The sequence below is a fragment of the Zootoca vivipara genome, chromosome 6 (assembly GCF_965207765.1).
Source record: "Zootoca vivipara chromosome 6, rZooViv2.hap1.1, whole genome shotgun sequence".
NCBI classification, from domain to species: domain Eukaryota; kingdom Metazoa; phylum Chordata; class Lepidosauria; order Squamata; family Lacertidae; genus Zootoca; species Zootoca vivipara.
Genome location: NC_142589.1, coordinates 75,566,665 through 75,708,748, shown reverse-complemented (window position 1 = coordinate 75,708,748; position 142,084 = coordinate 75,566,665). Strand labels below are relative to the sequence as shown.

Genomic DNA, 142,084 nt, shown 5'->3' with positions numbered 1-142,084 from the left:
TCCTTGACCTCTACTTCCCTGTTGAGGTGTTTGACTATGTCTTTATAGTCTTTCTCATTTGACGTAGAAATTAAAAGGTCGTCAACAAAGGCTAAAATGTACGAAAACTGTCCATTCCTTTGTTTGGTGTACAAGCACTTATCAGCAGTCCCTTGCTTGTACCCAAGCTGCACCAGCATCTCATGGAGTTTCTGGTTCCAAGCCCTCGCTGCTTGCTTCAAACCATAAAGTCCTTTCTGCAGCTTGCACACTAGATGTGCCTCATTTGGTTTAATGAAACCTTTGGGCTGCTTCATATAAATCTGCTCAGAAATTTCGCCGTGAAGAAAGGCTGTCGCAATGTCAATATGGTAAACTGACATTTGCTTAGATGCTGCAATACTTAAAAGTAGTCTGACACTGCTGTATCGAACTGTCGGTGCAAACACTTGATCGTAATCCTCTCCATACTTCTGGGAAAAACCTTGTGCCACAAGCCTAGCTTTGTAGCGTTGCACCTCCCCTTCTGAACCCTTTTTAACCTTGAACACCCATTTACTTCCAATTGCTTCCTTACCAGGAGGTAGTTCTGTGAGTGTCCAGGTCCTGTTCCGATGAAGTGCATCTATCTCCTCCTGAGCAGCTTTCCTCCAGAGACTGGCTTCATCTGGTGGCATCCTCTCTATCTCTTCCCATTTGGAAGGTTCCTGTGGAGACGCCGACCTTGTAAGGTAGGACAGCCGTAATGGTGGAACACCTCTGTTGGTTCTGGATGAGCGTCTGACCTCTGGTCTTTCGACCGCATCAGCTTCCTCATCCTCCTCCAGCAGTGGCATATCCCCATACAGCTGCTCGTCATCATCTTCGTCTCTGGTGCTGCCAGGGGCCTGGACCTCCACGTCTTCTCGGGTGTCACCTATAGGGGGTGCTACGACACTAGAAGTTGGATTAGTACTTTGTATTGGTTCAAAAGGAAAAATCACAAATTCCTCATCCTGTGGCTCCTTGGAACAATCAATGGCAGTGTCCTTTGTATCAACTTTGCCTTGCTCATCGAAGTAAATTACATGCTGCGAACTTGTCTTGCCAGTTTGCGGATCCAAGACTCTATATCCTTTTCCTCCAGAAGCGTACCCAACTAGGATCCCTGCCTTCGCTCTGGAATCAAGTTTGTGTCTGTGCTCCTTGGGCACATGATAGTAGCACAAACTTCCAAATACACGTATATGTGACAAATTTGGGGCTTTTCCATGCCAAAGTTCAAATGGTGTGCGCTCTGCGCCTTTTGTGGGCAGTCTGTTCTGAAGATAGACTGAGCAACGAGCCGCTTCACCCCACAGCCTGTGTGACAAGTTAGCTTCCTTTAGCATGCACCTTGTCATTTCCAAAATGGATCTAAATTTCCTCTCTGCAATTGAGTTTTGTTGGGGTGTGTAGGCAACTGTGGTCACGTGTGATATGCCTTCTCTAGCCATGACGGCCTGCATCTCATGTGAACAAAATTCCCCACCATTATCGGACATTAAAATGGAAGGGGCTCGCTGGAACTTGTTCTTGACCATGTTAAGATAGTCCCTGAACAATTCCACTGTCTCACTCTTCTCCTTGATAAAGTAGGCTACGCAGAATCTCGAGAAATCGTCCAAAAATATCAAAATATATTTATTACCTCCTAGAGAAGACACATTCATTGGTCCACATAGATCTGTATGGACAATGTCCAATACTTTAGTGCTTCTCTTCTCTGCACAACGTGGGAAAGAAGGTTTAGTTGCTTTCTCACTAACACAAGTTATACATTTTGATGTTGGTGTATTTGTGTTGCTTTGCTTTACCTGCAGACCTCTCACAAGATCACCTTTCTGTAGTTCCAGAATAACGTTGGTGTCTCTGTGTCCAAGTCTCTTGTGCCAGAGTTCCAGACTTCCTTCGTCCTTTTGACTTGGTTGCGCCACCTTTGCAGACTGGTTCTGCTGGTTCTCTGAAACATTAAGCTCATATACACCATCCTTTAGTGTGCCTTGAACATAAACTTCATCATGCTTAGTCACAATACATTGTCCTTTTTCAAATGTAATTTTAAAACCTTTCCTGTCCAAACTGGACACGCTGAGTAAGTTGCAATTAAGCTTTGGTGCAAACTTAACTTCAGTTATCTTAGTATTAATTGTTTCATGATCTACGTTGAATTTCAAATTCACAGTTCCTGAACCAATTGCCTTTACAATGTTGCCATCAGCAATCTCAATTTCAGAGGTTTCATCCCCATTAATCTCATTAAAATACTCCTTTTCATAACAGAAATGAGAACTCGCTCCACTGTCAAGAATCCACTTATTGCGCTTATTTTCACAATCCTGGACAGCTAAACTCCTCTCCTGCATCAACATGGTTTGCTCATGACTCCCCTTCTTAACACCTTGTGGTTTTGAGGGGTGGGATTCAACTTTATCCCCATTTTGACTCTTGCAGTTCCTTGCTATGTGGTTTTTCCCATTGCATTTAAAACAAATTATTTCTCTAGATGTCTGTCTGGACTTTCCAAAATGCTTGGATGCATAGCTGCTATCCTTCCTCCTTGGATTCCTTTCTTGAGAATCAAGGCTATCTCTGCATTCCTCTCTTAAATGGTTGATAAGCTCATTAAAAGTTAAATCCTTTGTGTGATCCATTATACTTTTAAATGGAGCAAACGTAGGTCCCAATGATGCAAGCATAAACGTTACTTTAGTCACATCATCAAAGGCTCTGGGAGTAAGGGCAATTCTTTGAACAATCTCAGAAAAATTCTTAAAATGCTCTGTAAACTCTTCTCTAGAATTCATCTTCAACTTGAGTAACTTATCCAACAAGTATCTATAGGAACTCTCTGTAGATTGTGCATAAATGCGTTCAATGTCCTCTAGGATCTTAGATGCATCATCTTCAAAATTTATCATTGATAGATGCTCATTCCTCAAACTGCTCAAAATTATGTGCTTGGCTTCATCATTTTTAATACTCCAAGCTTCTATCTTAGCTAAAGCTTCTGCATCGGTTCCTGTAGGCTTTTCTTCCTTAATGGCCTGCAGAACACGCCTAGCAGCAAGATAAACTAAAACGCGCTGCTTCCACTGCACAAAATTATTGTCATCCAGCAGCATAAAACTTGGTCTTGCCTCACTATCAAAACTGGAGCTTGCCATCTTAAAACTTCAAAAATTTCCAAAATTCAAAAATCTTTCAAAAATCAAATTCAAAATCTCAAAAATATCTTCACTACCTCTGAGCTTTCTCAGTGCTGTAAACTCTGAGGGAGGGGAGGGGTAGTTAATCCCCCAAGCACACTGCAGAACAAAGAGACCATGTGCTCAACCAGGAAATCCTAACTGGAAAAATCCTACAGAGTTCAAAATCACAATCCAAATCAATCCTTCAAAAATACACAAAATACGCAACTCTGGGCCGCAATAACCCTATGTGGGAATGTTCAGGAATGTGGATGAGGAGATATTGTTTAATATATCCTATCCCCGCTTGCGCTAGCAAGCACAAAACTTTAGCAGAGTAAAACATTCCCCTTTTGCAAAATACACAGCAGAAGAACGTTTGCGCAGGCTTGATTTAAGCCACTAAAATAAAGTGTATTTTCCTGGTATTTCCCCTTTTTCCCTCTTAAAAGAAAAGACACAACACAATGCTCTTAAAAGTATAAAAGATGTTTACTTACAAGCATCTCGAGGTACAGCACACTCAAGAGGTAGACTTGCTTAGTTAAAAGGTAATATATACATTGTGAAGTTCACTTATAAGAAGTGAGACTCCATCTCATCTCTCTCTCTAGGCTGGAGGCCTTGAGGGAGAGACTCACTAAGATGTGTGTAGTCCAAGAGGTCTGGTCCAAGAGAGGGAAAAATGGCTGTTTCCTTCAGGATTTATCTGCCACTTCCTCAACTCATTTGCATGTGAAGGAAGAGGAAACTACGCTTAGTCATATCCTCCTCCTCAGTCCTCCAAGTGGACTATCTAGGGATTGTTGTGACTTGACTGCACTTAACCCTTTGCATCCCACAAAAGTTCCCTCGGAATTTGCTTTTAAAAACAAGTAAAGAAAACCTTCGAGTGAAATCTAGGGGGCTGTTAAGCTGTCAGAAGTGGCTGGCTATTTACAGTTTGGAAATGGTGCGGCAAGAGGAAAAGGCTCTTTAAGAAAGGAGGGGGGGAAAGCAATGCTTTGCCAAATTCTGGGAGAACTAGCAGCACCGGGATAAAATCCATTTAGTTGTCCTTTATACAGGGCAATGCGGCTTTAGGTGGGTGTTAAGATGCACATTTCCTTATATTTTTGTTTTTCAAAGCATCAATGGCTCATTTGACAACCAGGGTTCAGGGTCCCCCACCTCCCCATTTTACCCTCACAACCACGCTATGAGGCCCACAACAGTTTGTTTGGTTTGCAAATGTGATGCCCACTGCCCCCCCCCCCAAATTGGTGATCCCTCGTGTAACTGAATGTTCCCTTCTACATAAAAAATAAAATTCAAGAATGTGATAGCTCCAAAAGCTAATTTGGTTGGAGGTGCCTGGGGTGGGGTGGGGGGGAGGAATGAAGAGATGAACACAAACATTATGGCTGTGTGGACATTCCCAACTAGAAACTCAGCTGGTTCACTCTGTTCCTCAGTTTCAATGGAAGATGGTTTGGGGGCAGATGCATCAAAGTGCGGTGTTTCATAAGAAACTGCAGGATAGATACAGGATAGATAGGGAATACAGCAGTTATTTTGTGTGCACTGTTTCCAGAACAGTGGTGAGTAAACTCTGGATCCTGACTAAGGCTCCAAAATGTAGTGTTTTCAGTGTTGGAGTTAACACCTACCATCTCATTGTTCCGATGTGCATGAGGTTAATTTCCTTTGTGTAATGGAGAGAGTGCCCCTAGGTACATGCAGAGTTCAGTTCCCTTGACACAGTCACCACAGCCAGTCCTCGCTCACCCAGGATCTTAGCAGGGCTGGGTTTCTCCACAAACAAAAGAGCCTTGGTGAATCTCGTTTTGCAAAGTCGGCAGCGTACAAATTGCGTTTCAAGGTCTTTTTGCTTGCCCACACACATGGCTAGGAAGGGGGGATTAACTGCACTCTATTTGCAAACATGTACATGTGCTCATGTTTGCATGCAGGCATGCAGCAGAGGGGGCAGAAAACCATTTTCCCAGTCAGTCACAAGTAGGGTTCAGTGAGTTGTTACCAGAAGCACAAGCCTAGGTGGGTGCCTTCCTCTTCTGCCAAAGGGACGCTTTTCTGCTGCAGAAGCTCATTTACAAGACTGACGTTCTTCAAGGGACTGCCTTAAATCTAGCCTTTGCTTCTAAACCCAGCTACTAAGATTATCTGAATCTGAGTGGCAAAACTCTTGCATGGTTCAGCATTTGAGTGAATGGGCTTCCTTTCCTTGCCCTTTCCCATTCTCCGCTTTTGGGTGTAATGCCGGGAATCCTGGCCGGTTGAAAAACACGTTGACAGTTGAGGTCGCTGCCTGTATGTTTTATCACTTCATCTTGTGTAGTTTTCATAAGTAAACATGTGAATCTGGCTCTCGTGATGAGTCAGAGCGCCGTTTCATCTAGCCTGGTGGTTTCCCGCTCTAAGCATCTTGGTCTTTTCCCGCGTCAGCTTTGCTTTTCGAGTGATAGCTATGCATTACCTGAACTTTTCTGTGTTGAAGAGGATTCTGGGCAGGTTTTAGTGTGAAGGCTTGAATCACGCATGGCGTTTGTTGCAGGCCTATTGAGTCTTGCTGTGGCCCTATGTAAACTGAAAGGTTGCCCTAGGCAGGAGTGTGTGAAATGACCGCGAGCTCATTTCTGCTACTGAAAATAAATGCTCAAGCTGTGTGCTGGTTGAGAACTGTAACAATAAATTAACTAACTAACTAACTAACTAACTAATTAACTAACTGCTCAGGCTGAGTGTGTGTTCAGGTGTGCTGTATTCTTTAATTTTAAGTGTGGCTTGTCCACACTCCCCATCCCTCCCCATTCTCTGTTTTGCATCTGGCTCCTGTTGGTGAATCAAGTAGATTCGACAAGCCTGGCGTCTGCCCACCCCTTTCTCAGAGCACGCCCAATACACCCTGAATCTCTCTCCATTGCAGAGGAATCAGAGGTACCCCAAGGGCCATCTAGTCCAACCCCCTGCAATGCAAGAACCTCAACTAAAGCATCCATGACAGGTGGCCATCCAACCTCTGCCTAAACAACCTCCCAGGAGTTTCCCAGGCACAGTGTGAAACGCCACAAGTCTAGCCTGGATCGCCGTGTTCTCTGGCAGAGTTCCTCCCTGGTCTCGCTACGGGAGATATCTTTTAAAACAAAACAATGTTGCAAGCTGAGCCATGGGACTGTTTACCTACATGAGTAATGGTTCCTCTCCTATACTGTACAAGCGGAAGGGCCATAGTTCAGTAAGAGGACACCTGCTTTGCATGCAGAAGGCCCTAGGTTCAATCCCTGGCATCTCTAGGTAGGGCTGGGAATGTCTCCCTTTCTGAACCTCCAGGGAGCTTCTGCCCTTGGTGTGCCCAATTCTCATAAAGCAGTTTCCTATCTCCTTCCAAGGGAGGATAATGGTCTGCTCGGGTTCAAATCCTACTTCAGCCATGGACTCCCTCTCTGGAGCTACCCTTGACATACGGGTGCCAGATGTACCCGGTTAAGTGGAACAGTTCTGGGGAGCGCATGAACTTTCTCCCTGTCAGTAGAGTGCAACGTCACCTTCCTCTGCCGTACTCTCCTGAGTGCCAGCGAACTGAGAGGGAAGGAGGGAGATGTTCGTGTTGAGAATGTGCTTTGCCACCTCACACGGAAAGGCCTGAAGGCATGCACCCCAGTGGAGCCTTCTGCCTGGGCGCACCCGGTGTGCCACTATGGCCCTCCCTCCCTCCCGGTGCGGACAGGAGACAAAGCGAGCAAGTGGCGCACTTCTAAAACTGGCAGCTCGCATTTTTCTCACCATTATCTATACAGGCCTTTCGAGAATAACGTTCTTCCCACTGGGGAGCCCTTGAAAATCTCTTTCCCACCGTGCTTCTTCGATGCGCAGGCTGGAGCATGGCTCCAGGGGAAAGTGTGCTTGACAGGCCCGAATCGACAAGGCCCAGCCTGACCAAAGAGCCTCTGGATGTGGGCCAGAGGTCCTCATTCTTGTCCTTTCTCAGTCACGATGGAAACAGCTGGTTGGCCTTCCCAAGTTTAATGTCCCCAAAATAAAATGAAATAATCCCCAGACAAAACGGGCCTGGCAGCGCACCCTGGGGACTAGAGAAAGGCGTGTGGGCCTATTTGGTTCCATACGGTTTTAGGCCCCTGGAGATGCACCTCAGGTGAAGGGAAAATAGGTGTGTGTGTGTTTTGTTTTGTTTTTGATTCCTGGTGTTTTTGACCATTCTTGTGAGGCATGGCGTCACACAAGCTCTGTTTTCACTGCTGCAGGGTGGCAGCAAGCTGGCAATCTGCCTTCTGGTACAGACTGCCAGTCGCTGGCATCTGTCTCAGCCTCCTTCCCATGGGAGACCTGACTTGCACTCTGAACATCAGGCATGCAGGCAAACCCAATCCTAAGCCAAAGGGCATCCATTTTCAGGGTTGTTGTTGTTGTTTTGGTAATGTTTATTGTAGAATAAAGGTAAAGGTAAAGGTACCCCTGACAGTTAAGTCCAGTCGCGGACGACTCTGGGGTTGTGGCGCTCATATCGCGTTATTGGCTGAGGGAGCCGGCGTACAGCTTCCAGGTCCTGTGGCCAGCATGACAAAGCCGCTTCTGGCGAACCAGAGCAGCACACGGAAACGCCGTTTACCTTCCCGCTGGAGCGGTCCCTATTTATCTATTTGCATGTAACGTGCTTTCGAATGGCTAGGTGTGCAGGAGCTGGGACTGAACAACGGGAGCTCACCCCGTCGCGGGGATTTGAACCGCCAACCTTCTGATCGGCAAGCCCTAGGCTTTGTGGTTTAGACCACAGCGCCACCCGCGTCTGTTTTTTATTGTAGAATATATTGTAGAAAAACAGAGGTCCACATCCACATTCAGTCGCAAGATACAGTCAGACAGGGGGTCGCTTCATAGGTCCATCACCAGACATTGTAATATATCAATATATCACGATGCTTAGCTGGTGATATATCGTGATGCTGAAAACCAGATATTGCCCAGCCCTAACGAACAAAGCACTGAAAGGAGGCAAGCGGGGGGGGGGGGAGAGACACTGCCTTGTTTTCCATCACTTAACCAAGTCGAAACTCACCTATCGTTATGTGCAAAGCCTGCTGAATGCTCTAAAATTTAAAAATATCTGTAAGCAATATAAACGAGAGGGAGGGGAATAGAGAGGGAGGGAGGGAGATTTTTAATTGCTTTGGTTAGGGCCATCAGTTTTCCACTACTGGGTTTAGAGGAGATTAATGTAACAATGCATATTTGTTGTTGTAGTTCAGCCTCACCACCTCTGTGGCGGACAGTTGGTTCAGCTTCAGCAGCCACATTGTGAGCTGACAGGCGGCAGATAACCTGCCCATCTTATTTATACATAATTAACCTCATTTGCATACAATTAAGCATGTGCTCGGCGAGGGGAAGACTACTGCCGGTGGACATATTGCAACATTTCCGCGCTTGTCTTTTGTGTAATTTCTAGGCTGAGGCCAGGAGTGAGCTGTTGTTTATTTTCTTGTTGCTCAAGTTGAGATTGCTGTACCTTCTCAAGCTCAGAGCAGCTGCATCCCCCCAGTCTGCACTTGCTCATAATAAACCTATGTCACGCTGGAGACAAGTGAGAAAATGGACGGTTTCACCTCTTTGCAAACGGAGGTCGCAAGTCTCCTTTTGCAAAGTCTTCCAGTCATATTTAATGGAGGCTGGGAGTCAGTGGTTGTGAAGAAAGGTGAATGTAAACAAACAGAGCATTTTTCACCTGGGCCAAGGCAAGGTATATCTTCCATAATGCCTTTCATTGATAGGGACAGGAGTGCCCTCCTCCTTTCCATTGCCTTGCCTTGCCCCAGCCAAAATGAGGGTTTGTCAGCTCAAATGTACCAATCCTAAGTTAACCTAAAGCATGGTTTGCAAAGCCACTTCAAACTACAGTTTTGGATTCCAGTTTGCTGTCCAGCCATGGTCTGTCAACTTGGACATTATGCCAAGCCATAGTTAAACTACAGGAACCATGCCGTGGAGCTGAATTCAGCCAGAGCCATAAAGCTGTTGTCCCTAAACATTCAAAATCACAATGGTGTCTCTCAGAATCACGATATAGGGGTGCATAATACGTTTGAAGCTCTTCTGAGTTTTGAGAATAAGGTGTTTACCTGGAGCATAGCTGTCAAGTTCTGCCTTTTTTTAAAGGGAAATTCCCTTATGTTAAATAGCCTTCCTCGTGAGAAAAGGGAAAACTTGACAGCTATGCTCAGGAGGCTGAATATTGGAGGGGAAATTGAGTTATTTCCTCCTCTGACTGTTCCGCAACTAGAAAAAACAAATTTCAAAGTGAAAAAATCAACTTGCTTAGTTTAGACAAACCTGTTAGTATGCCCCTGTATGAGGACTGGATCGCAGGACTTGCCTGTCGCAGTCCTCATCTTGTGCATATCACTCATCTCACCGTATGCAAGATAGGAACAATCAGGAGGTATTTTCTCGGCTCCATTTTGTCACTCGCTCAGGGGCAATTGCCTTCTCAGAGCGTGTTTTAGCCTGCTGCATGAAGGAGAGTGTAAGGACTTGTTCTGTAACCATTCCCGCCCTTTCATCTCTTTTACCAAAGCTTCTGCTTCTCCATAGAGAGAAAACCTGAGTTGGGTTTGCTCACCATCTGCAGGGATTGGACATTTTAAAACAACAGCACGTGTTCTTTCTTTGAGAACTTGCCCCATGTCTTCATGTCTTTCTGCTGTGAATCACCCCTCCATACCTCAGCATGAAAAACGGCATTATACGGAGAGTGATTATGGGTGTATCTACTCCAAAATGTTGCAGAACAGTCAAGAATGCTTGGCCTTGATTCATGTATTCCCCCCCCCCCCCCGATGTCTAAGATTGAAGCAGTTTTGCCCAGGACCGGATTATTGCCCAAACTAACAAGGCCAAAGCCTTAGGGCAGGCACCCCCAAACTGCGGCCCTCCAAATGTTTTGGCCTACAACTCCCATGATCCCTAGCTAACAGGACCAGTGGTCGGGGATGATGGGAATTGTAGTCCAAAACATCTGGAGGGCCAAAGTTTGGGGATGCCTGCCTTAGAGCTGGATATTTGGATAAATATGGTGCTGTTTTTAATGGTTTATGCTGGTGCTGGGGAGAGGAGAGCATTTCACAAGTGGGGGGCCACCACAGAAAAGGCCCGTTCTCGTGTTGCCACCCTCCGGACATCTCGTAGAGGAGGCACGTGAAGAAGGGCCTCAGATGACGATCACAGGGTCCAGGTCAGTTCATATGAGGAGAGGTGGTCCTTGGGTTATCACGATCCTAAGCTGTTAAAAGCTTTATAGGTCAAAACCAGCACTTTGAATTTGGCCCAGAAACTAATTAGCAGCCAGTGCAGTCGGGCCAGGATCGGTGCAGTATGCTCAAACCGTCTTGCCCCGGAGAGCAGCCTAGCCGCCAAATTCTGCACCAGCTGGAGTTTCCAAACTGTCTTCAGAGGTTATTCTTTCGGAGTGACTTAGGTTATGTTTTCTGTGAAGTTCCATTGGGCATAACAGAACTAAACGGGCTCAGCCCCCATCGTTCAGCCCGTGCACTGAGGCCCAGCTCCAAGGGCCTTCTGGAGGTTTGATCATTGCGAGAAGTGAAGCTACAGGGAAGCAGGCGGAGGGCCTTCTCGGTAGTGGCGCCAACCCTGTGGAACACCTCCCAAATGTCAAAGAGATAAACAACTATTTGACTTTTAGGAGACATCCGAAGGGAAGTTTTTAATGTTTGATGTTTTATTGTGTGTTTAATATTTTGCTGGGAGCCACCCAGAGTGGCTGGGGCAACCCAGTCAGATCGGGGGCATATACATAATAAAATTATTATTATTATTACACACCAATCTCTTGAAATCAAAACCACTTGTGTTTTCAGTGTTCCTAAAGCCTTAGCTTTGCACAGAGCAGCTACAAATCCCCACTTTCACACTGATGTTGGAGACAGGGACCCCGTTGCAGAAATAGTATGGGGTATTTGAGACACACACACCCTTGCCCTGTGCCCTGAACCATTACTCTACTGGTTGGGACACAGGGAAAGATAGCGATGTGGTCTTGCCCCATTCAGCACCAGCCCCATGTCTCCTTATAAAGTGCAATAGTTCTCCTCTGAGCTCCCAGAAGTCAGAGTGGGACAGAAACATCCGTCAAAAAAAGAGAGAAAAGGGTTAAGTACTGTACCAAGGGTAAGAGGGGTGTGGGAGGATATCTGGGAATGGTTGGCCTTGAAGCTAAAATCTTTTTAAGTTGCCAGGCCAGCTGCTTATGCATCTCTTTGCCACAGGGTTGTTTGAGCTTTGCTGCTGGTCCTTTAGCACAAAGAAAGGCGTTTGCATCTGAATAATGCCAGGAGCTGAAAGCTTTTGATTTTGCCTCTCTGTTCCTGCTGTGCTCTTAATTTCAATTTCATTTCCTCTTCTATTTGGGGGCACCTGTTTTCTCTTTCCCCATAAATATTCTAGGGTGGCAGCATTTAAATAAACCCAATGCTGCCCTGAACCTCTAATAGTTATTCAGAGCAGGGGTAGGCAGACTTCTAGAACCCCGGAATCTGCAAGGCAAAAGACTTGGAATTGAAAAACAGTGAACAGGATACCTGTGCTGAGCACCGCAGTACTTCAAGGACGGCTTGTCTTCATATGAACCAACCCGGACCCTGGGATGATCATCTGAGGCCCTTCTTTGTGTGCCTCCTCCATGAGAGGTCTGGAGGGTGGCAACACAAGAACGGGGCCTTTTCTGTGGTGGCTCCCCATTTGTGGGATGCTCTCCCCAGGGAGGCTCGCCTGGAGCCTCCATTGTATATCTTTAGGTGCCAGGTGGAAACATTCCTCTTCAACCAGGCCTTTGATTCTATGGCCTTTTAAATGTGTTTGTAGGAGGAGAGTTATTGTCTTTCTTTTGTTTTATTACGTATTTTGTGTTCGCATTTTGTGTTTTCATGTTGTGAACTGCCCCGTGACCTCTGGATGTAGGGCGGTATAGATTTTTTGCTTATTACATATACAAAATGCATTAAACAGATAATAAATGACTCTGAGCACTTTCTCAGTCTAGGAAATGGCTTTTTTGTACCGGAGCTAAACTTAGTTCGCAAACCTTTCACATAAACTTCTGCTTGCTTACTGGCTTCCTTTTTCTCCCCCACTTCAGCCACTTAATTTACACGGAAAAAGGCACTTTGTGGTTGCCATTGTAAAACAATCATAATCCCTTGCAGCTCCTGGGCCAGAGTTTAATTTTGTTTTAATTTAATTCAGACAGGCTTTCGATGGCCAGAGAGATAGATGAGAGGGCACTGGCTTAGCGGTCGGCATGTTGTGATGTTACATTGACAAAATCTGCCCTGGGACCTGGTGGGTTGTCAATCGGAGAACTAATAAAGGCATTTGGGCAGGTGCAGTTTATCTACATAATGGTTGACCTGGGCGGCCCAATCAACTCCCAGGAAACTGGTGGACCACGTGTTCTGCGTAATATCTACCAGCGGGCATTAACAAAACGGCAGTGTTGTGTTCCATGGCAATGCACAGGTTTTGGATGTAAAAAGCCTTTGGTTCAATCCCTGATAACCTCCAGGTAGGACTGGGAGAGACTTCCTGCCGGAAACCCACTGCCTCACATTGTAGACAGCACTGAACTAGATGGCTCAAGAGTATAGGTTTCCCTAGGAATGCATCTATGAAAGAACTACAGAGCCCTTAGACGGCACCTGTCAGGGACTGGCTGGACGCAGAGGGATGGTGGGAAGAACCAGGTGGGGAAACCCCAAGGGAAGAAGGCGCAGAGTGGTGGTGGGATGATGGTGAGGGATCAGAGGGAGAAGACTGGGAAAAGGAGGTGTCAGAAGCTGAAGAGATAACAAACAGGGGAGTCTGTGGCAGAGAGAAGTCCAGAATTAGAGGCAGAAGCTGAAGCAAGAGAGGAGGGAGGTCAAGAGGCAGAGAGGAGTCAGAGAGGAATGCCCCTCCTGCTGAGACAAGCTCTCCTCCTCTCTTGTCTCCCAGAACCAGAAGTGGCATGAAGAGAGCGGAGGATAAATTAGCACCACGAAGGCGCAGTCTAGCTCAGGATTGTCTCACTAACAGGCACTTGCTTTCTAGAGTTTTAGGCAAGGGACGTTCTGACCCTTACCTGGAGATTCCCAGGATTGAACCTGGGGCCTTATGCATGCAAGACACATGTCGTACCCCTGAGCTACGCTACGCCACTCCCCCCCAGAAGGATTGCAGATTGTCGGAAGTGTTTCACACAAGGGATATTTTCCCTGCAATGCAAACATTCACCCCACCATCACCCTTAGTAAGCAAGCTTTCCTTGCAAAATCTTAAGCAGCTGAGTGTAACAACAACAAAAAGAAAAGGTGTGTGTGTTGTACCCCAGAGACAGTGACGCCTCTGCCACCCCATTTGCAACCCTGGACATGCTTCTGCCTTCCCCTGGGCATTGTATCCATCCAGCATCCTTTAGACCTTGCAATCCCTCCCTGTCTCTGGGCCTTGTGCCTGCCTGCTCTGCAGTCCGAATAAGTTCCTTCCTTCCCTCCTTCCCAGAGAGTCTTTTACAGAGGAGCTTATCATAGCCCTGTCATCGCCTCTAACTTTGGGTATCCTTGGGGATGTGGGGTGGGGGTGGGGCCTCCTCCGTTCCTCCGTCTGCCTTGGTTTTAGATGTTACGTGAAGACGAGGAGCCTTCTGTCTATGCACCAGTGTTTATGAATCAATCTCTTTTTCTTTCCTGGGTTTTCCCAGCTGGTTCCCTGGCGCTCAGCAGTTTCTGGGCATTCTGCCTTGCCAGAACCCCCTCCCTCCCTCTCCATTACCCGGCTGGAAGATGAAAGCTGGCTCTCCCCCCCCCCTCATTTGGAGGGGCTTATCCTGGAACAAAGCCCTCAGCGCCAGCCTGGAATCCCAAGCAGCTGCCGGCTTGCTTCCTTGTGGGCCCTTTCATATCGCCAATTTCTCTCTCTCCCCTTTCACACACCCCCAATGCTAGATAACTGCTTTATTCTTCTCTCCTCTTCTCTCTCTCTCTCTCTCTCTCTCTCTCTCTCTCCCCCCCCCCCCGCCCCATACCAGCTCCTACCAGCAATTCTTAATCAAGATTGCCTTAAGTGTAGCTAAAGGCATATAATATAGGGAAAAGGGGCATGCTTGTCCTGTTTTGAGTGCATGAGAAATGCACAACATACAAAATGTAATAGAGAAAGCTCTCTCTCTCTGTGTTAGGTGTGTGTTAGATGTTAACACATAACGCTAAACTGTGGTTAACAGTGTTATGATGAAAAGACCCATTGCTCAGTTCAGATGATCCCCTAACCATGATTTGGAGGACTGGGGATAAACCATGGGCTCACATACTCTCCCTTCCCTTCTTCTGTGCAGCTTCACTTCCCCGTTTCCTGTTTGGAGCTAACCATAGTTTGCCATGGCAACCATAGTTCAGCAAACTATGGTTAGCTCCTGCTCTCCACCGTGCTGTTGTTTCTCTGCAAATTGGAAAGATGCAGTTTTGGCTCTGTGTGCGTTTGTGTGTATGTGCAGGAGTGCAAAAACCCAGTGTAGGCTTGCAGATTGTTGAGTTGCGTATGAAAGGAGGAAAGGTGGTATATCCGGAAGGGTATCGATCATATAATTGTAGACTTGTAAGAGACCCCGAGGGTCCTTTAGTCCAACTCCCTGCAATGCAGGAATCTCATCTATAGCATCCATGACAAACGGCCACCCGTCCTCTGCTTAAAAACCTCAAAGGAAAGTCTGTATAATAAAAATAGTTCTATTTGGAGGGGTATTAATTAGTACACACATACCAGCTACAAACCTATGTAGCATGGGAGGATTGGGTACAATTGGCAGGGTCTCCTTAGACCCCACTTTACCAACTTTATTCTAGTAGTAAAACCGGAAGTTGCAGCAGCATACCTCTGGGACTTTAAACTTAGAATTTGAAATTTCTCCACAGGGTGTTGCAAAGGATGTGGCTTCTGGACCAGAAGCATTAGGCGGTCTTCTGGTGGCCAGTGAGTGGAGAATAAAAGGATTGCGTTTTCCACTTAAAGTCAAGCCGCCCTGGCCCTTATCTGCTTCTAAGACACGGCGGCAGAGAGAGAGAGAGAGAGAGAACCAGCCATGGATATTTTTAGAAAGGCTGAGGAAAGAGGAGCCGGGCATTCGGTGGTCCTGCTTTGCAGCTTAGAAACTTTCGAGGGCAAACTTCCCTTTGGAACAATCTCTCTCAACAGCAGCGGGGAAAACCGATGTTAGAAAACATTTGATGAGTACTGCGGGGACCTGATCGTTTTCAACAGTTGTGGAGACCCTCAGCATGGCCCTCCTGCCCCTCAGGGCAGGACTTTGGAGTGAATGTCAAGCACCTTACTCTGCTGAACGCAGCATGTCTGCCTTTCCACATATTTGCAATTCCCAGAGTTGCTTGGGAAGAGAGGTGGATGGTTAAATTACCATGGGAAGCGTAGCTCTGGGAGGGGAATAGGGGGGTCTCCTAACAACTCTCAGTGCTCTTAACAAACTACAATTCCCAGGATCCTTGGGTGGAGGCTAGGGCCACATTCATGGCGTACACTAAAATTTTATTTTATTTCTTTATTACATTTATATGCCATCTTTATCTTCCAAAGATCTCAAGATTGTGTACTTGTTTCTCCCCATTCCATTTAATCCTCACAACAACCCTGTCGTAAATCTCGCTCCCCATATTTCTGCAGCCACTTGCATGGATTTTTTTTTAAAAGCATGGAAGCCCTCCAGAGAAGTTGCCAGCATTTTTAGTGGAAATCTGTTCTAATGTACATACATGTACACAGCTTTGATAAATGTACAGTCGTACTTTGGAAGCCGAACACCTTGGCTCCCAAACAAATTGGCTCCCGAACGATAGAAACCCGGAAGTGAGTGTTCCGGTCTTTGAACGATTTTTGGAAGCCAAACGTCTGGCGCAGCTTCCGCAGCTTCCGATTGGCTGCAGGACGCTCCTGCAGCCAATTGGAAGCCGCGCTTTGGTTTTCGAATGGTTCCGGGAGTCGAACGCATTCTGTTCAAAAACAAAGGTACCACTGTACACATTTGCGCAAGTGGTTTTCCTTAGGACTTTGTACACTTCGGTTGCTTGGAGAACTGCACCGCAAAATTCAGAGAAGTGCAAATTTTGAAGGAATAATGTTACGAGAAGTGCGGATTTGGGGAATTTCTGATTTAAGATCAACATCAAATTTCTCCTTTCAAAATGGCCACTGGTGATGACAGGGGCAAGGAGAGAATCTGCTGAGGGCATTTTGTCCAAGACCAATTTCAATCACACACACACACACACACACACGGGACCTCACATGTTGTGAGAATCATAATTCTATATGGAACACATTTAACACCTTTCAAATCAAGGCATTTAGAGGCGAGAGAGATGAATTGCATTCTCTTCAGAGGCCGTTTTACTTCCCATTGGGAATGTTACCCATTGTGATAAAAGATGAGCTGCCAGTTTCAGTGTTTCTCCTCCTTCTGTTGCCATGGATGGGGCAGAGGAAAGGGCCGCTGTTTACAAAAAAACAATAACAGCGCAGGGAAGGGGGGATGACCGGTTTGCTGAAAAGATAGGCTGGCGAAAGCTGCTGCTGTAACATAATAGATAAGAGCAAGTGCTGTGAGCCAGGAAGTACATGGTTCAGATTTCATCTCTGCTCTGAATTTATTAGATAGCTTTGGGCAAATAACCAACCAACCCCACCCCACCCCACACACGGCTTTTTCCCCCTCCTCAGCCTCAACCTTTGCAATATGAGAATAACTGCCTATCTTGCAGGATTTCTCCAGTGAGGCCTGAGAGGAAGCACTTTAAAAAACACTTTGTGAGAGCTGCATGAATCCTAACAAATAAAAAAGTTGCTTTTATTTGTTCTTTAAAATGATGGGCGAGAGCCGTAGCTCAGGGGCAGAGCACTGCCAATTTCTTGTCGAAGGCCCATGGTTCAATTTCTGGCATCTCCAAGTTGGGCCTTGTCCGAAGGCCTGGAGACCTGCTGCCGGTCAGTGTAGGCAGCACTGAGGTAGATGGAGCATTGGTCTGACTTGGTTTAAGGCAGCTTCCCATGGATTTAAACCACAGGGTGAACTGCGAACATAAGGAAAGCCTGCTGGGTCAAGCCTGCGGCCCATCTAGTCCACCATCCTGTTCTCACAGCGGTTGCCAGAAACAGAAACAGGCAAGCAGAAGAGCACTTTCCCCCCATGTATAGTTTCCAGAAATTAGTATTCAGAAGTATTGTTGCCTCTGACCGTGGAGGAAGAGCATAGCCATCATGGGAAGAATAATAGAATTCTAGAGTTGGAAGGGACCCTGGGGGGGTCATCTAGTCCAACCCCCTGCAACGCAGGGATATGCAGCTGTCCCGTACGGGGATCGAACCCGCAACCTTGGCATCGTCGGCACCACGCTCTAACCAACTGAGCTATCAACAGGCTTATCCTCCGTTAAGTTGTCCAATCCTCTTTTAAGACCGTTATGTGGCCACAATAAAAGTACGTCTTTATGACTGTGACATCCAAAAATGTGCCGTTTCTTGCTGTAACTAATTTTGGTGGTTAACGTTTTTGGGAAATTGAGTCTGTAACCAATGTGCCCCTTTCCCTCTGTCCAGCATTTTGTGTGTGTATGCGTGTGTGAGAAAGAGAGAGAGAGAAAGCACTTTGGCTGCATCCTCATGAAAAAATGGTGGGCAGCACTGAGCACTTTGTAAGGATTACAGTGAAGGAGCTCTTGACAGCAACACAGCCGTTAAGATAGAGGTCAGCAACTGACGGCCCCCAAGCTGAATCTGGTCCCCCTTGAAGGAAGCCCAAAAGTTGCCAGCTTGGAGGCAAAAATATGGGATATGGAAGACCCATTGACGGTGAATATGGGGCTTGCTTGGGCAGGTGGGCCTTGAGCCTATCCTTTTTGGGGAAACTTCTGACAAAATCTACTACAGAGCATGGCCTTAGGTTGTTTTCTGGTCAGTCCTGATCGCCATTCATTCTTTCTTTCTTTCTTTTTCTCCTCCCCTCAGCCCCAGAATGCCAGGCAGAGGTGCAAGTGTCCATCCCGACTTCGTTGGAGGTCCAACTAGGCCACAAAGTGTCCATCTCCTGCACTCACACCACAGAAGGTCAAGATAGCTTGCCCGTGGTGGAGTGGTTCATTGTGAGTATGTGGGTCTTGGGAAGGCGGATAATGGCGGCTGGGGGTGTGGTGCTTTTAGACGCCCTTAGTAACCAGCCCTTTTGTCCTTGGCTGTGAAATCCCCCGCAGACGGACAAGAACGGGGAGCAGCGGCGTGTGGCCTACAGCGTTCAGGGTCAGCATGGGGTGGACCGAGGCACTGAGTACACGGACCGCGCCTCCATGGAAGCCAGCTACAGTTTGGTCATCAAAGCGGCCGAGGTGATCGACGAGAGAGCCTTCTCCTGCCAGGTGACAGCGGGCACTGCAGGGAGCGGAATGGGAGTGACGCAGCTCAAGGTGTACGGTGAGCTTCCTGCCATCGCTTCTCTCGCCATATGGACCACGAGGCGCTCCTGCCGCCATCTTGTCTCCTTGTCCTTCCCTCGTAAAGCTCTCTTTACGGCTTGTCTTTGTTTTCGCTGCCTGCCCAGAGGTTTTCTGGCTCCACCCTTGCTCCCCTTGGGCCGGCCCTACCGTTGAGGCAGTGTGAAACGGGTGCCTCAGGGTGCTGGTTTTGGCTGTCAAAGAAGGCTAGCAAACGACCAGCTACCTAAATTATTGCTGGTAGATTGGCAGGGAGGAGGAGAGGTGCTTGTAGGGTTTTCTGCCTCCAGGACCAAAATAATTTGGCCGCCCTCAGGCTTTGTGCATGAGAATTGTGGGCGGGTGGAGATTTATTGCTCTGCCTCAGGCAGCAAAATGTCTTGGACTGCAGATTCCACCTTCAGATCCCAACCTTGCCTTCAAACACACCGTTTTTGGGTTAACCCTTAGGCCTCCACAAGAACTGGCACAAAGCCTGAATAAGTCCCTGCGGTTGGGATTTAGATCCTTGGAGCCAGAGACCTCCCCCTCCCACCCTTAAGTTAGCCGTAAAAGCACCTTGTAAATCAGTAAAAATGAATCTTGCTCTTCTTGGCTAGGTTAGCCCTTAAAAGCACCGTGTGAATCAATCGATAGAAGAAAAACAAGCCTTTCGGCGCAACCCTTTTTGGCCAGATGGTTTTTTTTCATTCCGGGTGTCTCGGCCGTTTTCTGTTTTCTCCGTATTCCCATTGCCAAGCTCTGAAAGGCTCCTAAAGAGGAAGTTCTAGGCCCTGAGATGGCCCAGTATATTTCTGGTACCCGAAGCAGAACATCCCTAATGGTGGTGAAATATTTCATGCTATTATTATGATTGGCTTCTTAATGGTGCCCTCAGAGCTGCAGCCTGAGGTGTCCCTTCCTTGCCTTGCCTAATGATAAGGCCGGCCCTTTCTTGGCCTCTTCCTCCACATTAACCTGTGGATAAATTAGAACTAAGCCGGTGTTTTGTGCCGGTGTGGAGACAGGACATGCAGTGTTAAGATATTGTGAAACGCCTGCCTTGCATCAGTTCAACCTGTGTCAACCTGTTTCCTTATCTCCTTAGAAGGCCCCTGTTTTTTGTGTTCCTTTTCATTTCGTTTCACTTTTAATTTGTATACCGCCTTCCTATATTACTATATGCAAGGCAGTTTACAAGCTGAAGAAACTGCACCTTATAACAATCTGATCCGGTACAAATAAGTCACAATAGAAACATAACTTTAAAATAAACAACTTACGTCAAATAAAATAGTAACTCGTTAGAATATAATAGTACGCAATGAAATTAAATTATCAGCAGACGACAATCAAATAAGCAATTCAATTACTGTACTATAGTCAGTAAAAATTACAGCGAGTCACAACGCATAAAATACATGCAGAACCCTGAGGAAGGATCAAATCGAGAAACCAAGACAGACAACTTGAGCCTGGTTTTGTGGCAGCCTTGCCTTGCTTAACGCTGGTCCTGCTTAAGAAAGATATAATTTCTTAGAGATGAAATAGCATCATAGAACTGTGGAGCAGGAAGGGACCCGTAGGGTCATGTAGTCCAACCCCCTTTCAGTGCAGGAACCTCGATTATCAGAACACTGACGGAACATATTGTAGCATTGCAGGGAGATCACTCAGCCTTCCCAATCTGAATTGGCGAGAAATATCTTGTGCCCCCATCTCTTTGCTATCCTGATTGATCTCCTCCCATCTAGGACTATCTAGGACTTCTCATAACTCCCTGCAACCTAGTCCTCCTGGGCCAACCTCTTTCCCTCCAGCACCCAGATGCTTCTTCGCCCGATGATGCGTAATTCCTTCCCTTACGCAATCATTTCCCTGCCTGCAGCAAAACACCTGGAGACGCCACCTCTGCTCTTTTGCCAAAGGTGGCTTGCATCTCTCATCCTGCCTGTACTTTCCCCTAATGCTGGTGGGTCTTGTATGCTCCCAGCTTCCACGGTCGTGGTCTTTCAGTGGCCAGGTTCAGGTCAGCCTTTCTGACCTTGGGACAGCAAACGGCTGCTTGCAACAACATCCCCGTGGCTCTGTCATGCACCTGCAAACACAAATGAGACGGGCAGGGAGAAGCAGCTGTGTTTGTCTACACACCTTGCTAATAAACAGAGGCGCCCGATCATTTCCCCCTCTCTGATCGAGAGGAAGCAGTGGGGTTTGGTCCCGGAATCTAGCTCAGTGCTGGTTTGTTTTGGGGTCCCCTCCCCCCACCAACGGTGCTTATTGAATAAGATAACTTCTATTGTGTTTGTCCTTGAACCGCAGCAGCACCAAGCGAGATAACAAAATTTAAACCAGATAACAGAAACTCACACAAAAAAATTCAATACTCTCTATTTATAACCAGTAATTCATAAAGTTAATAATTAGGATTAGCAAAACGAAAACAGTCATACTGAAGCATGAAACATATTAAAACATATTCTTAAAAAAGAAAAAAACCCATTTGTGTAATGCAAAACTGATACAGTATCAAGGTATGTTGCTTGTGTTTTCAGATCTCCAAGGTACCTCCATACTTATTCCTATATAAAGCGGTCTTTATGGCAAAATAAGCAACTTTCCATACCACATACTGATTAGTGACTTGCAGCAGGAAACCCAGCTTCCTTTTCGCACCACAAATTCTGGGAAACCTGTTTACTGATGGGGGGGACGGACGGATGGACTGAATTTTGTTCCAAGACCAGGGCTCCTCGCTCGTTTTCCCAATTTCAATCTCTTCATTTCCCCTTGAATCTGGGGAATGAAGATGGGAGAAGGTTGGACTTCCTAGGAAGGAATTTCTGCTGCTTGGGTGCCACTGGTGAAAAGGCCCCGCCTTGCATAGTCACCCACTCAGGACCCATCCTCAAAGGAGAAGCTTAATAAACAGGGATGTACACGCAGAACATGGCAAGCCTTGTAAGTGAGCAGAGTAGTCAATAGCCCTACTTTGTCTGACCTCTACTGTCTCCTCAAACAGGTGCACCTGAAGCCCCAGAGGTCATACCTAACAGCAGGACCCTCTCTGTGACTGAGGAGGACGCCTCAGAGGTGAGATGCTGCTATCCTTTTCTTAAAGACAAAAATAAAACAAAACCCTGGAAGTGCCCAAAAGCCTGCACTGACTATGGTGCCATTGCATCAGACGGAGAGCACTCTGTACATGCTTAGAGGAATTCGCCCTTCTCCAGCCCCTCTCCTGGCGCTGGAGTGAAATGGCTCAAAGAGATAGATGAGGATGAGCTGGAAACAGCCTTGAGAGTGTTCTCTGCCCCGTAAGGGTTTGTGAGGGAGGTTTTTAAGACTTTCCCTTGAGTGTGTGGATCTAGCTTCCCTTCAAGTTGGAAGACCCCACAGTTCCATGGGAATTAAATATGGCATCAGTCTCAGATTTAAACTACTTGAACTCCATTTTGAGTTCCATTTAAAAAAAGAAAGAAAGCATCTTTCTAGCTCTGGTGCTTCAAAATGTGTGGGCTGTGCCTGGTGAATCTCAGGGGACACCACGGAATAAGTTTTCCAGTTGTCAGGAGTCAGGCTTCTCTGCCCTATATAGCTTTGTCTCTCCCCATAATCAGCAGAAAGAATAAATCATGCAAAACACTCACTGCGCTCGGCGGGAGATGGTGCTCCAGCCAACTACCATCTCCTCAGGAGGTCCTCTCCAAGTGACATAAAAAATTGGGCCTTCAGCCTTGCCAATGTTATCTTATCGGTGCCTATTGAATGCCTTACTTTTTCAACAAGACTTTTTAAAGTAGAGATTATTTTAACTCAGCCCATATCCGTGTTGCAGCTAAAACTTTTAATTTTTTTAAAAAATTGTTAATGGCTTTGGGATGTTTTATGGGAAGCGATTAACAGGAAGTTAGGAAAGGTTCAGAAACCAGCGTAATTTAGCGTTTCCTCTTTTTTTTTTTTTGTACAGCCCCGCTGGCAAGGTGGGAGGCTATGACTGTAAATAAGGCTAACTAACATCCCAGGTGGGAGAAGTCTCCTAAGGAGAGTGAGGGAGAGTGGTCATAGCAGGGCCACACCAGGGATTCACTGCCTTTCCTTCCTCTCCAGATTGCAACGTGCACCAGCAAAAATGCCAACCCGATGCCAACCATCAGCTGGTACAAAGATGGCCGCCCTCTGAATGCCTCCACAGAACGCAATAAGGGTAAGGAAGCTGTTTTCTCCTGTTGTCTTTTCCTTCGAGGACAATAGCTGTCTGAGAAAACATAGCCCCAACTGCCACTGCCGTTTTCGGTCTTACGTTCCTGACTGCCACTGAGCATCTTATGCCATCCTGAGGCTAATTTCGAATAAATGTAGACAAACAGGTGCTCTCTCTCATCTTTTCCTCAGGTTGCTCTGTGCTGCCTGTTGTTTAAATTTATTTCCCCACTCAAAATAGGCCTCTATTACTGCAGAACCTTAAAACCACCCATTAAAACAAAACTACCACCGTATAGCTGCTAAATCCTTAAACTGCGTGAAAGTTGCCATTTTATATACCGTGGTACCTCGGTTTTCGAACGTCTCTGTTGACAAACATTTTGGTTTTTGAACACGCCTCGTCAGTCGAACATGCCACGTGGCTTCTCCTGAGTGCAAATCCTGAGGCCTAGCTGTTGGCTATTGAGTTTTCAGTTTTCAGACGTTTCAGAACTCGAACGGTATTCCGGAACGGATTACGTACATTCGAAAACCGAGGTACCACTGTATTTCTTTCAAATCAACAAAATGATGCGTTGAAAAATATCCTTGTACTGGCCCGTTTCTGGAGTTCTCGCCTCCCCATGTGCCCCTTGGCCGGATAACCTCACTCTCTGCATCACCGCTATACCTGTTGTCCTCCCCAGAGCTGTATGTCGTGTCACGGACGGTGAAAGAGGCGTCAGGGCTGCTCTCCGTCTCCAGCACGCTGTACCTGCGGGTGAACAAATCTGACAAGGACTCCAGCTTCCTCTGCCACGTCAGCTACGCAATGCCGCACGGAAAAGTCGGCAGCGCAGAGTCGGACCCCTTCCATCTCACGTTGCACTGTAAGTTACATGGAAATGTTGGGAGCTTCTGTGGAGCATTCATCCTGTATGGTTTCGGGTGTGGTGGCCCTCAGTAAGCATTTTCCATTTTGACTGTGCTAATGTTATCATTCTTGCTTTATTAATTCCCTTCCAAACCACCGTTCCGAGGCGATTTGCACACGTTTGTGTCCCTGCCCAAGTTTTAAGTTTTAAGATCTACTTTGGAGGCCTGTCTTTGATCCTCAGCGAAGGCCCAGTGGATGGGTACAGGGCCTTTTTGGTGGTGGCCCGCAGACTGCAAAATGCCCTCCAGCAGCTGCCTGTCTGCCAGGTTTCCTCTTTGACCTGCTTTGAGAGGTACAGCCAGAAGGAGTTGGTGCCACCTGAAAGATAGCTCATTCAGGACTCTTAAGCTCAGGATTGTGGGTTCGAGCCCCACATTGGGTGAAAGATGCTGGAAGGTAGGCTAGAGATGACCCTAGGGGTCCCTTCTAATTCTATGATTCTATGAAGACACCCGCCTTTTGGTTTTGCTTTTAAAATTATATTTGTTGCAAGCTGCTCCGAGGTTCCTAGTCAAGTAGAGGGTGCAGGATTACAAATATTGTTTAGAATAAATCCATTCCGGCAGGTTTTTAATTTGTTTTAATCCTGGCTGAAGGCTTTAATGTATGACCTGAATGTTCCTGCTTCTAGGATCTTGCCAAGCATTGGTTCTAATTTTATTGTATTGTGGTCAGGTGTAGCTAGGTACTTAAAGGAATTGGTGCACAGTCCCATGGCTCAAATTCTCTCAGCCTAGCCAGCTTCACAGTTATAGGGATTAAAGGAGGAGGAGAACCATGTAAACTACCTTGATCATCTTGGAGAAAATGGTGGGGTTATAAATGCAAGAAATAAACAAATAAATACTGTGCAGCAGGCTTATGAGATCTTTGGAACGTGCACGAGAAACTCTTCCACAGACTGCAGAGATCTGTGATTAATAGTAGTAATAACAATAACAATAATAATACAGAAATAAATAGTCATGTGCTGTCAGTGTGACCCTCCTTCCTCTTCCCTCAGACTTCACAGAGAACGTGGAGTTTTCTGTAGATTCCCCAGAGGTCATCAAGGAAGGGGATGATATCGAGTTGCAATGCCAGGCGGACGGCTACCCTCCACCGGAGTACGTCTTTTACAAAATACAGGTACTGTTGACCATGATGCATCATCCATGCCCAACCTGTTCCTTCCTGGGGGGAGGCAGGGGGGGAGGGGTTTGAGGCGTTCTGCGTGTTTTGGTTTTAGCTGCTGATATGAGTTGGAAAATAAGGACATCCTTTCTGACAACAGTGGGCATGAAGTCACTTCTCCAGGCCTAAGGCTGGGTGGTGGTTGCCATTGCTGTTTCGCTCCAGACGAAACTGGCCTCCTGACCTTTTTTTTGGGGGGGGGGCTTCCCTTTTTACCTCCCTTGCAAATCCAGAGTGAAAACAGACAGGTAGACCTGGGGTCCCGCCCCAACGGAATCCTGAGCCTTCTGCACGTGACCAAGGCAGACGGTGGGACATACCGGTGCCAGGTGCTGGACTTTGACAGCCCCAGTAACGTAGAGCTGGAGAAGGATGTGACCATCTATGTCAACTGTGAGTGCCCCGTGGGCTGCTGGGGGAGGGGTCAACAGGGCCTCGTGCTGGGAGACAGGTTGGTGGGGGACGACGGCAGTGAAACCTGTTAGCAAAGTCACTTAAACAGCACAGAGTCCAGAGAGAAAAGTCATCCTGACAACACCTTAGAGAAGAAGCAAAAATGGCGTATAATTTGAGGAGAATGTGCATAGCAGGGAGATGTACAACCAAACATACAGAGGAGAAACTTCCTCCAAACTACACAGCCAACCAGAGCACTCGCTGCTTCACAGAAGATCGTGCCAATCTGTCTGGTTGCCAAGCAACACCTCTACATACGCACATGCCCTTCTTGGGTAGTTGACCGAGTATCACTGAGGATGGAATTAACCCCTTAAGTTACAAACTGATTGATCCCTGCTGTTGCACTTCCATCAAAACCCTGAGTATTGTCAGCCTTTCTCACTCTCTCTCTCTCTCCCTTCCCCCTGTTCCCACTTTAGATCTGGACCCCCTGGTTCTGAACCCGAACAAGACTGTGATGGCAAGATTGGGCGAAAACATCGAGCTGACCTGCTCTGGTACTGGCTCCCAGATGCCCACCTTGCTATGGAAGAAGGTAGGTGGAGGCTCCACAAGGTTACGAAAAAACGCAGAAGCTGCCATCTAGCTCAGTATCTCCATTTGTTGCGATTCAGCACTAAACACCAGGTTTTCCTGGGGGAAAGTGGGGGAGCAAACGGAAGTTCGACTCATGTCCTTGACCTCTTGCAAAGCACAAACTCCGCAGGTGCCCTGGGCAGGCTGTGATGGTTTGCACACTTCTCTCCCTATTGTCTTCATTCCTCTAGCGGCTTAACTCAGGCCTAATCTCGTCTCACAGAACTGTGTCTTTAAATTTGCAACTTGCAAGGCTGAAACTGCACTTTTCTCTAAAGGCACAGCTAGCAGAACACAAGCCTAAAGCTGCACACTCAAAGGAATGCTAAGGTTCTCTTGCCCAGCTTCCCATAGTTGTAAATGGAGCCTGTGGCAGGAGAACCACCCTGTTGGGTTGCAGACTGTCCTGCTGGTCATAAGGGTGGAAATGGTAGGCAGTCAGAAGTGATGAATCTCCAAATCCCAGAGTCTTTTCAAAAGGCACCCTGCTTGCAGGTTTTCAGACCTGCTGCGACGACACTGAGGGATAGAAACTTGCATTTTAAGTGTAAAAATGGAGATGCTTGGAAAAGGCATCTGGCGGTGGGTGGTGGTTTGTTTTTAATTGTACTTCGCCTTGTAGTTATTTATTTCATAAAATTTATATACCACCTGATTGTGGGGAAAGCCTCAAAGCGGTTTACAAAAAAAAGATAAAGCAAGAACCTTATCACTAAAAGATTTGCAACCATAATTTAAAACACACAGAAAGTTTAAACCGCAGTAAAATAGAATGAAACAAATCAAAACTCCTACAAACCTTCTGGGTAGGCTTGTCTAAATATGAATGTCTTCTGAAAATCTTGCCCATTCTCAAAGGCTCAAGGCACGTGACCCCACTTTCAGAAGTAATGATGATGATGATTTAAGGTCATTTAGATCCTGCCTTTATCCCAAGTTGGGGTTCAAGGTATGGCTCACAGTGTTTAAAAAGGACGAGGCAACAAACTAGCTAAAAACAATCATTAAAATACATCAGAACACATTTAGGACCAGCAGTTAAGATCCACTTTGCCCGGACAGCAGCTGAGCGAGCAACTTCTGTCTTCTGCTCAGTTTCCTGAGCAGGAAAGTCTCAGGCTGCTGGATAACGAAGAGGGATCTGGGCTAGCCTCCCTTGGGAGGGAATTCCACCATTCAGGTGCATTCTCCTGTTTTTACCCCCATCCCCCTGCAGGGAAAGACTAAGGTGGGAGACGGCGAGACTTTGCCCCTGAGTTCACTGAGCTACCACATGGCCGGTGGGTACACGTGTGAAGCCTCTGTGCCTAGCATACCTGGGCTGCAGCGGACCCAGACCATCGAAGTCGTCGTGGAAGGTAGGCTGGTTGGGTGGCCATGGAAGTTAAGAGCAGAATTGCCCTGCAGAATCTGGTCGATGGCCCATAATACTCCAGCATCCTTCTCTCACAGTGGAGACAACCTGATGCCCAAGGGAAGCCTCAGAAAAGGACATTTTATTTATCTGTCTTGATATATTCCTCCAAGGCGTTGTTGTTGTTGTTGTTGTTGTTGTTGTTGTTGTTGTTGATTAAATTTGCAAACCGCCCTTCATCCGTAGGGCTCAGAGCAGTTCACAACATAAAAATACAAGACCAAAGCACAGAATACAGAATAAAAACAACAAAGGTCACACCCACACCCACTACAAACCAATAACCTCCACCCCCTCTCACAAGCACGTTTAAAAGTGCGCCGGATGTTAATCAGCCAAAGGCCTGGTTAGAGAGGGACATTTTTGCCTGGCGTCTAAAGGTGTATAATGAAGGAGCCAGGCGGACCTCCCTGGGGAGTGCATGACACAAGCAGGGAGCCACCACAGAAAAGGCCCGTTGTCATGTTGCCACCCTCCATCACCTTTTGTGGAGGAGACAAACGAGGAAGGGCCTCAGAGGAGGGTCACAGGGTCCAGGTCAGTTCATGTGGAAAGAGGCAGTCCTGGAAGTATTGTGGTCCTGAGCCGTTCAAGATGGCATGCATGTCCCCCCCCCCCAAAAAAAACCAAAACCCTGTGAGGTAGGTTTGCCTGAGAGTCAGAGACGGACCCAAGGCCACACGGTGAGCTTGACTCCTTTCCTTCCAGTTTCTATTCCAACTCTCATCCGTTGCCCTTTTAAATGTGTTGTGGGAGAAGGGGGATTATTTGGTTTGTTGCTATTGTTCATATTTTTACTGCGTGCTTTGTGGCATTATGTTGTAATGTTATGTTGTGAACTGTGATCTGCAGATGAAGGGCGGCATACAAATTTAATGTTGTTTAACAACAACAACAACAACAATAACAACCACCGCAACACGTCCTGCACGAGTGACGTAGTCTTCCAGTCACTGGCATTTGGGCGTTGGTTGACTGCTTGGGATAGGCTTGGGCCTACGGCTGTCTCTCAGCCCAGCCTACCTCAAAGGGTTGTCGTGGCGACAAAAATGGGAGCTCCTTGGAGAAAAGGCTAAGTTTAAGTAAATATTGGACACAACTCTCATACATGATTCTGTGAAAGGGGGGTGGGGGACAAGGTTTGCTGTTGGGATTACTCTCCTTCCTTCCTTCCTTCACAACTTTCTAGTCCCTAAGACTATGAAGATCAGCTTGAAGGTATATAGGTGGTATTAGAAGCTCACTAGAATACATTTGTTGTTGTTGTTGTTTAGTCATTTAGTCGTGTCCGACTCTTCGTGACCCCATGGACCAGAGCATGCCAGGCACTCCTGTCTTCCACTGCCTCCTGCAGTTTGGTCAGACACATGTTCGTAGCTTCAAGAACACTGTCCAGCCATCTCGTCCTCTGTCGTCCCCTTCTCCCTGTGCCCTCCATCTTTCCCAACATCAGGGTCTTTTCCAGAGAGTCTTCTCTTCTCATGAGGTGGCCAAACATAGTTGGATATAATTCATTCTTTTAGTCAGAGAGAGAGGCTAGTTGACATTTTCTGTGCATGTTGCAGAATCCATCCTTTTCCCTGGCCCAGAACTTAAAAGCTTTTGGGGGCAGGGTTCATGTGCCTCCTCCTGGTTGTCATGTCCTGACTTCCTCCTCCTTCCCCAAAACAGGAACCCCACAAGTGGAGCAGCCTCAGTCCACACGCCATTACCAGAGCCTGGGCCAGAAACTGACATTTACCTGCTCTGCTTTCGGCTACCCTGAGCCAGAGATCAAGTGGAGCGTCACTGGGGAGGAGGTGAGTCTAGTGGCGAAGAGCTTTGTCGGGGAAATGCAGGGCTCAGTGAGGATTGTGGAGCAATTGTAGCCCCCTACAGGGGTGCTGGACCTTCCCCTTCACCCTACTCTGGGCCCAAGGGCACAGAGGTTTGCAGAGTGTGTTCCTGCTGGATTTCTTGGGAGCTGGTTGGGTCTTTCTCAAATGAGGCCAGCGGCGGCAGATCAGCTTCCCTGAATATATCAGCTCAAGGGGTATGGGTGTGTGGGTGTTGGTTATCTTCGTTTGAATCTGGGGAGCAGACTATTTGCTAGGGCTTTGTTCCCATATGGCTGGCAGTGCAGCGTGCAGCTCACCCCACAGATCACAAGGAGACCTGACAGGCCTGCTTGGGGGCCCCTATTCAGCACCTGTGCCCCCAAATGAACCCAGATAATCCCCTGCAACGTCCTGGAGCTGAAAAGCAGGCTTGCAAGGGGTTCATTAGTGGGCAAGTCAGCATCCCCTGCTGGAAGATTGTTTGCAAACCGCTGGTTTTAGGGGTCCTTCTCTCCCCCACACCCTTGCCTGCTGATACCCAGCTGCTCTCAAGCTGTCAGGCTGCGGGAAGCGGACTCCCTGGGTGGCCTCTTTGCGTGCCGAGATGAACAGAGGGAGCGGGCAGAGGCTTCAAGAAGAAGCCCAAGGTCATGAGTAGACACAGAAGAGCTGTCTCTGCCATGACTTCTCCCCAGTCCGCCCCCTCACCACCAACAAGCAGGGCACATTGGGAATGAAACATTAAACGTTAAAAACTCCCCTATACAGGGCTGCCTTCAGATGTCTTCCATAGGTTGTATAGTTACTTATCATTATGTAGGTTTGGGGAAACATATTGGCCAAAGTAAGCTGTAGTTCTGCCCTTGGGCATCCTTGCAACAACCTTGCGAGGTAGGCCGGTATTTGTAATGAGGTCGGATCCGGCACTGCGCACGTCAACCTGGTTCGCAGCTCAGTCTCTTGACCCCGACTCTGCAGCAGCCTTCTTGACTGCTTTCATTGTAGCTCCTGTGTGGTGCCTCTGGCATCCCAACAACCTGTCCAGGTAGAAACAAAGGTGAATCAGGTGTGAGGCAGAAAGCTGAGGATGGAGAGAGACTCCGTCCCATGCGAAATGCTGCCATTCTTTGCTTCTCTCTTCCCAGCCGTCTGCGAGGACCTTTGGCAACAGAGTCGTCAGCGAATTGTCGGTGGAGGTGACCCCTGAACTGGCCCAGAATGGGGTCACGTGCTGGGCAGAGAACGAGCACGGCAAGGCCGAACAGACATTCCTGTTACAGATGGGTGAGTGTCCACAAAGGGAAGGGAGGGACCTTTCACCCTTTCGCTCCAGACGCCTCTTCTTATCTTTGTTTGCAGATGACTTGTAGTCAATAGTCCAAGCAGCAGCATAAACCAGTGTCCGAATTAAACAGAATGTTAACTGCACAATTGCAATTTAACCTGCGTGGTTTTAAAAATTTAAGTGGCAGCAGTAATGGTCAGGGGAAGAGCAGGATTGCCTCCCCAAATGCTCACCATGGCCTTCTACTCGCCCCAAACTGCTACCTACCCAGAAATCACAGGATTGTAGAAGGGACCCCAATGGGTCATCTAGTCCACCCCCCTCAATGCAGGAATCTCAACTAAAGAACCCATAATTAAAGCCTCGTCCCTCCCACGAGCTGCTGTCCCAATCCTGACAGCCGCTACTGACATCTTTAAAAGCCGGGCATGTTAAATTGCAGTCGTGCAATTAATTACATGCTCAGTTTGGCTCTAGCTTGAATTGGTTCTGGGGATGCCCAAACCCTTCAGGTCAGTGGAGGTTTATGGCCCAGGTGTGGCACTTAGTCATTTGCAGCACTCGGTCTGCTTTCTTCCCCCCAGGCTGGGCAGGTGTAGACAGGTTGGCAGGGAAAAAGGAGCGCATGGCAGTGTTTAGACAACCACAGTCATCGGTTGAGGCCACTGCAAGGCGCGTTTCCACCTCCTTTCAGTAGGTCTGCCTCTCATTCTAATTTCCTAGCAGTAAAGCTGTTGACAAATTATTAATCCTTGCATTTAAGCCAGTTGTGGGGAACCTAGTGTGTGACGATGAGCCTCTCTGGGAAGGCATGCTCTTGGCACACCTTGCTCCAAAACCAGGAAGGGGTTTGCATTGAACCTGCTGCTAAAACTGAGAGTTTCCCTCTCCATATTAGCAGGGAGTTCAATGCACATGCCTCCCCGAATCTGGAGGAAGCTGCTCTCCCAATGCCCAATCGCCAATTTAAAAATCAAAGCCGTCAAGTGCACAACCTCGTGGGTAAACTGGTCCCAAGCTGATACGTGGGATAATCTTGTGAGGAGGGGTGTTGCGATTTCTGTGCAGGTTCCCTATCTTTGGGGGGGGGGGGTTGCGCAGGGTTTCTGGATGTTAGGGTTTGACTTGACTCCTAGAGAAACCTTCCCCAACCTGGCACTCTCCAACATTTTGGACTACAGATCCCATCAAGCCCATAGTCCAAGACTAGTCCAATAATTTTCCATGGCTGCGTGAACTCTGCACAAAGTCATGACCCAAAAGGGTACGCTTAGATAGGCTCAGTTCTGCCGCAAACTTCTTGCAAGGTGTGTGTTTACTTCTGCGACAACATGCATAGGGACTTCCTCTGCTAGGCCACAGATGGGGCAATACGCCTCATTCCTGGAGCAACAGAAATCGTACTCAGCACCAGCTTCCTCCTCCTACTCTCCAGCTTCTAAGATTTCGCCACACGTTGCCTGTATTCTTTCAACAACAGCCATCTCTCCTTCCCCCTTGCCACCTTCCCAAAAAGGGAACATAACAAAGGTGCTTGTTTATCTTTGACTGCCCGACAAGCCCCTTGGAACGAAAAAAAAAAAAAACATGTACAAAGCCGTTTCACAACAATGTGGGGGCACTGCAGAAAGGGAGAAGCTCTCTTGTGAAATCCAAGCACTAGTGGGCCATGCAGTTGCAGAATCGTAGAGTTGGAAGGGACCCCGAAGGTCACCCAGTCCAACCCCCTGCAAGGCAGGAATCTCAACTCAAGCATCCATGACAGATGGCCATCCAAACTCTGCTTAAAAACCTCCAAGGAAGGAGAGTCCCCATGCTCGAGTGGGAGACCGTTCCACTATTGAACATCTCATAACTGCCCGAAAGTTCTTCCTGATGTTTAGTCAGACTCTCCTTTCTTGTAACCTGAATCCATTGGTTTGAGTCTTACCCTCCGGAGAAGGAGAAAACAAGCTTGCTCCATCTTCCATGAGATATTTCATTTAGATATTTGACGATGGCTATCCTGTTTGCTCTCAGCCTCCTCTTTCCCAGGCTAAACATACCCAGCTTCTTCAACCATTCCTCCTTAGGCCTGGTTTCCAGACCCTTGATCATCTTGGTCGCCCTCCTCTGCACACCTTCTAGCTTGTCAATATCCTCCTTAAATTGTGGTGCCCAGAACCGGATGTGGGAGTCTTTTGGCCCTCTGAATGATGAAAGGGATAAGGGGAAGTGGGGATTTGGGTGCAGGCTGAGCAACTGCAGACCGCAGCAAGAGTTCACCCTGTACCTTTGCTAACAGACCTGTCTCTCTTTCCAAGCAGTTGCACCAACGACATCTGCCTCTCCCATACCAGCAGGTAAGTCCTTCTTTGCCTCCCTCTTTCTCCTTTCTCTTCCCGCCCCGCTGCCCCCAGACTCTGCACTGCTATTACAGTGGGGTGGCCAGGATGGGCAATGACAGCACAGCTTAGCTGGGTGGGCTCACTGACAGTTCAGGTGGCTAACTGCTTTTTCCTTCTTGTGCATGCTGCCTCAGGGAACCCCGAGCTCCGGACAGGTGGGTGTTTGAGGATGAGAAGGCAGGACAAGAGTCACATGCACAAACACAATTAGCCATACGGAAAGGGAGGTAGAGACAGGGCTTTTTTGGTGGCGGCTCCCTGTATGCGGAACTCCCTGCCCCAAGAAATTGGATTGCCTTCTTCTTTATTTGCATTCAGCCAAATAAAGGAAACAACCTTAATAATAATAATAATAATAATAATAATAATAATAATAATAATAATAATAATTCCCTGCTTAAAAGTATCAATTGTCTATGCTGGTCTCTGCAAAGGGTTCCTTTGGCTTTTCTGCTTGCTTTGATATTCACAAGTCTCTTTGAGCAATTGCTCCGTGAAGGGGAAATAGTGGAGTATAATCCATTTGGGGATAATAATAATAATAATAATAAGAATAATAATAATAGGTATTCTGGGTTTCGCTTATTTCCACTTCTCCCTCCCCACGCGAGGGGACCAACGGGCGAAATGAAAGAGGGAAGCCTTCCGTGGAATCTCTTTCCACCGCAGAAAGATCGGAATAGATTAATTTCCCAGATGTTTTTGCTTGCAGGTTTCTTTTGCTTTCAAGTGTAATAAGGTCAGGGAAGGTTCATTGTGTGTGATTTCGGAGCTCAGAAATGCTATCCAAGTTTGAAGTAGTACATGATTCACTTACCACAGTTTATTTCTCCCTGAGGTTTTGGGGTTTTATTATTTTTTAAAAAAAAAATCCAAGTGTGTGTGTGTGTGTGTGTGTGTGTGTGTAACACACCACATGAATAGGTGTGGCCTTGTGCTGTTGGTGCCCTGTGGCTGAAACTACACCGTGGAGCGAGTTTTTCTCAAGTTTGAGTCCCTAGCAGTGGTCAGGGTCCAGGATGATGGGAGTTGTAGCCCACCAACAGCTTAAGAACCTGAGTTTGAGAACGCGGCTAGACGTATAGAAACAGCCTTTGGCTCCTCTTCCTCCCGCACTCCAGCCCAAATTCTGAGAATTGTTGTTTTGCCCCTCGTCCTTCAGAATAACAGTTCTCATACCGGTAGTTCCCTGGGTAAGATCCAGGACAGATGAAAATAAAGCACCTCTCCCCTCGGCACGAAGATAAACTCTGGAGCTCGCTGCCTCAGGAGTCAGTAGTGGCCACCAACTTGGATGGCTTTAAGAGGCAAATTCATGGGGAGGATAAAGGCTACAATTGGCTACTAGCCGCGATGGCTACGCTCTGCCTCCACAGTAAGATTCCTCGTAGATCTGCTCCAAAACATAGTTTTTATGGTGTTTCCTGTTTTAATGTTGTACACCCTGATACATCACAAAATGGCGGTGTTGAAATAAATAAATAAGCAAGAGATCTAGCAGCAGATTCTTATCAACATTCATTCATTCATTCATTCCCTGACCAACCTTCTGACCTGCTTTAAATTGCCAGAACACAAACTACCTGTTGGAATAGTAAGTGAGGAACAATTGACTATAACCCTCCTACAATTTTATGATGAATCATGGGGTCGTTCAAAATGGCCCTCCTGTTTGGCATTAGTAGTGATCAGAACTACAAATGATCATGTGTGTGTGTGTGTGTGTGTGTGAGAGAGAGAGAGAGAGAGAGAGAGAGAGATTTTATCTAATGAGTATTTAGTTTAAATGGCATTGTTGTAATTCTAAGGAATGCAATTTGCTGTTCTCGTTACAAGCTGAACAATATTGTTGTTGATCTTATTAAAGATAATATGTATTTCACTTATACGTATTGTAACAGTAAACACATCCTTATATAGCAGCAATAATAATAAAAATGTTATTGAACAATACAGTACTATTATTGCGGCACGTTTAACAATAGACGTTTATCTGGTGAACCGCTCTGTGATCTTGCGATGCAGGGCTGCATATAAATCTAATAAATAACAACAACAACAGCAACAATGCTTTAAAAGCAACAACAAAGCTTTTATTTGTAGCAACGAACAAAAATGTTGGTAGAAACATGGCAGCGCTGTTCAGGTGGTCCTTCCCAATCTTTGCCAGACAGAAGCAGGCTACAGGCAAGGAGGTTGGGGAAGGACCTGGTATCTGCAGAACCTCAATCTCCCTTCCCTTTTTTTTGCTTCCTTCCCCCCAACAGTGGACGGGGAACAGAGCCAGGGTGGCAGTACAGTCGCCGTGATTGCTGTGTGTGTCTGTGTCTTGCTCCTCCTCATCATCGTGGGCTTCTTCTACTTCATGCAGCGCCGCGGCCAGCTGCCCTGCGGCGGAGGCGAGAAGAGATCTTTGTGAGTAAGGCCTTGCAGGCCGCTCAAACCACGCGCATCCTACAGCCCCTTCTGCCTCTGTGGGGCTCGGCACCAGTGGCAACGAAGCCACAAGTCCCTCGACGTCTAGTAGCAGGGCCGGCCCATCCATGAGGCCAAATGAAGTGACCCGCTCAGGCGGCAGGCTACACAGGGGCAATGGCACGGCAAGCGTTCCGGCCTCTGGTGCTCCTCATCTGCCATTGTTTGTGCCTTAGTTACACGCATGCAGCGAGTGGTGTCTGGCAAACCCCTCTGCTGGGGAGGAGGAGGTTAAAGACCTCTGCCTTTCTTCCATCATGGCTGATCAGGGGAAGGGGAGGAGCCTTATGTTACAGCCCTTCACACTTGCTAAGTCCAAACGGGTGCCACGCTTTAAAAAAAACACCTACCTGCCAGATCAGAGATCTATGTGCAAATCTGGCTCACTTTATGCTCATGCTCAATTAAATGTAGACAAACCAGTGGCCTCTGTTTCCGGATATGTGGGTGTTTTGCTGGCATCTGTCTGTGGAGGTTTAGGATCAGAGTTTTCCTTCCCAGGTGGCCCTAGATACTGATAGATAGATAATAGATAGATGATAGATAGATAGATAGATGATAGATAGATAGATAGATAGATAGATAGATAGATAGATAGATAGATAGATGCCCCCCTTTTTTATATGTAAATCTTCGCCAGCCTTCCCTGGGCTGCAGAGCCATAAATGGATGAAGGATCAGGGAGCTGTGCAGGGTGGGGTGGGTTCGGGGAGAGGCTGGACGTAGCCATACCCTGTTGGCTTTCTTGGCCACCTGTTCCTGGAATGTGGCGCTCAGATATCTGTTTCCTCCTCTCGTCAGGACCCCCAAGGAAGGGAATCCCGACGACACTGTGGTGGAGATGAAGACGGACAAACGGAACGAGCAGACGGGGCTCTTGAGCCCTGGGGGTGGCGGTGGCGGTGGGGCAAATGAGGTGAGGAACGGAGAAGGTGGAAGACGGTGACCCTGCTCTCACTGAGCTTGGGGCGAGGGGTTATCCCTGTTTCTTGAGGGTACCAGGAATTGTAGCTCTGCAAAGGGGGAACTGCCGTCGGGAGGCCTCTAGCTCAATGGGAGAGAATCTGCTTTGCATGCAAAAGGTCCCTGGCAGCGTCTCCAGGTGGGGCTGGAAGAGATCCTTGCCTGGAATCCCAGAGATGTGCTGCCGGTCAGTGTGGACAGCACTGAACTGAATCCGCACCAGCAGTTTCCTATCCCTTTTGCAGACCTGGGACGATGCAGAAGTGTTTCCAGGGCCTGCTTTGAGGAACAGCGCTGTGTACATCTATTTAAAGCACATTTAAAACTTGGAGCCCCGTGTTGGGCAAAAGATTCCTGCATTGCAGGGCGTTGGGCTAGATGGCCCTGGGGGGTCCCTTCCAACTCTGTGATTCCATGAAAACATATTCTGCCCCCCGAGAATCCTGGGAACGGTGGTTTGCTGCTGGGAATTGTAACACAGCGAGGGCTAAGCTCCCGTTTCCAGGATTTCTTTGGTGTGGAGATGTGCTTTCAAAAGCATGGTTACAGTCCGTGTCTCTGTGGCAGGACTGCAATGGGTCCCGTAGGGAGAAGGCTGGGGGGTGGAGCCGAGGGGAAAGTCTGGGGCGCAGACTCCCTGTTTCATTCTCCCTCTCTTTCAAATCCTGTCTCCCTGCAGTGCTGAGAACAAGCCTGGAGTTGTCTTCTTCCGGAGGATCTGCCTCTTGCCTGCTCTGCACCACCCAAACCACGGGGCAAAGAGGACGCCAGGGCTGGACTGTGCGAGGGGAACCCGGTCCCTCCGGGGCCCTTCCTTCTCCAAGGGCAGGGGAGCATCCTTCCTTGCGTCTGGACTTTTTTTTGTGTGCAAATGGGGTGAGGTGAGGGGGTTGTGCTGCCGCTACTACTTCTTCCTCCTTGAAACGCCTGATTGTTATTATTGTTCTTGTAATTATTTTAAAAGAAACTGACACTTGCCCAGACCACTCTGGCGTGAGTAGACACGCCATCGACACACAGGCCCCTGTCTCTCCACACACCGATATGCCTCTTGCTGACTTGCGGACCTGAACTAAGCCCACATGTGCACTTACGTCCTGAACACGGAAACACAGCCTTGGAAGAAAACTCACACAAGTTGACTGGCCCCTTTCTGCTGGCACACGACTGTTAGCCACTTGTGGTCTTAAAGGACTCGCTTTTTGTAAACCTTCCCACCACCACCCCGTCCCGCTTAGTCGCTTGGAGGCGATTCTTGCTCGCCGTAGGTGACCAGGCTAGCAGTGTCTGTCTTTCACCATTGGGCAAAGACATGTGGACACCTATATTCCTGTGCACACTTCTTCTTTATCCTCCTTGTGAAACATGCATTGTGAGTGAACACATACAGACACACCCTTGTTTTGTCACGCATCCACACCCCCACACCCATTGAGCATGCTTGTTGGAAAGTCGTGCAAAGACTTGCAAAGTTGACATGCTCCCCACATGCATGTGAATGTGTTCCGTCCATACATTAACATGTTCATGTGTGTGTGTGTGCGTGTGTGTGCGTGTGTGCATGCACACAAGGCTTTGCAAATTACGTGTGGGCATCGTAGCTGAGTATTAATTTCTACATAGAGCCCCGAAGTCCACTCCACAATACAGCACAAACAGCACCCTCTGCATTTATCAACACAGACGCTGATATCGCTCAGGCTGCAATTCTGTATATGCTAAGCCCCATTTATCTCAATAATGCTTGCTTCTGAGTAGATCATGCTGTCACACTTTTATCTAGGTTGACAAACGCATGGCATCTTTTTTTTTTTTAAAAAAAGTTTCCTTTCAAGTTGTGATTCACTCCACAGCTTCTGCCTGTTTTTGTCTCCTTCAGATTTATAGGATTGTTCTTTATGCACACACACATATTTTCTGGCACCAAACCTCAAAATACAGGAAAACGTTGGGTTTGGCTAATCAGTTACTTGTTTTTAATTTTCTGTCTGAGGCGTTTTAGTACAAAATTGAAGAGTGGAGGGGCAGTTTTTGAAAGAGTTTTTTTTTTTTTTGGTGGCCTGACTGTGGGATCTACCTGGGGAGTTTGTTCCTTTGAAGTCAGCAGTAAAATTAGTTAGATACCCAGCTTTAAGAGAGTTCATCTTCAGCCAGCCAAGGTTCAGCTTTCATTTAGGAATGTGAACAATTTCACAAAGAGGTGTTTATCCTATTTAAACTGCTAGCCTGAAGTAGAAATCCCATCAGTTAAGAAAAGAATTTCCCTTCTCTTAATGAGCAGCAAGCAAGGATCTCTGACTCTGCCATCCTGCTTGCTCTCCCACCCTCTTGTTTTTAGTTCTGGATTCTTGGCTTAGTACATTTGAACTGCATAGATAAGAACAAGCGTTGCCCTACGGTGAAAATCTCTCTGTTCCATAGATTTTTTTGAAATGCAGCGAAGATGTCACGGACAGTAGTAGAATTTGAAAGCCTCGTTATCACTTGCCTTTTGCCACAGTTACTCTGCTGTGTGGTTTTATGGAAGCCTTATGCATGCGTGCCTGTACACACACACACACACAAACAAACAAACAAACAAACACATGTGTGTGCTCACCACCATAATAAGAACACCTGCCACCCACATACATTTCCAGTTAGTAAGTATATTTGTGTTTTCTAGCACATTCACAAGCCAGCTGATGGGTACTGTATATTAAAGCAGCCAACTTCTGGAACAAGGCCTCTGCGGCTACCCCTTTTAAACAACTGTTTGATTTGCAGCAACAAGCAAAGGAGAAGGTTTAGGGCACCATGCCATGAAAAAAAATAGAAGAAAAGCTTTGCTTGCAGATTTCTCCTGCAGATCAATACTCTGTTGCAGCAGCCCAGGCCGGTTTGGGTGTGCTTGTTCCCTGCCGTAGCTACATGGCTGGCAACCTCGCAGTATGCCACTGCCAGATAAAGCATGCCAGCAAACCCCCCCCCCCCCAATAGGGGCACAGGTTCCCAATAAGTTGCCTCAGGATCCTGCTTTTTAAAAAATCTCTGTTCCCGGAGGCTGGCTGTTGGAGAGCGCTTCCCTCCCTCTCTGCGTCTCCCTATGCAAAATGCTTCCATCCCTAAAGGCAGCCTTACCTCCTGCGGGGTTTGAGGGCAGGGCCTTGCCACCAGAGGTTGTGTGGCTTCTAGGCGGGTTTCGAATGCCGCATCTATCTCGGAGATTCAGCAGCAAATCTGCGCCAGCATTTCCTGCTCTGCGTACCCCCCCCCCACACACACACCACTTCTGACAAGAGTGAGGGATTTCAGCTCCCATCATCTCCAGCCAGGGATGATGGGCCTTGGAGGGCTACAGATCCCCGCTCGCCCCGTCTTAACGTTTCCCACGCACGATGAAAAAACCACGGCAGCTGGAGAATGGGCGACCTGCCCCCAAACATCCGAGTCTTACCAAGAGGCAGCCACTCCCATTTCGGCTCCGTCCGCGCTCTTGTCGTTCACCACCGCTACCTACAGGGGGCGTCCTGATCTCTCAGTGTTCTGATTTCCTTCATTGAAATGCATTGGGTTTTGTGTGTTGTTGTTTTTTTTATAAAAAAAATGGCATGTATTATCGGTCTGTACGGGACAAGCCTTTTGGGGTTCTAGTCTTCCTATTCTCCCCTGACCCCCCCCCCCGACGGCGTGTGTCCTTTCTCTGTCTCTTGCACTGTCTTGTCGAGACACTGGCTCTGTTTTGGGTGGGTGGGTGTGGGGAGACTTGGGGCCTTTTTTTTAAAAAAAAAAGTAGTGTATTTAATGGTGTTGCATCCTAGAGAGCAAGGTGAGGCCGCGGAGCTATGGCAGGGCCCCCAGGGTGAAGGCGTGGGAGAAGGCAGCAATGAGGGCAATATTCTGGCTACTGACTTTTAACCATCCTTGCAAGAAACGAAGGTGGGGTTTTTCATAGCTCCTCTCCTGGCATGGCAGCTACAAGACTCCTTAGAAATAGAATAGAAATACTTTATTGTCACTGTACCACTTGTTTACAATGAGATTAAATGACCCCCCCTCCCTCCCACAATCTCTCAGTCCTTGTTACACTCTGTCTGCTGTTGTACAACCACCAACCCTGAACGTCAGCTGCAATGTTGCTGTCTTCCATTCAGCAGCCTCACGGTCCATGGACAGATACTGTTCTTTAACCTGTTGGTGCGGCTTATCATGCTTCTATATCTCCTGCCCGAGGGCAGGTCTCCTGCGATAACATCTAGCGGACTCAGGGGACAGCCCACAATATTGTGTGCTGTCTTCACCACCCTCCGTAGGGACTCTCCGTCCATGGCTGTCAAACCAGCATACCACACCGTAATGCAGCATGAGAGAACACTTTCTATCATGGATCGATAGAAGGAAATCATCAGTTGCGGTCCAATCTTGTTCTTTCGCAAGACCCTAAGGAAATGAAGTCTCTGTTGGGCCTTCCTAACCACCTGGGCTGTATTGACCTTCCAAGTTAGGTCTTCACTAAGAGCCAGTGTGGTGTAGTGGTTAAGAGCGGTAGACTCATAATCTGGGGAACCGGGTTCAGGTCTCCGCTCCTCCACATGCAGCTGCTGGGTGACCTTGGGCTAGTCACACTTCTCTGAAGTCTCTCAGACCCACTCACCCCACAGAGTGTTTGTTGTGGGGGAGGAAGGGAAAGGAGAATGTTAGCCGCTTTGAGACTCCTTAGGGTAGTGATAAAGTGGGATATCAAATCCAAACTCCTCCTCCTCCTCTTCCTCTCTCCGCACAGCCCCCCCCCGATATACAACGGGACTAGCTCCCCTCTCTTCCTCCAAAAGTCCAACACCATCTCCGTTGTCTTGCCAATGTTTAGGTGCAGAGTGTTCCTTAGCTCCCCTTCTTCACACCCTTCCTCACATTTTCCTAGCGATTGATGGTGTGTCTCTCTGAAACACATCCCACTGGCCCAGACTGCCCCCTCCTTACACCCCTTCTTGTTTCATGCCCTCTTTTCACTTGTGCCTGCTGCTGTTTTTAGGGTTGACAACCTTTAACAAAAAAAACCTAAAACAGATACCTGGCTCCTCTGCCTCCTGCAGCTGTTTGATCTGAAAGCTGCTAGCAGGTAAGACTGCCATGAAAACTTTCACCTGCCATTCCCCACCCCATCCACCCACAGACTTAAGTTTACTGCAAAAACCATGCAGGAGTACGGTAAGTCAGTTGGCAAACGCAGCCACCTGGCACCCGCGGGCCGCCCTCTCTCAGCTCATGCTATAGCTCCAGCTTCTCACTCCCCATCCCTTCGGATGTCTCTGTTACCTGCTGCCTTCCCACCCCCCAACTGGGTTACACACACTGTACATTAGCAAATAAAAATATTGTAACCTCAGTTTGGCTCCCGCGTTTGTTTCTTCTCCCTCCGGACCTTGTGCCCCTTCCTCTAAAGTCCCCCTTTTAAACTGGATTTCAAACAAACACAACCTTTCCCATCTGGGAACGTACCATTTGGAGTCGCCCCTAGTCGTGGACAGAGCGAAATGCTGTTGGCATTGACTTTGGAGATGTTAAGGCTTCCTTCCTCCTGGGAAGGAAACTTCAGCTGGGAGCGGGAGCGAGTTTATTTTTTGTTTTGTTTTGTTTTGTTCTCCCTGCAAGGTGCTCGTGGTCGGGTTTGACCTTCGGCCTTGCGTGGCCTGCTTATTTTTGGCCCTGGATTCCCATGATGCACTGCTGTTGCAGAAAACGCCGAAAGCGGAAAACGCAGGCTTGAGATATATTGAGCAGTGGAAATGGGAGACGCTTGATATTTCTTAAGAGATCCTCCTCTGGAAGGGCAGATCCCTACTTTTAAAGCACATGACTCCCCTCCCCACAATATCAAAGAATCCCAAGAACTGTGGTTTGTTAAGAGTGCTGGGAACTATAGCTCTGGGAGGGGGGGAAACTACAATTCCCAGGATTCTGTGGTGAAAGTTGTGTGCTTCAAATATCTATCTATCTATCTATCTATCTATCTATCTATCTATCTATCTATCATCTATCTATCTCACTCTCTCTGTCTTTGGTGATCCCTCATAGCTGAGTAAGATTGTCTCGCGTAAACACGGCTTTAACAGTGAGTCCATAAGTGACTGTGGAGGCCAATTCTGGATCCACACGTCCTTCCACAGTGGGGACCTAAGTTTCTAGGTGGGAGTTGATCACAGTGAGGGTTTGCCAAGTGTGCCTTCCTCTTAGTGTGTTTCTCCTTTTCTTCCTGAGCTGAAGTGGTTTCAAAGCCCACGACACCTTTGGTAAAGGCTGTTCTCCAATTAGAGCGCTCGCAGACCAGTGTTTCCCAGTTGTCGGTGTTTATACTACATTTTTATATATAGATTTGCCTTGAGAGAGTCTTTGAACCTCTTTTGTTGACCACCAGCATTACGCTTTCCATTTTTAAGTTCGGAATAGAGTAGTTGCTTTGGAAGACGATAATCAGGCATCTGCACAACATGACTAGTCCAACGAAGTTGATATTGAACAATAATTGTGTATGGTGCGGGTCTGCCCTATTTCACTCCTGCTTAAGACCATAGGAAGCCCCTTGCTCAATTAGACAAGGACCCAACTTGGTTGAGTGCTGCTTGCAATAATCTCAGTAACAGACAGGCGCTAAGTCAGGGGTAGGCAACCTAAGGCCCAGGGGCCAGATGCGGCCCAATTGCCTTCTCCATCCGGTCTGCGGACAGTCTGGGAATCGGTGTGTTTTTACATGAGTAGAATGTGCCCTTTTATTTAAAATGCATCTCTGGGTTATTTGTGGGGCATAGGAATTCATTCATCCCCACCCCCCTTCAAAATATAGTCCGGCCCACCACATGGTCTGAGGGGCGGTGGACCGGCCCACAACTGAAAATTGTTGCTGACCCCTGCACTAAGTGGTCCATTGGAAATTCGGCATCAGCCAGAATTTCTCAGTTGGGAGCATCTGTCTTAAATATTCGAATAGGGAGTAAAAGTGTAGAAAGGTTCATAGAACCATAGAATTCTACAGTTGGAAATGACCCCAAGGCTCGTCTAGTCCAACTCCCTGCAATGCAGGAATCTTTTGCCCAACGTGGAGCTTGAACCCATGACCCTCGATTAAGAACCTTGTGCTCTACCAACTGAGCTATCCCAGGCAATTATAAGATCATTGTATCATCTTAGACGGAGGCATGGCTGTGACTATCGGGAAGGAACCCTGCCCTTCTGAATTTACCATTACACTACTGGCAAAGAGGGAAGCTCGCTATAGGCAGAGATTGGTGAAACTTGCTTTGGGGGTGAGCAACAGAAAGGGGAAAGAAGCCTAAGGAAGGAAGCAGCAATGAAAGGAGGGTGAGATTTCTGCCAGCAGAAAGAAAACTGGGAAGACGGGCGCTCCACAGGTTCCTTTCTGCTAGTGGTTTGCCTTGGCGCAAGCTAAGGACGTGGCCAGGCTGGCCCAAGTGCAGGGTTGAGAGCCCAGGAACCCACAGACACAGAAGGAAGAAACTTTTTCTTCTTTCCAGAGGCCTTTGGCAGCTCCTGTTGCTGCTGCCGGCTGCCAAGGTTCCTTCTCAGGAAGCAGGGATTTGCCTGCGGAGACCTGAACAAAGGAGAAAACGTAAGCTGGGACTGGGAGGGGAAGATTGGCTTGGAAATGCCCAGCCACGTTCTGTAGGAGCCTGTAGACCAGGGGCAGGCAACCTAAGGCCCGGGGGCCAGATGCGGCCCAATCGCCTTCTCAATCCGGCCTGCGGACGGTCTGGGAATCAGCATGTTTTTACATGAGTAGAATGTGTGCTTTTATTTCAAATGCATCTCTGGGTTATTTGTGGGGCATAGGAATTCGTTCATCCCCCCCCCAAAAAAAATAGTCCGGCCCACCACATGGTCTGAGGGATGGTGGACCATTCCATGGCTGGAAAATGTTGCTGACCCCTACTGTAGACAGTGACGTTGGGGGGCTAGAAGTGCCTGCCCTGTTCTTAACTTGCCTTGCATTTATATCTCATCTCCGTCTCCAAGGAAATCGAGGTTCTCCCCCTCTTTTAATCCCCTGTGAGGTAGGTTAGGCTGAGAGGCAGTGCCTGGTACACGATCACCATTTGAGCTTCATGGCTGAGTGGGGATTTGAATCCTGGTCTCTCTTAACAGTCTGGCACTAGTCTAAACGCTATACTGTATCTCACTGCCACTCTTAATGCAAGGGAAATCCCCAGTTATAGGAGGCTGCCGGTTTGAGTCGACGTCTGTAAGGGGGAGACATGTCTGCTGTTAAATTCTGGCAACGGTCCCTGCTGAAAATCTTCCCCACCTGTTTCCCCATCCATTGGGGGAGTGAGGGAGATAAAGAAAAGGCAGCCAGAGGAGGAGGGGTTATGAACAGAAGACCCTGGAGATGACAGGGTTAAGCAGCCTGGACCAGGAACCCCCAAATTGCAGCCCTCCAGATGTTTTGTCCTACCACTCCCATGATCCATAGCTAACAGGACTAGTGGTCAGGGAAGATAGGAATTGTAGTCCAAAACATCTGGAGGGCCGAAGTTTGGGGATGCCTTGCCTGGACTCTCAGTGTGCTGTAGGACAGGCATGGCCAAATTTGGCCCTCCAGCTGTTTGGGGACTACAACTGCCATCATCCCTAGCTAACAGGACCAGTGGTCAGGGATGATGGGAATTGTAGTCCCAAAACAGCTGGAGGGCCAAGTTTGGCCATGCCTGCTGTAGGAGATGGAATGGGTGAGGGAGCTATGGGCCGCTTGAGTTTGTTGGACTCCAGCTCCCATCATCCCTTGCTATCGGCAATGCTGACTGGGTCTGATGGGAGCTGGAGTCAGTCAAGCACTCAAGATGGCCAGAAATCTTCACCACAGAAGTAGGGGACCCTTTTTTTGATCTGAGCAACCTTTAAGAGGCGGCGGCGGGGGGGGGGGATTGGGACAATGGATGTGACTCGTTGCCTTTCTACAGTCGGTGACTTTCCAACCATGCAAAAGGCAGAGGTTGAGACAGCCCCTCTCTGCCCTCCACCACCAGGCATTGTCGCAGCTCTTGGGCACATTCTAGCCAGTTGAAAGCATTTTCAGAGAGACCAGAGCAGCGCCACTGAGGGCTGTGGTACTCTGAGGAAGGGCCACAGTGGGGAGTCCAAGAGGGCCACATCCAGCCCTGAGGCATGCCCTTCCCCACCCCTGCTTTGCAAGGAGTTCCCATACCCCCGGCACTTGGGTTCTTGCCATATCAAAGGAGGACCAGAGCAGTCAAAACATAGATGCCCATCACAGGTTAGAAATGGTCTATCACTCCTGCTTTGGGGCATCCCAGTCAACTGCCTGTTAGGACTTCAAAGGGAGGTTGTGACCTTCATGCATGTGTGAACTGGTTTGGAGGTCTCACCTAGCCTTTCTGTGGTTAGAACAGGGGTGGGATAAAAACGTGGATTCAGAGCTGGATCTGTCTATGCCGAGGCCAGCGGCCACGGCTGTACATGCCTACCCAAAAGTGTATTGGACTCTCCCATCTCTTGCACCTCTTCTGCAGGGACTCTGGAAGACTCATAAGCTGCTAATTAGAGCAGTTCCTTCCTGCCTTCTTGGTCAGACATCCTTCCTTACTCCCTTGACTCCCCACACGCCCTTTTCGCTTTTAACTCATTAGCTCTCCTCCCCGTTTCTTTCCAAGGAATGTCCAGGGGCACTCGCCTGCCCCAACTCAGCCTGCTCTGCTTCAGGGGGGCCAACTTTCTTCCTGATCTTGGCTCCGGTGCTCTTAAAACCAACCAACTTTTTCTGGAGACTCTGGATAAGAGGAGGCTGCGAACCGGGAGTGTGTCTGGTAAGATGGAAACATTGGTGCCAACTCCCCGGGGTTCTGAGTGGCCAAGCACCCACAAATTTCCCCATGAAGGGGCCAGGCACCCACAAATTTCAAGGCCATGCATGTTGCATGGCACCCATGACCCCAGGCACTCATGGTCTCCTGGCTGGAAAGGACCCCCCTTCCCAGCCGGCCGCTGTCACATCCCCTCTGGGCCAAACCACCACCACCAGGGAGTTTCTGAGAATGAAAAGACTTGACATTGGAGACCATTGGCCACTATCTTTGGAACTCTGTGCTGCTGGGCCAGCAGTCACACTCGGCAGTGCCCTTGGTTCCTTACCATAGCTGCCAAGTTTTCCCTTTTCTCGTGAGGAAGCCTATTCAGCATAATGGAATTTCCCTTTAAAAAAGGGATAACTTGGCAGCTATGTTCCTTACCCTTGCTGTAAATCTGGGAAATTATCATGTGGGTCGTTGCTTCTTTCTTTTTGCAACATTAATAAAAAGTGCATGCATCAACAAGTCCGCACCTCTGCAACCAGCTTTCTAGGTGGTCTTGCTTAGAGCAACTGCTGTCAATCAGGCCCCTCCTTGCCCTATGGGGATAACAGCAGTGGCATAACCTACAGGCCCTGTTTTGCAATAACAGGAGAATACAGTACACACATGCTAAGGATTCATCCCTCAGAAGGGAAACAGCATTGCTGGGGGGTTGCAAGGACAAGATGTTGGTTCCGAGTACTTTTCTCCAGCTCAGCTGAGGAAGAGGGTTTCTAATAGTAATATATGTTTTGTCAGCATATAACACCTGTGCTCAGAGATCTACCTTGGTTACGATTTGCTACCGGGCCAGGTTTTAGGTGCTACTATTTGTATCTAATAGTACCTAAATTTGTATCTAAACACGGGACGTGGGTGGCGCTGTGGGTTAAACCACAGAGCCTAGGGCTTGCCGATCAGAAGGTCAGCGGTTCGAATCCCCGCGACAGGGTGAGCTCCCGTTGCTTGGTCCCAGCTCCTGCCAACCTAGCATTTCGAAAACACGTCAAAGTGCAAGTAGATAAATAGGTACCACTACAGCGGGAAGGTAAGCGGTGTTTCCGTGTGCTGCTCTGGTTCGCCAGAAGCGGCTTTGTCATGCTGGCCACATGACCTGGAAGCTGTACGCTGGCTCCCAGGCCGTCCCTAGGCCTGGGCTGGGTGGCGCAAGGCACCAGGGCGCCTGGCCATCAGGGGCGCAGAAGGCTGGTGTCTGCCTCCGCGCACCTCTGCTGTTGAGTGGCTTCAGGCCACTCTCCAGAGGCACGCGGGGAGTGCTGGCCTGGTGCCGCCTAAACAGCTGAGAGGCGCAGTGCGGCTGCCCCAGGCTCGCGCGCCTCCGGAGCTTCGCGCGGGGAGCAGGAACCTGGGGCCTCCTCCTGCGTGCCTCTCAGTTTTTGAGCGGCTTCAGGCTGCTTTCCGGAGGCACGCAGGGAGCGCGAGCCTGGGGCTGCCTCTTCCGCGCCCCTCCTGCCTGCCTCACTCACGGGGGGTGCCGGATCTGGTTAAGACGGCCCCGCTGGCTCCCTTGGCCAATAACGCAAGATGAGCGCCGCAACCCCAGAGTCAGTTGCAACTAGACCTAATGGTCAGGGTCCCCTTACTTATTTTTTATCTAAAGCCCTTGGGACCAGTTTACCTATGAGATTGCCCCGCCCCACCTCTGACAAGTTGGCTCAACCTGCTGAATTTCTTCCTGCTGTGCATCAGTTAAAGACATGGGGGGAGGGGGAGTTGGAAGTCCCCTTCCTGACCTGGAATCCTTTCTTGCTTGAAAACCCTTAAGAGGTGAGGGCTGTTTGTGACTACTCGGAATAACACTCTGTACATGCTCAAATGATCTGACACTCTAGTGCTGAATGATTGAAACTGAGAAGAGCAAGCTGGGAGGCTAGGTCTCAAGGGTGTTCCTCCTGTTCACAAAAATCCTGGGGTAAGAGAGGCAAGGCTTTCTTTGTGTCTTACATGTACCTAAAAATCCTCAGGGGAGCCAAAATCTAGTAAATAATGCAGGGACGTTTATGATCTCAGTTTTACAGCGTTCAATAATGCAGTGTGTGTAATCTGCAATTTGAGACCCTGTAAGCATTGTGAATATATATATATATATATATATATATATATATATATATATATATGCCAGAAAATGAGCAAGCGTTTGTGTGACACAGAAATCTTTCGTCGGGCAAAAGACAGCCACACCTCTTAATTTAGGGATCGTAGCATTGCACACAAAATTCAACAGGTTCGGAATTCCACAGTGTGGAGTGGGCAGGGAAAGCTTAACCTGCTGGATTTCTGCCTGCCATGGGGGAGGGGTGGGGAGAGAGAGAGAATGGAAGAAGGGTGGTGAATGGAAACTCTGTCACTTCCTGAACTCTATAGGTGGTCCCTGACTGGATGTGTTACAGCTTCCCATCTGGCTCTCTCCTGTACGGATGTCATTCAGCTGGCTAAGTCAGAGAGACACAATGGTGGCTGGCAACTTACTTTGGAAATAATGGTTGAACAGGTGTGTTTGTGGTAGAAGGACACATACTTAGCATGCAGAAGGACTCAGCCCCCACCATCAACACCAGCCTAAAGGTTTCTGAGATCGGATATGGGGTCTTTGGCCAAGATCCCATAGAATCATAGAATCGTAGAATTGGAAGGTACCCCAGGGGTCATCTGGTCCAACCCCCTGCGACACAGGTATCTCAACTCAAGCATCTGCTATAAGAATTTTTGCTTATATCACATCCATGACAGATGGCCACCCAACCTCTGCTTAACCCCCCCCCCCCCCCAGGAAGGAGAGCCCACAACCTAAAAGGGAGTCCATTCCACGGCCGAACAGCTCTTACTGTCAGAAAGTTCTTCCTGGTGTTTAGTCAAAATCTCCTTTCTTGAGATTTCTCGAGTCCTGCCCTTCAGAGCAGGAGAAAACAAACTTGCTCCATCCTCCACGCGACAGCCTTTTGGAAATTTGAAGACGGCAATCACGTCACCTCTCAGGGGATTTGGGGAGGGCTGGGCGTGTCCCACTGGATCCTTGCTGATCCCTTCTTAACCAAAAATGCCGCACCTAAGAACAAGCCAAGTTGGCATAGATGGCAGAGAGCAAAGGGTGATCACACCCCGAACCCGGTGTATGTTTGCGTCTCTTGCCATTGTTCTCACCCTGCCAAATCACCCAGGCAGCTGAGCACCAAGCTGCTAAAATAAATCCTGGGGATGGAATGAATGGGGAGCCATTGGGGACGAAATGGGACTAGGAACTGCAGGCTCCCGAAGGAGTTGGTTTTATTGAACTTTTTGCCAAATCAAGACAGAAAACAACAAGGTCACCGTGGTACAACGGCACAGTAGCAAAGTTTCCTACAGATGTCCTCAAGCTGTGGCCACTCCTTTAAATATAACTCTTCCCTGTTGATATCTGGCTTGATGGAGGTTGCACAAATCTTCGTCGAGGTATGAGATATTATGTCAAGTTTATCTCTCTCTCCTGTCTGCAATGCCTCTCAGCCGCTTGGGTGTGATACACCACTTGCTCTGATAACACCACGTCCCTGTGTTCAGGGTAGCCAGGGTATCAAACTGTCTGGCCTCTGGTGAGCCCTGCCACCTCCCAGCGGCAAGCTGTTTCTAGTCTAGCTGCTGTCGGCAGCAAGGCGGCCAATTCTCCAGGAATTATTTGAAAGTCATCAGAACTTGGGATCATCAGTAAAGCTCACCCTGCCTCAAAGCCTCGATGGGCCATTTGGCTGCATAAACACCAGGCGTTTAAAGCACACTCTTGCCAGAACCCTAGAATATAGTTTGCTAAGGGTGCTGAGAATTGTAGCTATCTGAGGGCTAAACTGCAGCTCGCAGCAATCTTTTGGGGGGTGGGGTGGGGGTAGAATGTGCTCTAAGTATGTTGCATACCAGTTTCTTCGAAAAGCCCCAGCTCTGAGAGTGATGTGAATTTTCTGCCTGTGTCCTTTGACCTTGAATGGTCTTTTATCCCCAGCCTGAGGCGGCTGAGGAAAATGCCTGTGTTTAATGGGGCCTGTTCCCAGCTCCCTTCGCTTCATAAAGAGGAGCTATCCATCATCGCGCCGCAGTGCAGCGCAGCTTCTCAACATGCCCTGCACAGTTGGCGCACACATATGCCAACCCTGGCCCCTGGGGGCTTGTGTCGATGCACTAAATATGGCATCCTTTGCTGAGATGCGGAAGAGAGAAAGGATCACAGCGCGCCTGGCCATTTCTGAACCAGTCCATAAAAGGAAGCAAGGGAGTTTCTGCCGAGGTCTGTTTGCAGTAACTCTTTAACAGGGGACCAGCACTCTGCACATGCTTTAGTGCCCTTGGGATCATCAGCATCCCCGCTGCCAGCGTTTGGGGTTCTGTTCCTGGTTCCCGGGCAGCACGGTTTAGAGCTGGACTCCTGGGTGGGTTGCTGCCCTCTGTTAAAGGCACAGGAGACCCAGCAGGCAAAAACATGGCTGCACAGCCGTCTCCCCACAAACAATTAGGTATGCCATGCTCTTTATGGACTGCACTGCATTGACTTCAATAATTCTTCTTCTTCTTCTTTGGCGATCACTCATAGCTGAGTAAGATTGTCTTCCATAAACACGGTTTTAACAATGAGTCCGTAAGTGACTGTGGAGGCCAATTCTGGATCCACACATCCTTCCACAGTGGGGACATTGGTTTCTAGGCGGGAGTTGATCATGGTGAGGGTTTGCCAAGCGTCCCTTCCTCTTAGTGCGTTTCTCCCTTTTGTCCTGAGTTCGAGCGTCTTCCAAACCTATGACACTTTTGGTAAAGGTTTTGTATGCAGAAGATCCCGGGTTCAATTCCTCAACACCTCCAGGTTGGGCTGGGAAAAGACCCCTCTCTGAGACTGCCTCCACTTTGAGAAGTTGCTCATGGGATGCTGGCAACACGGTGTCATTGCTTGAGAGCCAGTGCCATGGCTCCCATGCCCAGGGCCTGGGAGACCAGGGTTCAAATCCCCACTTGGTCACGTAGGATGGCCTTATAGGCCAGTCATCGCCTCTCAGCCCAACCTACCTCACAGGGTTGTCGTGGGGAATGAATGAGGAGGGGAGAAGGATGTACAGTTCCTTGGAGGGGAAAAAAGATGGGATATGAATGCAATTGATTGCTCGATCGATGCAAAATACAATTAAATGCGAGCAGGTGGTACAATCTCAGTGGTCCTGATCACAGACACAGAAATCCAGCAAAGGTTTGTAGAAAAGGGTGTGTGTGTGTGTGTGTGAAGTGATCCTGCACATGTGTGTGTTCAAAGAGAGAGAGAGAGACTCTTTTCCTGCTTATTAACTCAACCGTGGTCCTGAATATGGGCTGGGTTCCCCTTCAGACGGAAAGGCTGGGTGGGAGTGGCGGTGAATTTCCTTCCCTTAGCAGGCAGCCCTTGGATGGAGCTCCAAGTCCCTAGCAACTGTGTGCTTGCAAGGGGTTGAGAGTGCTTTGCTGTGTGTGTGTGTGTGTGTGTGTGTGTGTGTGTGTGTAGGTTCACTCTGAGGTCACACACTCACACACTCACACACACACACACACGACACTTTCCCTTCAGGACCTCGACTTAGTGGGATGTCAAAACCCAAGCAACCCCTACTTGTTGTTGTTTAGTCGTTTAGTCTTGTCCGACTCTTCGTGACCCCATGGACCATAGCACGCCAAGCACTCCTGTCTTCCACTGCCTCCCGCAGTTTGGTCAAACTCATGTTAGTCGCTTCGAGAACACTGTCCAACCATCTCGTCCTCTGTCGTCCCCTTCTCCTAGTGCCCTCAATCTTTCCCAACATCAGGGTCTTTTCCAAGGACTCTTCTCTTCTCATGAGCTGGCTAAAGTATTGGAGCCTCAGCTTCACGATCTGTCCTTCCAGTGAGCACTCAGGGCTGATTTCCTTCAGAGTGGATAAGTTTAATCTTTTTGCAGTCCATGGGACTCTCAAGAGTCTCCTCCAGCACCATAATTCAAAAGCATAAATTCTTCGGTGATCAGCCTTCTTTATGGTCCAGCTCTCACTTCCATACATCACTACTGGGAAAACCATACCTTAACTATACGGACCTTTGTCAGCAAGGTGATGTCTCTGCTTTTTAAGATGCTGTCTAGGTTTTTCATTGCTTTTCTCCCAAGAAGCAGGCGTCTTTTAATTTCGTGGCTGCTGTCACTATCTGCAGTGATCAAGGAGCCCAAGAAAGTAAAATCTCTCACTGCCTCCATTTCTTCCCCTTCTATTTGCCAGGAGGTGATGGGACTAGTGGCCATGATCTTGGTGTTTTTGATGTTGAGCTTCAGACCATATTTTGTGCTCTCCTCTTTCATCCTCATTAAAAGGTTCTTTAATTCCTCCTCACTTCTGCCATCAAGGTTGTGTCATCTGCTTATCTGAGGTTGTTGATATTTCTTCCGGCAATCTTAATTCCGGTTTGGGATTCATTCTAGTCCAACCTTTCACATGATGAATTCTGCATATAAGTTAAATAAGCAGGGAGACAATATACAACCTTGTCGTACTCCTTTCCCAATTTTGAACCAATCAGTTGTTCCATATCCAGTTCTAACTGTAGCTTCTTGTCCCACATAGAGATTTCTCAGGAGACAGATGAGGTGATCAGGCACTCCCATTTCTTTAAGAACTTGCCATAGTTTGCTGTGGTCGACACAGTCAAAGGCTTTTGCATAGTCAATGAAGCAGAAGTAGACGTTTTTCTGGAACTCTCTAGCTTTCTCCATAATCCAGCGCATGTTTGCTATTTGGTCTCTGGTTCCTCTGCCCCTTCGAAATCCAGCTTGCACTTCTGGGAGTTCCCGGTCCACATACTGCCTAAGCCTGCCTTGTAGAATTTTAAGCATAACCTTGCTAGCGTGTGAAATGAGCGCAATTGTGTGGTAGTTGGAGCATTCTTTGGCACTGCCCTTCTTTGGGATTGGGATGTAGACTGGTCTAATCAAGACATGAGCTGCGGCCAACCCATACCTTTGCAGCTCAGGCCAGTGGTTATGTGTGTGTGGGGGGCATTTGGGACTGGTAGGGTGGAAAGTGGGGAGCCCAACAGCAGGTGGCGTCAGGGCCAACGTGAGGCGGCGCAACCAACTCTCGTTTGGTCTCCATCCTCCTGTTCCCAGCTGAGTCCTACAAGGGGCAGCACTGAGACAGAGGAGGAGGAGGAGGAGGAGGAGGAGGAGGAGGAGGAGGAGGAGGAGGAGGAGGAGGAGGAGGAGGAGGAATCTGACAGCCAGTCAGTCAGTCTCCAGGGATGGAAGGTACCCAGCCACAAACACCCACAATAAACCCCATTGCCTTGGGGGGGGGGAGAAAGAATTACTGGAGTGCTGCTGTCGCTCAGAGTCTGCAATACTGAGCTGGATTGACCACTGGTCTGACTAGGCAGATTCCTGGGTGTGCTCCTTTCTTGGGTTTTGCTATGGGTATCCATGGTGCTGCATACCCGCCAACATTTCTCCGATGAAAATAGGGACACCCTATTCCATAATATTAATAATAATTTTTATTACTTATACCCCGCCCATCTGACTGGGTTGCCCCAGCCACTCTGGGTGGCTTCCGTTTGCAGAGAACATGGAAATGAGCGCTAGGCTTGTGCTATATATTCCGCTTTTCTGTGGCACAAAATGCAGTGCTGTTTTCCGAGGGGGGGGGGGGAAGCTGCCGGACCTCTCTGTGAACGCCTCCCTCGTTCTCTTAGAACGGCAGTGGCACTGGAGTATTCTGTGAGCAGGGATGTCCTCTCTATGCGGTGTGCTGAGCCGGGATGTTCAAGGTGAAAGCTGAGACGAGCAAGACGACATCTGGCAGCTCCTCTTCCCTTTGGGCATCAACCTGACCTCCAGTGGAGCATATGGGAGAGGTCTCACCCGGCAAGCGCTAGCCAGCCCCTCACCCCCAACGCAAAGAGCTCGCCCGGCTGGGTCAGACCAAAGGTCCTTCTCTCTAGGCCACTTCTCTGGCTTCTAAACGGACTTTGGGGAGTCTATTCCTGGAAAAGAGGGACACTTGGAGGGTCTGGTGGGTGCCTTTTTTGTGTGTGAAATGCAGCTCTCCACCCCATTCTCTCTCTGTCTTTTGGAAGTTTCTCAGGCCACGCTCCCTCTCAGCCAGCCCCCTCTCCCACCAGGACACACCTGTCCCCTATTTTGGGGGTCCACAGCAGTGCAGACACTCAGGAGCAGAAGGAAGGACCAGATTCCCAGCTCCTTCCTTCCTTCCTTCCTTCCTTCCTTCCTTCCTTCCTTCCTTCCTTCCTTCCTTCCTTCCTTCCTTCCTCTGAGAGAGAGAGATAGCTGGCTCTCTCCTTTCAGTGCTTCATCTTGCTGCTCGCTAGAAAAATTCCTGCAGGTGCCCCATCTCACCCGCCCTCCTTCCTCCGCACCCTCCTTGAGTGTTTGCCAGGCTGGAATGTGCTCTTCATCTCCGATAAGGCCTCTCGCTTGCCTGGGTGGAAAATAGACAGGAATGTTTCCATGGGTGTAGACAGGGGGGGCAGGAGGGGGCAGCTGCCCCCCCCCCCTAGAAGCAAAAAATTATTGTATTTTACAGACCATAACCAATACTTTGCCCCTCCAAAAACTGAAGTGGAAAGGGCTTTGCTTTAGCAAGAGCAGCTCTCCACTTGCTGGGGGCGGGAACACAGCTGTAACAAAAACACATCAAATAAATAAAGCAAAGTGGCTACCAGTACTTAAGCAGTTAAGACAATGGAGCAGAATATCCCTTCAGGCAAGGTCCACCCTATTCACCCTATTGTTATTCAGTGGGAGTTGTTAATGGGCATTCAGGGATCGCATTAACAGTTCTATTGGCGATTTAATGAGGGTGCAGAGGATTCAATTTGACTAAGGTGGCCCTGCAAGGCTAAAAGGAAGTGAATAAGAAGGGGGGGCTGGACCTTTGATAGACACAGTGATGTTTATAAAAAGCATTGGTGTTCCAGTCTGCCCCTCCTCCTGCATCTGTATACTGTAAATCAGGGGTGGCCACCTCCCAAGAGACTCTGATCTACTCACAGAGGTAAAAACTGGGAGTGATCTACCCCCTTTTGGGGGGTTCAGGTCAAAGCTGTTGAGTTTCTTTAAGGAAGGGAAGCCCTGTTTTGGGGGGTTTAGGTCAAACTTGTTGAGCTTCTTTTAGGAGGGAGGCAGGCCCATTATTGTTTAGGGCTTCAGGTCATAGTTCAGCTTTTTTTAGGGAGGAGGAAAAATTTGGGTGAGCTTTTTTTAGGGGTGCCAGTGATCTAGCAGTGATCTACCACAGACATCCAGTGATCTACTGGTAGATCACAATCTACCTGTTGGACGTGCCTGCTGTAAATCAAGCAGAGAGAAAGCTGCTTACAAGGCTCCTGTACAGGTGTACCGGTATCTTCCTCTTGCTGCAGAGTTCTAGCATCACAGCGTCACCCAGAGGCACCCACAAATGTGAGTTATCCCTCTCTCTATTTCTTCCTTCCTTCCCTCCCTCTTCCATTCTTAATAAAATATGGGGGGCCAGATAAGCCCCACATAGAAAGCCCATCAACATGGGGGGATGGCTCTTTCACATACGGTATTTACTAGTAATTGGGGGGGGGGGGGAGGCACCTAGGCCTCTAGGAGTTGACTGCTATGCCTAGGAGTAGGACAATTCAAGAAAGCAGAATGATGCATATGCTATGGCAATATATCAATAGAATCATAGAATTGTAGTCGGAAGGGACCACAAGGGTCATCTAGTCCAACCCCCTGCAATGCAGGAATTTTTTCCTGAGGTGGGGCTTGAACCCACAACATGGTTGAAATATTATGCTGATATGCAGCAACGCCTCGGAGCCGTCGTGACTGCGGCCGTGCCTTGCCTTGCCCTCGCCCACCCTGTCACCCCCTCTTGCCTGCCCGACCCTCCCGTCCTCTCCAGCCAAGCAGGGTAGCCGCCGCTGTTGCCAGCCCCAGAAGCACAAGGTGGCCGCTGCCGCCGCTGCCACCACCACGATGTCGTCAGGCCAGCTGGCCCTGTAGCCCCGCCCACGTTCCCACTTTGTGGCCCCGCCCCTGAATGATCATGGCTTGCCCCCCCCCCTAGTTTTGATCCTGGCTACGCCCTTGAATGTTTCAGCGTGTGTAGAAAGTCGCCAACTGTGCGAAGGTGGACTTGACATCCGTTGCTCTCCCTACACTGTTAGGTGTGTCCCCACAACCCCGTGCCAAAGGTTCCCCCCCTTTCGGCTGAAAATGGCTGCCCGTCCCTGGCCTAGGGCACTTTGGCTGGCTCGAGGAAGTGAGCCAGGCTGTGTCCTGCAGGAACGAGAGCTTAAGCACCTCTTCCTCCTTTGGCTCAATACCTGCGCTGAGTAGAAAGCGAGGAAACTTGTGAGGAGCTTCGATCACCCCCTTAAAAGCAAAGGCATTGGGGGGGGGAGAAGAGAGACATGGGCTTCTCTGCTCCAATTGCTAGAGCAGCAGGCGGGGAAGAGCTGCAGTGAGGGGCTAATGAGCCATCTCGATTTAATGGACTCAGAGAAAATCAGCATCCGCCAAAGGGAGCCAGAAAACCCCTATTAAGGCCACATAAAGGCTGGTGAGTATCCGGCCTTTCAGCGCCGTACGGGGTCTGCCTGAGTGTGACGGCAGAGAAAGACAAAGAGGGGTCTCGTGTGCGTGTCCACGAGGGACAGGCTCCTGGGGGTGATTGAGCGGAGGGCTTAGCCATCATGCGACCCAGAACTTGGGGGACAAAGCGTCTTCCAGGAGTCTGGGCAAGCGAAAGGTTGCGAGCATGCAGAGGCAGCTGAAACTTCGCCACTTTATCCAGGCTTCCCACTCGGTGATGCAACGGAATGATTGACGAGGGCCTATATACAGTTCCCTGGCTGGGCTCTTAACACAGGCCTGCAACAAAAAGCTTCCTTTACATCAGGGCTGGGGAACCTCTGTCACCAACCACTAAGTCGTTGTTGAACTCAACAGTCCCAAGCCCACGTGTGATGATGGGAGATGTAGTTCAGTGAAATCGGGGGTGGGGGCTCCGACTCCCCCTCCCCACCTTACAGGAGGACAGGGGAGTCTGGGATGTTGTCCACTGGCTGAGGCATCAAGGGGACCTGGGTGAGGACCGACGTTCCCCATGGAACTTGTGAGGGAAGCGGCAAGCAGCCCCAGGCGTTGCCCTATATTAGGACGGCTGCCTCCCCCCCCCCAGCTCCCCAGTTCTGTCAGACCCCATCTCTTCCCCTCACTGAGTCTCCTCTGTGCTGCGTCCCTCCCGGCAATGTTGCCCCCTCTCAAATCCCAACACCCACCCACCCACCCACCCATCCCAACCTTGAAATCAACTGTCCGAGCAAGACACTTCATCTGTTGCCGTAGAAACCGCCTCTTCTCTCCCTGCCAACTGGACCAAATCTTATGGATGGTGGGAGCAGCAGAAAGACTAGCCTGATTCATAATAGGCTCAGAAGCCATGGCTGCTTTCCTCAGGGGAGGGGAGGAGATAATCCCCCCCCAGCCCAGTGATATTATCTCCCAGTTCCTTCCCATATTTTATTCTGCGGGATGTGGCACCCCATATTTCACCCTGAGGGGGAGAATTTTGACTTCCGTTTCTGATAAATGCATTCCCTGGTCCCGTCAGTCCCACAAGGCCTGTGCGGTTTGTGTTGTGTGGGGAGGAAGCCATTTTGGAGCCCCCCCCCAACGATGATTTATCCATCGCCTACCCCTCCCCAATGTCCTTCCCCACCTCCTGTTTGCTTCTAGCTCTATCTGAGGGGAAATTGGATGTGAAATGGAGCGTGGTTACAGCTGGCGCGGTGGCGTCTGGGGGGTGGGTGTAGGATGCCCGGGGTGGTGTGTTTGGAAAGAAAATAAGATCGCAGGAGCCAGAATGGGAGAGAAGAGGCAGGAGCTATTAAAACCCCCCACACACCGCCCAGTTTGCCTCAGATGGAGAATATAGTTAGGAGTTATGGAGGAAAACGGCAGATCTGTAGCCCGGCAGTGATCAAGGCTTCTCCCTCCAGTGCCAGTCTGTTAGGGGTGTCGGACCTGGGAGATCTGGGTTCAAATCCCACAGCCTTAGCCCCAAAATTCAGCTGGGTGGCCTTGGGCCAGTCATTGCCTCTTCCAGCCCAACCTACCTCACAGGGTTGTTGTGAGGAGAACAATCCCTGCCATCATCTGCTAGATTTACTCCCATCTGGATGTCGCTACAGGTCTTCATATACAAAATCGGCCAGGCACAGGAACAGTTTTTCCCCCTTGTGCCATTAAATTGTTAGATTTGTAGATGTGCAGCTGAAGGGGAGGTAAATTATGGGTGGGTTTCTTTGCTTATTTGTATTGTGAGTGGAACAGTGTGTGTATGTTTACATTGCAATGTAGCCGAAACAAATTCCAAGTATGTTGGAAAATGTACTTGGCCAATAATAAATTAAATTTATTATTATTATTATTATTATTATTATTATTATTATTATTATTATTATTAAGAGATGAGGGGGAAGACCATGCATGCTGCCTTGGGCTCCTGGGATGAGAGGTGGGGCAGAAATGGAATTAAGTTAGCAGGTAAAATGCCAAAGGCAGGTAGGGAGAATGCGGCGAATGGGTGGGGGTGGCTTTTGCTGGGTTGCAAAGGGTTAAACTCCCCCTCCATGCCCATTGGGATCCTGATCTTGCTCCCCCCCCCCCCCGCCCAGCTCAGTGACTGCTATATACATTTTAAAATATATATACTGCAAATTACATCCACACCATTAGCATCATTTCTGCTTAGGCCACAAAGGGTGAGCACAAGGTAACTAGAGAGCTGTTCTATACCTTATTGGCTGCTGCATACGCAGTCTACGCTGAAAGCCCATGGCTCCCCCCCAAAAAAAAACCTCTGGGAACTGTAGTTTACCCCCCCACAGAGCTACAGTGGAGGAGCAGTTGCGTAGTTTGGGGGTGCTCCTCCACCGCATGTGTCCACAATTCGGAAAACCCCGAATTAATGTTTGCTCTAGTCAAGTGCTAAAGAGAGGGTTTCCCTGGGGAAAACTCCAGGGCAACCCCCCCCCAAACAACAGCGTTCAGACACTGAGCTATTAAGCGTGGCTCCTGCTTGGTTTCCTGCTTGGCAGGGGGTTGGACTGGATGGCCCTTGTGGTCTCTTCCAACTCTATGATTCTATTCTATGATTCTATGTGGAGAAGCCCAGAGTAGTGACGGCACGGGCACTGCCCAATAGGAGCCTCCAACAGGATCACAACTGCTATTCCCCCAAGGAAAGGGAGGGGAAAAAGCAAGTTGCACCCCAAGAACCCGTTCCCCACTCTACCGCTCTCATAATAGCACCTCATCTCCACCACCTGCCTGTGTGCCTCGGCGGTCCAGAGGAGGGCGGTTCTTCTGAGCCTCCTCCGCTTTTGCGCAGATTCTGCTCTGCTCGCCTCCTGAGCTCTTCATTCCACCACAGAGCATTGATCTGTGCTCTCAACAGTTCCCGGAATAGGAGCTGATCTCACCAAACCACCCGGAGCCAGCAGCCACCTCTTCCTTCCCCCTGGGGGAGCAAGATCAATAGTCTCGCCAGAGGAGCCAACTGCCACACGGGTCAAGGTAGTGGAGAACACAGGTCGGACGTCTATTGGGGGTGTGTGGAATCCCCCCCCTCCAACAAACTGTAACCCCCAGGTCCCCAACTTCCTTTTTCTTCCTAGCAAATATTTCTAGCATTTGCAAAAAATTGCAATATGAGGCAAAATGCACTGCCCCCTTTTCTTCTTCTCTTTTTTTTGGCAAGAAATTAGTTGTTCCTGCCCTTTCAGTGTTTTGCTTTGCTTCCCCCCCTCCTTCGGATGTCCTGCCCGATATTTTGGGCACATCTCAGGGCCATGGTTTCGTTGACAGGCTCAGATCCTGCAGCCTCGGATGGAGGAACTTCGCAGACAAAGTTTTTCCTGGTCAGTAGTGCCAGGGGTGGGGTGGTGGTGAGGTGGGATGGGATGGGCACTGGGGGAGCTTCATATGAAAATGTCCCTTTTCATGTGTGGCTAAAGGTGACAGCAGGAACATCAGTTTTAAAATGGCAGAAACCCTAAACTGGTGATGGGCAACCTTTTGAGCTTGGTGTGCCAAAATTCACCAAAAAACCGAGCATAACTCGGGTGGTGTGTCACTTTGAGAAAAAACACCATAATTTCGCGATATTTATAGTTTAAATAACAAAAATGTATAATTGTAATATATAACTGTATTTAATAAACCAAAAACTAATTATTTAACCAAACCAAACCAAAAAACCCTTATTTATCACAAAGTGCCCAGAGTTGAGCTTTTTGGGGGCAGCTGCTGACCAAAGTTTTGGAGGGTTTTTTTTGGGGGGTGCAAAAGTTGCTTTGCTTTTTTGGGGGGAAAGAACAGAAATAAATGACGAATAATACCTTCTCTGGAACTAACACGCAGCACCGACGTAGTCTGCCAAAGCGCCAAAAACCAGCACAGAACGGGTTAAAAAACGAACGTTGTTACACCCAATCACAGTCTGCCAAAGTGCCAGAAAAAACAGCACAGAAAGGGTTAAAAACCAATCTCTGGCTACCAGCAACAACAACAACAAAAAAGGATCCGGGTTTTAACAGTGGAGACAAGCTGTAGGAGGAGCGGGAGAACAAATGGGGGGGGGGGACAACAACAACAGTGCGACTGGGCCAATGGGGCACGTGCTAGCAGTGAGGGCACTGTGTGCCACGTCTGACACGTGTGTCATAGGTCCGCCATCACTGCCCTAAACCTTGGAGACTTTCCAGCACTGCTTTTGAGGTAATGTAACCTGGACTTGTCATCATGATGTTTTAAGATAGTAGCACCCCACATGTAATGTATACCTCATGGTGAAGGACGGCCAATAAATCTTATAAATAAAGATAGTAAGAAAATCCCCGGTCCCACCCCAAATCCCTGCATCCATCAGCACCCATAATAAACAATGCATGCTTCAAAAATCTGAAAGGAGACTCTGGTCGCTTCCAGGCGACCTGTTTATTACACTTTCATCCTGATTTGTTTGCACAAGGTTTGCAGGGAGGTTAGACGACATGTATATTTACCGAGTACACATTCTGATTTCTTTGAGGGGAGTTTGAAGGACGTCAGCTCTTATCTCATTATACATGATAAGCGATCTTCAGCCATCTCAACCCTTGCTTTTTCATGCAAAACCATTTGCAGTCGTTTTCGGTCATCAACAGCTATCAGTCAGTCAATCACCCACTTCCACCACCCTTCTGAGTGATCTCCCCTCCCCATCCCCACCCCTCCCCACCCCTTCTCTACATAAGTGCCTGGGGACTTCTATTTCACTGTATCTGAAGAAGTGTGCATGCACACGAAAGCTCATACCAAAATAAAAACTTAGTTGGTCTTTAAGGTGCTACTGAAGGAATTTTTTTATTTTAGGTCAAGCAATCGCCATCTCATACTTTACAAGGACAATTTCCCCCATCATTTTCCTTATTGCAATAAAATCTGATTTTGGGGGGAAGCAGGTCTGCTGCAAAACAGCAGCCCAATCGTCTTCAGAAGAGCAACCTGAATTTGCAGGAATGAGAATGAATCCCACTTGGAAGCAGCAGTGGTCTGGAAATGCCCTAGAAGTGCACAAGTGTGTGTGTGTGTGTGTGTGTGTGCGCGCGCGTGTGTGCATGCGTGTACACAAGTTCAAACTTGAAATTGTGGTATTTGCTGCTTCTATCACTTGAGTGTTGACACCACCTTGTGGATGTGGCTAATATAGCATCCACCCAACCTAGAAAAGCTTCATGCACACACAGCTAGCTGGAAATGCTAACCAAAACTAACTCTTTACCACTCGTAACACAGGCCAGATTCAACCCTGGCCTCAGAAGGTCTGAAACAAGAAATATTGGACCCTTCCTTCTGAGTTTGCTCCCAAAAGAGGGGAAAAAAGGCATCAGAACAATTTACAAAAACTAGCACCCTGCCAAACAATGACGCAGCTAGGCAAGGAATGGGACGTGGCAATGATGGCATGGACACTGTCCAGTCAGAGCCTGCGGCATGAGCACCATTCTCACAAGGAAAGGAGGAAGTTCTTGTGATGCATTGGCAGGAGCGGGAAATCGCTGTTTCCCAGCAATGATGCTTTGAGTGCTGAGCGACTTTCTGCTGGCAGGAGGGGCTGTCTGTGTGATGTGGTTTGCGCAGATTGTGCCGTTCTCCTGGGAAAACCGGTACCCGTCTGAAAAGGCACCCAGGAGTCACTGGAAAATACAGAGGACCCACTTGGCTCTGTCACGCCGGCTTCCTTCGCCCTTAGCGGGGGAAGTCCGTGCGGTTCAAGGCTGTGAGGCGAAGAGCTGCAGAGGAGCAGGACCATATTTTCCCCTGGCAAACAGGGAGCTGCTTTTCTAGGTGACAACCAGTGCGATGGAGAGTTCAGTCTTGTATGGCTGCTGCCCCCAATGGAAGCAATCTAGGCTGGCGATGGGATGCCGGAGGGGCAGGGGTACCTTCCAGCGGAGCAGATTGTGCATTGCAGATGGCATCAGCTGTGCAAACACAAAATGGATTAGGTGACATCTGGCTGCTCCTCTTGGCTCTGGAGAGGGCGGAAGCTTTCAAGTCAGGTAAAGGAGGCATTGCCTGGCCAGGAGCACCCTAAAGAGCCAGCGTGGCTTAGTGGTTAGAGTATTGGACTAGGACCTGGGAGACCAGGGTTCAAATCCCCACTCAGCTATTATTATTATTATTATTATTATTATTATTATTATTATTATTATTATTATACCGGCCTTTACCAGGGGGTCTCAGTCATGAAGCTCAGTAGGTGACCTCAGGCCAATGGCTATTTCTTAGCCCAACCTACCTCACAGGGTTGTTGAGAGGATAAAACGGCAGAAAAAAACCCACATACCCTATCTCAGTGGTGTAGTGTAAAGGAGCTGGGGGGGGCTGTAGCCCTGGGCACAGAATCTTGGGGGCACAAACCAGGCACACCCTGCAGAGATCCTTGTTGCACCCTGCCTGGCTCCGGCAGCTCAAAGTCACTCTCTTTCAGCCTGACCAAGCTTACTGGATCGTTGATGAGGGGCAAACGAAGGAAGCATTAAAAAAAAAAAATACTGAAAAACTGCAGTGGGGCTCTCCCACACCCCCTCCTTCCAAGCAGCTTGGGGGTGCATTTCAGCTGCTGCACAACGATCCTACGAGGTAGCTGAAGCCAGAAGATGGATGCTTACCCAAGGCCACCCATAGCTGGTTGGAACAGGTTCTGCTGAAGGACTCTGTGTAACATATGAAGTTTGCATCCTTCCAGCAATGGACATTGCTCCGATTTCTCCCTTCCCTCTTCCCTCTTCCCCTCCTGCTCCTCTCACTGTCCTTTTTCATTCTGCTCTTCTATCACTAGGTGGAGCTTTGATTCAGCACACAGGTCTCATATTCTCCTGTGATATTCATATGCAATTGGCCTAACCTTCCCTCGTCAGTCAATCAACTTCAGTCTTTGGTTGATTAATCTGCTGGCGACGTCTCTTACCCATCTCCGCTGCCGTCTCAGCCACAATCAGCTCAGCTGCTGCTCCCCAGGAAACGGAGAAGTTGCCAGGGTGTCCCAGGGCGCTGCTGAAGGGGGGCTGCCCTGGGGGAGACTTGGCAAGGGGCGATGAAGCATCCAGTGGGCAGAGGAGGAGGCCTGAGCAGAGAGTCAAAGAGTTGGCATCAGCTGACCGCCCATGAAGTTAATAATAATAATAATAATAATAATAATAATAATAATAATAATAATAATTTATTTATACCCCGCCCATCTGGCCGGGTTCCCCCAGCCACTCTGGGCGGTTTCCAACAAAATATTAAAATACAGAAATCCATCAAACATTAAAAGCTTCCCTAAACAGGGCTGCCTTGAGATGCCTTCTAAAGGTCTGGTAATTGTTGTTCTCTTTGACCTCTGGTGGGAGGGCATTCCACAGGGTGGGTGCCACTACCAAGAAGGCCCTCTGCCTGGTTCCCTGTAACTTGGCTTCTCATAGCGAGGGAACCGGCAGAAGGCCCTTGGCGCTGGACCTCAGTGTCTGGGCAGAACGATGGGGGAGGAGACGCTCCTTCAGGAACTCATGGGCAGGGCCGGATTTAGGTTTGATGAGGCCCTCGGCTACTGAAGGTAATGGGGCCCTTTATAGGTCCAGCTGTCCTTTGTCAACAACAAACGGCCGCTGTTTTTGGTGTTGAATATATATGCTCTAGGGTAATTTATGGACCTAATAGGTCCATAGCCATTTGCACATGCAGAATGTGGGCACCCTATACAGTCATACCTCCGTTTACGACCACAGTCGGTTCCAGGGAGCCGGTCGCTCCCTGAGTTTGTTGCTCCCCGAGGCACGCTTCTGCGCATGCGCAAAGCGCCGATAGAACGGTTCTGCGCACTGCACAGATCGCTTCTGCGCATCCGAGCACTGCGGAACCTGGATGTAAACACTTCTGGGTCCACAGTGGTCGGAAACCGAAGCGGTCACAAACGGAGGAGGTCGCAAACCGATGTTTGACTGCATATAGAAATGAGCAAACCAGTGATATTTTCGGGAGCAGGCTAGCAGGCGGGGCCCATGTCTTACATCAAGGGAACCTACACAACACAAAACAAAACACTGTTGCTGTATGTAGGTTTTATTTTATTTGTTTTTTATCTTATATTTTGGAAATGTACATCCAGGTGTTTTTCCCCTTTAAATTTTTTTGGGGCCCCCAAGAGAGTGGGGCCCTAAGCTATAGCTTGTTTAGCTTATACGTAAATCCGGCTCTGCTCGTGGGCACATTTATCCTTGCATTGCAGGGGAGTTGACTCGATGACCCTTGAGGTCCCTTACAACTCTGCAATTCTATGATCCCACGTCCTGGAATTTCGAGAGAGCACTGGGGGAAGCACCCACTCTGGGTTGCAACAAATGCAAGTCACCATAAATGTGCAATCTGCAGGGGAGAAGCAGCAAGGGGGAGGGTGTGCTTAACCCACCTCTCCCTGCTGCTTTGCCCCTGCACTTTCCTGGCCTCTTCCCTCATATTCACTGAATGATTATTGCTTCTGGGAGCCCCTGTTGGAGGGAAAGCTCATTTGGGGGGGGGATGGTGGGTGGGACAAGGGTAAACTCTCCCCTGCCTGGTGCTTCTTCACTGTAATTTGTTCCTCTCTGCCTCCTCGAGGGGAAGCAGAAACTGGAGTCCTCTCTGCCATTTGACAGGCTCTGGAGTTAGATGTCATTCAAGCAAATGTCTGCAGACTGGCCAGGACATCCTCTGCAACTCCCACTCCACACCAAATGTAAGAATAGCTTACTGGATGAGGCCTATTGGCCCATCCAATCCAGCATCCCATTCTCACAGTGGCCAACCAGACTAGCTCAGTGTTTCCCAGACTTGGGTCGCCAGCTGTTTTTGGATTACCACTCCCATCATCCCTAGCTAACAAGACCAGTCGTCAGGGATGATGGGAATTGTAGTCCAAAAAGCAGCTGGAGACCTGAGATTGGGAAACACTGAGCTAGCAGAATCCAAGCACCAGAGCCCTCTCCTGTAGTTTCCAGCCACTGGTATTCAGAAGAATTTACGGGAAAGCTTCAGGCCAGAAAACGTGGGGTTTGTTTCCTCCTCCAGCTTGCCTCCAGCAGTGGAGGCAAGTGCATAGCCCTCATAGTTAGCAGCCACCAATAGCCCTCTCTCCTCTATGAATTTGCCCAATCATCTTTTCAAACCACCCAAGTTGGTGGGCGTCACTGCCTCCTGCAGGAGGGAGTTCCGCAGTTTAACTATGCACTGCGTAAAGGAAAATGCTCTTTTGCCTATAATGACTCTTCCAGCATTCAGCTTCACTAGATGCCTCTGAGTTCCGGTGGAGAGAGAGAGAGAGAGAAAGAGAGAGAGAGAGAGAGAGAGCAAAACTTAAGAACTGGGTACCACTCACCTGGTAGTCAGGGATAGGTAGGGGGGTCTTCTTCTGCCTCTGCATGTTTAGCCGAGGCGGCACTGGCGGGGTTTGCAACTTGGGGGTGGCGCACGGAGATGAGACAGCATTCGCTGCCTGGAGCTGAGGGTTGGTGCAGAAGGGGAAGGGCAGAATTAATCCGGATCTTGCCCCATAGGCTGCACTCCCCACCCCACCCTACCTTGTTCTACCGACCTCTTTCCCCTGGCGCATCATGGCCAGTTCCTGAAGCACCACCTCCACGTCTTCCAAATCCCCCTCATCCCCCTCGTCCTCCAGGCCAGCATTGTCTTCTTTGTAGCTGAAGGCATCGATGAGGATGTCTTCGTGGCCCCAGATCTCCCGGCGACAGAAGGGGCAGGTATGAGCTTCGGAGAGCTAGGGGGCAGAGAAGGCTGCGTTAGAATTTGCCAGGCTGGCGTCAAGGGCGGCTGTGTGCCCGAAGGGGGAACTGGGAGGCGGAATCCTGTCCGGGTCGCTGTTAAAGGCGAATCTACATAATTTGCACACAGACTGCCCATGAAACAGGCCCTTTCCTGAATTTTGCAGCACCCTTCTCCAGACAATCAGATGAGGAGGGGGGCCTCAATAATAATAATTATTGAGGTTCCCCTTGAGCTCCTTGGAGAAAGAGGTGGGAAAATAGATGCAATAAATAAACAGTAAATACTGGGCATGCTCAATGCTTCACCGGATTGAGTTTTTGGGGGTGTTTGTGGTTTCCCCTCTCTTTTATCACCCCTTGTGATGCTAGGAGGTAGCAACATGCCCAAATTATGCACCTAAGGTTTGTGGTTGTGTGGGAATTTGAACTATGCCATCCCTCGTTTAAATCTGACTCCCTAACTGTAAGAGACACACGATCTCCGAGTTTGTTAAAATACGATGGGCCAGAGAATTGGTTTATTACGCTGCCGAACGATAAGGAGCAGCTTATCTCCGAAATGTGATGTGGAGAATTAAGAGAGCGAGAGAGAGCCTAATGAACCGGCTCATTCAAATGGGCCATTAAGCCTGATGGAACTGATAAATCCAGATGCGTGGCGGATGAACTTGTCAACTCCCCGTACTGCCGTCTCCAGTCTCAAATGATTTTCTTAATGATTTATGGAAGCTTGACTGGGGGTTAGATTACAATCTCAGGGCCATATTTCAAAATGGAGATACGTAGACAGAGATATAAAACAAAGAAGATGCATTTAGAAACAGCAAACCAGGGGTGGAGAAACTTCAGCTCTGCAGACGATGGTGGACTACAGCTCCTATTATCCTTGACCAGTGACCATGCTGGCTGGGGCTGATGGGAGTCAGAGTTTAGCCACGACTGGAGACTGGCAAGTTCCCCATCCTTGTACAGTAGTACTTTGGTTCTCAAATGCCTTGGCACTCAAACAACTTGGATCCCAAACACTGCAAACCCAGAAGTAAGTGTTCCAATTTGCAAACTTTTTTTGGAAGCCGAATGTGCTCCGTTTTGAGTGTTACGCTTCCAATTTGAGTGTTACACTGAGGTCTGTCTGTTTCTGCTATTTATTTTGCATTTTTGTTTTTGTGGCTCTTTTTTGTGACTGTTCAGCTACTGATTGATGGATTGTGTGACTGCAGTACATTGTTTATTGCTTTCATTTTATGGATCAATGGTCTCGTTAGATAGTAAAATACATGTTAAACTGCTGTTTTAGGGGTTGTTTCTAAAAGTCCGGAATGGATTAATCCATTTTGCATTACTTTCTATGGGAAAGCGCGCCTTGGTTTTGGAACGCTTTGGTTTGGGAACAGGACTTCCGGAACAGATTAAGTTTGAGAACCAAGGTACCACTGTACTGACTGGATGAACATTTCAGCAAGATGGAATCAGTATTATGGGCTGGTTGGAAGCAGAGGAATGGAGGGAAGAAGCAGCTGGGGATGTGACAGTTCATCTTGTGGAGCACATTAAGGAAAACTATAACAAGAAGGAGCTCAGCCACACCGTGTAGTCTTATGTCACTTCAACAGCCATGGCTTTCTCCAAAGAATCCTGGGAACTGTAGTTTGCTTGCCACAGAACGACCTAGTCCTCTGACCTGTTTAACAGCCGGTCCCTCCTCCCAGGGAACTCTGGGAACTGTAGTTCTGGGAGGGGAATGGAGGCCTCCTAACAAGTCTCAGCAAAATTCCCATAGTGATTTTTTTTTACAAAGGTTTGTTAAGGGTGCTGAGAGGAGGCCCCAATTCGCCTACAGAACTACAATTCCCAGAGTCCCCTGAGGAGAGGGACTGACTGTTAAACCACTCTGAGGAACTGTAGTTTTGGGAAGGGGAATAAGGGTCTCCAAACAACCCTCAGCACCCTTAACAAATGACAGCTCCCAAGATTCTTCGGAGGGAAGCCATGACTGTTAAAAGTGGCATAATGCTTAACGTGGAAAAGCATTAAGAGTGGGGCTGAGGGTCTCTGCGAACGAGGGGAAGAAGGCAGAAGGTTCTTCAGATCTTTTGCTCGGCGAAGGAAAGTCACTTGAAGACTTTCTGTGGCACATTTTGCAGGAACTGAATGTAAACCAGCAACGGGGTTCCCCTCAAGACGCAAGGGAGAAACGTGCTAAGAGGAAGGCACGCTTGGCAAATCCACACCGTGATCAACTCCCTCCTGGAAACCAATGTCCCCACTGTGGAAGGACATGAGTATCCAGAATTGGCTTCCACAGTCACTTATGGGCCCATTGTTAAAATCGTGTTTATGGAAGACAATCTTACTCGGCTACGAGTGATCGCCACAGAAGAAGAAGAAAGAAGAATATATATGCCATTCTGACAAACATTAGGGGAGGGTCTCCACTTGATCAGAGCAATAAAAAGGAAAGGGCAAGGAGACAGTAAGGTGTTAGTTCGCGAGAGAAGCAGCTGCTTGCATAAGGCAGCGAGGCCCAGCCACGCAGGGTGAAGGGGCAGGGGCCTGGGAAAGGTTGGGGGTCGGGCCCTCACCTGCCACGTGTTGAGGCAGCCCCGGCAGAGGAGATGCCCACAAGGCTGGATCCGGACATCCTTGTCGTTCTCGGCGCAGATCTTGCAGAGCTGGAAGGTGGAGCCCACCTGGCAGTAGAGTTCGAACTGTTCCTGCGGGAAAAGCAGAGAAAGGGGTATGTTATGGTGACTTGAGAGAACAAAGGGCAGCATGGCTTAATGGTTGGAGCGCTGCACTCGGAGACCCATGTTTCAATCCTCACTGAACCCTGAAGCTCAGGGGGTGACCTTGGGCCAGTCGCTGCCTCTCAGCCTCACCTACCTCACAGGGTTGTTTGGAGGTTACATTTGGGAGAGGGGAAAGCTAGGGATAGGCATGCACTGTTTTTCACCAAAGGCCTGGCGAAACGCAACGGTCTTAACCTGCCATTTTTAATGGCAAAAACAAAGAGGAATAAAGGTGGATTTCTCCAGGGTGTCGTAGGCCGCAAACAAAAGCCCCCCTATCCTGGGTGGATCTAAACACAGGAAACCCAACCCCCACTATAAATAAGTCAGAAATTAGATCGTTTTAACAAAAGATTAAAAAAAGAAACCTATGGAAAATCGCATTTTAAAATTTCCTGCTCTCTGGTGCCATCTGGTCTGGTGTTGCATGTTTATAGCACATTCAAATAGCTGTTTCTTTACTAATGTAGCTGAGTCCGCAGCTGGCACCCACCTAGCAGCTGCAGATATGTGTGCTGGAAACCTAGCATCTGATGAATGCATTTTTTTATTCTGCTTTTCTTGCTGTCTCTCTACTCGGAGCGCTTAATTTTTAAAGCCCAAAGTCTTAGCCACATGCTCAAGTTGGGGGAAGAGCACAAGGAGACTTACTTGCGAGACCTGGATTCGGTTTTGGGATGACACCTCCATCAACTCGGCCAGATCCGGATTTGCATTCTTCCCGTCGGCATACAGATAGCTGCAGAAGGGGGATGGGATAGAAATTCAATCCAGGTCTCACGTGAAGCTGAATCTTACAAATCCGCACCTTCCAAAAAAAGCACCATGTGAACCGGATCACAAAAAATGTGTGCACTTTAAGCTTCTTGGACGAAAGGTGAAATATAAATATAAATATAAATAATATAAATATAAAATTAGTAACAATAATCGAACACCCGCAACTCCAGCCCTGCCCACCGCCAATCCCCATCACCTACAATCCCTCCTTGCGCCCGTCAATCAGCGCCTGGAAGAGGGGCTTGTTCTGTGGGATGGTTTGCAAGATGCTCCCGTCTTCCGTCACGTAGCCGATGGCCCACTGGCCAAGCCGGGTGCAGCTCAGGCGGAAAATATAGCTGAAATGGAGAGAGGTCCAGCGAGAGGTCAATATTGTGGCAATACAGCAGTGGGAGCTGGCGGCACAGACTGAATGTGGTTCTTTTTGGGGGGTTGTTTTTATGTTGATTATATATTTTGTGGTTTTATATTTTGATTTTGTTTTTGAATTGTCCTGAGGAACTCCGGGTATAGGGCAGAATAATATTAATAATAATATTATTAATAATAATAATATGCCCCTGGATGGAATGCAAAACAGCCGCTGCCAGTCAGTGTAGACAATGCTAGGTGGACCAATGTTCCAACTTGATTTAAGGAAATTTTCCTGTGTTCCAAGTAGTAGTCTACCTGCAGTTGCCACGAATTGAACCCGGGACTTTTGGCATGCAAAGGAGGTGCTCTAACCACTGAGCAGCAAGGTCCTTGCTTGGGGTTAGACCAGGCACCCTCCTAGGGTCCCTTCCAGCTCTCAAACGGCATGATCCCCTAGCATGGCAGCCACCCGACCTGTTTTACTAACCATAGGAGCAGCATAGAGGCAGGAAAGGTGGTGGTGGGGGGGACACAGCCACCGCCGCCACTCCTCCTCCTCCCTTTGCTCGCTGAAGGTGCCTCGGCTGTCAAGGGATTCCAGAGCAAGGCAGGATTTTAGATTTGGGCACTTAGAGCACATTAGGGCACTCTGCTGCCCCAGTGATCAATCCACCACCACCACCAGTCCCCAAACCCTCAAAACAACACTGGACTTTTGAGGTTAGGAAAGCAACGAGAAAAATGCAGCATGAATGAACGATTAGCAGGAAATGATGCAAATATCTCACAAATTGTGTAACTATCCCACAAAGAGCCCAGGAATGCACATGACGCGGAGTTCTTCAAACCTTCTTTCAGAGTGGCTTAAGTTGTGTTTTCCTTGAAGTTCCACTGTATGTAACAGAACTCGGTCAGCGTTACCTCGAACCCCAAACCCCTTGTGTTTTTCAGTGTTCCTAAATGGTTAGCTTGGGAGCATACAGAACCACAACTCCTCAGTGGGTGACCTTAGGAGCCCGTCCTCAATGGCCGACTCGCCTCCTTTCACTCTGATTGGCTCCAACCAGCACAAAGGGTGAGAAGACTTCTTAGTGGCTGGAAATATCCCTATTCATGCTGGCTGGGCGCCTCTAGGACGCTAGAGGCAGGGACCCCACCCCAGTGCAGAAATAGAAAGGGGATTTTGGCCCTCCCGTGACCCCAGACCACTATACCTCGGCCCACCAGCATATCAGGAATGAATGCAGGACAGACGCTCCTTATTGTATAACTGCCCCATAACAAATCAGAACAAAGGCTTGAGAAAGAACGGACCTGGTCTAACCGCCGCGTACACTTTGTGCAAGCAAATCGGGATGAAGGCGGAATAAAAACTGGAGGGTCCCTGAGAAAACCAGTTCTTAAGTGACGCAAGGAGGCCTGCTCGGGTAGAACCGGTCGAGGGCGCCATTTTACCTGCCGGGCTTGTTGGTGTAAGCCTGCAGGCGTGCCTTCACTTCGTCGTAGGTGAGGAAAGCCATGTATCCCGGGTGGGTGACCGCGAGGTACGTCCAGTTCTTGAGCAATGTCGGCCAAGGCTACAGGGGAGGGAGCAGAGAGAGGCATCAGCAAGCGGCCGGAGCCGTTATAAATGTAAGAGAGGTGGGGAGAGAACCTGTTTCAGCCCGAGGGCCACATCCCCTTCTGGCAAACCTTCCAGGGGCTGCATTCTGGTGGTGGGTGGGACCAGGGGCAAAGTAGGCGGAGCAACAGGTGCAAATTTTCCCTTCCGGGGTAGGCTTACTTCTACACACATATAGTCCTCCATCCAGGTATTATTAAAGGGGCATTTCCAAGCAGGCAAAAACACTCACAGAGGATGCAAAGCAGGGAGGAGGTGCAGCCCGGAAAGAGGCCTGGGGGCCAGAGAAAGAGGTCCAGAGGACCACATTCCCTACCTCTGATATAAGAAAAGTCCTCATATTTCAGGCCAAAGGTCTAGTCCAGGGCTTCTCCAGCTATTTTTGGACTACAACTCGCATCATCCCAAGGACAATATCTCACTCAGTCCTGACACACATAATGATTTGCAATACATTGCCAGGTCAAAAATTATGAAACCGATATCACTTCAAATTGGCATTGGGTGATATATTGGGCAGCCTAAACTGCCATTGAGGGTTATAGTCTGGCACCTGCTGAGGGTGGGGAGCAGGGACACCCCTGCCCACTGACAAGGGCTCTACGAAATGACACGAGGAACCAAAAGCTGCAATAGCCTGACCACACAGCCCTAATAATGACTTTATTATTTGTAAGCCGCCCAATCTGGCTGGGTTGGCCCAGCCGCTCTGGGCAGCTTCCAACAAAATATAAAAACACAGTAAGACATACATTAAAAACTTCCTGATACAGGGCTGCCTTCAGATGTCTTCTAAAAGTTATGTAGTTATTTATCTCCTTGACATCTGATGGGAGGACGTTCCACAGGGCGGGTGCCACTACCGAGAAGGCCCTCTTGCTTGGTTCCCTGTAACTTCACTTCTCACAGGGAGGGAACTGCCAGAAGCCCCTCGGCGCTGGACCTCAGTTAACAACAACTTGTCCCATATTCACACCACCCATTTAAAGCGCTATGATACCACTTTAACTGTCAAAGAATTCTGGGAGCTGTGGCTTATTAAGTGTGCTGAGAGTTGTTGGGGGGGGGAACCCTATTCTCCTCCCAGAACTACAATTCCCAGAGTTCCCTTGGAAGAAGAGGTATTGACTGTGAAAACACTCTGGGAATTGTAGCTCTGTGAGGGGAATAGGGGGGTCTCCTCACAGCTTTCTGCACCTTTAACACGGGGCTTGAGCCTTGACATCTCAGAATGTAGAACACGGTATTTGGAAGGCAGGGCGAACTGACTTGCAGGAAGCTTTCGGCAAGAGCTTTGCAAATGGGTCAGAGGGCTGCCAGCTCCTCCACCTGACAAACAACTAGCTGCCTCCTTCACGACACCCGTCACCCCCTTCCTCCACACCCCTCCATGGAAGATCTTTGTCTTGTGTTTGCGTTTTTCGCGCCTCTTGCAAGGAGAGCAGCTGACCACAGGGCAGGATGTGGCTGGTGTACGTCCATCACTCATTCAAGGCTGCCGTGCGTGGGTGGTGATAGCAGAAGGGGGTCAGCAGAGGTGGGCGAGGAGCCAAAGTTTCCATCTCTTGGCTAGGTTTAATTTCACAAAGGTGCAGGGAGGAAGTGTGTTCAGTTTTTTAAAAAACAAAAACAAAAAACACCTCCCCTCACTGAACATATAAAGGCAACAGGCAACACAACAGAATGTGTGTTCCATGTACCCCTCTAATAGCATACTTGGGCGGGGGGTGGCATGACAACGGGAAATGGAGATAAAATAGGACCACTGAGAGCAGTTTTCCTAAAATTAGCCCTGGCGTTCCTCTGATTCATAAGATCAGCCCCCATTTTCTGTGTTTGCACCCCCTAAATTCCCATTCTGTTTAAAAATAAAATAAATATACCATTATATTATTGTCCACTTGGTTTTATGTTGTATTTTTGTTTTCAAGATTTGTTTTTTGTTTCACTATCGTACACTATTTGGAGGTTTTTTGTTTTTTTAAAAAATGACATCAGTTTATAAATGCTTAAAAAAACAAACAAATACATTTCAGTGCCCAAGTATTCCAATGCTGCTTATTTTGAATGTGAGGAGTCAAAGGAGAGGAAAACGTTTCATTTTCAGTGTTAAACCTCCTGCGCCCTGCCCAGGGAGGGATAACAGATATCCATGTTAAGGGGTTTTTTATTTCATAAAGGTAAAGGGACCCCTGACCATTAAGTCCAGTCGTGACTGACTCTGGGGTTGCGACGCTCATCTCACTTTACTGGCCGAGGGAGCCAGCGTACAGCTTCCGGGTCATGTGGCCAGCATGACAAAGCCGCTTCTGGCGAACCAGAGCAGCACATGGAAACGCCGTTTACCTTCCCGCCAGAGTGGTACCTATTTATCTACTTGCACTTAGACATTCTTTCGAACTGCTAGGTTGGCAGGAGCAGGGACCAAGCATCGGGAGCTCACCCTGTCACGGTGAAATAACTATGAAAGTTATTTCATAGACTTGTTCTAATTTCTATTATATCAAAAGCCTGGAATGTATTACTGCTGTCTACGCCGCCGCCCCCACATTCTTTGTCCCTGCTTCAATATTTGGCAAAAACGACGATTCCGTTTTGCGTTTGATTTTGTATTTTAATAAAACAGTAAATAAATATAAATAAATAGATTTCCGTTTCCTCTCCCCAAGTATTCCGGTTTTGCTTCTTTCGAAGGTGGGGAGGGCAAGACATTTCGTTTTTAGGGTTAAAACCAACTCCCAGGTCCCACTAAATCCCAGGTGTACCTGAAAGAGGCGGGTGAAAATGTCAAACTCAAATACGGAGATATGCCCATTGCAGGTGAGGTCGATGGTAGATCTCAGGGCTAAGGCCATTGGGCCGGGATCCACAGGGTGGACACGATCAAGTCCTTCTCGAAATTCAGACCAGGATACGAGGCTTCTGCAGAGAAACAAAAGGGTGACGCCAAATTCAGAGTAAGGAGGGTCACTGGCCAATTGGAACATGCCCAGACGAGGGCAACCAGGGCTAGCAAGAGAATGAATGAAACACTATTCATTCGAAGCACTGTGAGGCCACTTTCATTAGACTTGGCTTCCCCCAAAGAATTCTGGGAGCTGCGGACTGTGGAGGATGCTACCATCCCCAGAGTGGTTTAGCATTCAATCCCTCCTCACCAAGGAGTCTTGGGAACTGTAGTATGTGAGGAGAACAGGGGTTGTCTTAAGAAACTCTCAGAGCCCTTAAGGAACTACAGCTCCCAGGATTCTTTGGGGGAAGCCATGGCTGTTTAAAGTGGTATTGCGGTGCTTTAAATGTTGCCTGGGGGAGAGACAAGGGGAATGAAAAGATGGTTTCAGCAGTTAAGGAGAGTCAATTAGGGACCTTCCAGACTGCTGGATTCTTGGGTTTGCTTGCAGATGGTGACAGCAGATGGTGACAGCAGTCACGAAATTAAAAGACGCCTGCTTCTTGGGAGAAAAGCAATGACAAACCTAGACAGCATCTTAAAAAGCAGAGACATCACCTTGCCGACAAAGGTCCGTATAGTTAAAGCTATGGTTTTCCCAGTAGTGATGTATGGAAGTGAGAGCTGGACCATAAAGAAGGCTGATCGCCGAAGAATTGATGCTTTTGAATTATGATGCTGGAGGAGACTCTTGAGAGTCCCATGGACTGCTAGAAGATCAAACCTATCAATTCTTAAGGAAATCAGCCCTGAGTGCTCCCTGGAAGGACAGATCGTGAAGCTGAGGCTCCAATACTTTGGCCACCTCATGAGAAGAGAAGAATCCTTGGAAAAGACTCTGATGTTGGGAAAGATTGAGGGCACTAGGAGAAGGGGACGACAGAGGACGAGATGGTTGGACAGTGTTCTTGAAGCTACGAACATGAGTTTGACCAAACTACGGGAGGCAGTGCAAAACAGGAGTGCCTGGCGTGCTATGGTCCATGGGGTCACGAAGAGTCGGACACGACTAAACGACTAAACAACAACAAATATTCTGCAATATGGCATTGACCTAATCATAGCCCATTATTGGATGCCTTATACTGGACTGTGCACACATTCGGCCTTGTCAGTTGTTCTGTGATGCTGTTTTGTATCAGTGCTGCTTGGACAGGCGCTCTTGCGCTGTAGCGCGAGAAAATCTGGAGATATATAACATATACTGGAGGATTGGTAGTTACAGGTAGGTAGCCGTGTTGGTCTGACTTAGTCGAAACAAAATAAAAAAATTCCTTCCAGCAGCACCTTAGAGACCAACTAAGTTTGTTATTGGTATGAGCTTTCGTGTGCATGTACACTTCTTCAGATACACTGAAATATTGGAAGATTGGTAGTGTAACATTTACTCTATTTATTTGTAGGATTTTCTATTCCACTTTATTCCACTTGGTTCTCCCTCTTCTCATTTAATCTCCACAATGACCCTGTGAAGTAGGCTAGGCTGAGAGGCAGTGACTGCCTCAAGGTCACCCAGCGAGCTTCAGGGGTTGGACTAGATCCTCAGGGTCCCTTCCAACACTGCAATTCTATGATTCTACGACCGAGTGGAGAGTCAAACCCTGGGCTCCCAGCTCCTAGTCTGACTCTCTCCAGGGTTTCCCAAACTCGGGTCTCCAGCTGTGGGTTTTTGTTTTTGTTTTGGACTATAATTCCCATCATCCCTGACCACTGGTCCTGCTAGCTAGGGATGATGGGTGTTGTAGTCCAAAAACGGGGTGAAGACCCTACAGCACAAGATTTCAGCAGGAAGTTTCGGGACCTGCACCGATCGGAAGCAAAGGCAGAACATCTGCCCCGAAACTTGCGCAGGCACAAACAGGATCAAAAGCAGGATCGTGTACGAACCCCCACCTCCTGCTATCATCCTGAGTCACGTATGACCCCCCAAAAAACCATTACGAATTCACAATAAACAGGAGGCTGTGTTGTGTTCAGGGCCGGATTTAGGTTTGATGAGGCCCTAAGCTCCTGGGGTATGTGGGTGGCGCTGTGGTTTAAACCACTGAGCCTAGGGCTTGCCAATCAGAAGGCCGGTGGTTTGAATCCCCGTGGCAGGGTGAGCTCCCGTTGTTTGCTCCCTGCTCCTGCACACCCAGCAGTTCAAAAGCATGTTAAAGTGCAAGTCGATAAATAGGTACCACTCCGGCGAGAAGCTAAACGGTGTTTCCATGCGCTGCTCTGGTTCAGTAGAAGCGACTTAGTCATGCTGGCCACATGACCCAGGAAAACTGTCTGCGGACAAACACTGGCTCCCTCGGCCAGTAAAGCGAGATGAGAGCCGCAACCCCTGAGTCGTCCGCAACTGGACTTAACGGTCAGGGGTCCTTTACCTTAAGCTACTGAAGGTAATGGGCCCCCCCTTTATATGTCCAGCTGTTGTATATATGCTATACTGTATATTTATGGACCTAATAGGTATCTAAGGCCATTTGCACATAACAAAATGTGTATTTTATCAAAGTAATCATTGAACTGAAATATAATTAAGAAGAAGTATATTAATAGTGAAGGGACATGGGTGGCTCTGTAGGTTAAATAGGTACTGCTACCGGTACAGCGGGAAGGTAAATGGCATTTCCATGTGCTGCTCTGGTTCGCCAGAAACGGCTTTGTCATGCTGGCCACATGACCTGGAAGCTATACGCCGGCTCCCTTGGCCAATAATGCGAGATGAGCGCGCAACCCCAGAGTCGGTCACGACTGGACCTAATGGTCAGGGGTCCCTTTACCTTTACCTTTATATTAATAGTGAAAGACAATTAAGAAGAAGTTTATTAATAATGAAATAATTATTAAACTCTAACTTAAAATGATTTGGCAATAACAAAAGTTCCTTTAGAAACACAGTTTACAAAGACTCATAATCTAGTCTCCAGAAACTTGCTATAACATGAAATAGGTGTAAATATATGATGCAAACTACTAATAATTATAAATAGCAGAATGTAGGCACCCTATATCTAGAAATAAGCAAACCAGTGATATTTTCGGGAGCAGGCTAGCAGGCGGGGCCCATGACTGACATCATGTGTCATAGGAGCCTACACAACGCAAAACACTGTTGCTGTATATAGGTTTTATTTTACAGTATTTGGTTTTTTATCTTATATTTTGGAAATGTACATCCAGGTGTTTTTTTCCTTTAATTTTTTTTTTTGGGGGGGGCAAGAGAGCGGAGCCCCAAGCTTTAGCTTGTTCAGCTTATATGTAAATCTGGCACTAGTGTGTTGCAGTAGGAAGAGTAGGATGTTTGTGCTGTTGTGCCAAGCCAGAGCGACCTGCAGGGAGGGTCCTACCTTGAACCCCACGTCTCCCTCCAGAAGGTCTGGGCCTCGGGCTTGCTGAGCTGGTAGGTGCTGCCGCGGTCTTGCCCGTCGGGGAACAGAGCCTGCAGTTCGGCCACCATGTGGCTGAAGATCAGGGACAGCTTGGTGAGATTCCTCCTGCAGCAAGAGAAGGAGAAGTGGGGAAGGCCGACCAGTCAGTCAGTCAATCAATCAATCAATCAATCAATCAATCAATCACACACAACTGGACTTAGCTGTAGGCACAAATGATAATCATTTACCAGCGGTGCATGGGGAGGCAATTTTTACAAGCACACACAACGAAGAATCGCCACAGCGGGTGTGAAATATAAAGCCATTTCCTGCTTCTCACAACACCTCCAATGGATACTTCGGTCGATATGCCTGCATTGCAGGGGGTTGGACTAGATGACCCTCAGGGTCCCTTCCAGCTCTGTGGTTCTATGATTCCAATTGCCCTCCCCCCTTTGACTCATAGTGTTGAAAGCCGTTTAGAAATACGCCATTCATAAAAACCACGCCGTGCAGTAATCAGCCACATCTTGCTAATAATAAAATTCAACAGCATGGGCTTTTAACGGATTTTCCTGCAGGTTTCGCGACAGCAAAGCTTCACCTGTTGGATTGCAACTGTGCAGCTGTCAAAGCCCTGGCCAGGACAGGCATTAGGGCCGGCCTCTCCTTGTTGATGGGGACAGGGGGGAAACATGGAAAATATATGGGTTGTCGTTTAACAACTGCAGAAAAGGCAGAAATATGACAGGTGAAGCACTTTCCTCCTCAACGCCTCTTGGGGCTTGTGGATTAGGTATATGTTGCGGTGGGAGAGGCTGGGTGAGTGGCTCCCGCAGGGTCCAAACAGGGTTGCCGAACAGCCAGAAAGCAAGCCAGGCCTGTTCTGCTCCTGTTCCTTTAACAGCAGGCTGCCATGAGGGAATGAGACAAAGGGACATTATCTGCAGACAGCTGTAAATCAAAAGGGCTGCAGCTCATGGGTTCAAAAGCCAGCAACAAACTTTTATTCATAAGGTCCAATTGTGGCCTTATAAAACAGGAGGGGAGAGGCCCGGGTTACTAAACAACCAGCTGATGAAGGAGGAAACAGAGCTCACTGAGGCTGCAGGTGGATTGGGGGGGGGGGGAATGGCCAACTCTGTTTTCTTTCACCTGCTGCTGTGCTGCTATCAGTACGTTAGCATGAAATAATTGCCTGACGAATTTTGCAGTCGAGTTGTTAAACCAAGCAGAGGCCGTACACTTCTGAAAGCACACTTACAAAAGGAATCATGGGAACTGTAGCTCACCTCCCCCCTAAAAAACTACAGTTCCCAGCACCGTTAAGAAACCACAGTTCCCAGGATTCTTTGGTTGTGTGGAAATGTGATTTAAATGTACGCAGCCCGCCACCCACCCACCCCCATTCACCACCCTGGTTTCCATTTCTGCCAAAGCATCTAAATTAAAATTCGTCAGCGCACCTCTTGGAGGGAGAATATTTGTTTATATATAAATGAAGCTCCCTTTAATTATTGGATTGAAGATATGTACAAAAACTCACTACGCATGAGCAAGTTGTGTGCAAACGTAGGCATGCCATAAACAAATGTAACGATATTTGAAATTCGTTTTTATAAATACCATAACGTCTGGCTAACTACAATAAGAATTTCCCCTCTTTTTTTTGGTAATATACACAATATTTGTTGTTCTGCTTTGTTTTCTACATGGGTACTATTTCTTGCTTTTTCTTTTGTGTGTCTTACTTGACCCTGTGCACTCACAATTTTGTACTTTTCTTATTTTTCAGTAAATAATATAAAACCACCCCTCCTCCGCCCCTCTTGCATATAAGGCTCGTAGGTCCAAGATTTCCTTCTGTTCTGCCTTCTCAGGATTTACAGGCACAATGCAGATTTTCCTGATCTGGTGTTAAAAAATGTCTTCCATGTAGAAATGTGCCCCCCCTCCTCACTCTGGTTGCAATGTTTCAAAGCATAAGAGAGCCCCTAAATGATATTGATCTATCCCAGCTTTCGAGGTGTACTTGATTTTAAATTAACCACAGCCCTTATTGCAATTTTTAATCCAGGACTTTCACACCTGAGATGTGTGCTTTCAAGGCCCACCCTATTCCCCTGATTGCAATCTGCTTTAAGCGTTTTTAATTTTAAATTGCTGTATCGCACCTGGGGCTGGTGAAGGGAAGGTAATAATAATTATTACTAGCAAAAATGATAATTGCCCATGTTTTACCACGGCAGAAACTCTGTTTCCCTTAACAGCTGCAGTGGGGCAGGTAGAAATCCAACAGATGAAGCTTTTTCTTGAACTTGTACTGCTCAGAACAAGCTGCCATGGTTGTATTGTTTAGTAGAATACGAGAATTGTAGAGTTGGAAGGGACCACGAGGGTCATCTAGCCCAACCCTGTGCAATGCAGGAATCTTTCGCCCAATGTGGGCCTCGAACCCACAATCCTGAGATTAAGAGTCTCATGCTCCATGCTGAGCAACAACCAGGTTGTTATTTAATTGGGGTTTTTTGCCACAAAGAAGCTGGCAATATAAACAGTGTTGCCTTATCCCAGAGCACCAGCAGGATTACTAGTTTGTAAAACTCCTTCTGGCCAGAATCCTTGGATTTAGCCAGGCAGAAACCTAACAGGTGCGGCCTTCCACCAGCATGCTTGCAACCTGGGAAGAAAGGGAGGCGAAAAGTGTGCCCTTGCACCTAAATCTGGGGGAGCCACTGGGGTGATCTCTAGATGTTGCTGGACAACAGCCGCCACCATCCCTGACCATTGGGCATGCTGGCTGATGGGAGCTGCAGTTCAGAAATGCCAGATTAATCCATATTTGGGGGTGGTGGTCTTTAGCTTTGTCAAATTTGAGGGACCCCACAGCACTAACTACTTCCCCAAAATGTGTGCTATTCTATCAGAAAACAGAAATAATGAACTTTCGCATTTGCAAGCTCACAAGCCAGCTGAAACATACAGTAAGTGTGCAATATCATACCCTCCAAGCTTTCTCCGATGAAAACGGGGACATCCTAGTCAACAACAACAATAACAGCAACAATATTTATACTCTGCCCATCTGACTTGGTTGCCCCAGCCGCTCTGGGTGGCTTCCCATATATAAAAAAACATAATAAAACATTAAATAAAAACATTTTAAAAACCTTCCCTATACAGGGCTGCCTTCAGATGTCTTCTAAAAGTTGTATATTTACTTACCTCCTTGCCTGGTATGAGTCACATAACTCCATACCCTCCAACATTTCTCAAATGAAAATGGGGACATCCTAAGGAAAAGCAGGACATTCCGGGATCAAATCAGAAACCGGGACATCTTCTCTAAATCTGGGACTGTCCCTGGAAAATAGGGACACTTGGATAGCCTGCAATATTTGAAAACTTAGCTTGTTGTTGCTGTTGTTTTAGAGACCCTAAAGCATCACAGAGTTTCACACACTCGCAAATCCAGCACTGGCGACCACCCTTGGTGTCCCAGAAAATGGGGGGCAGCCTAGCAAGATGTTGCAAAACCTAGGATAGCTCAGTTGGCAGAGTGTGAGACTCTCAATGTCAGGGTTGCGGGTTCTAGTCCCACGTTGGGCAAAGGATTCCTGCATTGCAGAGGGTTGGACGAGATGACCCTCGTGGTCCCTATGATTCTATGATTCGCCCTCTTCAACGTGCAAAGATTTAACCCGTTTCTTGACGTTTACCTGGCAGCCGAGCCCTCCTGGAAGATCTCTTCCTTCTCCCTCTTGAAGAGCCTCATGGCTTGCTTGATCTTCTCTAGCAGGTTGGTGAGGAAGACCCGAAAGTAGGTTTCTTCCCAGAGCTGGGCCAAACCTGCCCCGTAGTGTTCCCGAACAAGCCTCAGGTGTTGGTGTGTCTGGGGCAGGAGGAACGGCAGGTGAGGGGGGCTGTTGCGGAGGCCCAGGCGAGGCTGCTCCACCAGGTGCTGCAATTTCGCCAAGCCCTGCAGAGCTTTCTCTAGGGTGCGATGGGCTGAAATCCAGCGAGGGAGCCGGGACGGCCCGGGAAGCGTCTCCATGGCTGTAGGGAGGAGGAAAGGAATCGAAGAAAGGCGAGGCCCAGCCTAGCCGGAGTTCCCCAGTGCCAGCCTCGGAGCCAGGCTAGCAGGCTTCTGAGCGGGCACTGCCTTGCGTCACACAGAAAAGCAGGGAGGAAGGAGGAAAGGTAGAGAAAAAAGAGAGCCAAAGAGCACAGCAGGGGCGTGGAAGGGGGGGAAAAAAACCTCTGACAAACCCCTGAAAAGGAAGCAACAAACAGTGCCGGAGAGCGAGAGAGGCCTTGACAACACACCACAGGGCTGCCCACAACACACAGGGGAGAGTTTTGCAGCGGGAGTGGACAAGCTGATGCCTGCACCAAGCAGGCTTGTTCATCTGCCTCAGGGTATCGCACACCCACCCTGAACACTTCACACACATGCAAAGTGCTCCAGTTATTCACCTCCCACTGCCACTGAATATTCACTGGCTGCTTGTTGTGCACTGGGCGTGTTGTGCAGGCCGCACCAGGGCCGCATTCCCTCCCGCGCAAGCTTCAGAGGGCCGCGTTCGTACCCTCCAACATTTCTCCAATGGAAATAGGGATGCCCCTAAGAGGAAACACAATACAAACAGTTAATAAGGAATGGACAGTATTTCAAGAACACCTTAAAAACGCCACGGATAATGTAAATCTCCTGACAGACTCAGAATGAATCTTGAAAACGTAGAGCAAAATTTGTATAGAAAAAAATATAGGAAAGTAGAATAACAAAAATGAAATGCGTATAGATTAACAAATTACAAAACAACACAGTGAGAAGAGTCAAATGTTCACGGTGTGTTTATGTTGGGTTTGTATATATGAAAATTTTTGTATTGTATTTATTGTATGTATTGCATTGTCCAAGTTTTATGTAAATTAAAGTATAATAAAGAATGTTTAATAATAATAATAATAATAATAATAATAATAATAATGATAATAATAATAAAGGAAATAGGGACGTCCCGTTCCAGCATGGTAATTTTACTATTTATACCCTGCCTATCTGACTGGGTATCCCCAGCCACTTTGGGCAGCTTCCAACATATATTGAAACATAATCAAACATGAAACATTAAAACAAAAAACAAAAAAAACTTCTCTGTGCAGGCTTGCCTTCAGGCGGCTGGGGAGCGGATAACTCCATACCCTCCAACATTTATCCAGTGAAAGTAGGGACATCCTAGGACCTAAGGGAAAGTGGGATCAAATCAGAAATTGGGATGACTTCTCTAAATCAAGCACGCCCCTGGAAAATAGGGACACTTGGAGGGTCTCTGCATGGCAGAGTGGCGAGAGGATGGGAAGATGGGAGGTGGGGGCTGGGGCCTAAATCGAAGCCCTGTGAGGCTGTCTGCACACAGAGACGTCTAGAGCCATCCTTCCCTCGGGCGAGGAAAAGGCTTCGTGGTCATAGTTGAAGGACATGTCTAGGGCAGTTTTTAATGTTTGATGTTTTATTGTGCTTTTAATTCTGTTGGGAGGCACCCAGAGTGGCTGGGGAAACCCAGCCAGATGGGTGGGGTAATGATGATGATGATGTTTCTAGCCTGGGAAAGCAGTTTGGGAAGGGGCTGAGCAGGGCTAGAAAAAGGTGGGGCCAAGACTTCAGGGAAGGTTGCCAGCTTTTCTGATTTGCCTCTTCTGCCTCCAACAGATGCATGCAGGAAATAATAATAATAATAAATAAGAATAACAATGATAACAAATTATTATTTATACCCATAGCTGCCGAGTCTCCCGTTTTTCGCGGGAAACCCCTGTATTTTAAACCGTTTCCCGCTGGCAGCCTGGATTGGAAAAAATCCCGTAAATCCCCCAGATTTCAGTACCTGCCAGGGAGGCTCCTTCTGCGCATGTCTGGACATGCGTAGAAGCGACTCCCGGTGCTGCTCTGCCCATGTCTGGGCACCGGAAATCGGGCAGCGCCGGCACCAGAAGTTGCTTCTACCGGTACACATGTCTGGAAGCGACCTCCGGTGCTGGTGCTGCTGATTCCGGATTTTTCTAACCGGGAGTTGGAAGGTATGTTTATACCCCACCCATTTGGGTGGATTGCCTAGCACTGTTTCATCCTTGGTCAGGAAAACCTTCAATGGTTATGTTTCTGGCTGCAGGGTAGCCATTCAAGGCAGACGAGCCCCGCCAGTAGAAGATCCGGCCACTTTAACCATGCTTCTTTTGCATACATATGACCTTTAACTGCAAGCATCTGCCTCTTTGAAAGGCCCATAGCTAACTAAGGCCTCATCTGCACACTACATTAAAACAGTATCATGTCTTCTCCCAAAGAATCCTGGGAGCTGTAGTTTGTTAAGAGCACAGCTGCCAAATCTCCCGCTGAAAAATGCGGGATCAGCAGCGGCGCGGCACCGGAAGTCGCTTCTACGCATGTCCAGACTCTCCTTACAGAACTACAATTCACACTGATTCCTGGGAACAGGGATTGACTGTTAAACTGCTCTGGAAAACCAGCCTCATATAACCAGCATGCTCAAGTCAATGCATGAAGGGGTTAAGACCGTAGACTAAGCTGTCCTGCCAGGCTTAGCTAGGTCACACCCCCTCACCTTGGGAGGAAGGGTTATCAAGCTCCTTGTTCTTCCATTCCACCATGTGAACCCTACCAGTAAGGAGGTCTATGCTGGTTGTTCCAAGCTCAGACTCTGTGGCTTAAGCAAGCCATCCTTTGCATTTCTATACAAACAATTTAGAAACACTCACCACTTGGAAACCGAAGTTTTGCTGCCTGTGTTTTCTGACTGCTGTATGGAAAAGCACATGAATTTGACCTTTGAAGAGTTTGTAAGGAAATCATTTTTAACTTACCAAACCTATGGTCTCTTTCTGTGCTTAGGGAAAAGAGGAACTTTGGGAGCAACTTAGAAGAGGCTATTTTAAGGGTTTAACAGCCTATATTTCCATGCTTTCCTTTGCTGTATGTTTTGTGGTTTTAATTCTCTGCTGGGCTTCTCTCACCAAAGACTACTAGCCCCCAACCTGGATCTTAGGCATCCTGCGAATTCTCTTTTTATTTATACCTGCACAACAGCCTTCTCCCCTCCAGTGGTTTCCAGTCACTGCAAGCTGCATTTCCCCCCAAGATTTGCTTATAGATTCTTTTGATTTTTGGCCTGTTGCCTTGAGAGTCTGATTTGGTGGAAAGGCGTGTACAAATGCCATTTTATTTATCTTCCAAGGAACTCAAAAGCTTCCTTGCTGCTTCGTGATGTTTTAGTTGGACTTGATGCAAGAGATTATCATACTGATACTTAACCAAAATATTGTTGCTTTTCATGATTTTCCTTACTATTTTAAAATCTCTGTCGTTTGATGTTACAGTGGTACCTCGCAAGACGAATGCCTCGTGCAACGAAAAACTCGGTAGGTGAAAGTGTCTTGTGATGTTTTTGGTGACTCTCAAGATGAAGTTTTCAATGGCTGCGCTTCGCAAGATGAAGTTTTTCGGCTTTTTTTTTGCCATGGCAACCTGCACTTCGCAAGACGAAATTATCGCTAGACGAAGCGACTCGCGGCATGAATTAATTTCGTCTTGCTGTATTTCAATGTACAAAGCTCTTTGCAGGGCAACATAAGGAAAAGCAGACCCTACAATTGTTCCTATTTTCCAAGGACAGTCCCGGATTTCTAGAAGAAGCCATTCTGATTTGAACTCAGAATGTCCCTCTTTTCCTTAGGATGTTCCTATTTTCATCCGAGAAATGTTGGAGGGTATGGAGTTATGCAACCCCTGAGCCAAGGAGATAAGTAACTACAGAACCTTTAGAAGACATCTGAAGGCAGCCCTGTATAGGGACGTTTTTAAATGTTTAATGTTTTATTATTTTTAGATGTGCTGGAAGTTTCCTAGAGTGGCTGGGCAGGGTATAAATAATAAAATCATCATCATCATCATTCTTAAGGACGCTCCTATTTTCATTGGAGAAATGTTGGAGGCTACGGAAAAGGTCTCTGCACGCAAGCAGCTTGCACTGTAAAGTTAGACGGGGCTTTATTTTGGAGGGGGTGGAGACAATGGCAGTGGGAGCAAAAGGTGGAATTGTGTGGAACTGTCCCTTCCTGATTTTGCTGGCCAGGAGCCAGGCAGAACATAAGCTGCTCAGGATGTCAGAAGAGGCAGAGGAGTTCAGCCAAATATGAGCAAACAAGAAACTTGTCTCTGCTTTGGTTGTAGGTGAGGATGGTTAGGCCAAAGGTTGTTGGGTTTGGGGGGGAAGTCACTTTTTCAAAGTGTTGTAAGAAAAATACTGCTCCCTTTCCCTTATGGGGTACCCAAGAGTCCTTATGTAGGTTCTCTATCGATAGGAGAAAATAACAGAGGCCAACCAGAGAATACTGCGAAGCAAAGCAGCTAGTAAGCCTGATCTTTATGGAACTGTTGCAGCAGGGTGCTCACACCCCCACGCAGGAGGGAGGTGGAACCCAGAACCTTGGTGTGAAAGCTCTTACGGTATATAGACTTTTGAAATTGCCCACCTTGTAGTCCAAGACCACCCCCCTGAAACATCATACATACATCACAGGAGGAGGCAGTCAACAGCAGAAATCCTGTTTGCCAGGGTACCTAATAAAGGTCACTGATTGCATTACCTGGGCAGTCTGGCCATTCTTTTGTGATGGTAAATACTTAGTACCTGAATCCAGCTCACAAGCTCACCCTATTCATACGCAGATATGCCCTTAAGACAGGATTTGTGAGCAAAGAGGCAATGGGGAGGTTTTCCCATTTCCTTCCTCCTTGCAAAGAAACATTTGAGGTCAATTTGGGAGAGTAAAAATGGCTTTAGGACTGTTTTCCTGTACTGTTTCAGACATGTGGCTTACCTATATGTGGCATTTATGTATGTGTTTGCCTGGTACATTTGTTGTTGTTGTTGTTTAGTCGTTTAGTCGTGTCCGACTCTTCGTGACCCCATGGACCATAGCACGCCAGGCACTCCTGTCTTGCACTGCCTCCCGCAGTTTGGTCAAACTCATGTTCGTAGCTTCGAGAACACTGTCCAACCATCTTGTCCTCTGTCGTCCCCTTCTCCTAGTGCCCTCAATCTTTCCCAACATCAGGGTCTTTTATTTTATATCTTAGACCAGGGGTCAGCAAGATTTATCTTGCCTGTGCTGGATCAGTCCTGCCGAGATCCCTCCGTGGGCTGGATCGCTCACACGCCTGAGCACCCGCACCTGTACTTTTCAGCATCTGTGCAGGCTGAGACGCGATTTTCAGCATTTGTGCATGCGCAGACGTGATTTCCGGTGCCTGCGTCGACGCAGACGCAGTTTAGCGCAGCGCGTGAGCGGGTTACTCACTTCGGGGGCGGCTTGTGGGCCGGTCAAACGACCTCCGCGGGCCACTTCCGGCCCATGGGCCTTAGGTTGGTGACCCCTGTCTTATACCGTATAATTCTCATAACAAAAGAAAAATGCAAGGGCATTTCTGGCACCACGAGGTGCTTTGTAACAGCAAGAATATGTGGGGAGCCTCCATGTGATTTGGATGACACACAAAGAGCAAGCTGTCTTTGTGGTTACCCACAGAGAGTGGTTTAATGGGGAACTCCAAAGATTCACCCAACAACTCCTAGCACACTTCACAAACTGCAGCTCCACTTATTCTATGGGGGAAGCCATGCTGCTTTAAAAGTGCCATCACACAGTGCTTTAAACATATGGTGGGAAATCATATTTCAGTAGAATCGTAGAGTTGGAAGGGACCCCAAGGGTCATCTAGTCCAACCCCATGCAATGCAGGAATATCAGCTAAAGCATCCATGACAGATGGCCACCCAACCTCTGCTTAAAAACATCCAAGGAAGGAGAGTCCACCACCTCCAGAGGGAGACTACTCCACTGTCGAACAGCTCTTGTTGTCAGAAAATGTTTTCGTATGTTTTGTCATAATCTCCTTTCTTGTAACTTGAATCCATTGGTTTGGGTCCTACCCTCTGGAGCAGGAGAAAACAAGCTTCCATGTGCAAACCCTTTAGCTAGTGGAAGATGGCTACCCTATCTCCTCTCAGTCTCTTCTTTTCCATACCCAGCTCCTTCAACTGTTCCTCATAAGGCTTTCTTTCCAGACCCTTGATCATCTTGGTTACCCTCCTCTGCACATGTTCCAGTTTGTCAATATCTTCCTTAAATTGTGGTGCCCAGAATTGGACACAGGACTCCAGGTAAGGTCTGACTAAGGCAGAATAAACTGTGCTATTACTTCCCGTGATCACTAGACTTCCGTTGATGCAGCCTAAAATAGCATTAGCTCTGTTTTTGCTGCTGCATCACACGTTAATATTGTGGTCTTAGTATTGCTGGCAAGCCAAGTACCCCACCCCCCACCCCAATCTTGTATTTGTGTAGCTGGTTTTTCCTGCCTTAGTGTGTAGAACCGGGGCATTTGTCCCTATTGGAATTCATTTTGCTGGTTTGGGCCCAGTTCTCCAATCTGTCCAGGTTGTCCATGTGGCCTGAGTGTCCGTCTTGCCTTTGCGCAACTCTGCTGGGTGGAGGATGGGGAGAAACCCAGGAGGAGTTGGCTCTGCCTGCCATTGGATCTGGCCCCACCTGCTGGTGGCCTCCCTCCCTGCCTTCTGCCCCACCAGACCCAATGGAAATCTGCAACCACAACTCACCAGGCTGAGGCGAGTCACTTTGCAGAAGCAGCTTACCGTGGGGACAAGATAATGAATCAGCTGGCCCCTGGAAGAAACAGGAAGCAGGGCAAGCGGGATAAATTATTTTCTAAGACAGCGCCCTGTAGTGGTTAGAGCAGGGGTCAGCAACCTTTTTCAGCCGTGGGCCGGTCCACCGTCCCTCAAGCCATGTGGTGGGCCGGACTATATTTTGAAAAAAAATGAACGAATTCCTATGCCCCACAAATAACCCAGAGATGCATTTTAAACAAAAGGATACATTCTACTCATGTAAAAACACCAGGCAGGCCCCACAAATAACCCAGAGATGCATTTTAAATAAAAGGACACATTCTACTCATGTAAAAACACGCTGATTCCTGGACCGTCCGCGGGCCGGATTGAGAAGGTGATTGGGCCGGATCCAGCGCCTGGGCCTTAGGTTGCCTGCCCCTGGGTTAGAGTGTTAGACTGTGACTGGGGCTCCCCAGGTTCAAATCCCCATTTAGCCTGGAAACACTCATTCTGTATCTGTGTAACACATCGCCTCTCAGTCTAACCTACCTAAGGGATGGGCCAATATGTTAGTTTTGGTTTCGCTCAGCTTCTCATTTTTCCATTTATATTTCCACATCAGTGTGTGATGCTGTTTTTTTTTTAGAGTCCTCACGAAAACTTGTCAGTATTCTGGTGTGCGTTGTCTCCTGTTGTGCCCTTTTTTGTATGCCACTTTGCCCAATATTCACCGTTTCTTTTTGCGAGCAGCTTCCCCCAAACATGGTGGGTGGGTTTCAAAGAAAAGGTACGTTTCAATTTGCATACTTTTTAGAGGAAGTGCGGTTTAGGAGTGCCTTGCAGAAAAGGATGGGGTAAAAAGGGAATTAATAAGACATGAGGCTCTGGGACTAAGCTGAGCTTTTTTGAGCAAGGCCTTCCCCAATCTTTGCCTTCCCCGAATCTTAGCTTTCGACTAGATTATCTTTCCGTCATAACAAATCAGCTACCACATGCATTCCTGTGGCACCTGGCTCTGGGCAGAGGACATATCAGAGCCTCTGAGGTAAAATCAGCAGACAGGCTTTGAACCTGATCACCTCCCTTGATCCCTGAGAGGGAATTTCCCTGGGTTTGATCGCTCCTCCTCCCGGAAGAATAAGGGTTGGTGGTGCTTGGAAAGGGAAAGGCACTTTGTACCTGCTTATTTATGCTCTGGCCTCAATTAATTCCTCCCCACACCCAAAAAAGTTATAGGGTGGAAAATATTCTATTTCCGTGTTACGTGAGAAAAATAAAAGTAGAAACCTTGGGAGTCGGGAGAAGAGGTGGCGAGTCACTAGGTGTATTTGCAAAGAGACGGAAGTGCAAGAAACATGGAATAAAGGTCTAAATGGAATAAAAGTCAGCATGGCCAATGGTCAGGGACAATGGGAATTGTACTTCAGGCAAGGCTCAAGGTCCTTGTGTTAACTCACAAAGGGCTAAACTACTTTAACAACCATCTGATCCCTCAAGCTCCATCTTGATTGATGGCATCTTCTGAGGGGGCTTTTCTGGTGGTTCCCCATATCCTTGAGGTTCACCAAGGACTGAGCCTTTAGTGTGGCGAGCCCTGCCCTGTGGAACTCCCTGCCACAAGAGGTTTGGCAGGCACCGCGCACACCTACTTTCAGACGTCTCTCAAAAACGGTGCTTTTAAAACAGGCCTTCACGATAAAAAGAGTTTCTCTTTTTATCCAACATTGTTTAATTTAATTATGTTTCATATGTGTGTATGTGTGTTTTTATTGCATTCTGTGTTGCAAGTTGCCTTGATCTATTTTACGATGGGATGGCGCCAGCGGGCGTGAATACCAGGTGTATCTGGAGTCTAAAGGGAGTGGGGTCTTGCCTTGCATCGAGCCATCTCGGTGTTCCCCCGGGTCTTGGCTGACATTTTGGAGAGTAGAGGTGGAGGACATGACTTGCTGTACCTGTCTATCCAGCTGCTATCTGCTCACCTGGGAGCCCCACCCTTCTCTCAGCGTACCTTGGAGCCTGGCCCAAAAAATATTTGCAGAGGAGGGCGGGAGGAGAGTCCCCAAAGAGATTAGGTCCTCCTCGCCACATTGCAGCAACCACCATGGGGCGATATTGCTCTGTTATTGTTTCCTTCTTGCACGGACCGGAGAGAATTTCCGCCAAATTTTGCTTTCCCACATCAGAGTGTGCGATGACATTGAACTTGAACGGTCCTAGCACGTAAAACGCCACTGTGGTTTTATTTCTGGTCTGTGTCAGACTCACGTGCGTGCACTGAAAAGTCCCTTCTGTCCAGTATCTACATTAATCTGCTGATGTTAAAAAGGAAAAAAACTCACAGCAAAAACATAGGTTTAAAGCCACATTCTATCTCCATGTGGTGATCTCCTTCCTTGGAGGTTTTTAAGCAGAGGTTGGATGGCCATCTGTCATGGATGCTTTAGCTGAGATTCCTGCATTGCAGGGGGGGGGTTGGACTACAGGACCCTTGGGGGTCCCTTCAGACTATGATTCTATGAAATGCATATTCTAAAATGAGTGTGTTGGTGCCTTTTGAGAGCCAAGGACTGTACTATCAGACCCGGTGAATTCAGAGTTTGAACTCTGACGGATCATTCCGATTTGCACATTAACCTGGGAGGCGGGAATCAGGTCAGTTTACTCAGCATCGTTACTTTACTCCCTCTTCTTCTTCTTTGGTGATCACTTGTAGCCGAGTAAGATTGTCTTCCATAAACACGGTTTTAACAATGAGTCCGCAAGTGACTGTGGAGGCCAATTCTGGATCCACACGTCCTTCCACAGTGGGGACATAGGTTTCCAGGTGGGAGTCGATAACGGTGAGGGTTTGCCAAGCATGCCTTCCTCTTAGTGCGTTTCTCCCTTACTTTCTGAGCTCGAGTGTCTTCGAAGCCCATGACACCTTTGGTAAAGGCTGTTCTCCAATTGGAGCGCTCGCAGGCAAGTGTTTCCCAATTGTTGGTGTTTATACTACCTTTTAAAAAAAATTGCCTTGAGAGAGTCTTTAAACCTCTTTAGTTGACCACCAGCATTACACTTTCCATTTTTAAGTTCAGAATAAAGTAGTTGATTTGGAGGAGGATAATCAGGCATCCCCACAACATGACCAGTCCAACGAAGTTGATGTTGAAGAATCATTGCTTCAACACTGGTGATCTTTGCTTCTTCCAGGACACTGGCATTAGTTCGCCTGTTGATGGAATCTTTCGAGGAGTTGTAGATGGCCTTTATAAGTGGTCCATGATTCACAAGCATACAGTAAGGTTGGTAGTACAATAGCTTTGTAAACAAGCATTTCGGTTTCCCTGTGACCCTGCTGGAAGTAAGAGATTCCCGACGGCTTCACACACAAGGGTTATGGGAACATATAAGCCCACTCACCACAACAAGGTGATGACCCCGCAAGTGAGACTTTACTGCAAGCACTAGAAGGCAGCATGAACGGTCTTCGCTGTAGCAGTAGGGGAGAGAGGTGAAAAGGAAGTAAGAAGAGCCGTACTGAATACCTGCAGCTCTCTGGTTTTCTTCTGAAAGCCCAACCTTTGGCCATGAGATACAGAAAGATGTTTAAAATAGCTATTCCCAAACATTTCTTCTAGAGATTATGGGGGCAGAGGTTTCAAAAGAGATGGTTAAGTACGTTTCCAAGCACAATTCAAAGAGTTGGTGCTGACCTTTAAAGCCCTAAATGGCCTCGGTCCAGTATACCTGAAGGAATGTCTGCACCCCCATCGTTCTGCCCGGACACTGAGGTGCTTTCTGGTGCTTTCCTCGCTGTGAGAAGCCAAGTTACAGGGAACCAGGCAGAGGGCCTTCTCGGTAGTGGCACCCGCCCTGTGGAACGCCCTCCCACCAGATGTAAAAGAGAAAAACAACTACCAGACTTTTAGAAGACACCTGAAGGCAGCCCTGTTTAGGGAAGCTTTTAATGTTTAATAGATTATTGTATTTTAATGTTCTGTTGGAAGCTGCCCAGAGTGGCTGGGGAAACCCAGCCAGATGGGCGGGGTATAAATAATAAATTATTATTATTATTTATGTATGCCAGAACCACAGCCCAGAATCCTGTCTGGACAGAAGTGTAAAGGAGAAGCAGTCCCAATGAAAGAAGAATGGGTTTTGAAGTCAATGGACTAGGCAGAGATGGCAAAGTCGACAGCAAAAAATAAGAGACCACAAAGATGAGAATTTTGTTGGAGAGTGGAGGTTCTTTTCGGGTTATTTGAAAGGGAAAAAAAAACTACAGTCAAATGAAATTGCGAGCCTGAGTTGAATGATAGGCAAAGGAAGGAGAATAAATAAATGATTACAATATAAGGTTGAAAATAAATGGCAGTTGTGGCAGCAGATAAAGGAACACAACAGGAACGTCATGGGCGTAAAGATAGGAAGTGAAAATGTAAGAAATTATTATACTGAAAGTAAATTGAATAATGTCAAAGGGTAAAAAAAAAACCCTGATAAAAATCCATTTAAAATTAAGAGAGAGAGAGAGAGAGAGAGAGCCCTACCAGCACCAGTGAACTTACTGGATTCTATGTCCTGTTTAGGATTCTGAGTGGTGCCATCCCCAGTACACCCTTCGCTGGCATATAACATTCATATCCAGAAATAATTGTGTCCTTCCGTTTCTCTCCAGAATGCTACAATATGCCTAATATACCTCTGCTGTTCCTTAAAACCAAGCACTCCAACTCATCCCAGAGGATGCACTCTGTTGTTGTTGTTGCATTCCGATCCCACCTTTTTCTCCAAGGAGCTCAAGGTGGGGTACATAGCTGAGAGGCAGTCTCCCAATGAGCTTTGTGGCCGAGAGGGGATTTGAATGCTGGTCTCCCAGCACTCTAACCACTGCACCATGTTGCTACCCTGAACCAGTTTAAATGGCACCCCCTGGAGCCACCATATGACATCACGCACAGACCCGGCTGCCTTCAACCACAGATGTTCGGAGCTTGGAGCACAGGGCTGATTCATCCGTCAAGGAATGCCGACCGCCTTCCTCCAGGCATGTGGCTACCAGCCCTTCTTGACACCTTGAGAGTCTGAAGGAGTTCTGCTCATTCCACTGTGGCACGACTGCGCTAGGCAGGAGCAGGTTAGGATGTGTTTTTCCCAAATGACTGGGTCTACTGTGCATTTTTCTGAGGCGCAATCTCATTTGTGCATTCTTTTTCATCCTGGTCATTTCCTCGTTTTGGTTCAAGTGTTAATTTAGGAAGGAAGGAGCCAGGACTGAATTTTGCAGAATCAGTGGTCTCTGAACCTCTGCCAGTCACTTCCATGGAAAGGCAGCAATGTATTGTCTTGTTTACCCTGAGTTTTGGTTTTCCTTTCCCCCCGGGAATGGCTTCACAAGGTTAGTCCAAACAGACACACAAGCCGTTGACATTACTGCTTCAACTCTAAATTCATCAGGGAGCAATCCCAAGAGACCACACAGTTATTCTGGACTTGTGCAATGCTGCTGTGTGTTTGTGACCTTTATGAATTTCATATTTCAGGAGCTCTGCCTGTAAAAGTTCTAATCGTAATTGCTAGCATTTAAAGAGCACATTTCTGTTGCTGAAAGCAGTTTGCCACAACCCTCTAGGGCAGGACAGATTTATTCTGTTTTATTATTTATCCCAGATTTATCCTGTTTTATTGTTGTAAATATTTTTATGTCACACATCATTTTATGTAGAATTCCAGGGCAGTGCTCAAGTGAGTTGGATTAATTATAAAAGACAACATATTATCCCCATTAGGTGCAGCCCCTAAACAAGTGAAACCCCCTGCTCCGGAGGTAAACAAATTGCCTCTAAAGTGAAGTGGGCCTGATCTGAAATGGTCCAAAGTGACACAGCTGGTCTCCAATGCTTTGGACCCACTTAAAAGGGGTTCCCCGCCCACCTTAAGTGCACAATTTGATAGATTAAATTCTCCCATGGCAAACTCTCCCTAAACAGCAGATTCCAGGAGGAGGAAAGTAGTTTTATTTTGTGACTAACAGCTGTAGCTTCCATCCGGGGAATGACTTTAGCAGGGCTCCCCAATCAGTGCTCCCCCTACCCCTGTTCTAGGCAATGTGATGCCCTGCATACAATGTTGGACAACAAGCCCTATCATCCCAGACTAATTGCCACGCTAGCTGGGGCTCATGGGATTTGTAGTCCAACTGCGCCTGCACACCATTTCTCTCTGCTCTAGCCGCAGCCAGAGCCCGCTGTTGCATGAACCAGACTCATTAGCATGGTGATGAGCCACCACATTTGCATACTGTTATGAGTTTGTGGGTGCCCAACTCCCTTAAATTCCTAGATCGAGCTAGTGTTAGAATTTAATTACGGCTTGTGTTAGAACGGTGCTGGACCCAATATATATTAAGGTGTGTGCGTTGGATGCTTTCGATCTGCTGGAATTGGCGTGTGTTAAAAGGTAATTAAACCAGGCAAACTTCCTAAAGTATCAGACCATGATAATCCCAGGCAACCAACATGAGTTAAGAGTTAATTGAGTCAAATTTCCTTTGAGGCAATAGCCTGGGGGTAATGAGCCGTTAGCACAACACAGGATCAGAGGAGGCATGTGAGATGCGAATGAAAGGGTGAATGAATGCCCCCCCCCCTGCAGATAAAATGAACTAAGCTCAAAGTACAGGGCGTTATGTGACCTAGGAAGTTGAGATACAGAGCAAGGATCTTGCTGTGTCTTTGGAAGGCATTGGATGTAGGTCAGCATGAAAGATGTGTGGCTCTGTTGTCTGTGAAGTTGACTCTTTAGTCAAGGAATCTACAAGGTGTGACAGGAAAGTTCAGTGAATGGTCACAGAAATCAGACAGCGAGAAGTATTTGAAATTACATACCTTACAGGCCTTCAAAGTAGGCCCCCCCCGTTCCAATCATAGCTGCCAAGTACCCCGTTTTCCCCGGGAAACCCCCGTTTTTTCGTACCGTTTCCCGGCGGTCCCCCGTATCGGTTCCTCTCCCATTATTCTCCCTTATTCTGCTCCTGCCGGCGGCCTTTTTTTTTTTTTGGCTGCTTTGCCCATCTATGGGCACCAGAAATGGCCGATGGAAGTTGCTTCTACGCATGTCCGGAAGTGCATAGACGCGACTTCCGGCGCCAGCTATTTTTGGTGCCCATAGATGGGCAAAGCAACACTGGAAGTTGCATCTACGCAACGTCCGGTGTCACGTGGCTGCTGATCCCGGATTTTGCAGCCCAGGACTTGGCAGGTATGGTTCCAATGCACCGTTGACAATGTTCATAGAACTGTTGGAAATTTCTGGACTCTTTTTGTACTGCTTTCAGTTCCCTTGTCACAGCAGCTTGGGCATGTGAAATGTTGGAAAATCTGTGCCCTTTCAGTGCAGATTTCAGTTTTGGAAAAAGAAAGAAATCTGGTGGGGCCAGATCAGGAGAATATCGAGGGTGGGACACCTCAGTAACGATTTCACATGGAATATGCAGTTCTTCCACCATCATTCGGGCGCGCAAATGCTGATCCCACAACAATAACTCATGAACTCTGTCGACATTTGCTGCCGTTCTGCTCGTCGATGGTCTGCCAGACCGAGGGTCATCTTCGATGGTTTGCCGCCCTTCATTGAAACGCTTCAACCACTCGTACACTGTCTTTCGAGTTACAGCTTCATCTCCGCACACAATTGTGAGCATTTCGTGGCTTTACCGATGCCGATTGGATGTTCGAATATTTCTCGCTGTCCGATTTCTGTGACTGTTCACCTAACTTTCCGGTCACACCTTGTACATACAACTCAGCAACACTTCCCAGCAGGTCTTGCCCCTATGGAGCAGTTGCTAGGACTTTAAAGTTGCTGCCTTCCACCCCTTCCAAGACTCCTCCTCTCCCGGATGTTTCCCAAGCAGTCTCAAACTGCGCCTGCACACCTCTGAGCTCTGTTCTGCCCTCATTATTCTGTGTGTTCTTGGAGACCAGTGGGGAGGGGAGTTTGTTGCAGCAGGGGAGGAAGACGTCCCCCCGATTCTCCAACAGTCTCTTGACCCCCTCTCCTCTGCTTCAGCCTTGGAATCTAAACTGCTCCCTATCACAGGTTCCTCCTGCTCACTAAGCCCTGTTGTCCCTTCAGCATCCGGCACCTCCTCCCAATCTTCTCCCTCTGACCTCTTCTCATTGTCTCACCACCAATCCCCTGGCTCTTAGCCTTCCTCCTCTGGCATCTCCCTTGGGGGGGGGCGTGTTCCCCAGCTAGTGTTTTGAACCACTACTCTTCATCCAGCCAATCCTGGAGGAGGTGGAACTTCTTGGAAAGTTGATGCTTCATTATAGGCTCCGGCTATAAAGATAAAGGGACCCCTGACCATTAGGTCCAGTCGTGACCGACTCTGGGGTTGCGGCACTCATCTCGCATTATTGGCCGAGGGAGCCGGTGTACAGCTTCCAGGTCATGTGGCCAGCATGACTAAGCCGCTTCTGGCAAACTAGAAGCCGTTTACCTTCCTGCTGTAGTGGTACCTATTTATCTACTTGCACTTTGATGTGCTTTCGAACTGCTAGGTTGGCAGGAGCTGGGATCGCACAATGGGAGCTCACTCCATCGCTGGGATTCGACCCGCCGACCTTCTGATCGGCAAGCCGTAGGCTCTGTAATTTAATCCACAGCGCCACTGTGTGTAAATAAACCATATATTATAAAGACACCACAGTCTCTGTTGTGTCTCAGTTTCCAAAAGGCAACAGGAACGGCTTTGCCCCAGTATACCTGGAGGAGCATCTCCACCCCCATCGTTCATCGTTCTCCTCTCCCCCATCCGTCGGTGCTGCCTTCACCTCTGTCCCCCAAAACACACATATCCAGCTTTTGAAAGTAGAAAAAATACTTTATTGACAAATTAGGAAAAGACCCTTCCCCATCCTGTTTTCTTGCCACGGGATGAGCAGAGGGTGCTACTAGTACTCTTCAAGTATTGGTCCCACAGAAGCAGAGAAGGAACATCTGGCAAGACGATTGCAAGGGGGGAGAGTGGGTTGGGAAGAGAAGGATCTGAGATCTCGCTACTGGTTGTTTTTGTGGGGGATTTTTAAGGGGTGTAGGTGGTGGAACCAGGGAATGAAAGGGTTAATACCAACAAGAGCGAAGGGGAAGCTGCCTTATACCAAGCCAGGCCATTGGTCCATTTAGCTCAGTATCGCCTCCACAGATTGGCAGCCGTTTCAGTCTTTCCCAGCCCTGCCCAAAAATATCAGGGATTGAACCCGTGACTTTTCAAGTGAGGTTTTCAAGACCAAGTTGCGTGTGACTCCCTCTTTCTTCCCAGTTGGCAATCTCTTTTGTAAGCTGGGCAGGAAGGAGGATGGTCTTCGTAGGCGAGATCTGATAGCCAGGAGGACCACTAAGCCAGCAAACCACACCTCATCCTTCCCTCCCTCTCACTGCCCTGACTAATCCTCTCCACCTCCACAACTTCCTCTAAAGACAATAGCCCGCCTGGGAATTTCTGGTATTGCAGTCCCTTAAAATGCACCCGGCATTCCTCTTTCTCCGGCTCAAACTTTCAGAAAATCCCCTTGTCCGCCCCCTCCCAAGTTCCTTGCGTCACCTTCTTCCCTCTCCACCACCAACACGTTAACATTGCACTTCCTGAAATTCGTTGTTTTGTAAACGGCCAGGAAACCTGGCAATTGGGGCGGCGCATCCCGTTTTACCGCCTGAGGCGAAATGGGAAGGTAGCCCCACCTCCCGAGCCGCTGTGCTGCCTTGCTGCTGCTGGATGGGCGCTGGTTCCGGGTTCCAGCGAAATCGGCAAAATCTCTCACACTCTCACTGGAAACCGCTACTGCTTCTTCTTCTCCACCTATGGTGGAGGGGGCAGGATCAGGGGTGGATTTTGGCCTTTCAAATTCCAGCGGTGCCCTGTAAGAGGCCAAAATACCAACCGCCTGCCTCTCACCTTCTGTTCTGCTCAATTCATTTTGTCATGGTTGCGGCGTCCCCTAGGCTTCCAGACCAGTGCGGGGGAACCAGTCGCAGCGCTCTAACTCCGCCTCTGGCAGGATGCTTACAGGAGTGCTACCTTTAAATATTTGGCTGCCTTTGGCCTTGCTGGCAGTGTTAATGAGCAGAATAAGGGCAGCGTGTGGGGAGAGTAGACTGCGAGAGATATCTTAAACTTGTGCCTCCTAGCTCTTACCAGGGAAGATCTGTTTTGCATTGAAAGTACAGGTCGAATTTGGACTACAGCGCTACCTTTTAATGGGGTGTGCAGTTCTACCTGCCTCCAAACCAGCAAAACCAGCCCTGCTTAGGTAGTAGCCAAAGAAGTGGCAAGACCTGAGAATGGAAGGCTGCTGGGAATGTAGTTAGGGGTCAAGCTGACCAGAAAACCACTGGCTCAGCACAGCCCATAGGATCATCTCAGCTTTGTCATAGAATTGTAGAGTTGGAAGGGACCACGAGGGTCATCCGGTCCACCCCCCCTTGCAACACAGGATTCTCTTGCCCAACATGGGACTCAAACTCACAACCCTGAGATCAGGAGTCTCATCAGTCAGAGCTGCGGCCCTCTGGGTCCCGAAGCCGCAAACAAGTGCCATTTTCGCGCCAGGAACCCATAGCAGCAAAAGTCTAGTTGGCCCTTTGTTGCCTGGTGACGCACAGCATCGAGTGGGAAGCCCCCTGCGTACAGGAACCAGGAGGGAGTCCCTCAATCTCCTCCTGTCAGCTGCCGCCAGGACCACTGTCTCTGCTCTTTGGCCACTGCCCTTTGAGGTTGGCAGCTGGCGGGGTCTCAGAGTCCAGCAGCGTCTGTGATTGGTCCACCTCCGTGCCCCGTGGGTGAATCCGATTGGCCTGGGGCGCCTCGGATAGGGATATGACAGAATGCTGCATGCCAGCGGGAAGCAGGCAGAGGTGGTGCGGTGAATAGTTGTGGCTGGACGACGCAAAAGGGTAGAGGGTGGCGTGGAAGGCGGGATCCACCAGGCTCTCAGTCATTGGCAGGAAGAACTTGGGCATCCCTGGAAATCCCATTGGCTGCTCTGGTGTGGGCGGAGTTGGGCTCCTTTCCAGTTTCACCCCAGGCAAGGTGCCATGTGTCAAAGGCCCATTGGTCGATGCGGTGCTCTCATGCTTCTGATTGGCCGAGTTGGGGGACTGCATGGCTCTGTGGGGCTTCGGGGTGTGGGCAGGGCTAGGCGTGGTGGGGCAGGAATTGGGTGAAGCCCTCAGCAAGCCTGGAGGGAGACAGAAGCACAGAGGAGAATAACGCAGTCAACCCAACAGAAGAACTTAATTGGTTAAAAAGGACAAATAACTTAAAACTCAGTGGAATTTAAGCTTTGCCTATTACCAAAGCCTCAACACTTCTCTGAGATACTAAAGGAACCATAACATAACTTGCTACTGAGCAAAAGCTATTGGGAAAAAAATTTCGTATGGGGAAATCATACATTAAAATCATAATAGCCTGAAAACAAATAAAAATGTGTACAGTCGTACCTCGGAAGTCTAACGGAATTCGTTCTGGAAGTCCGTTCAACTTCCAAAATGTTTGGAAACCAAGGCGCGGCTTCTGATTGGCTGCAGGAGCCAAAAGGTTGGGTTGATTAATCTACCAATGGCAGAGTTCAGCCCTACATGAAGGACACTCCCTGACCTCAATTCTTCTCGCATACCGCTCCCTATTTGGCATGTGTGTTCGAGAGTGCCGGTTGCCTCAGATTCGAATTCTCACACCCCTTTTAATCCACGACTGTGACGGCTGCAGGATGAAAACATGGGCAGCTGCCTCGCACTTGGGGATAGATTACTCACCAGTTTGGAAGGGACGGATACCAGGGGAGCTGGCATTGCTGGTTGCTGGGGACGATCCCTCACGGATGTTTTCAGGCGGGGGCCCAGGGCGGGAAGTTTTTCCTCTCAGGATGTCGATCACCTGATAATGGGAGAGGCAGGAGAGATTTAAAAGAAATTCCCCAAATGCTCAGCTTGCTTTGAAGATCTCGCCTTGAACACCAGGTGCCCTGACATGTCCATAAAGCAGCCACCCTCTCCCAGAGTGCCAATTCACCTTTTAGATCTCCTAGGAATATTTCCTAACTTGCCAGTTCCCAGTGCAGTACAGCAGCTGAGATTGTAAGCAACGAACTGGAAGCTTGCGGGTTCAAATCTCGCCTCCGCCAGGAGCTCACTAAGAACCCTCAGCTCTCAGCTTCCCTTCTGAGATACAGGGTTAACAGCACTGACCTACACTACTACAGGGTCGTTGGATAACGCATGCGCAGCCAACTGAACAATCTAAAAATTGCTTAACAAATGGCAGGTGTCGGTGCCCTTGGACTGGAGTGACCAGAACCGAATACCAAGCTCCAACGGAGGCATCGTGAAGTTCCCCTGTCTCTCTCTCTGTATCCTCTCACCCTTTTATTCTTGGCCACCATCAAGGGGGTGTCATTGTGGTAGTTCTTCAGGCTGCCATCCGCCCCGTTGCGCACCAGGAGACGCAGGGTTTCCAGAAGCCCCCGCCCGCAGGCCGCATGGAGCGCTGTGTTGCCCCCGTACGACTGTGCATTGACATTCGCTCCGTGCTGCAAAGCAGGGGAGAAACACGGACACATTAACAGAATAGCTGGGGGCAGATTTGAGGGAATCTAACGCTCCCGCATGGTTAACAGTAAGAGAAAATCCCTGGGCAAGGAGGCCATTGGGGAAAACACTGGAGGGCAGGCCTGTTAAGTTTACTGGCACTTGCAGAATTTTATCCAGTGATGCCACAGTCAGATTTGAAAAAATATAAGCGTTTTCCACTTAAATATTATTTACATGAGAGGTGAGGTTGAATTTATAGACATTAAGAAGAAATGAAAACGTGGGAAGTAACAGTTATAACAAGAGAAATCGAATATGGTAAGGAAAGCGTGCTGTAAATAACGGGAGGTAACTTTTTGTTTATCCGTTTTTTGTGTTTTTTCTTCTTTTTTCCTTTTTGTATGTTACAACTTGCTTTTGTTATAATTTGTGTTTTTTTTTCTTTTTCTTTTTTGTATGAAGGTGGAATTTAATATCAGTTGATTATTTTATTATATGATTTTGCGAATGTGTTTTCTGTTAAGTTTTTTTGATGTTTTGCTTTTGTTAAATGTTTTTCTTTTGACTCTTTTATTTTTCCTTTCTGTAAATATTTTTGAGAGTTTTGTAACTTTTAATAACTAAATAAAGTCTATTTTAAAACCTATATATATATATATATATATATATATATATATATATATATAAGCGTTTTCCACTTAAATATTATTTGAGGCCCTTTTGATTCTGGAGCACGCAGGCCGTTTCTCCATTTTGGACTGGGGTCTACGCAGTGCCAGCCCGGCCAAAGGTTGAGATGGCACCGTGCCCATCTCACATACAGGTGAAACTCAGGAAATTAGAATATTGTCAAAAAGTGCATTTATTTCAGTAACGCAACTTAAAAGGTGAAACCAATATATGAGATAGATGCATGACATGCAAAGCAAGATATGTCAAACCTTTATTTTTTGTAATTGTAATTATTTGTCATTAGGCAGGTCAATTATAAATGGAATGTAATTAATGAAATGTAACAGCCGTGTTTATTTTTGTATTATTGTAACTATTTGTTTTATTACTGTGGAATTTCCAAAAGAAAGCATTTGCAAAAATTAAAAGAAAAAGAAAAAATAATAAGTTGCATTATTATTATTTTAACTTATTATTGTTTGGGTGTGTGTGTGTTTCATACTGGATTGTTTTGGGGTTTTTTGTTTTCACTATGCATTTTGTGATTTTTATATTGTGATTTTATGTCATAACTGCCCTGTTTTTATTATTATCTCTGACCCACCCCTGACTCTGGCTCCTGACAGCCAGGCTGGCTGCTCTGCCCACGCAGCTGTGCTCTCCAACACCTTCCTGCCCTACAGAATCTGCCGTCTGACACCATCGCCGCCTCTGCCCAATGTTGGGGCTGGCCCTCAAGAGGTTTGCGTTCATTAATGTGTGCGAGCGAGCTCCCCCCCCCCCCAAGCTTGGGGCAGAACAAGGGTGCTCGGCTCTTACGAAACGATCACAAGGGGTTATGGGTGGAGAAGATGCGAGAGTGGCTTACCTGTAGCAGCAGCTCAACCATCTCCAGATTATCGTTCTCCACGGCATGCAGTAGCGGAGACCGCCCGCTCTTAATATCCTAGGGTGGGGAGAGAACCACAATGGTGCGAGAGTAAAGATTCAGTCAAATCCTGCATCAGTTCTCAATTTATGGGAGGGAGGATGGAACAGAATTCACAACCCTCTTCCTCTGAGCCATTCCAGTCCTAAAAACAGTACTTTCAGAGGGCCATCAGAAAAGGGTAAGGAGGGCCGGAGCCTCCCTCTGTCCTGCCCCGTAGCACAGATAAGAGAATGAACCGGGGGACCACCAGAACTATACATTTATAGCACCAGGATACTGTTTCAACAGAATCCCAGAATCCTGGGAGTTGCAGTTTGTGCTGAGAGTTGGCAGGAGAACCGCCATTTCGTCCTCAAAACTACAATTGCCAGAGTTCTTTAACTATCAATCCCTCTTCCCGAGGAACTCTGGGACTTGTAACTCTGTGACTTTGAAATTAGGTTTGCATGAGGAGGCACTTTCTGTTCTTAAAGGTGTGTGGGTGTGTGGAGGTGGGGGGGACGGACCTCACATATTTGTTAATTCTGCTGCATTCAAGACTTGTCATATTAGGCTTCCTCACTTTGCAAGAGCAGTATGTCGACACCCCTGTGTATACTGCGAATGGACCCATTCACCGGCAAGTGTGTGCACATAGAAAGAATGACAGCTTAAACAACAACAAATGAAAGAGGAAGCTTGAATTCTGCTCAACGGGTGGGGTAGGGTGGGTAACATTAAGGTGCAATCAGTATTTCCTCAGTGCAGAATCACTTTCTGCCAAACTCTCATTCAGGTAGGCACTGTTATCTGTATCTATACACTGCTGTTGTGCCTCAAGAGTATTTCAATAAAATGCAAGGTGGCTTAAAAATAAAATAAAAAAATAAAAGATCTGCATAAATTTAGATGTTAGAGTCAGAGGGGAGCACAAGGGTCATCTAGGGCTGCCATACGTCTAGAACTTCCCGGACATATCTGGGATTCATTTGTCGGAAATAACGTCCGGGTCAAAATTGTTTAAAATGTCCAGGAAAATCTGGGCGTATGGCAACCCATGCAGGAAGTGTTGATTTTTTTGGTGAATTCCCTAAAAATAGCTCATTTTTAAGGGAGATTTTGGGAAGAAAAACTCAAGAACTTTTGTGTCCGGAATTTCACCCTTTGAAATATGGCAACCCTAATCTAGTCCAATCTTTTGCCCCATGTGGGGCTCGAACCCACAACCCTGAGATTAACAGCCTCAGGCTTTACCAACTGAGCTGTGTACACACACACACACACACACACACACACACACACACACACACACACACACACACAGTGTGTGTTTATATATATAGTATACTCCTGCATATTACTGCACAGGTATAAACTGAGAATAAGGAATCCAGAGGCTTCCGTTTAAGAAGGATGGCTGTCTCCAGCCCTTAAGGTACATCTGACTGTACTTTATATTATTTTGTGTGTGTGTGCTTGTTCAGGTTTGCAAGTCTGCAGGGAGCATCTGCTGCATTTTAAAAAACCTTGCACACCACTTATTAGGTTGGGTGGTACAACAAATAAGGGAAGCTTTGGGGAGGCTGGATTCCATCTGTTTCAATCAGTTTGTACATTGCCCGACATTTGATGACCATTTGATGAGTGTGCAGGTGACCTCATTGCAGCACCCCCTGCCCGGCTCCGCCAATGGAAAAGTATTGCACATGAGTCAACGCCTGAGGACATAAACACTTTGATTCATCTGAATTCTCCAGATTCCTGTTTTGAATTTGCTTTTAGACTACTGCCTCGCTGGTTTTGTACTGTATTTTTGCTTTGATGAATTAAAAACAAGCAAACATTTTTTTTCAGTCGCACGCCACTTACGAGATTTAAAAAATACTGAGTGGCTTATGAGTGCTTTTAAATAAATAAATAAAGGTTCAGAAAATGATCCAAGGGGATGAACAAGCATGCTAGTCATAGTCAAACTGTGGAACTCCCTCCCACTAGAGGCAGTGATGGCCCACCAACTTGGATGGCTTTAAAAGAGGACCGGACAAATTCAGGGAAGATAAAGGCTAGGAATGGCTACTAGCCACAATGGCTAGGTTTATCTTGAGGGCTTGAGTCACTTGAAGGTGACTCGGAAACTACAACTAATCTAGAAAGCGGCAGCTAGACTGGTGACTGGGAGCAGCCGCCAGGACCATAGAACACCAGTCCTACATTGGCTCCCAGTTCGTTTCTGAATACAATTCAAAGTGTTGGTGTTGAGCTTTAAAGCCCTAAACAGCCTTGGCCCAGTAGACCTGAAGGAGCATCTCCACCCCCATTATTCAGCCCAGACACTGAGGTCCAGCTCCGAGGGCCTTCTGGCGGTTCCCTCCCTGTGAGAAGTGAAGCTACAGGGAACCAGGCAGAGGGCCTTCTTGGCAGCGGAACCCACCCTGTGAAATGCCCTCAAGGAGATAAACAACTACCTGACTTTTAGAAGACATCTGAAGACAGCCCTGTTCAAGGAAGTTTTAATGGCTGACTTGTTATGTTTTTATATGTGTTGGAAGCTGCCCAGATTGGCTGGGGAAACCCAGCAGGGTGGCCAGGGTTATAAATAATAAAATTATTATTAAGGTAAAGGTAAAGGACCCATGGACAGTTAAGTCCATTCAAAGGCGACTATGGGGTTGCGGTGCTCATCTTGCTTTTCAGGCCGAGGGAGCCGGCGTTTGTCCGCAGACAGCTTTCCGGGTCATGTGGCCAGCATGACTAAACCGCTTCTGGAGCAATGGAACACCATGACGGAAACCTGAGTACATGGGAACACCATTTACCTTCCTGCCACAGCAGTACCTATTTATCTACTTGCACTGGCGTGCTTTCAAACTGCTAGGTTGGCAGGAGCTGGGACAGAGCAACAGGAGCTCACCCCGTCGTGGGCATTCGAACTGCTGACCTTTCGATCAGCAAGCCCAAGAGACTCAGTGGTTTAGACCACAGCACCACACGCGTCCCTAAAAATATTATTATTATTATTATTATTATTATTATTATTATTATTATTATTATCATCTGGTTGACCACTGTGGGAACAGGCTGCGGGACTAGATAGGCCTTTGGCTTGTTCCAACAGACTCTTATTACATTAAGGAAATAAAGTTGCCCGGGGGGGGGGGGACATCTTGCTTGCAGTGATTAATCAGTGTTGGGTCATCTCCTGAGGCTGCAGCCAATGAGATTTGGAAGTTCGATGTTGAAATCTCACAGCCCTGACAAGGCACCGTTCAGAGGCTTGTCTAGCAAATGGGCTGTGATGATCGAGCGCAGCCTCTCCCTGTGACTTGCAGGAGCAAGTAACTCTCCACACCTGCGGCGTCTAAACAGCTCTTACGCCCTCAAACAACTCCACCCACCCTGCCTCACTTGCCCAGAAGCACTGTGGTGCCCATTTCATCTCTACTTCCTCCAGAATCCTTCCTCAAAGCCATTTTTCCTGCGGACCTTTTGGCACAACACTGTATATCGCCTACCCATGCACATGGCTCCCCTTTGTTTACAATTCATTCTCCCGATGCCACTGTACTGAATCTTATATTGTAAGCTCCTCGGGACAGGGACCTGCCCTCTTGTAAAACACTGTACAGTGGTACCTCTGGTTACGAACTTAACTCGATCCGGAGGTCCGTTCTTAACCTGAAACCGTTCTTAACCTGAGGTGCCACTTTAGCTAATGGGGCCTCCTGCTGCCGCCGGCGCGTGATTTCTGTTCTCATCCTGAGGTAAAGTTCTTAACCCGAGGTACTACTTCCGGGTTAGCGGAGTCTGTAACCCAAAGTGCTTGTAACCCGAGGTGTTTGTAACCCGAGGTACCACTGTATCAGCAAATAAACAAGCTATGGAAACAGAGGCACATTCGCTCAAATTTACAGTTCTACACAGGCAGCAAGCTTTGCTTGGAGTTGGAAGGGACTCTGAGGATCATTTTGTCCAACCGCCTGCAATGCCGGAATATGCAGCTTTCCCATGCAGGGATCAAACCTGCCAACTTGGCATTGTCAGCACCATGCTCTAACCAACTGAGCTATCCAACTCCTGGACAGAGTTCTCTTGAACCCTGCAATATTAGAGCTGTGAGCAAGACGGCCTCTCAAAATTCTTCACCCCATTTGTGGGCAACTACTGGGTGGGGTGTGTTTTTTCCCCTGGAAGGGGGAAGGTAGATTTCACTGAATTTCTTGGAGGAAGGGAAACCCCCCAACAGTTTCTTGGGAATAGGACTCGTCATTAGTCATGACGGGAGGACAAATTCCTTCTTTCTCCCTCTGAGACTGTGTGTGTGGCCACAGCCAAACCATGTAAAGCATTATGATGCCACTTTATTAAGTCATGGCCTCCCCCTAAGAATCCTGGGAGTTGTAGTTCCTTAAGGGTGCTGAGAGTTGTTGGGAGGGGTCCCCTGCTCCCCTCAGAGTCTCAGTTCCCAGAGTTCCCTGGCAAGAGAGATGGAGCGCTAAACCGGTCTGGGAATTGTAGTTCTGGGAGGGGAATATGGGCTTTCTAACAACTCTCAGCACCCTTAACAAACTACCGCTCCCAGGATTCTTTGGGGGGAAGCCATGACCATTTAAAGTGGTACCATAGTGCTTTACATGGATGGTTTGAATGTGGCCTCTGTGTGTGTTTGTTCGTAGCCCGGGCCCTATTTTGCATCCTCCATAATGCCCCCGGCCTAGCTTTGTTGCAGGGCATTTTGGGAGGGAAATGGCAGCCACCACAAACATTGGAGAACATTCAGAGAAAATTCAGCGAAATGGCCTTCCTCTTCTAAGCGGAGTGAGAAAAAGAAAACCAGTCTTCAATTTTCCTCAGAACGACGTCTTCTGAGAAAGTTCAGTGCAGCTCCAGTACTTACTTACCACAGCATCAACATCTGCCCCGTGTTCTAGCAGAGTCAGAATAATGTCACGATTCTGGGTTCCAACAGCCACATGGAGAGGTGTAAAACCTGGTCAAAAAGCAAGAGAGAAGAAAATGAGATGACTCAAGAAGGAAGGAAATGTACATCTGAGGATTATCAGTCTCACGGAGGCAGGATAGTTCCTCCATATAATGAACAGAAAATGCAGAAACAAAACAAAATGATGTAGAAAACCCTCTATTGTAGTAGTAATAATTTTATCGCCGTGGTTTAAAATGGTATTTCAGGATTTACATTTAGATGACTGCTATATGTAAACCAGTTTAAGGTCTCCTTGTGACTGAAAGCAGTATATAAAAGTGTATGGTGGTATTAGTAGTAGCAGTAATAGGAACGATCCTATGTTGCAATCGTATTTGGAGTACTTTATACAGCTCTGCTCACTTCACCTCAAGAAGTGTGCAGTTTGGGGCTTTTAAGCTTATGTGAAAAGATGACTTTAATCGCTGGTGTATGCAAAAACAGCAGATTGTTTAATAATAATAATATAATAAATAATAATAATAATAATAATAATAATAATAATAATAATAATAAACATTATTATGGTATCTACAGTTGCACCTCAGAAGTAGAACAACTTGTGAGACAAATGTTTTGGCTTCCGAATGCCACAAACCCAGAAGTGATTGTTCTGGTTTTCAAAAGTTCTTTGGAACCCGATTGTCCGTCACGGCTTCCGCGGCTTCTGATTGGCTGCAGAAGCTTTCAACTTTCCCTGCCTTGGCTCCTTAACATTTTGGAAGTCGAACAGACTTCCAGAACAAATTCTGTTCAACTTCCAAGGTACGACTGTATTAGATTTCTTAGCTGTCCTTCTCCCTAAGGTCACAGGGTGACAATTGAAAAATGCAATATTAAAATCAAAACAATTTGCAGCCAGAAAAGTTGGGGGGGGACATCTAGATTTGACATCTGTATGAAGCTGCTGGAAGTGGTCATTGGGAGTCTGTGGGCAACAGCCTGTTCTGTTTCTCTGTTACAGCTGAGTCAAAAGTAGCTGCTGCATGCCTTAGACTGGTGGCTGGGTGCCTCAGTGGGCTGGATGAGGGCCAATAAAAATGAAACTGAACCTTGGTAAAATGGAAGCACTGTGGTTGGTTGGTTCCTGGGTTCAGGAAAACAGAAACCTGCTTTTTTAGAAGGGGCTGTACTCCCTCCCAAAGAACAGCTGCCCAGCTTGGGTCTGTGCTTAGACTCATCTACATCACCCAAATGTCCTCAGTGGCAAGGAGCGCTTACTGCCAGCTTCAGCTGGTACTGCTGATGGTGGGCATTCCTAGAAGACTTAGCTTAGCTGCCGTGATCCGTGCACCGGTTAACTTCACAGCTGGATTGCTGCAATGCGCTCTGTGTGGGGCTACCCTTGAAGTCGGCTCGTAAGCTGTAGCAAGTTCAGGATGCCTAACAGAGGTTCCTGCTGCTCGCACATAAAAGATGCTGAGGGATGTTGGCTACAATAATAACGACATTTTATATATTCATTTGATTGGCATACGTCTGTCTTGGGATACCATGGGGGTGAAGTCAAGGAAGGTTACAATGCCTGCTGTGGCTATAGAGACTGATACGGGAGAGGCATGTTTTGTTCATTCATTCATTCATTCATTCATACACACACACACACACACATACATACATACATACATACATACATACATTCATGTATTCATGATAATACTATGTAGATGCCAAAATCAGCTGCCATACAAAGTTGAAGGTGTTGGCTTTGATCATAAAGACTGCCATTTTCCATACAGTCTACAGATCGCAGTAATCTACAGCTAGTGGGAAACCCCCCGAACTACTAAAATTCAGTTGCCCAGGGTTCGAATAACACACCCATTGTGCACAAACTGAGAAGCTCCATGCCCGTGGTTGGTGTTACGATGGATGGAAGTTAACCAAAGCTCCAAACTTCATTAGGGCAGCGGGGTGGGGCAGGGTGGGAGTAATATCCTTAGGTCCTGATCAACACACCAACCCATTTCCCCACCCCCACCCCCGGTTCCTCATCCACGCTTACCCTCAAAGTTTCGTGCCTCCAGATCCAGAGGAGCTGGGCTCCCATCCAGCAACTCCTGCAGGCAATGGACGCTGTCGTGTTCGCAGGCAAGGTGGAGGGCGGTCTGCCCATTGCGGTCCAGCACCATGGGCGACGCTCCGTGAGACAGCAGCAGCTTCACCAGAGTTGGCTGGGCTGTGATGACGGCCAAGTGTAAGGGGGTCTGGAGTTTGTAGGGGACAAAAAAAACCACCTCTTTGTGAATTCGGATGGCTGCTGCTGATGTATTTATAGAGGTCTACTATAACTAACCTAGCAGTTCGAAAGCACGTCAAGTGCAAGTAGATAAATAGGTATCGCTACAGCGGGAAGGTAAACGGCATTTCCGTGCGCTGCTCTGGTTCGCCAGAAGTGGCTTTGTCATGCTGGCCACATGACCTGGAAGCTGTACGCTGGCTCTCTTGGCCACAAGATGAGCACTGCAACCTCAGAGTCGGTCATGACTGGACCTAATGGTCAGGGGTCCCTTTACCTTTACTATAACTAAAGTTCTTAATCTGGGCCCTCCAAGGCCTTCGTATCTGTCAAAGCTAGCAGCTGCGGTATGTTTCAGGCATACTTTGAAGCAGTCATGATGGATCAAAATGGATGATGGCGTCTCTTTCACAGAAGCAGCTCAAAGCATTGTGTACATGTTTGCTACTTTAGACACGGGTCATGAAAGCCTTGATAAAAGGACTTAGAGCAGGCATCCCCAAACTGCGGCCCTCCAGATGTTTTGGCCTACAACTCCCATGATCCCTACCTAACAGGACCAGTGGTTGGGGAAGATGGGAATTGTAGTCCAAAACATCTGGAGGGCCGAAGTTTGGGGATGCCTGACTTAGAGTAACAGGAAAAGCTTTTCTATGTATGTGACGGCGGCTGTGAGAATGCTTCTAGCCCAGAGATGGAAGGAAGGACACGTGCCGACCAGAGAAGAATGGCAGACAAAACTGATGGAGTACGCACAGATGGCGAAACTGATGGGAAAGATCAGAAACAAGGAAGATCGACTGGAGTAAAATTTTCAATATGTTAAAAAGACCACTGTAAACAGTTAAAATCATTGGCAGGGATATAATGACACTTGTAATGTGGAATCAATTATGGTAACTATGGATATATAATAGATGGATAAGGGTAACAGATGCAGAATACTTTATTTTAAATATGGAACCCATGGAGGGAGGAAGGGAGGGAGGTCCGAGGGTTTGAAAGAACCTTTCGTTTTAATGTTCAAAATGGTTAAAGATAAAATGTGTAAAATTTTGTAAAACCAATAAAAAATTATATATATATATATATATATAAAATAGAGTAACATGAAAAGCTGCCGCGATGCCAAAACAAAAGCATAACAGTGTTTTTGGAAACCAGCTTGGAAACGTTCCCTGCGTGAGAAACAGTGATGCAACGGGGGTCCCAGTTGCTCATCCCCCACCCCCCGGTAGATGATGGTCATTCACAGTCTATGTTTTTTATGGGTCCTCCCAAATGGCAAACTCAACAGGAAGGTCCAGCCCCTGCTACCATTGCTGATCAATATAAAATGTCATACCCACCAAGTGTCCCGGGAGAAGATGAGTGTGGAAGCTTCTGATTCCAACTGTAAACTAGTAACAGTTCCCTGTGACATTCAGGAAACTCTGGCTTGATAAAACTCTAGTTAGGATCAATTTGCAGTTTCAGAACCTGGCTTACTCTGAAACCATAGCAAAAACAACAACACCCCACAGTTTTCGAGTTTGGGCATCATGGGGAGTTAAGATGTAGCAACGCCCTGTCTCTTTTTTTTTCTTCCATGTAAACAAGGAGGAGAGAGGGGGAAGAGGGGGTGAGAAGGAGCTTGGGGGGTCTCCACAGCTAGGAGAGCTAGCAGGAAACCACGGTCACACATTAAATCCCAAACAGACTGCTAAACAGAGAATAAGCTCCACTGAATGCTACCGGATTCGCTTCTTAGTAACATTTAGGATCAGACAAGGGCTTCCAGCAGAAAACTCATTGAAAAAGTGGAATGACTTGTTGTAAATTGCTTCTGGGTTACTTCTGTAAGAGGAAAAACGACTAGTAAGTTCAATAAATAAATAAATAAATAAATAATAATAATAATAATAATAATAATAATAATAATAATAGTGGCATCTCCCTGTGTGTGTGTGTGTATGCTGCTGTCTGTGCATAGAAATCCTGCTGTGTTGTTGCAGGTCATTTCTGGGTAACAGCAGAAGAACAACAACTGCAGGGAAAGTTGAACGCAGCCCCCCCGCCCCCTGCACCAGAGCTGTTTGTAGCTGGAGATGTCACAGAAGAGAAACCGAAGAAGTGGCAGAGTTCAAACTCAGCATCTCCTACGCAGCCAGCTAACCAGAGGAAACCCAGCTGGTTCCCACAGAAGAAACCACAGCCCCCAGCACCTGCCTGCGCTGACGCAATCGGGCGCTTCTCAGAAGGGTTTATGAGAAACAGATAAGGAAATGACAGCGAGGCTGGGAGGGCAATCTATAGCCCGCTTCCCCTTGAACTCCGCACAAACACACACACACACACACCCTATTTTGGCGGCATTGCACCATTCTCTCGAACCCTCACCGCAATCTGTCTTGCGTAGGGTGCAGTTGTTTTCCTTGGAAAGGCTTCCAGACAGACAGACAGAGAGAGAGCACGTGTCTGTAAACAGCAAAGTCAGAGCCCAGGTTATCTTTAAAGAGCCTGCTGGACCGGGCCAAAGGCCCATCTAGTCCTGTTTTCCAGCCAGATGCCTGTGGGAAGCCTGCAAGCAGTATCACAGCACAAGAGCAACTCTTCCCTTCCTGTGGCTTCCAGCAACTAGTTTTCAGAAGCATCGTCACCTCTGACTGTGGAGGCAGAGCAGAGCCATAGTGCCAAATAGCCATTGATAGCCTAATCCTCTTCTTTTAAAGCCACCTGGGTTGTTGGCCACCACTGCCTCCTGTGGGAGAGAGTTCCACAGTTTAACATAGCACTGCGGAAGGCGTTTGGTTTGGAAGTCTTTTGGCCAGACTTCTGTGGTAGAGGTGGGTCTGTATGGAAAGAGGCTGATATTGAAAGCCATCGGATGGCTTGATTTGGCACAACTGGAGAGTATTTTGTTGTTGTTCTGGAGAGTATGTTGTTTGTTGCCAACCCCACCGGCTTTTGTAAAATGGCACCATCTGCCTTGAAACCCAGGGACAGGGTAGGCCACCTTCAAATATCTCAAGGGCTGTCACATAAGAAGAGGGAACAAGCTTCTTTCCTCCAGCTCTGGAGGGTAGGACTTGGGGGTAATGGGTTCAGGTTACAAGAAAGGAGATTCCGACTCAAAAATAGGAAGAACTTTCTGGCAGTAAGAGCAATTCGACAGTGGAACAGATTCCCCCGTGAGGTTGTGGATTCTCCTTCCTTGGAGGTATTTAAACAGAGGTTGGAATGGTCACCTGTCATGGATGCTTTAGCTGAGATTCCCACATTGCAGGGGAGTTGGGACTAGATGACCCTCGGAGTCCCTTCCAGCACTTAAGTTCTATGATTCTGATATCAAAAATGTACCAGGAAGCATTTGGACATGAGGGAGCTAGCTCTGCCACAGCAAAACTAAAAAGAAGCCAAAACTGTAGAAGCCAAAAGTGAGTGTCATTCATGGTTGCTTGAATTTTCATTTCCAGGAACAAGCCTGGTTTCATCAGCCCCCGAGACCCCGGAAAGCCAGATGTTACAGCAAAGAAACTGATGATGAGGCAATACCAGTAACAGATCCAGGATCGCCCGGTAGAAGGCAAGTTTGCAATGTCACTTTCTGCTATTAGCTGGAAAAACAAAATCTAAACATGGGACATTTGTAAGTACTCCAAGAGGGTGGAGCTGTTTCCCAATCATGTAAAATCTGATTGACATTTGTTCCGAGTCAGCAGCAAAGAGGGGGTTTTCCCGGGAAAAGTGGCAAGACAACAAAAAACTGTGATATTATGAGATATGAATCTTCATAATGATCGCCGAAAGTCCAAAAGGGTCTAGCAGGCTTCCTCCCTGCGTGGCTGAGTCTCTCCCCCCCACCCCTCTTGGCATAAATTGCAGAGTTTCCTTGCACAGTGGCGGCTGTGTTGGCCACAGAGGGCAAAAACACAAAAACCACCCCACTCTCCTACTGTGACTTGAAATCATGGGGAAAATTAAACTGTGGGTGGGCTGTGAGGAATCCTGAGTACTTGTGACATTGGAAGGGGTTCTCTCCCCCCCCCCCTGCAAAATGGGAGGTATAGGTTTGCCACCAAAATAGCTACTCTGCCCCTAGGTAACTAGGAAGCTGTAATACAGAGAGACAGAATCCAATGCAACTTGAGGACTAGGCTAATGCCAACATTTGGGGCACAACACGGCAGCGGTTGGGGGGGGGCAGCAAAACCAAATTCCAGTTAGTGGAACAGTGCAGTGAAGATGACCAGAAAGGGGGTCTCCTCCAACCTTGCAATCAAAAGCAGCGAGATGGTTCAACTTTTCATTTTTGAGAGTCCTTATTAGATCAGGGTGTGACGGGGTGAGCTCCTGTTGCTTGGTCCCAGCTCCTGCCAACCTAGCAGTTCGAAAGCACGTCAAAATGCAAGTAGATAAATAGGAACCGCTACAGCGGGAAGGTAAACGGCGTTTCCATGTGCTGCTCTGGTTTGCCAGAAGCGGCTTTGTCATGCTGGCCACATGACCTGGAAGCTATATGCCGGCTTCCTCGGCCAATAATGCGAGATGAGTGCGCAACCCCAGAGTTGGTCAAGACTGGACCTAATGGTCAGGGGTCCCTTTACCTTTTATTAGATCAGGACAACTCCGTAGAGGACTTTTCCTTGCAAGTCTTCCTTTTTGGAAGGCAAAATTTCTGGACTCTCACTGCTTGGGTGGCAGGGTTTTAAAGCAGGAACAAGGAACATTATTCTTTATTAAACATTTTTTAAAAAAACAAAAACACGCAATAAACAAATAACACACACATTAAAACCAGCAAAAAAACATAAAGATCATCCATCTTTTTAAAACACAGAACACCCCACCCACTGAAGAAAGCCACAGCTCATTAAAAGCCAAAGAAATGTTTTTGCCTGGCACCCTAAGGTAAGCAATGATGGTGCCAGGTGAGCCTCAGTAAGCATTCCACAAGAGGGGAGACACCACTGAAAAGGCCCCGTTCTGGTGTTGGCCTTCTCTGGAGGAGGAACACAGAGAAGAGCTTCAGCGGAGGGTTTGAGCCAGTTCATAAGCAGAGAGGCAGTCTTGGGGGGATTGGCGTCCTGAGCCACGTAAGGCTCAAAAACAGCACTTTGAATCTGGCCTGGAACCTATCTATGCTGGAAGGATGCGAGATGGATTTACCCAAGAGGCAGTCTTCACTTAGTAAGACATCTCCTTGGCTGCCAGTGGGAACCCCCCTTTCCTGCGGCCTGAGGATTGCGGATGGGCATGAACAAGGCAAAACTCCCACGAGCCATCCTTTCCGTTGAGCAAGGCCGCGCCTGCTTTTCAGATTTATGGCTGCCACAGAAATCTAGTTTAAAAACCTTCCCCGCCTCAAATTCGAAAGTTGGCTGTGCACAAAAAATAAAGGACAGAAACGGAGAGAGGAGAAAGCACACAGCCTTGCATGCTTTCGGAGACGGCTTTTTATCTGCAGGATCGATTGACCCCAAACTGCATGCTAGAAATTATATAACCCCGACCCCCTCTAAAACCTTAACCCACCGTCTGCAACTTCCGCCTGTTGTTCCTGGTGTTGTGACTCAGTGCTGCTGAGTGCAGTGTCTTTGTGTCTTTCTTGAGCCACACACCACACATTGAGGAAGTTGCCTGGGGTTTGCCACCAGGGAGGGCTAGGGAAAGTCCCTTGGGCGGGAGAGGGGAGGGCACAAGCAGCTTGTTGGGAATTAAGTCTTCGAAGCTTACCACGCCTCAAGGGCTGCAGGGTTTGAGGCCTTCTCTCCTTGGCATGTGGCTTTTGCCAGGCTGGTCTCCTTCCAGGCGCACTTGGTGCCATTGCAAAACTACAATCTCTGCTCCGCTTTGTGGGACAGCTGACCAAGGAAGCCTTATGCAACCTGCCTGGTCCAAGAATAAGGAGACTCCAACCGCTCAAGAGTTTACTTCTCCCTACTCCAGCAAACTCCCATGCTATGTCTGTCGCGTTTTGTGTTTTCCAAGCGCAGTGGTACCTCGGTTTTCGAACGTAATCCATTCCGGAAAACCGTTCGACTTCCGAAATGCTCGAAAACTGAGGCACAAAGGGTGGTCTGCCAATTCAATAGAAAAAATTGTGAAAAACAACAGACACAAGCAACGGAAGCCGTTCGACTTCCAAGGCGTGTTCAAAAATGGAAGCATTTACTTCCGGGTTTTCGGCATTCGAAAACCGAAACGTTGGGCAACGGAGACGTTCGAAAACTGAGGTACCACTGTAATGTTTTTCTAAAAAATAATATGTAGCAAAGAATGCTGAATACTGAGATCTCTGTGAATTACAGAAATTAAGCTTATTTGGGGAGGAGAAGTTACCTGTGAACTTAAACTCTGACCCTTGAAATCCTACTCAAGCCTCGCCCCCTGTTTCAGACAAGAATTGTCCATCAACTTTCAAGCCTTTCTTCTCAGCCTTAAAGGCTAGAAACTTGGGTTTAAAAACACACATAAAAACCTCAGTTTTTAATAAATGTCTGGAGCCTCCACACACATTCAGCACATTGCAATAATTCAGACTTGATAAAAATCAAGATTTATCCTCATTTCATCACACAACAGCGAGGCCAGGGACTCAAAAGGATCGCCAGCAATATCTTCTGGAAAAACCCGCCAGAGCATTGTTGGACTACAACTCCCATCATCCTGGGCCACTGGTCTTGCTTGCTAGGGATGCTAGGCATTGTAGTCCAACAACACCGGGAGCCCCGAGTTTGAGAAACGCTGGACTGTGGCAACAGGTTTAAGGCACCCCACTATCATAGCCAGACTCCACTCTCTACAAAGACTAAATCGAGAGGGGTGCATTGGGCCGAAGACCATGCGAGCTGGTCACTCGGTTGCCATGGAAGCCGCGAAATCCCAGGCTGGCCCTGAGGCATTCTGGGAAGGGACCGAGAGTTCTGAGTCCTTCCAAAACCACACTGGAGACAGACCTGCCCAACTTAGCTACTGAGGTGGGTGGTGTCCCAACAATATGGCAGCTCAGTAGTCAGGCCAATGAGCCTCAAAACAGACCCAATTTGGAAGGGAAGGCCTTTTTATTGATCTCCCAGCAGGTCCTGATCTGCCTCCTCCTCTCCACCTCCACTCTGAGAACACGCCCAAGGCTTCTCCATGGCGACGGATCCCAGGGGAAGATAGGATTGTGCAAACTTTCAGGGAAATTCACCAACCATTAGGAAGCTCGGATATACCGGAAACCAGAGTTCGAAACCTACTTTGTCCCAAACCCTAAAGGGTTCTGCTCAAGCCCCATTTGCACAATAACACAATAGGATAGTACTTTAAACAGTCAGGGCTTCTTCCCCCAAAGCATCCTGGCAACTGGCGTGTTTTTTTAATGGGTGCTGAGCATTGTCAGGAGACCCCCTTCGCAGAGCTACAATTCCCAGAGTTCCCTGGGAGGAGGGATTGAATGCTAAACCACTCCATGAGGGGAATAGGGGGCCTCCTGGCAACGATGTTTCCCAGAATTCCTTGCAGGGGAAGTCATGGCTGCTAAAGCAGTGTAACAGGGCATCAAATACATAGCGCAGATGTGGCTCAAGAGTAGACCCATTGAAATTAATGCACCTGAGTGAGCGCATCAACTCTTGCGTAGAATTAACCCTGGATATGAATGACCCTTCGCCTTTTCAGACTCAAAATCCCAGCCTACAATACAGGACCTAATGACCACCACAATTTTTTTTCCATTTTGAAGTACTTTCTCTTCGCTCTCTCACTCCGGCAGGGCACTACAGCTGCACAAGATGAACCCGCAAGTCTGTGGTCACGTTAATAATCAATTTTAAAAGCCGAGAACTTTCCACAGGGGGCACGGGCATCCAGGAACCCCCTGCCTTGGCAGACGAATGGATCAATAGCTCAGTAAACCTTGATTGATCCCTGGTCTCCCCTGAGCAAGGTTCAGGCAGGGGACATTCTCAGCTTTACTCAGAGACGCTGGGGAACGGTCCACGGGACCTTCTGCATGCAAAGCAGAGACTTTGAACCACGGAGCCACAGCCCTTCCCCCTCCAGGAAGTTTTAGAGCGTGATCAGGTCTGGACATAGTTCTCCTTCCCATTTTATCCTATAACAACAACCCTGTGAGGTAGGTCAGGCCGAGGGGGAGTGATGCCCAAGGTCACCCAACCAGCTCCATAGCTGAGTGGGGATTCAAATGCTGGTCTCCTGGGTCTGCTTCCAACACTCTAACCCCTACACCACACTGCCTCTCTCTGCATGATGGGCCGACAGCACACCCCTGCCCCACAGCTCACACTTACCTGCCGCAGGTTGTTGAAGGTGTCCAGGCTTTGCCTCCCCTGGTGAAAAAGAGCGATCAGCCGTCGAGCGGCCAGAAGATTCCCCTGAACCACAGCGATGTGGAGAGGCCTGGAACGGGACAGAGAAATGAGCTGCGAATCCATTAGACGAGAGATCCCTCCCCTCCCAGTCTGCAAAGCAGGCTTTGTTAACCTGGCGCCTTCCAGACTACAACTCCCATCAGCCACCTGGAGACACCGCTATGGCAGAGGCTGCATTGCAGGGACATTGGCACATGTGAAAAGTCGACTGGGGACTGAAGGTGGGGTGGGTTGGAAGAGCAGCTTCCAAGCTGTGGAGCTCCCAGCACCCAGAAGCACGTCCGGCACCTTCACTATAGAACACTATACCCGGGCTTTTGACAATTGGAATCATAGAGTTGGAAGGGACCCCCAAGGATCATCCAGTCCAACCCCCGAGATGCAGAAATGCTAAATCATCCATGGCGTGAAATGTACGTTTTTAGGACGCACCTTATCTCTGTGATTGGGCGCTGTTTTAAGCTGTTTTTAATATTGCCTCTATTTTAATATTGCAATATTTTTAATATTGCACTATTTTAATAGTGCAACCAGCCCATACGAGTCATTTGTTCTGCACTGAGCTCCAGCTCTTCAAAAGACCCCAGTCACCACATCACCCTGCCCTGGGTGCAAGAAACCCCACAAATGTGTTTCCTCCCGCCCCTGCCTTGCACCTCTCCCGAGGGGGGTCACCCCCTTGCTCTGCTCAGCTCAGCAGCCTGCCATAACCATTTGCAAGGACCACCAAGGGAAGCCCATCCATGAGAGTGAATGGGGTATGCTACAGCACCCCATCGCAGCCGGCCCCACCTGCCTTCCCTTTCCCCATACATTTCAAGCGCTATCACACCGGCTGTCGCAGCTGAGGAGCATCCAGACGGCTGTGGTTTCCTCAGGCGTCGGGAACTGTAGCTCTGCAAGGTCAGAGCAAATGGGGAGGGCGAATGCAACCTCCTCTTTGCCCTTGCAGAACTCGGGAGGGAAGGGGCAAAGGCTGAGGTTCCTTCGCCTGACACAGGACTCGAACCCATGGCCCTGAGATTAAGAGTCTCATGCTCTACCGACTGAGCATCAACGTCATAATAATTTTTACTGGGGGGTGGGGAGGTGCCTAGTCATTCCGTTGTCAAAATTCAAGGTGCCATTTGACGATCAGCTTATACAGGTGAAACTCGGAAAATTAGAATATCGTTAAAAAGTGCATTTATTTCAGTAATGCAACTTATTTTTTTATTTTAATTTTAATTTTTACAAATGCTTTCTTTTGGAAATTCCACAGTAATAAAACAAATAGTTACAATAATACAAAAAATAAACACGGCTGTTACATTTCATTAATTACATTCCATTTATAATTGACCTGCCTAACGACAAATAATTACAATTACAACAAATAAAGGCTTGACATATCTTGCTCTGCATGTCATGCATCTATCTCATATATTGGTTTCACCTTTTAAGTTGCGTTACTGAAATAAATGCACTTTTCGACGATATTCTAATATTCCGAGTTTCACCTGTACAGTATATATCTGAGCTTCTAAGACTGCCAGAGACCCACGTTTGAGAAACACCGGTTTGCTGTCTGAACCCTCTATAAAGGGGCACGTGTGGGATTAAGGGGTCTCTCCCTGCTTGCAGCCCCCTCCCTATTTGACTCCTGGCCAAAGCTCTCTGCGCAACGGCAACGCCCCCCTGCCAATCGATCCGCATAGCACCCCGGGCTCCACCTGACTTCGCAGAAGCGGCCTCTCTCCCCGATTGCAATGAAACGAAACCGCCTTATCGTCTGGGGCCAAGCCCACAGGCAACGGGAAGGGCTCCCAGGGCACCGACTTCCAGTAAGCGGAGCCCTGACCTCCGCTTCCTGTCTCGCTAACAGAGCCTCAAGGGCTCACCGCAGGAGCCCCCCCCCCGCCCCCCCCCAGCGGCACAAAGCAGCCGAGAGGGAGGAGGAGGAGGAGAACAAACCCTGGTTCGGGGCTCTGCAGCTCAGAACTTGGATCTGGGGTGGCTTAAGGAGGAGAGTGGGGCGGGGGGGTCACTTCTCCCCTTTGCCCCATTCCAGGAAAAGGGACAGAACTGCCAACAATTACACAGCAGCGGAAACGTCAGCAGACAGGGAGGAAGTCAGGGTGCGTGTAAGAGAGAGGGAGGGAGGGAGAGGGGTTTAGCTTGGGCAGGGGATTCCCCTTTGGCAGCTTCACTTGGCTCCGGTTCAACAAAGCTGCTCAGTGAGAGGAGGAGAAAGGCGGAGAGGCCTTCCTCTCCAAATGTCCCTCCACTCCCCCCCCCAACCCAAACCAGAAGGAAGAGCGTTACCTGTATAACTTAGGCTAAGTCTGTGATCTTTCCAACCACCCAGGGTGGAAAGAGGCAGGCTCCTGCTGTTTGGCCCTAGAGATGGGGTAGACTGCTTTTGGATCTGGAGGCTCAACCTAGCTACTGTGGCGGACAGCCACCGACAGGCTGCACCCACCAGGAATGTGTCTAATCAGGGCTCTCCCCTCCGCCCCCAATTTGCCTAAGCAAATGGCCGCCCTGACATGCTGCGGCAACACAATTCCGCACTTCAGGGGCTGACAGGAGTCGTAGTTCGAAACATCTGGAGGGTTAGGGAAGGCTGGTGCGTGTTGATTATACAAAGGATGGATTTCTTCATCCTGGGAGACCCAGGTTCAAATCTACAGCAGAAAGATTCCAGAAGGCTCAACTCTTGGATACCTTCCAAGTTAAATTACCTTCCCTTTCCCTCCCCTGAAAAAAGTGTATTTTAAAATGTGTTTGCTGTAATTATGTTCCTTTTTATAGAAATGTCTGTACAGAATAACCAACAGCTGCTTGTTTCCTTTTTTAAACAAAGGGGCTGTGTGCTGTTGGCTTAGCTAGCGCACAGGCCCATTTCACTGATTACGCCAATAGTCACTGAGGCTAGAACTATGCGTTCTACAAATGCATTGGGGTGGGTCATGGTATTTGCAGGGGAAACTGCTTAACTCCTCTCCCCACAACCAGAATCTGCAAACGGCTGGGCACCAGCGTAGAGATAGAAATACCACAAAGCAACCATTTGCATGTGGGGTGAAATATGGGGTGTTGGCAGTTGCCCTCTCCAGCCTCCTCAAATGATGCCTCAAATTCTTCAGCCCCACCATGGAAACTGAAACTAGAGGCAAGATTCAACTTCCTCCCATGACTCAGTGCCGGGATGGGAAAATCAGAAACAAGGAAGTCCTCTGAGCATGTGCAAGCTGCCTTTGGGCAGCTGTCGTTAAATTATAAATCCCCAGGTATTGCACACATGCCTTCTCAGAATCGACCCTCACAACTGAAGCTCCCCCACCCCCATTGCCTGCCAGGCCCCAATCCTTCCTGGATTCTCCTGCACTTCCAGCTCTCCCCCCTCGAGCACCCAGCTTCTCCCTCTCCTTACGTGTCTCCGTCCTCATCTTGCTTGGTCGCTGTGGCAACGTCTAGGGCCAACTGGGCCTCCATGGGGCAGAGGAAAGAGTAAGGAGTGGGGATCCTCAGCACTGGGCTGGGGGTCACGGGGTGCAAAAGTGGCGACATCTCGGGGCTGAGGAAGGGACCGGCCAAACCTGAAACAGGGAGGTGGGGAAAAAGAGAAAGAAGGGGTTGGAATGAGACACAAAGCTGACCCTAAAAGAACCCAGGCATCCGGGACTTCTAGTCCCCTCATTGATAAATTCACTGGAAGGCTTTCCTTGAGCTCTGCCCGTCGACAGCCTCTTCAGGAGCAAGGAATGCCGTTTTGAGCCTCAGTAGTGGTGGCAGAGAGAATGGGCGTGTAGGGCCGCAAGCAGCAAGAGTGACAGCAAAGCCCCAAGGTTGCATTTTATTGCCTCCAAAGGCGCTTTGTTATCGCTGTTTGTATTCGCAGATGCATTTCAGACATCACAACAACCAAAGACAGGGGTGATCCTGTTGGTTTGTTTAAAAAAAATAGAGAGAGAGAGGAGGAAACTGCCCCCTCCAAAAGAAAACTTGGTTCTTCTGCCAAGAAGCTCAGATTTCTTCACTCTGGTCAAAGTGGGTGGAACAGCAAAACGGCAATTAAAGGGTCTAATCTGCACCATACAGTTAAAGCACTATTTATACCACTTTATACTGCTTCCACCAAAGAATTCTGGGAGCTGTAGTCCAGGGGTCCCCAAACTAAGGACCGGAGGCCGGATGCGGCCCAATCACCTTCTAAATCCGGCCCGCGGACGGTCTGGGAATCAGCATGTTTTTACATGGGTAGAATGTGTCCTTTTATTTAAAATGCATCTCTGGGTTATTTGTGGGGCATAGGAATTCATTCATATTTTTTCTCTCCAAAATATAGTCCTGCCCCCCACAAGGTCTGAGGGACAGTAGACCGGCCCGCTGCTGAAAAAGTTTGCTGACCCAGTCTGTTAACGGTGCTGAAAGAGTGCTTTAAAAGTATTGTGCGGATTTGGACTGCATCCAATAAGATGTGCTTGGTTTCGGTCTGGCTGCATTCGCGTTGTAACTCAGGACGGTCTTTGCTTATTTGCCGCCTGAGGCAAAATGCAGTGTTTTTCCACACCTAGTGGGCAGCAAGGAAGGGAGTGGTTTCTGGGGCACCTCACTGCTTCCACCAAAGTACCATGGGCAGAAGTAAAGCCTGAGCATCTAGCACTGCCACAGGTTTGCTTCTCCCGATGCCACAGACGCCACAATTCTGACAAAACTTGCCGTGAAGTCCGGATTCCCCACTTGAGGAGAGGAGCTTCATTTTACCTTGCACCTGTGCTGGCCTCGCACCTGACGAAGACTTCTGTTGTGCTCAGAAGCTTCGCCGTCTCCAAGCCACCAGCTGGTCCAATGGCAAACAACTCGTAATGAATGAATAAATAAAAATGCTTCAGGCGTTTCTACAGCACATGCCTTCTGCAGAGTGCTGCAGCTCTCCAACACCTGCAACAACCCGGTAAGGTAGGCTCTTTCGACAAGAGATCTTTCCCAGTCTGCATCTTTACAGCATCAAGATGTTTTTAATGATTCTGTATCTTTTAATGATTTTATATCTTCTGCTCTGGGCTCCTTTGGGAGGAAGGGCAGAAATAAAATTAATAAGGATAGAATCATAGAATTTTAGAACTGGACGAGGCCCTGAAGACCATGTAGTCCAGGGTTTCCTAAACTTGGGCCCCTAGCTGTTTTTGGACTACAACTCCCATCATCCCTAGCTAGCAGGAACAGTGGTCAGGGATGATGGGAACTGTAGTCCAAAAACAGCTGGAGTTCCAAGTTTGGGAAACCCTGGCTAACCCAACCCCCTGCAATGCAGGAATATACAGCTGTTCCATACACTGATTGAACCTGCAACCTTGGTGCTATAGGACTAAATAAAAAAAATAAAATAAAAAATATTCCTCACTGCAGGCCAGAAGCCGCTTGCTACAGCCACTTAGGCATTTTCAGGGCTGAAGTGCAATGCACGCAAGGGGACTTCCCGATTCAGATATTATGTTCTTGGGACCAAGGCAGGCGCCAACATCTCCATTTCACCCGTTTCACAGTCCTCCCTTCCATCTGGCTGCCACACCTGCCTGACAGATTCATTTCCTCCTTGCTGCATGCCTTCCTCTTCTTGACCCCTACAGCTGGGAAAGGGGTTTTGTTTTCTTTTTAAAAAAACAAAAACGAAAAACTTTTGGGCGAGTCCAAGGCCCTTCCATCGCCTCAATTACCAAGTGGGGCCCTTGGATCGCAAAAGGGACGATGCAAACCAGGAGTGAGTCACCTGTGGCCCTCAAATGTTGTGGGGCTCCATCTCCCACTGGCCCCAGCCAACACAATCTGGAGGTGATGGGGTGTGTGGTCCATTGAGGTCTAGAGCGCCGCAGGTGAGCCACTCTCGCTTCTGGAAAGGCAAGCGGATGGGTGCCAAGTGATTGGGAAGGAAGTTGGCTGCAAAAAAACCCCCTAAGGATGCAGAGGTAGAAAAATCAGCTGCCGGGGAAGGGGATTGAGCTAGGAGCATTCCAGAGAGGGTGCCTTCTCTTTACCTGAGTAATACGCAGCTGGGAATCTTGGGTAGCTGACAGAGATATACGGAGAGTGGTAACCATTAAAGGGGGAGCCCCACAGCTCGCTGCTCTCAGTCTTGGGGACTTTGCCAGCCAGCGGCCCCTGGGCGTCCCCATCTGCCCCCGGCACAACATACGGGCGTTTCCGCAAGGGCAAGCACGTCTTGGCCGTCTTCTCCCCCTCCAGCCCCGCCTGGGGGGAAGCCGTGCTCCGTATTCCTGGAAGGATGGGGCCGGGCTGGCAGACGGCACTCGGGGCTTCCTCAGGCTCCCGGGAAGTGGGCAACTGCCTCCCGGAGGCATCCAAAGAAACCTCTCTGTCGGTGGCGACGCATCTGCCTTGGCTGCCCCCTTTCCGCCAGGTGCTCAAGTCCACAGGTAGCTCCCCGGCCATGTTTGCCAAATCCTCCTTGCCGTCGCCGGGCAGGGACTCCCGGACAGGTTTCGCTTTCGGCTCCAGAGCTGGGTCAAGGGTTGGTGGAGGGGGAGGCGTCCACCTGGTCAGCTTTCCCGGGTGCTGCTGAGTGGGCAGTCGGATAGTCACCATCACCTGCTCATGTTCGCAAACCAAAAGCCCGCAGGGAACCCGCTCACCCAAGTCAGCTTGGGGAAGGTTCTTAGTTTGTGACGGCTGCCGCTTTCTAAGCGCCCTCCGACGGACGCTGCAAATCCCTTTCCATAGGCTCGAAAGAATGGATGGTTCGGTTACCTCCACCGACGTGCCATGTGATCACACCTGAGCGCTTTGCTCACAGGGTGTGGGCAGTGGGTGAGGTGTCATTCTCAGGAAGCCGGCAGGCAGTCCTTTCCGAGAGCAGCAGGGAAAGAGCGGCCGGGGGGGGGGTGCAGGAAGGTCACAACCCCACCCGCACCCTCCTCGTCCGCTTTACGGATTCCGGAGAAAGGAGTCACCAGCCAAGCCGCGCCCGGTCTCCGTGCCTTGCCAAGTCAGTCTCTTCTCTTGTTTTTATTTTTCCTCGCTGGAAGTGCTCCCCCGCCGTCCAAACACGACGGTCCGGGTGGCGATGGCAGTGCCCTCAGTGCCCCGCGGGCGCCCACGAGTGAATCCCGAGGAGCGGCGGTGACACCCGCTGCTTCGCCCACCCTCCGCGGTAGAGGAAGCCGGGACTTCCCCGTCGGCTCAGCTGAATACTAGGGACTTTCACAGATGCCTCTTACCGGCCTCCCCTCCCCGGGGGAGTTCCGCCTACAGCTCCTCCTCTTCTTGGCCGCCTGCCCGCTCTCGAAACTCCTTCCCCCGGCAGGCGCGGCACAACGGCCAGGGGAGCCCTACGCGCCATGCGCCCAGGGCGCATTGTCAAGGAGGCCAGGTGCGCCCAGGGCGCATTGCCAGCTCCCCAGGCGGAGAGGCGAGCGGGATGGGGCGGGGGGCGCTTCGCTTCGCTTTTGCGGCCCTTTTCCCGGACTTCTCCCCTCCCAGCCGGGAACGCCCCAAAGGGGAAGGGCAAGGAGTGCGACCGCCCCTCGCCAGGGCGAGGAGGCGACGGGGCGCTTAACTCTTTCCTCTGGAAGCGGCTTTTCTCGAGCGGGGTTGCGCCAGGCGAATGAGAGAAAGACTCCCAGCGATGAATGAGGCTGCGCGGCTCAGTGGTATTTACTGGAAGAAGGTAAAACGCGGATCTACACGGATCCTCATGGATCCTCCACTTTTTTTAAAACAACTCCAACAAATCCAGTGTCATATCACATCTGGAAGCCACGACTACAGACTGGACTATAAAAAACGTGGATCCAAAACTTTGCTGCCCTGCAGCAACACAAAAACGTGGTTCCGAGGCACGGATCCTCATGAATTCATATGATTTTTATATAGAAACAAAATAAAACCACCATAATACTCTAGACCACATCTTAGTCTATAGGCACCACCAAAAAAATCACGCACCCACTGTTTCATGTGGTCGCAATGGCACAAAAACGTGGTTTTGAAGCACGGATCCTCATGGAACCCCACGCTTTTTGCATGGGACGCCCCCTAATTCACCCTCAAATCACATATCATGCCCAGGGGTACAGCCTGCACCACAAAAATCAAGGATCCACAGCTTCCTGGCGACACCGTGGCCCAAAAACGTGGTTTTGAAGCACGGATCCTCACGAATCTTCACCTATTTGCATGGGGCCCCCCCAAATTCACCCTCAAATCACATATCATGCACAGGGGTACAGCCTGCACCACAAAAATCAAGGATCCACAACTTCCCGGCGACACCGTGGCCCAAAAACATGGTTTTGAAGCACGGATCCTCACGGATCCTCATGAATTCATATGATTTTTTCATTCAAATTAAAAAAAACCACCATGATACTGTAAACTATGTCTTACTCTGTAGGCAGCACCAAAAAAATCACGCACCCACTGTTTCGTGGGGTCGCAATGGCGCAAAAACGTGATTTCGAAGCACGGATCCTCACGGAACATCACGCTTTTTGCATTGGGCCACCCATAACTCACCCTCAAATCACATATCATGCCCAGGGGCACAGCCTGCACCACAAAAATCAAGGATCCACATCTTCCTGGAGACACCGTGGCCAAAAACATAGTTTTGAAGTACGGATCCTCACGGATCCTCACGAATCTTCACCTTTCTGCATGGGGCCCCCCCAAATTCCCCCTGAAATCACATATCATGCCCAGGGGTACAGCCTGCACCACAAAAATCAAGGATCCACAGCTTCCTGGCGACACCGTGGCCCATAAACGTGGTTTTGAAGCACGGATCCTCACGGATCCTCACGAATCTTCACCTATTTGCATGGAGCCCCCCCCCCAAAATTCACCCTCAAATCACATATCATGCACAGGGGTACAGCCTGCACCACAAAAATCAAGGACCCACAGCTTCCTGGCGACACCGTGGCCCAAAAACGTGGTTTTGAAGCACGGATCCTCACGGATCTTCACCTTTTTGCATGGGGCCCCCCAAATTCACCTTCAAATCACATATCATGGCCAGGGGTACAGCCTGCACCACAAAAATCAAGGATCCACTGCTTCCTGGAGACACCGTGCCCCAAAAACGTGGTTTTGAAGCACGGATCCTCACAGATCCTCACGAATCTTCACCTTTTTGCATGGCCCCCCCAAATTCACCCTAAAATCACATATCATGCCCAGGGGTACAGCCTGCACCACAAAAATCAAGGATCCACATCTTCCTGGCGACACCGTGGCCCAAAAACGTGGTTTTGAAGCACGAATCCTCACGGATCTTCACCTTTTTGCATGGGGCCCCCCAAATTCACCCTCAAATCACATATCATGGCCAGGGGTACAGCCTGCACCACATAAATCAAGGATCCACAGCTTCCTGGCGACACCGTGGCCCAAAAACGTGGTTTTGAAGCACGGATCCTCACGAATCTTCACCTCTTTGCATGGGCCCCCTCCAAATTCACCCTCAAATCACATATCATGGCCAGGGGTACAGCCTGCACCACAAAAATCAAGGATCCACAACTTCCTGGTGACACCGAGGCCCAAAAAACGTGGTTGTGAAGCACGGATCCTCACAGATCCTCACGGATCCTCACCTTTTTGCATGGAGCCCCCCCGAATTCACCCTCAAATCACATATCATGCCCAGGGGTACAGCCTGCACCACAAAAATCAAGGATCCACAGCTTCCTGGCAACACCATGGCCCAAAAACGTGGTTTTGAAGCACGGATCCTCACGGATCCTCATGGATCTTCACCTTTTTGCATGGGGCCTCCCCGAACTCACCCTCAAATCACACAGCATAGCCTTCACTACAAAAATCAAGGATCCACAGCTTTCTGGCGACACCAGGGTTAAAAAAACGCGAACGGCAGAAGATGAAAATATTGACAGATCAAGTACCATGTTTCTCACATTTTAAGACACCGTCTTAAATTTATTTTACTTAAGAAAATAAGCCTATGGCTTATTTTCGGGGGTGTCTTATTTTTAAAAAATTACCACCTCTTCCTGCTGCGGCTTGGTGCCCGGAACTGGCTGCTCCTGCTCCTGCGCTGCTGGGCGCTTTGTTGGCGTTTCAGTAGGGCACGCTGCTGGGAACCCGGCGGCGGGACGCGGCAATAGCTGCATCACGTGCTGCGCCCCAACCCGGGGGCGGGACCTGGCAGGAGCGTGCTGCTGTTCTTGCCGGGTCCCGCTGGGTCGGGATTTGGCGCGGCACACGCTGCGGATCGTGCAGGGTCCTGCTGGGTTGGGGCTCGGTGCGGGACGTGCTGCAGCTTCTGCCGGCTCCCGCTGCATCTGAGCTCCACGCGGCGCACGTTTCACATCCGCTTCCGGCAAGGGCTGGCATCTTCCTTTTCCTGTTCCTTACGGAAGCGCCATCTAAACCAGCTCCCAGCACGATATAGTACCGATTCCCCAGCATGTCTTATTTTGGGGGGATGCCTTATATTTTATTGCCTTGAGAAAATCGTGCCATGGCTTATTTTATAGGCACGTCTTAAAATGTGAGAAACACGGTATGGATGTTGGTGATCTGACACTAAGTAAAAGCGAAACTAAAGAAGTGCCATGGTCAGATCACTACCTGGTGCAACTGGACTTCTCCACAACTCTTCCCCTCTCTATGGAGGTGGACCAATTTGTTTGGTCCGCCCCCGCTACTTAATGGATCAAAATGGTTTCCAGAGAGTGGTAGGGGATGTTTTATCCCATGTTGATGGCCTTTCAGCCGATTCCCTGGTGGCCTGATGGAATGTAGAGTTAACCAGGGCTATTGACTGTTTGGCTCCGAAGCGCCCTCTCCAATTGCATGGAGCCCGGACAGCCCTGTGGTTCTCCATGGATCTGAGGGCAATGAAACAATCGTTGAGACGGTTAGAGCGCTGGTGGCGGATAACTCATTCTTAAGCTGACCGGACACAGGTTAGAGCTCAATGTCGAGCCTACCAAGTGGCGGTAGCGACGGCGAAGAAGACTTTCTTCACCGCCTCTATTGCATCTGCAGAAAACAGCAGCAGGAGACTTTTTCAGGTGGTTCGCAGTTTAGTGGAACCACCTGCTCCATCGGGGCCCAGTACGGGCCGCATGATCTCCTGCAACGATTTTGCAAAACAATTTTGCAGATAAAGTCGCTCAGATTCAGGAAGAGGTAAACTCCACCGTGGGAGCAGGGCCGGGGCGGGAGAGTGCTAGAGTCCTGTCTAGTCCAGTTGTGTGGGATCAATTCCATTCTGTTACCTCCGAGGATGTGGACAGGCTGCTTGGACGAGTGAAACCAACCACCTGTTTCCTTGATCCTTGCCCATCCTGGCTTATAAAAGCTAGCCGGGAAGGGCTGGGCGATGGGCTTTACGGGTTGGTGAATGCTTCTCTCTGTGAGGGAGCCTTCCCAGACCCGCTGAAAGAGGCGGTTATTAAACCGCTTCTTAAAAAACCATCTTTAGATGCGGCCAATATGGCCAACTATCGCCCAGTCTCAAATCTTCCATTCTTGGGCAAGGTGATTGAGCGAGTGGTTGCTGAACAACTCCAGGCACGCCTGGAAGAAGCGGACCATTTGGATCCCTTCCAGTCGAGATTCAGGCCTCATCATGGGACTGAAACTGCCTTGGTCGCACCGGTTGATGATCTCCGGAGGGCTAGGGACAAAGGTGAGAGCTGTTTTCTAGTTCTGCTGGATCTCTCAGCGGCTTTTGACACCATCGACCATAACATCCTTCTGGACCGTCTAGAGGGGTTGGGAGCTGGGGGCACTGTCATACAGTGGTTCTGCTCCTTCCTCCTGGGCCGTGTTCAGAGAGTGGTGGTGGGGGATGAGTGTTCGGACCCCTGGGCTCTCACTTGTGGGGTGCCTAAGGGCTCTGTCCTCTCCCCCAAGCTTTTTAACATCTACATGCAGCGGCTGGGAGAGATCATCAGGGGGTTTGGGCTGGGTGTTCATCAGTATGCGGATGATACCCTGCTCTACCTCTCTTTCCAATCAGAACCAGTGAAGGCGGTGAAGGTCCTGTGTGAGTGCCTAGAGGCGGTTGGAGGATGGATGGCGGCTAACAGATTGAGGTTGAATCCTGACAAGACAGAAGTACTGTTTGTGGGGGACAGGAGGTGGGCAGGTGTGGAGGACTCCCTGGTCCTGAATGGGGTAACTGTGCCCCTGAAGGACCAGGGGGGCAGCCTGGGAGTCATTTTGGACTCACAGCTGTCCATGGAGGCACAGGTCAATTCTGTGTCCAGGGCAGCTGTCTATCAGCTCCATCTGGTACGCAGGCTGAGACCCTACCTGCCTGCAGACTGTCTCGCCGGAGTGGTGCATGCTCCGGTTATCTCCCACTTGGACTACTGCAATGCGCTCTACGTGGGGCTACCTTTGAAGGTGACCCGGAAACTACAACTAATCCAGAATGCGGCAGCTAGACTGGTGGCTGGGAACGGCCGCCGAGACCACAATAACACCAGTCTTGAAAGATCTACATTGGCTCCCAGTACGTTTCCGAGCACAGTTCAAAGTGTTGGTGCTGACCTTTAAAGCCCTAAATGGCCTCGGTCCAGTATACCTGAAGGAGTGTCTCCACCCCCATCGTTCTGCCCGGACACTGAGGTCCAGTACCAAGGGCCTTCTGGCATTTCCCTCGTTGCGAGAAGCCAAGTTGCAGGGAACCAGGCAGAGGGCCTTCTTGGTGGTGGCACCCACCCTGTGGAACGCCCTCCCATCAGATGTCAAAGAGAAAAACAGCTACCAGAAGACATCTGAAGGCAGCCCTGTTTAGGGAGGCTTTTAATGTTTAATTGATTTTTTTATTTCATTTTTCTGTTGGAAGCCGCCTAGAGTGGCTGGGGAAACCCAGCCTGATAGGCGGGGTATAAATAAAATAATAATAATATTAATAATAATATTTTAAGTACAGTGGTACCTCGCAAGACGAATGCCTTGTGCAAGACAAAACTCGCAAGGCGAAAGCTTTTTGCTTTGCATGAGGGACTCGCAAGATGACGAGGTTTTCTATGAACGCCGCTTCATCTTGCGAAGTGCAGCCATAGAAAGACGAAGCGGCGGCGAGTGGCAAAAAAAGGGGAACCAGCTGTAGCGTTTAAAAAAAAAGCAAAGGGATATCAGCTGTCAGCGTGGGAAGCTGATCTTCCTTTGCCTTCATCCCGCACTACAGCTGGTTCTCCTTTGTGTTCCGCTGGTCTCTGCCAGTTGCGGAGACCAGCGTAACGCAAAGGGGAACCAACTGTAGCTCGGCAAGAAGGCTGACAGCTGATCTTCTTTGCCTTTTTGCCGCGCTACAGCTGTCAAATCACTTATAATGCCCAGGGGCACAGCCAATGTAGGTCTTTCAAGACTGGTGGTACGTGGTCTCAGTGGCCACTCCCAGTCACCAGTCTAGCCAGGGCCGTCTTAAGCATATCCAGCGCCGTAGTGCAAAGATCCCTCCAGCGCCCCACCCCCCTCCGTTTCCCAGAGTTGTCGACCCAATGGCATAGCAAGGTCAGGTGGTACCCGGTGCGGAATTTTTATGTCACACCCCCCATTGAAATTATTAAAACAAGGAAAAATAAGATACTTACAGTTGCAAGTGTTATTTTCTTTTTCTTTTTTTTACATTGTGAGCATGAGCACTTAAAACCCCCTTTTCCTAAAATCAAGGTGCATATATTTTAAAGTTCTACTTATTATGAACATGTAAGAAATGTTGCTGAATTTCTAAAGCGACCTCTTTCGGTTTAAGCGCACCTATACATGCCTCTCCCAAAAGCCGTTCCCTTTAAGCTCAGATGTGCAGAGGCTGGTTGTAGCCGTTCAGCACCCTGCCCATGCACAAAGAAACTCTCATTCCTCATTCCTTCACATGTCCCAGGGTCAAACCCTGACACTGAAAAAAAATGGTTCTGGCTGAGTCCTGAAGTCACATTAAATCCCAGTTCAAAGCCATGCCATTTGTCCATAGGCGAGCAAGTCCGTTTTGCCTTCCTCTTGATTATCAGCCAATATATAGTGTATGAATCGAGTTACCAAAGGTCTAACCTGCATGTGGATTTTCAATGATTTGTCAGGAGTTGGTGTCAGTTGAAGGAAAGCTGAACAGAGATGGAGGGGTAGGTATAAATCCCATCCATAGGGCCAGAACTTGAGAGAGCTGCTGTCCCTTGACGATGGACATGGAAGAAGCCAGGCCATTAGGTGTACAGTGGAACCTCGGTTTACGAATTTTCAGTTTACGAATGCCGCAGACCCATCTGGAACGGATTAATTCACTTTCCATTACTTTCGATGGGAAAGTTCACTTCAGTTTATGAACGCTTCAGTTTATGAACAGACTTCCGGAACCAATTGTGTTCATAAACCGAGGTACCACTGTAACTTCTTCCATGAGTATAGCACTCTTCTGGGAAAAGTCTCACGTATCCCAGAAAAAGAAAACTTCCTTCCATAGAACTCTTAAAAGGGCAAGAACACTCTCAAGGACTGACAAGGTAGTCAAGGGATCAAAGAACAGCAAGCAAGAGAAATCCCCACAAGGGCACCCCTTAATAAAATGATGAAATCCATCAAGAACATCCCTGAACTCAGGTATGGGGAACCTCCTCATGTTACTGCACTACAACTCCCATCATCCCATCATCCCTGGTCGCTGGCTCTGCTTGCTGGGGCTGATGGTAGTTGTGGTTCATCAATGTCTGGCGGGCTAAAGGTTCACCACATTGGTGCTAACAAAATGGTTCCTTGACAGCCAAGTGCCAATGTCACAATAAATAAATGTTGTTATTTTGGTTCGGTGGGTGCCTGACTTCATTATAATGACCAGATTCACACAAACAGTACTGGCCTCCCTTCAAGTACAGCTTTCCTCAACCTTGTTGCCTTCCAGATGTTTGGGATTGCAACTCCCACCATCCCTGAACTTTGGGAAGAAGATGGGAGCTGGAGTCTGGAGGGCACCAAGTTGGGGGAAACTGGCATAGGTAATCAAGACTGAAGGACTGCCAGCTCCAAAATTACAGCCTCTGTTGCTGGATAGCTCAGTTGGTAGAGCATGAGACCCTTAATCTCAGGGTCATGGGTTCGAGCCTCATGTTGGGCAAGATTCCTGAATTTCAGGGGGTTGGATTAGATGACTCTAATGGTCCCCTCCAATTCTACAATTCTATGTTTCAAAACAGAGACCAACGTGCCTTCCGACTCATCTCTGCTCAACGGCCCAGTTGGGCAACCCTTGAAAATAGCGGCACCCATAGGCAAAGTTAGGGAAGTGAAGGATGCGGGCAGGTTGTGCTTTGCACAGTGGATATTTCTCCCCCATATTTTTCTATATCACATGATTCATTTTCTTGCATACAAGGGCTGCGGATGGATGGGTATGTCCTCGACACCCAGGCAAACCAATGGCATATGACACTGGCTCTGACAGGCGGGCCCTGACCAGAACATGCTGTGGTCCATAGTCTTGGTTTTCCCAGGCTGGTGGGTGGGTGGGTGGTTGTCCCTGCCTCGCAGGGGCATTTGGAAAAGTGGAGCCTCACTTTGAGAGAACGGTTTAAAATGAAAATGCTGCAATTGACGTGTCCTTGCGAATCAAGTGGCATTCCGACAAAGCGTTACCAAATAAACCTTTTGCTATTTCACCTTCCAAAGCCTGCCTCGTGTGGAGTTGCTTCTCTGTTTATGGTACTTTCTCTATAAACAACAGCCTTACTGCGTCTGCCAAAGTTGATCGATCAGGCCTGAGACACGCAGTGCAGGATCTTTTCTTTGCATGAGCGATGTACCAGGATTTTAAAAAAAAACAGACCGAAAACTATGGTTCCAGGTACCCCTCCCCGCCTTCGAGGTGGCTTTGTTGGAGGCACGGCAATCTGCACCCCAAGGAGCGTGCAGCGTTGGGCAGCTGGGCTGGGCTGAGCAGGTGGGGGCACAGCCCCTTGACGGAGGCAGCTCCGCCACCACCACCGCCACCGGGAAAGGAGCGAAGCAGAGGAAGCGGACACGCGGGTGGTTCCATGTGCCTCCTCAATGCGCCCCTGCTGGGCAGGCAACATGGCCCAGGGTGCCACTCAGCCCAAGGGGAAAGACGCCCCTGAGTCTAGCTGCCACATTCTGGATTAGTTGCCCCATTCAGGACCAGGGAGTCCTCCACACCTGCCCGCCTCCTGTCCCCCCAGCACAGTACTTCTGTCTTGTCAGGATTCAACCTCAATCTGTTAGCCACCATCCATCCTCCAACCCCCTCCAAGCACTCACACAGGACCTTCACTGCCATCACTGGTTCTGATTTGAAAGAGAGGTAGAGCTGGGTACATGGGCGTACCCAGGATCAAAACTAGGGGGGGCAAGGGGAGGACCCAAGGCACGGAAGGGGAGGGGCCACAAAGTGGGCGGGAACGGCGAACTCGCGCTCCGCCGGGCTGTGCCCCTCCCTAGAAGCAGGGCTGGTGGGTGGAGGCGGAGGCGGAGCCCAGCCCAGCGGAGTGCGAGTTCGGCGTTCCCGCCCACCGCGCCGCGCTCCCTGGTTCCCCGCCGCGCTTGGCCTTGCCAGAGGGCGCGACGGGGAGCTGGAGGGAGGGTGCGGCGCGGCGTGGCGCGGCGGGAATGGCGAACTCGTGCTCCGCCGGGCTGTGCTCCGCCTCTGCCCACCAGCCCTGCTTCTAGAGTAGGGCAGCTGCCCTAACTTGCCCCGTGGTGGGTACGCCCTTGGCTGGGTATCATCCGCATACTCATGCTCTGGTCAGACCTCACCTGGGGTACTGTGTCCAGTTCTGGGCACCATAGTTCAAGAAGGATACTGACAAGCTGGAACGTGTCCAGAGGAGGGCAACCAAAATGGTCAAAGGCCTGGAAACGATGCCTTATGAGGAACGGCTTAGGGAGCTGGGTATGTTTAGCCTGGAGAAGAGAAGGTTAAGGGGTGATTTGATAGCCATGTCCAAATATATAAACGGATGTCATATAGAGGAGGGAGAAAGGTTGTTTTCTGCTGCTCTAGAGAAGCGGACACGGAGCAATGGATTCAAACTACAAGAAAGAAGATTCCACCTAAACATTAGGAAGAACTTCCTGACAGTAAGAGCTGTTCGGCAGTGGAATTTGCTGCCAAGGAGTGTGGTGGAGTCTCCTTCTTTGGAGGTCTTTAAGCGGAGGCTTGACAGGCATATGTCAAGAATGCTTTGATAGTGTTTCCTGCTTGGCAGGAGGTTGGCCTGGATGGCCCTTGTGGTCTCTTCCAACTCTATGATTCTATGTTGAACACCCAGCCCAAACCCCCTGATGATCTCTCCCAGCAGCTTCATGTAGATGTTGAAAAGCATGGGGGAGAGGCTTTTCGCTGAATCACCACTGATTCCTGTAATGTTCATGATACATGACAGCAGGCGAGAGGACAATCACAGGAGATTTTTTGAAACCTTTCAAAACAGTGTCCATTGCTCAATTCAGATAAAGTTGTCATAGTGTCTGACAGAGAAAAAGGAATTTAAAATGCTTTGGAGCATCTTTTGTCTGCAGAGACATCATGTTTTGGTTGAAAAAACATGGGGCCAGTTCAGAAGATACCAAGCTATACCTTGCTGACTTTTTTGATCTTCTCGGGTCAAATTCCGAGCAAGACTACAGATTCAAATTTGATAAACTCAGTACAAATTGGAGCAAAGCGTTCTTAGACTACTTTAAGGCAGACCTGCACCAACAATAATAAAGCATGCTGGGGCCTGGATTCTAAAGAGACTGGACATATATAATGAAAAAAGTGGAATCACCACAAATGTCTCTGGGAGTTTTCATGCAGCTCTAAAAAGACTTTGACAATGGAAAGAATTGACGGTGGAAGCAATGGTGTTATCCTTACATGCAATGCAAAAAATTTACTGGAGAGAAACTTTGCGTGGACTGTGTAACACTGGAAACTTTCATTTGCGGCCTCAGTTTGTCAGACACTCAAGATCACCCAGGGAGTAGTCTCGAGCAGGTCGGGCGCCCTGGCACTGAGGAGCGGAGATCGCTCCGGCGCTCCCGCCCTCACTGGGCGCAGCATGTTTTCCGCGCAGCTTCGTCGCACAGCGCCCCACCTACCAGCCCCGCGCCCTGGCACACCGCGCCACCGGGAGTCTACCTAGAGCCGGCCCTGAGATAACCAGAAGATACAGTCTTTCCTCATATAGCTTGTGATCCATCACAAATCATGGATAACTTCTGTGGCCTAAGAAAGATGAAAGCTATGAGAAGGCACCATCAGTTTGTCAAATGGTACCATGATCCTTCATGGTAATGAACAATTTAATAGATGTTTGTCCACAGCTTGGTGTATTTGTGGTAAGGGTTAGTAAAGAAAAGCATTATGTTGTCTGCCTTTTCCCCAAAGAGAACTGCTCTTGCCCATCATCCAGGACTTGCTACCATATTATAGCTGCCAAAAAAAATCTATTGGCATGCCACCAGAACCAGGGAAGCCTCACCGGTTGCAGCTCACACAGTTGAAGCGAAATAAAAGGCAAAAGAGTAGATCGGGAAGAAAGTTCCTCAGACTGAAGGAAAATATAACAGTAGCTCCAGCATCTGATTCAGTGCAGGCTGCTGAGAAGTTGGACTCCTAAAAAACAGATCACCGACTGACTATGAGACAGGGAAGGTAAACGGTGTTTCCGTGTGCTGCTCTGGTTTGCCAGAAGCGGCTTAGTCATGCTGGCCACATGACCAGGAAGCTGTCCAGACAAACGCAGGCTCTCTCAGCCTATAGAGTGAGATGAGAGTGCAACCCCAGAGTTGTCCACGACTGGACCTAACTGTCAGGGGTACCTTTGTTCTTGTTTAGTCGTTTAGTCGTGTCCGACTCTTCGTGACCCCATGGACCAGAGCACGCCAGGCACTCCTGTCTTGCACTGCCTCCCGCAGTTTGGTCAAACTCATGTTCGTAGCTTCGAGAACACTGTCCAACCATCTCGTCCTCTGTCGTCCCCTTCTCCTAGTGCCCTCAATCTTTCCCAACATCAAGGTCTTTTACAAGGATTCTTCTCTTCTCATGAGGTGGCCAAAGTATTGGAGCCTCAGCTTCAGGATCTGTCCTTCCAGTGAGCGCTCAGGGCTGATTTCCTTAAGAATGGATCTGTTTTATCTTCTTGCAGTCCATGGGACTCTCAAGAGTCTCCTCCAGCACCATAATTCAAAAGCATCAATTCGTCGGCGATCAGCCTTCTTTATGGTCCAGCTCTCACTTCCATACATCACTACTGGGAAAACCATAGCTTTAACTATACGGACCTTTGTAGGCAAGGTGATGTCTCTGCTTTTTAATATGCTGTCTAGGTTTGTCATTGCTTTTCTCCCAAGAAGCAGGCGTCTTTTAATATCGTGAGTGCTGTCACCATCTGCAGTGATCAAGGAGCCCAAGAAAGTAAAATCTCTCACTGCCTCCATTTCTTCCCCTTCTATTTGCCAGGAGGTGATGGGACCAGTGGCCATGATCTTGGTTTTTTTTTATGTTGAGCTTCAGACCATATTTTGTGCTCTCCTCTTTCACCCTCATTAAAAGGTTCTTTAATTCCTCCTCGCTTTCTGCCATCAAGGTTGTGTCATCTGCATATCTGAGGTTGTTGATATTTCTTCCGGCAATCTTAATTCTGGCTTGGGATTCATCTAGTCCAGCCTTTCGCATGATGAATTCTGCATATAAGTTAAATAAGCAGGGAGACAATATACAACCTTGTCGTACTCCTTTCCCAATTTTGTTGTTCCATATCCAGTTCTAACTGTAGCTTCTTGTCCCACATAGAGATTTATCAGGAGACAGATGAGGTGATCAGGCACTCCCATTTCTTTAAGAACTTGCCATAGTTTGCTGTGGTCGACACAGTCAAAGGCTTTTGCATAGTCAATGAATCAGAAGTAGACCTTTTTCTGGAACTCTCTAGCTTTCTCCATAATCCAGCGCATATTTGCTATTTGGTCTCTGGTTCTTCTGCCCCTTCGAAATCCAGCTTGCACTTCCGGGAGTTCTCGGTCCACATACTGCCTAAGCCTGCCTTGTAGAATTTTAAGCATAACCTTGCTAGCGTGTGTAATGAGCGCAATTGTGCGGTAGTTGGAGCATTCTTTGGCACTGCCCTTCTTTGGAATTGGGATGTAGACTGATCTTCTCCAATCCTCTGGCCATTGCTGAGTTTTCCAAACTTGCTGGCATATTGGGTGTAGCACCTTAACAGCATCAGCTTTTAAAATTTTAAATAGTTCAGCTGGAATATCATCACTTCCACTGGCCTTGTTATTAGCAGTGCTTTCTAAGGCCCATTTGACTTCACTCTCCAAGATGTCCAGGGCCGGAGCATCCATTTAGGCGAACTAGGCCATTGCCTAGGGCGCCAAAATGGAGGGGGCCCTGCCAGCCTGCCCCCCTCGCTGCCGAGCGAGGCTGCAGCTTCCTTTTTCATTTTTTCTCCTCCCGACATTGCCGGGCGAGGGGCGGGATAGCGGCCCTCTTCGCTAGCCCACCCCTCGCCCGGCAATGTAGGGAGGAGAAAAAATAAAAAAGGAAGCTGCCTGCCGAGCAAGGCTGCAGCTTCCTCTTTTATTTTTTCTCCTCCCTACATTGCCGGGCGAGGGGCGGGATAGCGAGACGCCGCGCTAGCGACTGACTGGCGTGACGCCCCTCCTCGCTGGCCTGCCCCTCGCCCGGCAACGTCGGGAGGAGAAAAAATAAAAAAGGGCGTGCCTGCCTGCCTGCTGCCTGCCTGCCTGCCTGGGCCTGGCCGGCCTGCCTGGAATTTGGAGCACCCAGAGGAGTTGCTCCCGTCGGATCAAGAGTCATGAAGGAAGGGGAAAAGGTAAGGTACACTCAGAGGAACTTTTGTAATAAGACTGCTACTTTGACATCTTGTATACAATGTCCTGGGAGATTGAAGTGTTCTCCTACTGGTTTCTCTGCTTGTGATTCCTGATGTCAGAACCCCGCACGCGGCGCAACGCTCCCTTTCCGCAAAGCGCGCCCAGGAAGAGGCGCACCCCACGGGGCCCAGGCACCTTTGCCCTCCCCGGGCGCCACTTAGGCGCTACAATGCCCAGGGCAGGATGCCCCGGGGCATGGGCAGAGTGTGCACTGCTTCTGGGCGTGTTAAAAACCAGTTACCAAATAAAGCAGAAAGCCAAACAAAGTTCAAATTATAGATAAGGAAAAAAAACCCAGCCCATTTTTATTTATTTTTATTTTATTAATAATTGGGGGGGGGCGCCAGAAGGTGATCTCGCCTAGGGCGCAAAAAACCCTAGCACCGGCCCTGAAGATGTCTGGCTCAAGATCAGCAACCACACTACCTGGGGTATACGAGACCTCCATATCTTTCTGGTATAATTCCTCTGTGTATTCTTGCCACCTCTTCTTGATGTCTTCTGCTTCTGTTAGGTCCTTACCACTTTAGTCCTTTATTATGGTAATCTTTGTACGAAATGTTCCTTTCATATCTCCAATTTTCTTGAACAGATCTCTGGTTTTCCCCATTCTATTGTTTTCCTCTATTTCTTTGCATTGCTCATTTAAGAAGACCCTCTTGTCTCTCCTTGCTATTTTTTGGAAATCTGCATTCAGTTTCCTGTATCTTTCCCTATCTCCCTTGCATTTTGCTTGCCTCCTCTCCTCCACTATTTGTAAGGCCTCGTTGGACAGCCATTTTGCTTTCTTGCATTTCCTTTTCCTTGCATTTCCTATGCCTCCTGTATAATGTTACGAGCCTCCATCCATAGTTCTTCAGGCACTCTGTCCACCATATCTAAATCCTTAAACCTGTTCCTCACTTCCACTCATAGCTGCCAAGTTATCCCTTTTTTAAAGGGATTTTCCCTTGTGCTGAATAGGCTTCCTCGCGAGAAAAGGGAAAACTTGGCAGCTATGCTTCCACTGTGTATTCATAAGGGATTTGATTCAGATTGTATCTTACTGGCCCAGTGGTTTTTCCTACTTTCTTCAGTTTAAGCTGGAATTTTGCTATAAGAAGCTGATGATCTGAGTTACAGTCAGCTCCAGGTCTTGTTTTCGCTGACTGTATAGAGCTTCTCCATCTTTGGCTGCAGAGAATATAATCAATCTGATTTCGATGCTGCCCATTTGGTGATATCCATGTGTAGAGTCGTCCCTTCATGGATCAATGCCTTGTCGTGGCGAAGGGGCTTGAATAACTCAGAGAAGCTATGAGCTATGCCATGCAGGGCCACCCAAGATGGACAGGTCATAGTGGAGAGTTTTGACTAAACGTGATCCAACTGGAGAAGGAACTAGCAAGCCACTCCAGTATCCCTGCCAAGAAAATTCCATGGACAAAGACAACAGGCATATAAAAGTTATGACGCTGGAAGAGGAGCCCCTCAGGTCGGAAGGCGTCCAACATGCTACTGAGGAAGAGCGGAGGACAAGTACAAGTAGATTCAGAGCTGATGAAGCGGCTGGGCCAAAGCCGAAAGGTTGCTCAGTTGCGTATATGCCTGGAAGCGAAAGGAAAGTCCGATGCTGTAAAGAAAAATATTGCATAGGAACCTGGAATGTAAGAACCATGGATAATGGTAAGCTGGATGTTGTAAAAAATGAGATGACAAGAATAAATATTGACATCCTGGGCATCAGTGAACTAAAATGGAAGGGAATGGGCGAATTCAGTTCGGATGACTATCATATCTACTACTGTGGGCAAGAATCCCGTAGAAGAAATGGAGTGGCCCTCATAGTCAACAAAAGAGTGGCAAAAGCTGTAATGGGATGCAATCTCAAAAATGACAGAATGATCTCGATACGAATCCAAGGCAGACCTTTTAATATCACAGTAATCCAAGTTTATGCACCAACTACCGGTGCTGAAGAAAGTGAAATCGACCAATTCTATGAAGACTTACAACACCTTCTAGAAATGACACCAAAGAAGGATGTTCTTCTCATTACAGGGGACTGGAATGCTAAAGTAGGGAATCAAGAGATAAAAGGAACCACTGGCAAGTTTGGCCTTGGAGTTCAAAATGAAGCAGGGCAAAGGCTAATAGAGTTCTGTCAATAGAACAGGCTGGTCATCACAAACACTCTCTTCCAACAACACAAGAGACGACTCTACACATGGATATCACCAAATGGGCATTCATACACTAGTTATTCATACACTAAATATTGGCTGATAATCAAGAGGAAGGCAAAACGG

The 142,084-nt window shown here is 48.4% G+C and overlaps 3 protein-coding genes across 6 annotated transcripts in view; 1 reads left to right on the top strand and 2 right to left on the bottom strand.

Moving 5' to 3' along the window:
- The window catches only part of BCAM (basal cell adhesion molecule (Lutheran blood group)), a 60,681-nt gene extending 18,924 nt beyond the window's left edge, over positions 1–41,757 (top strand). Inside the window, exons 2-16 of one of the 2 annotated variants that reach the window (XM_035118038.3) lie at positions 18,264–18,397; positions 18,506–18,722; positions 21,744–21,814; positions 22,832–22,928; positions 23,614–23,796; positions 24,847–24,971; positions 25,250–25,409; positions 25,895–26,010; positions 27,268–27,409; positions 29,137–29,264; positions 30,428–30,566; positions 32,874–32,909; positions 35,222–35,369; positions 36,231–36,345; positions 37,072–41,757. In XM_035118038.3, the coding sequence (XP_034973929.2) occupies positions 18,264–18,397; positions 18,506–18,722; positions 21,744–21,814; positions 22,832–22,928; positions 23,614–23,796; positions 24,847–24,971; positions 25,250–25,409; positions 25,895–26,010; positions 27,268–27,409; positions 29,137–29,264; positions 30,428–30,566; positions 32,874–32,909; positions 35,222–35,369; positions 36,231–36,345; positions 37,072–37,077 (1,817 nt within the window). In that variant the 3' untranslated portion in view covers positions 37,078–41,757. Of the gene's footprint in view, positions 1–18,263; positions 18,398–18,505; positions 18,723–21,743; positions 21,815–22,831; positions 22,929–23,613; positions 23,797–24,846; positions 24,972–25,249; positions 25,410–25,894; positions 26,011–27,267; positions 27,410–29,136; positions 29,265–30,427; positions 30,567–32,870; positions 32,910–35,221; positions 35,370–36,230; positions 36,346–37,071 lie in introns of both variants that reach the window. The other variant, XM_088672664.1, reaches the window with a different exon arrangement.
- Positions 41,758–61,211: 19,454 nt separating this feature from the next.
- CBLC (Cbl proto-oncogene C) lies at positions 61,212–82,681 on the bottom strand. 3 transcript variants are annotated; one of them, XM_035120318.3, is made up of 11 exons: positions 82,180–82,681; positions 78,437–78,583; positions 74,914–75,070; positions 71,983–72,104; positions 70,374–70,511; positions 70,045–70,132; positions 69,187–69,318; positions 66,415–66,597; positions 66,199–66,321; positions 63,775–63,930; positions 61,212–62,785 (listed from the first exon to the last, which is right to left on the bottom strand). In XM_035120318.3, the coding sequence occupies exons 1-10, from the start codon at positions 82,512–82,514 to the stop codon at positions 63,802–63,804; spliced, it is 1,554 nt and encodes a 517-aa protein (XP_034976209.1). In that variant the 5' UTR covers positions 82,515–82,681; the 3' UTR covers positions 61,212–62,785; positions 63,775–63,801. The 3 variants fall into 3 exon arrangements, with proteins under 3 accessions (XP_034976209.1, XP_088528789.1, XP_088528788.1); XM_088672663.1 differs by having other exon boundaries at positions 61,639–62,785; positions 63,775–63,926; positions 66,198–66,321; XM_088672662.1 differs by lacking the exon at positions 63,775–63,930 and having other exon boundaries at positions 62,506–62,785.
- Positions 82,682–98,029: 15,348 nt separating this feature from the next.
- Positions 98,030–126,092, bottom strand: BCL3 (BCL3 transcription coactivator). The gene is made up of 9 exons (XM_035119853.3): positions 124,937–126,092; positions 122,332–122,497; positions 118,836–118,944; positions 110,326–110,527; positions 108,238–108,326; positions 103,298–103,375; positions 101,589–101,756; positions 100,984–101,104; positions 98,030–100,403 (listed from the first exon to the last, which is right to left on the bottom strand). Exons 1-9 carry the CDS (start codon positions 125,502–125,504, stop codon positions 99,889–99,891), a joined length of 2,016 nt encoding a protein of 671 aa, XP_034975744.3. The 5' UTR covers positions 125,505–126,092; the 3' UTR covers positions 98,030–99,888.
- Between the last annotated feature and the right edge of the window lie 15,992 nt (positions 126,093–142,084).

What these genes read in the sequence shown, in the direction of transcription:
- CBLC (XM_088672662.1), bottom strand. Translation starts at nt 82,514, where the DNA reads ATGGAGACGCTTCCCGGGCCGTCCCGGCTCCCTCGCTGGATTTCAGCC. An exon ending in CAGGAGGGCTCGGCTGCCAG is followed by an intron (nt 78,584 to 82,179) that starts GTAAACGTCAAG and finishes CTCTTGCTGCAG; the next exon opens with GAGGAATCTCACCAAGCTGT. An exon ending in GACGGGCGCAAGGAGGGATT is followed by an intron (nt 70,133 to 70,373) that starts GTAGGTGATGGG and finishes CCCCTTCTGCAG; the next exon opens with CTATCTGTATGCCGACGGGA.
- BCL3 (XM_035119853.3), bottom strand. Translation starts at nt 125,504, where the DNA reads ATGGTGACTATCCGACTGCCCACTCAGCAGCACCCGGGAAAGCTGACC. An exon ending in CCCAGCTGCGTATTACTCAG is followed by an intron (nt 122,498 to 124,936) that starts GTAAAGAGAAGG and finishes TCCCTGTTTCAG; the next exon opens with GTTTGGCCGGTCCCTTCCTC. An exon ending in CAAGATGAGGACGGAGACAC is followed by an intron (nt 118,945 to 122,331) that starts GTAAGGAGAGGG and finishes GTCCCGTTCCAG; the next exon opens with GCCTCTCCACATCGCTGTGG.